Source organism: Pagrus major, chromosome 4 (genome assembly GCF_040436345.1).
Source record: "Pagrus major chromosome 4, Pma_NU_1.0".
In the NCBI taxonomy this organism is placed as follows: domain Eukaryota; kingdom Metazoa; phylum Chordata; class Actinopteri; order Spariformes; family Sparidae; genus Pagrus; species Pagrus major.
Genome location: NC_133218.1, coordinates 21,458,868 through 21,603,046, shown reverse-complemented (window position 1 = coordinate 21,603,046; position 144,179 = coordinate 21,458,868). Strand labels below are relative to the sequence as shown.

The 144,179-nt window shown below is 40.9% G+C and overlaps 3 protein-coding genes across 5 annotated transcripts; 2 read left to right on the top strand and 1 right to left on the bottom strand.

The window, feature by feature from the left end:
* Positions 1–28,968: 28,968 nt before the first annotated feature.
* On the bottom strand, positions 28,969–84,636 carry igdcc3 (immunoglobulin superfamily, DCC subclass, member 3). The gene is made up of 14 exons (XM_073463841.1): positions 84,570–84,636; positions 77,671–77,976; positions 50,031–50,175; positions 49,776–49,906; positions 49,351–49,488; positions 46,285–46,443; positions 41,811–41,976; positions 32,375–32,622; positions 30,901–31,065; positions 30,427–30,615; positions 30,147–30,251; positions 29,824–29,959; positions 29,475–29,685; positions 28,969–29,094 (listed from the first exon to the last, which is right to left on the bottom strand). The coding sequence occupies exons 1-14, from the start codon at positions 84,634–84,636 to the stop codon at positions 28,969–28,971; spliced, it is 2,292 nt and encodes a 763-aa protein (XP_073319942.1).
* Positions 84,637–90,212: 5,576 nt separating this feature from the next.
* Positions 90,213–116,012, top strand: ano5b (anoctamin 5b). Of its 3 annotated transcripts, XM_073464083.1 has the most exons (21): positions 90,314–90,478; positions 96,839–96,883; positions 103,044–103,105; positions 104,982–105,089; positions 106,610–106,678; positions 106,868–107,152; positions 107,409–107,528; positions 108,177–108,292; positions 108,415–108,549; positions 109,786–109,891; positions 110,079–110,139; positions 110,519–110,670; positions 110,805–110,879; positions 110,987–111,212; positions 111,634–111,812; positions 111,956–112,053; positions 113,042–113,172; positions 113,351–113,556; positions 113,675–113,856; positions 115,124–115,229; positions 115,337–115,648. In XM_073464083.1, the coding sequence occupies exons 1-21, from the start codon at positions 90,403–90,405 to the stop codon at positions 115,559–115,561; spliced, it is 2,763 nt and encodes a 920-aa protein (XP_073320184.1). In that variant the 5' UTR covers positions 90,314–90,402; the 3' UTR covers positions 115,562–115,648. The 3 variants fall into 3 exon arrangements, with proteins under 3 accessions (XP_073320185.1, XP_073320184.1, XP_073320186.1); XM_073464084.1 differs by lacking the exon at positions 96,839–96,883 and having other exon boundaries at positions 90,213–90,478; positions 115,337–116,012; XM_073464085.1 differs by lacking the exons at positions 90,314–90,478; positions 96,839–96,883 and adding an exon at positions 99,065–99,156.
* A 4,301-nt stretch (positions 116,013–120,313) lies between these two features.
* Positions 120,314–132,566, top strand: slc17a6b (solute carrier family 17 member 6b). The gene is made up of 12 exons (XM_073464784.1): positions 120,314–120,387; positions 121,900–122,155; positions 123,128–123,246; positions 125,419–125,533; positions 126,831–126,918; positions 127,016–127,102; positions 127,549–127,691; positions 127,839–127,988; positions 128,784–128,916; positions 129,270–129,380; positions 131,203–131,330; positions 132,225–132,566. Exons 1-12 carry the CDS (start codon positions 120,314–120,316, stop codon positions 132,564–132,566), a joined length of 1,746 nt encoding a protein of 581 aa, XP_073320885.1.
* The last annotated feature ends 11,613 nt before the right edge of the window (positions 132,567–144,179 follow it).

The window sequence follows — 144,179 nt, the reverse complement described above, 5'->3', positions numbered from 1 at the left end:
TGATTCTACGACAAGGTTATATTCCCTGGACCGTACTGATCAATTAATCATGATGGATTTCCAATTGTCAGAGGCCACCGTTTGTAAGATCCTCCTTTATTACCTTAGAGACTGATAGGATGACCTTTGCTGGCCTTGGACAAACCATCCGGAATAAAGATTTTTTTTACACTGTACACACAAAGAAAGGACTATTTAATAAGGGAGAATTAAAGTTTTATCAGTTTTATAGCTCAGAAAATCTTGTTTTAAAAGACCAAAATTGACCATAAAGAAGGAGATTGACAGATAGTCGTTTATATCAAGATCCTCCGAGAGTGAGAGTGAATTTGATACGACTGGAAAATGATGAGTGAATGATGGGCTGTGACAGTGACAGTGTAATTGGTCCCAGACGCGCCATTAAAGCAGCATACATTGAAGACCATCCCTGACACCTCATTAAAAGAGTCTGCAATATTTGTGTTTCATATTCTGAGAAGTCAAATTAAATTCTCCAATGCTTTTATTTGATAAATGGCACTTCGAGGGCCGAGCAGCTCATAAATATACCAGATTCTGTACAGTGCTTGATGGCGATGCCCCTCCTCTTCTTTGATCAGCGCCTGAGTGGTTCGGATGAAGGGCAGGAGGTGAATTGATCCGAGCGGTGTCCTGTTCATAGGCAGCAGCTCAGCCATTTGATGGAAGTCAGGAGGGGACAGCTAGTCCGTTGGCAGGGACGCGTTGGGACTGAATGACATTACTCCGAGGTGGGGGAGGGGAGAGACGGAGGAAAAGAAAGAGGGAGAACAGATTTGTTGCTCAGCTTTGCTCTGACCTTCAGCAGACCTTCGACAGACAATAATAACCTGCCTACCGCACCTCCCTCTGCTCCTCCAGTGTTGTGTGCTTTTCCACACATCTCTTCACACAAGCACTTATCATCTTCAGTCATGGTTAGTTGTGACCATGTAAGACTGACGTGCACAACCATTTGGAGGCCTTTCATCGCAACTCTGTCTCCTAGAAATGACATTTACATGCTACTAATTTGCAACTGATACAGTATGTTACATGCATTTGTTATGTAATCCACATAGGGAGAACGTTGTGGTGGATGAATGGGTCAAACACAGACCTTTGATAGTTTGAGTGATAGTTTGGGTCTTTTGGTGTGGGGTTGTATGAGGTATTTATCTCTTGTCAGTGTATTACCTGCAGCAGATGACCGTCAGCTCTCCACCTGTGTGGAGAAGCAGCGGGTAGCACCAACAAGGAAGCAGAGCATTGTGCTGCTAAACGGCACAGACAGCGAGACGTATTTGCTGTCTGACGGCGGTGTAAAGCGCCAGAAATGTTCAAAATATAGTGTACACTTAAACCGACATATATTTTATAGGTGGGCTGTCTTTTAGGTGTCTGAAATACGTCTTGCTGTCAGTCCCTTTAAGCAGTACAATGCTCTGCTCCCCCATAATTTATTAAAGTTTTATTCCCGGTTGGTTTGGTCATGTTCTCACATTAAATCTGTGAAAGCTGCTCAGTGGCGTTTTGAAGGCAGAAAAGCTCGACTTCCTGGGTATGAAAATACTACAGATACTAATATCTTCCGTGTTGTGCAGCCCATATAACGTGCGCACTGGAGACTTCTGCCGACCGACTTCTGGTTTAGTGCCCAGCTAACTTGAATTGGGATAACATAATTTAATCATGCGGCTCTTCTCGACTTTCCAAATTTTATTGGTTTGAATGGATCCAATTATGATAGTGAAACGAGTCATTTCGAAGCTAATTCAACAGCCAATTAGCTTAGCTTAGCTTAGCATAAAGACTGGAAACAGGGAAAACAGAGATAGGCTAGCTGTATTCTTCCATTTCCAGTCTTTTGCTGAGCGTGTCAGAGTAGCAAAATGGTGAGGACCCAAATGCAGATACGGTGGCAGGCAGATTGACAACAAAAGCAAGCTTTAACAAAGCTGAAAGTCCAAATACAAAACTACAAAATCCAAAAGGCAAGCAACAAAGGCTGGCAGAAAACAAGTCCGAAAGCAAAGACAGGCAGTCAAAACTGAGGCAACAAAACAGAAATCAACAGGTATAAAACTGAACAAACCAGAGAGACACGAGGAACACGAGAAGCACCACAGGGAGACACAAAGACTGAAAACACAGGCTTAAATACACATCGAGTTATTAACTAATGAAACACAGGTGAGGAGCAAAAAGGGTGGGAAAACAGACAAAGGGAGGAAGCAGAAAGTGAAACATGACACATGAGGAATGAACTACAAAATAAAACAAGAATCACAAATCAAAAAATCCAAGCCATGACAGATTCACATTTACAGACATGACAGTGGTTTTGATTTTCTCAGCTAAATATGAATATATCCCGAACTGAAGGAATAAACGCTGAACGTATTTGCAAATTGCGAGTTGTTGTTCACAAAGTCCGAACTGAATTGGCAAAGAAAGGTTTTAGGTGTTCAGATCCCACTGCATGGAACAATCTACAGACTGAACTTAAACTTCAGAATAGTGTACCACTGAACAGCGGTAAAACTATGGTGAAATCGATTGAGTCCAGGTTGTCTGTACAAATGTTTTATCTGATTATTTGAGTGTGCTTTTTTTGCTGCTGAAACTTCTGTATGCTGTTGTTGCCATTCTTGGCCAGGTCTCTTCTGTAAAACTAACTAAGACTAACCTTGTTAAATAAAGGCAAAATAAAAAAAATAATTGATTTATTTTTCTCATAGCAGCTAATGCTAAGACACTTAAAGCACTAGTTAAGGTAAGGATTAAAACCATTCTGGTCTTGATTCAATATTTCTAACTTCAACAGTGTCTCACAAGAAAATACATTTATTTTCTTTCTATTCAACCAAAAACATATTTTTTTCACGAATCCAGACCACAAATCGTTGGCACTTCCTGTGACATCACAACTGGAAATACACGTGTCAGCTTTAACATCTCCCATTAGGTAACACGGATCAGCCGAGTTTAGATGTAATTTCTGGGAGACACTGTTACGTATGTTCCTCGCTATAAATGATGGAAGTCTTGAGGATGAAGGTATGTAACAATGGTCTTTGAGATCACAGCACCTGAAAGAAGACAGTACAGCGAATAAAAACACACACACACACACACACACACACACACACACACACACACACACACACACACTATTGTCTCAATCCTCAGGCATATTCAAATCAATGCCCAGCCTGACTGTGAAGCATTAGTGTCTAATTGAAGACTTGGTAATTATGAGTGCTCGTACATGCTGAGCTGCAGCAGCAGACAATCCCTCGATATGTCTCCAGCTGTGGAATCTATTCTGGCAATTTAGTGTCTCTATTCAGAAACCGAGCGAAAAGCCACGAGAGGAAGAGTCCCTCATTCAGTGTTATTGCCATGTGCTTGACAGGCATTATCTCTCCAGAAACTACATGTGGCACCTCAGCTATTGAAATGCAAATTTGAAAAAAAAAGACACTACAAGGGTGGCAAACATCAGCATATTTCTCATATTAAATCTGGAGGGCTGGAGGACTGTGGTATATCGCAGGTATCCAACTGTGCTTGGCCCTGAGGAAAAGCGATGTGATCTAAAGCAGCGGGGGGAGAAAAAAAAACACCTATTGAGCGCGTTCGACTGCATGTTACAGTTCTTTTTTTCAGCAAAACTGTCTATGTATTTCCATAATTGCATTTGAAGACAAGCAGAGGGAGGGATGGAGGGACCAGGAGCAGCAGAAAATGAAGAGAAGGAGACAATGAGGTCAAAGGAAATGGAGTGAGATTTACAGGAGTGGACAGTCCTGCATTCAACTTTTTGGCATCATATATGGCATCATTTTCACATGCAGCTAAACGAGAACACAACAATCGCCTGTACAGTTTTGCTGTTTACATTATTCATACTCATATGACTTTAATCATTCAATATTTATGTTGGAAAATAAAACCGCTCTGGGCGTCTGTATGTGGACGCAGGACCTGCCGCTCTTTGTTCGTCGCTGTAGAGGCGTATGCAATTATGCACAATGAAAATTAACAAGTAGAATCGACTGAGGAAGCTTTGAATTTTCCTGCCTTTCTATCTCCATATGAACAGTGCTGCCAGTGATATGCATAATGAATTATTCAAGATATGTGTGTGTCTGTGTGTATGTAAATTATAGGAGATAGTTATGACATTTGAATAAAGGTGGAGGGTCGTCACTGTGATTGTAACTGATGTGAGAAGGGACAGTTGCTCTTTGGACAGCTCCACGTATTCATATGCTCATTACTGAAAATCAATTACATTTTTTTAAATGCACATACCGTGTTAGTCTCAGACACACGCACAGACACACAATCAGACATGTAATGCATGCTTAATTGCATTCATGCATACATGTTTGTGTTTTGCCGTCATTTAATCACTCGCGGCAGCTTTCAGCGCAACAGAGGAACTGAGACGTTGTCTTGTGTGATTGTGTTGCCACCACAGATGTGTGTGACAGAGAGAGGAAGAGGATGTGAATATGTGCATGTGGGAAAAGGTTTCCTATTATAATGTGACGCCTGCTTTGACCTTAGTGAGCCCCACAGTGAGAGATGCAGGGACAAGAAATCAAAATGTTCATGTTCTTCTGGACTGTGAAGGTGATGGCAGGTCTCACATATTGCGATGTCTTTCAAATTTAAATTACTAAACCACTTTCTGTCTTGCCAAACATTTTTCTCAGCCACATTTAAGTCTATAAAAGAGTATATATATGCAGTTTATAATGGTTCACATTAAATTAAAGAATGATTCCCCCTTGTTTTGTTGTTATTTTTGTTTTTGGACACTCATGTCCGGTTCTTTGATAAAAGGTCAAAGGGACAGTTTTTGGTAGAGGTTACCTGTGGCTTCCAAGGTGCATTTTAGCAAGAAGCATGTGATCACAGAGCTTAAAGGTCCACTTTGTAAAAATTTTTTGAGTCTCATTCCCAACTCGTCAGATATTGACGACTGTGATGCTTCAAAACCCCAAAAATGGTATTCAGGAAAGCCAGAGTATACAGTATGATGCTGGCAGACAGTGTGGAATAGCCTCATTTTAACGACCTTAAAACTCTGTAGGGAGAAAACCTTTCATCAGATTCCCAATATTTGAATGACTTAGTATTGAGACAGAAAAAACATGTTTATACACATTTTTTCCCTGTGAAACTGTGAAAGACTACTTTTCTCTGAGCCTCAGAAAGAAGAAACACCGCTCTAAAGGATATAAGACAGACTTAGATAATGGTGGATGTGTCAGAGCGTGCAGACAATTAGACGGCAAGACAGTTTATGACAGAAAACAAAGATACAGTGAAGCTGTGGGAGGCTACAAGTGCAAAATAAATTGTGTTGGTACATGAGAGGTGGTGTGTGTGGTTGGAATATGTGTAAACACATGTGGTGAGGGTGTAAGATGAAAAAGTTACAGCAAAGAAAAAAGAGCGCTGTGTAATTTTCTCCTCAGCTTATGAATACAATAAACATGAATGTATAATGAAATGACAAATCCTTCATTTGAATCTGAAACTGTAGCCACTCCACCACGAGGCAAACCACTGCTGTATCAGACCAAACCAATGTTACAGTATTGTTCTAAACCACATTAGCACCAAATCGATAACAACACAGGGCCGGTTTATGTTGTATCTCTGAAGATGCGTCTACAGGTTACAGGTATGGGGGGGGGGGTTAAGTCAGCAGATGCAGAATGGGGGCAGGGGGACGCGGAGCAGCCTCTCCGGGGAGTGTTGACAAATCCCCAGGTATTGATTGGATGCAGGAGCTTCTGGACACATACGTCCAAACTGATCCCCTCAAAGCCGAAGTGAGATGGTACACACTGCGAGCAGAAGAAGAAGCTGGAGGGGAATTAAATGTTGTGACAAAGACATATGTACTGCGAAGAGAAAGCGCGTGTCTCTCTGACAGCCTTATTGCTGCTTGGTTTACTGTACACAGCAATATGCAGCACTGGATGACTGATTGCCCTGCAAGGTTTATGGTTGTTGCAGTTGAACCCTGTGTGTGTGTGTGTGTGTGTGTGTGTGTGTGTGTGTGTGTGTGTGTGTGTGTGTGTGTGTGTGTGTGTGCATGTGCGTGTGTTGTCCATCTAGTCAGTGAGATACTGGTCTGTTTGTATTGACATAGTAAAGAAACTGCACCCTCGTCAGCAATACTCAGCAAGATAGTTAATCACTGCCCTGACGACCTGGATGCTCCCTTCCTCTGGGGTTCACACACACACACACACACACACACACACACACACATGCATGCACATATATACGCCCGACTGAAGGATCACATTTCCACACTGTGAGGAGTGATGATCTTGTTGCATGCCACAACATCAAACTGCCAAATCAAGATGGAAGAAATGAGAAAGTTTATGAGGACTTGTAGCTGTTGTGGTCTCGGTAAATGTAAAATAAATGATATGTTATGTCGCAGTAATAGTACTAACCATCAATCATCAATAGTAACTTTATAGGTGAATATTTATTTTAGCTAAAAGTTATTTCACCGTTAACAAACAATGATATGTTTCATAAAGCATTTATTAAGCAACTGTTTATTGTAAAGTTTCAACTGATGTGTGTAATTGTTTGTAAATAGTTAATTAACACTGTGTGCCATCTGTAAACATTTGGATGGCCATCATGAAGTTGCAACTGATGTTTATAAACCTTTATAATTGATTAATAGATTATTTATAAAGCTTTTCATTGTCTGATAGAAATTAATAACTATTAATTAAAGTTTAATTAAACTATGCATTTAATGATGGTTGTTGGAAAGGGTTAGGGTTACATTCTTCCCTGTGGATTAGGTACAAATTTTTTGTATGTTTTGTTTTTCATTTTTTACACTACGACACTACTACTTGTGCTGAAAGCTAATAATAAAATGGAAAAAAGTGTACATTGAGGCGAACTCCCTCTGCAGTGACAATATCTGACCATCAGGGGGCAGTGCTTTTCTTTCCTGTGCATTGAGATAATTTTGGGGTTTCCATATTGTGTGTGTGTGTGTGTGTGTGTGTGTTTCGTCATCCATACATTGCCGAGCATGCAGACCAATAGCGATGTGCCTCTGAGACAACAAAGGAAGGACCATAGTAAAGAATCTGTGTAATGGCTGCAATCATTGGGACAAAGGCCAGTCCGGTGCAATGATTCATAATGAGAAGAAGACTGAAAATAAAATGATTTTTAGACAAAATTACATTAAAAATTATTTCATTGTTGCATAAAAATCATCTTAAAGAGTAAACAGTATAAAAGCCAATAATATGATGTGTTATTCTTGTACCTGCTGCCCTCTTAATATTATTATGTGCTGTGATTCAGTTAGTGTTACACTCTTTATACTAATAGATCCCTCTGGTGAGCTCACGGGTATTTCATGGTCACCTATTGATCGTGCGATTAGCGGCGCAGCAGGGTCCACCCACTTCATGTCCAGTTGAGAGTAATGGTTATTGAGTGAGCTGTCAATGGTTAAGAAGGACATTGACCAAAAGAACATAGTGGTGGTGGTGGTGGTGGTGGTCTTGGTGGACGTGGGGGGTTGTGGTTGCAGCAGCAGCAGCAGCAGCAGCAGCCATCCTGACCTTCACCTCTCCTCCACACCAGCTCACTAATTTGATAAGACAAACCAGCAACCACAGTGACCTCCACCTGTGGCCCCCACCGTCCACAATCTCTCCACCCTAACCTGACTCTTCATCACATGGAGCTTGGAAATAAGCGCAGAAGTAGGTCCATCCTCCATTAGGCCGCCTATCCTTCATCCTTCGGGTGATGATGCAATTTGAGGGCAATGCAATCATTCCACATGATCCGATCTTGGAGTACAACAGCGGGACTAAAGTGGACCCTGAGGCCAGTCCTCATTTTTATATGTTTCCGTCGTCAATAAAACAAGGACCTAAAGCTCCAATCAAAGGCCTTGTATACATCAAAAATTCTTGTTTTCCTTTTATTCCTTTAAGGGCTGAATCTTGACCCGAGAGGATAAAAAGAAATATTACACTGTACGCTGCTTCAACAGCAACAAATCAATGCGAAAAATATGAGTTTTAAGTTGCAAATAGAGTATGTTCAGTGTTTGCTCATCTGCCTCACAGACCAGATTTCAATTTAAATCGTGACACGCAGGTCAAAAAATCTAAATCGAACAAATCTAATAAATGGGTCCGTGCTTGATGCAGGATTAAGGATCTGTATGTTGCATGCTTGTTCTGCAGGATTTGGTCGAGCAGATGAAGCAGTGGAAATGAATCCGCCTGGGACAAGAGAGGGCAGGAGAATAATGGAGGGTAACTTTGAGAGGATTATAGTGACCGCAGATGTTTGGAGGAAGAAGCGGACCAGAGCAGTGAACGTAAGTGACCACGTACTGTAATGAACCAAGACACAAGAAGAAGCAGCCATTGACTTCTTCAGATTGTGTTTTCACAAGCTATAACCTTCATGAATTGTTGATGCACATCCAGACAATTAATCTTAATGTTAAATCTTAATATTGCATGAAATGTCAAGGTGAACCAGAGATGACTGAATTCAGATTAGACACACATGAAACAATAAATAAGTAAACCTGCAGTAATTGTGTCTTTTTGTCCACTTTGGGACAACAAGCAGCATTTATCATGTCAACTTGCTCGTGCAGCATGTTAATATTGTTGCTGGCCGAGGGCTAATATGAACTATAAGTAACAAAATAATCTCAGTGGTTCAAGGTCAAGTACAAGTACCTCAACCTGGATCAACTGATTTGGGGGCAGTATAGACATATTATCACTGCATGTTGTTAGCAAACAGTCGCGAATATACACTCTCTCTTTTAACTAAACTCTTTTCCTCCTTTAAGTAGCTTTAAGGTTGTTATAGAGAGCCAAAGTCACGGCCCTTCCGGTGAACTTCATGGGACCTTATTTTGGAAAACCTTTGTTTGGCAGTGAATGGAGAGAGAGAAAACCTTTTTTGATCCCGCTTGAGTTGTGCCATGAACTACACATATTCTGTCTGTCAATTTAAAAGAGAATTTTCCAAGTCAAGAAATTGTGTCTCAGCAGAGCAGAAGAGGCGAGACTTTGGCTATTAGGCGATTCCACATTCTGCACCGGCTTGTTCCAGCTCTCTATTCAAGCTTTATGGTGTATATACTGAGAATATTCAAGACTCAAACTGAAATATACACGTCTTCAAGGCCATTTTTGCATGGTGGATGGGTCTAAATACTTAAATACCCGCGAGCCTCGGCTTACGTTGGCATGGGGAAGAAGAATCAGAGCAGTGGCAAATTCCAAACTCTTGATCAGTGCAGTTGAGAACAATGTCAGATTAATTAATCTGTAAGAGCGCATTTTATTGAATTTTTAGAAAAGTTCCTCCAAACGGTAATATTTTCACCATCAAACAAAGTAGAAAGCCCATAAGTGGAGTGCATACCTCTGCCAAGGCCAAACAGTTCCCTTTAAATCAATCAAACAAAACATATTTCACTCACTCAGATACCAGCCATCTAAAGATCAATGCATTATTCCCTGAGAAGTTAATGTCAATGTCGAAAAAATGTTGAAAAACATCTTGCAATGTGAAAGAAAGTGAAAGTTAATGGGGTCTATTCTGGGCCGAGACCCATCTTTCATCCGAGTTTAGTGGAAATCAGCTTTTGTGTAATCCAAATAATCATTTTTTAAAGTCGTGTTTGAGGCCATGCAGTGAATGGAAGTATTCACCCTCTACAAAAAACATAATTGTGCAGCATTAAAGCAGCTGTGATCAAGATTTTTTTATAAGAACAATGGATCAAATAAAAATAGAGTGGTGTAGTGATGATGTATGTTTGTAGGCGGAAGTTAGCATCTCCCTGGTTCCTTCGACAAAAAGCCTGTGGGGTTTCTGAATTGGATTTTAGATTATTGCCTCTAACAATTACTGTGGGAAGTTTATGATACTTACATAAAACATATATGTACATATTTTGTTCATTAAGATAATCCTCACACATGATCACCACCTAAACAAACTATATTGCGGTCGCATGATTTAAACGTCACCACCAGTCTTACTACACAATTAAACACGTTTTCTATAAATTGATCAATCTACAAGTTGTAAAGTTAAAGTTAGAATAGTTTGTAACTGAAGTCCGCCTGTAAAGACGGACTATTGAGTAGATGAGTCTCCATGTTTGGCATGATGGTGTTTAATGTCCATGCACCACTCTATGTGCAATGTGACAAGTAATGAATTAACAACCAACTCTGATTTTCCCATGACACTGATTTCAACCAAGCTCTCAAAACTAATCGCGCACCACCTGCCCAGCAACCAACAGAAGACAGACACAGTTAGTGACTAGCTAGTGAACTTAGCTGCTAAATAGTCAGATATTTCCTCATTACTTGTCGGAAACAGAGTAAAGTGTGAATTCTGTACCAGGTATCCAGAAACACGACCATAAATGAATGAATATATGTGCTGGATGTGTAGATAGGCAATTGTCTGCTAACATGCTCACCATATAACCTTTAAATGTTATGATATGTTGATGTTGTGTTTACAGCCAAAACATCGTTAAGGATGTGAGAAAACACATCTACAACACACAGATTTAAATAACTCCCTGACTGTTTTCAGCCACCGTTGGTGACAAGAACACAACTCCTCAGTAACGTCACACCCCTCTCCACCAACCAACCATCTCTATCCAGCAACTTCCTTTTCAACTGCCCAGGAGACAGCTGGGCAAACACTGACCCGTATCTGCCCCGTTCCCCATGACCCCTTAAGCTGACCTTACCCCCACCGGCTCCCCATTTAGGCCCCCCTGCTCCCTCCGTTGGCCCCTCAGTTCAAGCGGCCCACCTCGCCAGCCAAGCAACTGGACCTGATGCCCACCCAGGTCTGTGGTCCCTCAGCGGGAGCGACGTGTGAGACGCAGGAATTCACAACACTTAAGAGTTTGGGCAAATACAGAAGGTCGCTCCACACAAGGAGCAGGGTCAGTCCAAGCTGACACTGCTGCCAGCTTTCTTTCTTTATCTTTCTTTCTTTCTTTCTTTCTTTGTAAACTACATGCACAGAGTTTTATATGTAAACTTTTATTCCTTTCATTCCTGTTTTCTTATGTTTCCTGATGGGGGATGGATGAAGCATAACTGAACCTTGGCATCTTCTCTTTCTGTTATTTCTGTTTTTCTTTCTCCGTCTCGTTCTCAGTTTCAAACACACATTCACACTCAGACCAGCAACAGCCCTCGCCTGATTTATTCCCCAGCGAGTTCACTCTTTAACCCTTTCCGAGACTCAGGCAGCCAGGTTTATATAATCTGCAGGAAAAATCTCTCATTCTTATAAAACAAAAAAAAAGAAAACTCTATATTTCAGGGATGGAAATTTCTGAGCTATTTATTCACACAGTATTACTTTAAAGTACTTGACAGACTTGGGAGAACATGCACTGAGTAATAAAAGAAGAAGATCAGCCTGCTCTTGCTTTGTTTGGACACATTTTAACTTGGTGTGATCCTTTCTAGAAGTGAATGTTAATGATAAATAGAAAACAATCACAGCATTAAATTTTAACGACACCTCCCTGTTAACCAAATACTTCAAGGTTGATCAACACACGAGGTGACGTCGAGTTTTCAGGTACAGTATCTGTACTTTACAAGCTTTTACTCCCTACATTTTAACAGCAGGATCTGTAATTTCTACTCCTTACACTTTCAAAACAGACTTGTTACTTTAGTTTTAATGCATTTGAGGGGAATTATGGATTATTTTCATTTTTGCATCATCGCACGCCAACATCACAAGATTGATTTCAACCTGTCAGTGCATATCACACGGCAGATGTAGCAACATGAAACTACGTGAAAGATGTAACAAGATGGAAACAGACAGAGATGGAGACTTGAATGGGGAGAAAAGACGAGTTAGTGTCTCGTATCTGCAGAGGCGTTGCAGCCCGCTGCCTAGATTTTCTTATTTTCTCGATTTGTTGCAGGTCTTTGAATTATGTTAATATGACATGAAGTTCAGTAAACGTTTTACTCTTATACTTTGAGTACATTTCAGAGTCTGTATTTTCTTACTTTTACTTCAGTAGAGAAGTTGAATCAGTAGTTTTGCCACATCTGGTAGATTGTAAAACAGTAAGTTCAGGTGAATGTAAAACAGTATGTTGATTTTCAGGTGAATTTGAATAGAATTCAGTTTCATTGACTGGAAAAACTGTCAGAGCTCCAGTTAAACCATAAATAGTAAGAGTATCATGTCAAGTAAGCTGTTCATCCAGCCAAAAATCTAAAATTATCGCCTTAAAGGGTTTAAAATCTGCACAGCAAAACACAGCCTCTATCCTTGTGTGTTGTAACTCTTGTATGTCTGCCTGTAACAAGTCAGAATTACCCAAAGAGACATTTCTATGTTGGTCTGATCTTTATCTCACATTGACTAAGAGGCAATTAATTTGTGTACACACTGACGGCTTCTATAATTATCACCAAATTACATAAATCCTCCCAGGAATCTTTCCAAGAAATAACATTTCTTGTGAAAGGTTGCTTTCTAGGAAGTAATTAGGAAAACAAAATAAAGCATCACAGATTATTCAGTCCCTTTAAACATGGATATTTTGGAGAGAGACGTGGTGGTTAGCTTCGATTCTAGCAAACAGAATCTTTCTCTCAAAATAAACAAGGAAATAAAAATAACATGTTCAAATAATCAATAAAATGCTCTGATCTTAAAGCCAGATGAACAGTACATACAGTAAGAAAAATAATAACACAATAATAATAAAATATTTGCAGTGAGATTTTTTTGATTAGTCAAATAACAAAAACAAATTGATCCTGATTCATTTTGGTGAACTTTGTCTCATCGCTCAATCTACTTCATCATTTTGATGACTTGATTTTCATCTAAATTTATTGATATTCCACATAATTTACAGTCAGTTAAACATTAGTGTAATTCCTCCCATGTCAGACTTTCTGCTCTGATGCCATGCCAGCAGCCACCAACAGCACGCAACGTGGCTGATCCGAGGCCAGATCTCTTTGAATACAACAGGTCTCCATCGCACCGGCGCCACAACAATATTTACTGCATGTGACCCTCAGCTCACCTGCTGTACATTCATCCTCCCACTTTATGCTGGGAGGTAGATTTCTGCCACCGGCATAGCAACAGCTCAAGTCACTTCAGTCTCCAGTGTGTGACCACGCCCTGGGGTCTAATTAATACAACACACTGTGCATCCATATGGCTCTGTGTGATTAAACAGATAGACAGAGGAGGGGGGTAAGGGGAGAGAGAGACAGGATAGAGTGTGCCGGGGGTCTACTCTTCCATGTTGCCTTCATTGATGGATAACAATATATTGCTGCATTAGCTGTTTCCCTGCGCCTGCAACAACTGTACTCAGTTCAGGGCAATGAAACAGGAAGCCGACCTTGGCACAAGGCAGCGTGATTAGACCAGGAAAAATCAATACATAAAATGTTTGAGTCAGTCAAAGAGACAATGAATACCATCTTTTTTTCCATGTCATTCACAATGAAACAACGCTTCCTCAGGGCCAGAAACAAGTGTTGGAACAAAGCCTTGACCCTCCTGTTGGAACAAAGCCCTGTTTGCACACCACAATCCCCGAGTGGCTTTCTTCCCTCAGAATGGATTAGAGATAGGTGAGGGCTGGGGTTAATGGAGAGGGACAGGCCTGGGGCAACAGGCAGCAACATGAAGTGTAGAGCAGGAGAAGAAGAGTAAGCAGAGAAGAAGAGAGGAGTGTGATGGAAATGACTATTTGTTTAGTGGTGACGGATGCAGTGAGAGTAAAGCTCCATCTCTCAACTCAGTTCACCCAAATTACAAAAAAATCCTATATTTCCTCTCTTACCTGGTATGTAGTAGATCTGTCTCAAAGATTTCTGCCTCCACCCTCATATGATGGCAGCCAAGTCACCAGGATGTGATGTTGGCAGTCAGAGTTTCTGCAAACCACAGATAAGTTCACGTTTGTACTTGTCAAAGGCTACCATATGGACATTTCTACAAAACATGTTATTTTGGGTATACTGGGAGCTGGAGGGGATGGTGGTGGAGATACAGGTGAGACGGCTGCCAAGCCAGTGACCACAGTTCAAGACTGTGTTTCAACATTTGTAGGTGTGAAACCACAGGATATTTTTGAGGAGACCTCGGGACAATTTCCAGTCTCCTTCATGGCAACAAAAAGTCGATATTTTTGACGAGAAGTCAGGGCATCTCCAGCCATGGTTGTGGCAAACAAAACAGGTATTTTAAGGCAAAACGTGATCTTTTTCCTTTTTGTGCCTCAACCGAACCAGAGTATAAGCACAGCGTTGTTACAAGTTAAAATTAAAAAAGAAGTTACAACATGAAGAAATATAGGCTGAATCCAAATGTGACGTGTTCACTGTCATGAACACGAGACTGCAGGAGGCTTTATGATGTGGGGGGAATGTCACTTCTACCCTACACAATTCAAGTAACGTTTTAATAATATAATTGTTTTACACATTCATAATAAGTTCTTAAATGCCACGTCTGTATTGCAATGAATTGTGGGTATTCAATCAGTGAAGTCCAGTGAAGTCTGCACCCCAAGTGGACTCTCTTTAAGCCAGTGGAGAGTCTAAATGAATTGTGGGTTTGGACAACCATCAATCTGTACTTTAAGCACAAGGGGGTTTTGAGCTAAATGCTAACGTCAGCATCTTAATATGCTCACAATGTCAATGCTAACATGCTGATGTTAATTAAGCAGATAGTGTTTATCATCTTAACCGTATTAGTTAAGCATGCTAACATTCGCACTTTTAAAAAAGCTGAGGCTGATGGCATCTCATTATTGGCATCTCATTAGTTTCACAGGTATTTGATCATGAATAAAAATATTGCACTAATCTACAATTTTGACCCGATGATGGTGCCAGAAAAAAGTAAGAGCAGTTTCCATACAAACTGTTCTGTGTTGTTAGTCTTCATCAAAACTTTCAACAGAGTGTTCAGGCCTGTCCCACTGTGAAATCAGCAAGTCTTGAGGGCTCTCTCATTGTCTCTTTGAGCAATTTCTGCACACTTTCTTGGAGGACTATCCCACAAATCATCATGTTCTAATGTAAAAAATGATTGCAGTGGAAATCCACAGTTCAATCCTGTAAACATCAGAAACAAAAACCCAGTCACCTCATCTTAAACTTCAGCTCGGTATCTCAAAACCTTGAATGTATCTGCATGGCAAGACATGAGTAACTTGAACTTCAAAGCAGCATACACCATCTGCCGCTCTCGTTTTGGTTTGTACACCCTCACACCTTCTGCCGTTCGCTACTACCTCCAGCATCCTTTGAGCTCCTCTCTCCTTAAAGCCACCCCTACATCTCCATCGCCTGCTCCCTTTGTCCCAACCTCCCTCCTTTCTTTGTCCTGCTCCACACATCACCGCCGTCGTGCGCACAGGGGATGCGATATCTCTGCCGCTCCCCCTCCCCCACGCTCTACCCTCCTTCTCCCCCTTTTTTCTTTCTTGAGGCCGTTTGGGTGCGTTGTACGTGTTAAACGCCGGGTGTGTGCATGCATGTGTGTTTGAGTGATAAATGAGGAGAAACTTGAGGGACGGGGGAGCTCTGTCAGAGATGATGGCTGCATATCTCTGCACGTGAGTCCCACGCTCAGTGCCACTGCAAAGGCCACCCGATTTATCTCTAAAATACATATAAATGTGTTAAAAGGGCAGCTACAGCCTGCATGGTCGACTCCTGCAGAATGATTCCCCCGGCACACATTGCAATCACATCAGCCCTCCTTTTCTGAGAAACAGTCACTCCATTAATGCTTTCAGTGCCACGTCTCCTGTGGCCTCAGCATGTTAATGCCCACGTTCTCCATCAGTCATCCTCCACCACATGACACTCCATCTCAAACTGGAAGCACAGGCAACAGAGAGCTCAGGGAGCAAAGAAGTGGCAGAAATGAAAATGTGTTTTTCAAGCACACCAGCCCTTGACAAACACGAGAATGAGTGTATTATACAACAGGTAAGAGCTCAGCTTAATTCAGCCCAGTCGCCAGGATAAAATGTTGGCAGGTAATGTGTCTGCAAACAACAGATTTGTATTTTAAGCCAAAACGTGATCTTTTCCCAACCATAACCAAGTGTTTTTTGTGCTAACCAGACCATAATCATAGCACTGTCACAACAAAAACTAGAAAAGTAAACCTGAAGAAACCCAAAGTTTCAACATATCCATGGTTTGCAGAAACGCACACTGCCGATATTTATTCCAGCTTACTTACAAACAAAACATCTTAGAAAATATGGATCTCACATTTATTTCCTGAACATCCCCTCCAATCAAAAATGTGTTATTTCTTTCTTCTTGGTCTTGAATGTTTGAGCTTCGCTGTTAAGGTGGTTGTGTGTGCAGAGTTTGACACTTGTTGTGTGAACACCGCACTCATTCAACTTTAAGAGGAGGGCCTCTGAGCATGATTTGTGATGTCACAAATATTTTCGATGCCAATCCTGGTTCAATATTCAGCAAACAAGTGTGATGTGGAAACTTAAAACTTCCAGTGCACACACATGGAGAATGGACTTCACAGTGAAGTATGAGACATCTTGCATCCAGCTGTCAAACTTGTGAAATGAAAAATAATTACACATTCAGCTATATTTTGGAGTTCTTGATGACATAGAAAGAGAAGATGCCTTTTGACAGATTTTAAAGTGGGCTATGAAGTTTTGGGGAAGACATTTTAATCAGAAGGGAAAGATCTTCATTGACTGATTTTAAAAAAACAACTAAATAAATAATAATAAAAATCTTTGTTTTCATGACTGAATAAACAAACTGACCTTAAAGAACAACACAGTTTCATACTGTTTTACTTTGTTTATATGTGGCGGACCCTGCCACCTTTCTAGTTTCAAACAGTGTTCTGCGGACGTTATCTTCTTCTGAGAATATCACAATTCTGATTTTGAATTTCTTCTCCAAAACTACATATTGCCCCTTTAATGTGTAAATACTTTATACTTTTACCTGCTTGCTGGGGCTCTCCAGGTGGATGCTGTTACAAACTGGCTCAAGGTGACGAGGAAGTCCACGTAAGAGATTTTTTCATCAAACAAGAGTAATTTATGAAACAAAGGCTAACATGATGATGACAACCAAAACACAAGGATGTAGGACAGATGCCAGCTGTGTGAAGGGAGAGAGTGGCTGACTGCCACCAGCTCATGCAGTCTTTCAGCCAGGCCAGGTGAGCTGAGTCTGCTGATGACCTGGCTCTGCCCACCAGGCTCCTGGAGGGAGGGGTCTGCTCAGTGGGTCATCACAGATGCCTTGTTATATATTTAACATTTCATAACATAGTTACATTTAGCAGCTACAGAGCATTTCAGTGTTTTTCAGCTGATTTCTGTATTCAACAGCCCATTACTTTACAGCTTTGATTCACTCTCACTGCTGTCATCAGCATCATTTTCAGTCACAGCAGGTGAAAAAGCTCTAAAACATCCACTGTACACTTCCCAGTCAGCACCAAACAGAAACAGAGCAGTTGGAGACCAAAACAGACATTTAAAGAGAGTGAATATTAGACTTCCATTCACCAGGTGGCTAGATGAATTATGATATGTTATGTTTCTCTGCAACTGCTGGATGTGTAATTAAAAAACTTTATGCTAACAACTTACTAAAAAGGTGATGATACCATATGTTGAGTTTGTGTTTGCAACTTCTTTCTGCTCAAACAAACAAACAAAAAAGATATGTAATGTATCGACCAGCAGGAGCAGTAAACATACCTTGAGTGGCAACAGAAGAAGAACATCTTGTGTGCAGCCAAACAAACTGTGGGCTGGAAATGATCCAGAAGACTTAAAAGACTGTCATGGATTTAGTCCGACACGATAACACCGGACTCATGATGCTGATTTTCATGATGATACAGATCTACTTTCAGTTCATTTTGATTGTGGATCTTTTACTTGTGAGTCATTTTACACTGTGATATTACCAAGTAAAGACTGCACGCGCGTGCACACAAACACACACACACACCCACGGAGGATAGCACTTAAAAAAGGAAACAGGAGCTGACATGACGGTTTTGATTATTTGCGACGTGAGAGGAGGGATGTCACCTGGGAAGTGTGTTACGGCTGGGAAATCTGGAAACAGTAAAAGAAGAAGAGGGAAAAAAACGGGGAACATCAGAGGTAGGCGGGTATGAAAGTTGGCTGGTGTGACCTCTGGCCTCTCTCTCTCTTGGCTGCTCCCTTTGAGCCGCTAAAAGGCGTGCGGTGTGAGAAGCCAGAAGACAGCTGCACCCCCCCTTCTCCTCCTCTGGGCTCTCTCTGGGAAACCGAGGTCCCCTTTCTCAACTCACTTTAAATGCTGTGGGGTCAGGAGGAGCCGGGGCCCAGTTGAGGTGGTCCAGCCGGGGATAGAGTTTCACTGTTTTACACGGCCAGTCTGGTCTGATTTGTGTGTCAGTGTGTGTGTCTGTGTGTGTGTGTCCGTGAGAAGGACTGAAGGAGAGCTGCTTGTGGAAAACTACTCTGCTCTTGTCTCTCTATTAAACCCACAAATAAAGAAGTGGCTCGCTGTAATGATCACAAACAGCCTCCTTCTTCCACACACACTTCTCATCCCACGCAAAAACACATATTTACACATCACAGCGTGTGCAAGTACACACATGGCCTCCTTCACTTACAGCAGCTACAGTCACTGTGAGGAAGTCTGTTACAGTAAACCAAACGTGTGATCTGTGATCTGTCCCAGAAGCAATCAGGCGGTCAGACAGGTTGTACACAGGCTGATACTGATGCCTCTGTATTACACAAGCAAACAAGACCATCAGCAAAAACTTTGTCACATTACTGTTATTCATCTTACATAGCCACAAATACATACCTCATTGCTATACATCCTGCAAACATCTATGTTTAAAATATATAGTATTCATAAAAACATTTTGTTTCTTTTTTTCCAGAACAGGGGCCAGTTTGGTTAGGTTTAGGAAAAGATGATGGTTTGGATTAAAATAATATCTGTTTGAAGTTACCAGTGACGACACACCCAATAAGATCCGACAAGAACGTGCATCAGGAACACAACACTCTGTGTGATGCAGGTCGTAAGGAGAAAATACAAAGTTTTTAGGGAGTCCCATCAGAACAGATGCACTAGCTAGCCAGATCAAGACTCGGCTTAGGGTATAAGGAAAGAGGATGTTGTTCACTGTACAGATTGCCCACTGAGGCAATGTGATTGTGATTTCCGACTATAAAAATAAAATCGATTTAAGTTAATTTAACAACACGAGGCGGTGGTGCTCATGGGGCTTTTGTCCACAGGGGCCGTCAGAGTCAACACAGAATTAAAGCTCCTCTGAGCTGCTTTAACTAGACTTTGTCAGGAGGTAAAGCTGAATATGAGCGCACCTTAAGTGTTGGTAATAAGCCCTCATTGCACAGGAAAGCTGCACAACTGTTAGAACAATATCAAACTTTAACTAGGAAATCAGAGTGTGAACGGCGTTTGGACAGTAATTTACTAACATCAAGTGCAAACTTTCAACTCGACATGGACGAGAAGTCCTTTAAGTGCTCTGAAAAAATGATGATTTCTGCTGCAAACTCTCGTGTTTGCATGAGACTGCTCATGTAACTGAGCATAATGCCATCGTAACCAATAGAAATGATTGCTAAAACTACCAAAATAAACTGAATTACTGTCGATGCCTTACCAAAAACACAGAGGGAAAACCAGAGAGCGAGACAAAGAAAGAGGACATTGATCCATATTGGACTTTCCCTTTGTCTTAAAGTTCAATCATGCATTGGAATTCACAGTGATTAGATGTCCGGCACCAGCCTTCATCGACCGGCAGCTCTGGGTCTCATGTTCAATACTCTTCGTCTGGCCGGTGGGCTGCGAGTTAATGTGCTGAACAGTAGAACAGGACTGTAAAGTGGGAGAGGAAGAGGAGAAGTCTGCATCAGATTGATCTGCTGCATCTCTGCGGACCGCAGGAAGGCTGACACACATCTGTGCTGTAAAATAAGCCCCTTTATCCACCGAGCTCACACACGCACACACACACACAATAAATACAATCACAAGATTTATTGTTACTAGAACTATTTTATTATCACTGTTATTGTTTTTTTCTTCAGTTTTGCACAATGAACCCTAAAACAATACAAACCACTAAAAATGGTCTATTATGCCTTTTTACACACATACATACACACATACAGTACACACTGTATGTGTGGATATGCATACAGATTTATAATTGCGACACCTTTGTCTAGAGAGCGTAGAAACATAACTTTGTGGAAACATACAGTAGTGATCCCTGACAATGCTCTGAGAACGCTTATTAAATCATCTCATATTGACCTGAATTAAACTGTCAAAACAGACGGAGGCAGTGACCTCAGCAGACAGACACACAACGAGACGGACAGACAGACAGACGGATGTGTGATCATGGGCTGACTCTACAGATTTGTGCTCCCTTTGTTTCATCCATAGCGGTCGATCGAACAGACGCAGGTAACACTGTACGAGTAGTTTACACAGCTGGTAATGCATATGGTTTTTGGTTTCAGGTTGGCACCACATTTAAACCCTGCAGGAGTGAAACAATAAATAAAACTGCATAGATTAAATAGAATATTACTAAAGGACTGTAGTACCATTAAAAGCAACGTCGACTGGAGTGAGAGTAAAATGTCAGACAGCGATTAACCTTCTCTTGCCCTTTGTTCTGGTCAGATATTCTGATGAGCTTTACACCATGAGGTGGAGAAGATGACAGACAGTACAGTCATTATATCAGCTTCAGCAGGACTTCCAGCTGCTTATCTGTAGTTTTATATTGTTAATATATCAATTTGTAAAAAAGAGAACGGTGAATATGAAAACAGCCTGATTTAGCTTGGTGGAGATGAGGTTGAAAGCCATCACACTGACTACAATACGTCCAAGGTTGACATTTGCAACAAAAGTGGCATGTTACATTCGCATAACATGCTTATTAACTGACTTTCACATCAAGATTTAGCGAATCCTCCTCATCTAATGATGATTCTGTGGTCGTCTGGTTATTTTGCCAGACAGCTGTCAATCCAATCTGTCCCGATGAAGCGGATTATCTGAGTTTTGACGGTTAAAATCTTTTTCATTTAAACTTTAACTTCAATTGTTTCGTATTTTTTCATAAATATTTTATCTTACAGAAATATAGATGGGCTTCCAGTGGCTTTAAATTGAGTAACAGAAAGCAAACTTCACCTGGAGATGAGCCTTAAGTTTTGCAGTTGTATATTCGACACAACCAAATAAAACGTTTCTTTTTACCTCTTACTGCGGGAAAGGGCAACAAGATGTGGAAAGATCGACTCCAAAGTTTGATTCAAATTAATCCCACATCTGTTCTTATATTTTATGCATATGTGTAAAATTCTTGATGCAAACCACAGACTCTGGGCAGGAGAGGGTCAAATATTCTTACGCCTACATGGTTTGATATGGCAACAACATAATTCTCCATTTAAGACTAAATGCTCTTCTGCCTGCAGTGTGAATCATAAATGCAAGGACTATCTTCTATGTGGTGCTCTGTACAGGAAGATTTCGCGATGCATGTCTCTGTAAGCAGGCACAAACAATGATGATTTACTAAGAAGCCGTTATTGACTTTCATGTTTGAAGCTGACTTCACAGGACAGGTGTGAGGGGAGACTCCGCTCGGGAGCTCTTTTCTTATTTCGGTGGCCAAATTACGGCTGATTGAAGATCGTGTTGACAACATCAATACAGAACAGACATTCTCCTCAAGCAAAGACGGTTTGTGAAGGAAAATGAAGACAACTTGTCACCTGAGAGGTAACAGGGCTGACAGGACCTCACCCCGAGTCACTCGTGTGGATGACTGGTGGGAACGGGATGAGGATGAGGTGATCATCAGGCATCAGAGTGAGACATGTCAACGGGAAAAGGTCACTCAACCTATTGTCATCAGTACGAACCATCAAAACAGATCGACGACAATGTGAGACAGGACCATCAATAGCACCATATTGAGATCACAACATTATTTTGCCATTATTCGGCTAAATATCACAGTGTTACCATCACAAGTCCAATAATGATTAACTTACACTTTTTCGTTTCTCATGCAGATCTACTGTAGGTTTTTCTCTGCCTACTGCCTTTAAACACATTGGATTCAATCTGCCGTCTTGACAGAGCTATGTAAAATATAATACTGATCTCAAACATTAAAGTACAATTACATTAAATCACCATCTGACTAAACTCAGCATTATTTGACATGTACAGGCATCGGGGGTCTCAGAGCAGAACACCATAGAGATAAATGCATTGGAAATGTAATCAATTCACAATCATATCTGATGATCATTTGGTGCCACAACGATCAATATCACATCATGTGGAGGAGCTTTCAAGAGGAGTTGCATCGGGCATCAGACTTTTGGAGAATCTGTCAGATTACCCAAAAACATCCTCAACCACTGAGTTACAGCATTGAACATCCAAAACAGACATTATACAGGAATACAATGTCAGTGTAGCCAGTCGAGGCCTAACTTGTCCTTCTGACTTGATCTGGTTACCTGTGTCCAGTTAATGCATAATAAAAGAGAGTAGAGCCACATACAGTTGGCACCATCGTCAACGTAAAATAAATCCTGCACATGCCCAGTTCGGGATGCCTTCTTTGTTAGAACCTGAGGCGTACAAGAAGAAGTCTGAATGAATAACAGATGCAACTAATCCATCAATCGATTTTTTTCACAGTCATAATTTCCTTAAAGGTGCAATATGTAAGAATTGTCATTTAAGTTGTAAAAAAGTTTTTAAAAATTAATAGAATATGAAGAATTAACAGTGTTGATGTTAGATATATCTACTGAAGTTAGCATGCTAACTTGCTAGCCCCATTCCCGTTCTAATGCTCCTGTGCTAGCGGTGTGAACACCAACGTTCCCCGGTTCCCCAAACTTCCAGTCCAGACAGCTAGCTGCATGGCTAACTGAGCTAGATTGCTCGTTAATTTGCAGCAGTTAGTTGTTTCTCTGGTGATATGCTGCCGCTTATTGTTCTGAGATTGATTTCAACAGTTCGGTTCCAACTATTCTTACATATTGCACCTTCAAGCTCAAGCTAACTTCTTTAAAAAGCTTGTTTTGTCTGACCCACGTTAGGAATTTTTACTTGGAAAATGACTTGAATGATTAAACAATTATAAAAACAGTTTCTGTTGACTGCAATATGGATTCTTGGGTTGGGCCGATGAATGATGTCATTGTCCATCACGATGTTTCACTGTGGACATCGCCCAACTCTAATTCATTGACTAACTGTTTAATCTTTCACAGAGAATAAAAATCAAAACTCAACTTGTGAATGTGATTTCCCTGAAGTTGTCACAGATGATCTTTCCAAAGATCCATGTTAATGTGTAATCCCTGTATGTTTCCATCGACCCTGACACTATAAGAAGGCAGTTGAACCATTTTCTAAGAAATGTTTTCCATCGTGTGTCCATCATTATCCTACCAATGCTTCGCTTTGCTTTCACTTTTACTTAAACAACTAACAAAGAAGACATCGCTCACAGCAAATCTGTGTGAACTGGGCACAGAGCAGAATTCAAAGAGGGAAATCATGTCCAGAAGGCCAAGTGAAGCCTGCTGATATACATATAACAAGAGGATCAGAGAGTCCCTGAGCACACACTCTCCCTGTCTGAAGGTCAGGATTCTGAACGAAGAAAAAAGGACACTGGCTAACTGACAGGAGCAGAGTTTGGTGATATAGCACTTCCCAAGGCTGCAACAAATACATGAGAAAGGCCCCTTTTTCCCACTAACTGTATCAGCGGAGGAATAATCTGGTCTCCTCTGCTGATGGAGTCACAGCACCAGTGAGAACAGCTTTGAGGGCTCCATTAAATCACACAAGTTCTTGTGTCATACAGCAAAACGACAACCTGACCCATCAAAGTCTAATCACGTAAACATGATCCTCATTGCACCACATCCCCAGTGAATCAGGTTAAACAGTATGGCACTAAAACCTGTCACATCCACGCGTGAGATGTGGGCAATTTCCTGCAGAAGGAGATTAACCCTAAATTACACCGTGAGACAGAGGAAGGAAGGAGGGAAGGAAGGAAGGAGGGAAGGAAGAAAAACATACCACTTGTTTCCCCAGTGAAATCACTCAGAACAACAGAAGTAAAAACACTGATTAAGGCTGCAGTAGCCCTGGAGAGTAAATATCACATTGGTAGTTAATAAATATACAAGCAGGAGACATTTAGGTTGGGCATTTGTTCTACTATTTTGTACCATTGTTGATAATGATATTAACACCAAAGAAGTGTACAATTAAATACAAGAAATGGATGCAAGGAGAACATCTGAAAACAAATAGGCATAAAAAATACATTTAAAAGGCATAAAATTACAGTACCAACGATGATGACTAAAATGGAAACTGTGTATGACGCAGGTTTGGAGAACACACAGAGATGGAAGGTGATTCTCTGCTGTGGGGGCAGGTACAACTCTCATGGGAAATGTCGTGGACCATCAGATTGAGCCAAAAATAATTTAGACATGCATTTTGAAAACTATTTTCCAATGACCTATATTTTAATTTCTCCTATTTAAAATAAATTCAGCATTCACGCCATGTCAGCAAAATGAGGAAAAACTGGAAAACCTCCTGTTAATCTGACTTGTAAATGTCAGCCAGGATGCTAGCTAGCCTGACTTCCAGACTGTTTAAAAGGCCAGAATTAACTTGTTTTATTGCAAGAAACCAGATACATCCAAGCAGTTGCTTCTTTTAACCCTCGAAGACCTGGAACAATTTTGAGGAAAGCCTGACTCTCCTGTATTCATTTTGTTTTTGTAACCCAATTCTAGTAGTCAGTTCTTTACATCATTTTCAGTCGAGCACTTTTAAAGTCCCAATGTTATATTTGCTGTGTCTGATAATGGATGAATTTACTATAAAAATAAAAAAAATGACTGTGAACTCAGACAGAATCTCATTTTTTTTAATTTAAAAAGATGTACTTGGATGTTTAAGACTTCCATATGAATTTCTGTCTACATCTGACCTTTCCCAGGCAAGTTTATTATTTAGCTATTATCATCGACATTTTTCAGTGAAAAACTGGTGTAATCCTATACTTATAGGCTTTTCCCAGAGAAATATATTATCCATTGAACGTGAACAACTTAAGTAGTTTACCTACAACCATTGCCCGTTGGCCCAAAGGAAGAAACTATGTGGGTTCCCTTGACAAACTAATGCCACAGAACATAACAGCGGTAGTCTAGCTCTCTGAGGGTTAAAATAGCCAAATCAAAACATCATACTGTGAATTAAAAGTGTCTTGCTGACAAAATGCAACTGTCTCACTGTAACGTTAGAGCAGCAGAGGAACAACTCGATGTTTGAACCAAAGTCCAAATTAATCTAAAATTGATTTTTCGAAAAAAACAAAAACAAAAAACCAACAACCTAGTTTGTTGACACGTCTGTACTTCTTGTACTACTCAATCTTTTTTCTCACTTGGCTGCTCATAAAAACAACCTGAACAATATCACGTGAATGCAGTAGAGTTAAGATAAGAAATGAGGTTTGTGTCGGAGTGTGTGAGAGTTGTAAGTGCCACCCACTTTACTTTTCTCAGTTTACTTCACAAATTCACTGATAAACTTTCCACAGAGGACATAGAGTCAAACACCAGTGAGGAAAAAATAAAGTTAAAATCTTGTGATAACCAAAGTTACACATTCACATCCACTAGAATCTAAGCATGAGCTGTTTTAATAATTAGTGCACGAGATAAAGGTCCTAAAAAGTTCTCCCTCCGTGTGTGTTTGTGTAATGTGTGTGTCCCTTTCTGTCTGTCTGTCTGTCCTGCATGTGTCGACAATTGCAATATATATACATCTATATACTATATGTGCGTTTGCACTCTGTATGTTTCCTTTAATAAGACCTGAGAGAAAGGCCAAAAACAGGGTTGAGGTAGGTAACCATAATGCATCAGAGCAAGTCCTGTACAGTATGTGACTACATGGAGCGGAGAGCTGGAGAGAGAAGCCCTGTGATCGTAGAGTCACCCAACGACCGTCTATCTCCCTCAACCAGCTCTCTGTCCGAGCTCGTTATTATTAACACGGTGTTCCTGAAACACATAAACTACTCAGTGTTGACAGGAGGGAGAAGGCTGAGCAGCAATTGTGGTTTTGGGAAAAGAGGAACAATAGTCAAGCATGATCAGTGACTGACATGTCTCCTGGGCACCAGATGTCTAAAAAGGCTATTACTGTGTTTAAGAAGGAGGCAGATAATGTGACATGAAAATGAAATCACTAAGAGCACTGCAGCAACAAATATCATGAATGAGGTTAGAAATACACTGCTGCCAATTTAAATCAAAGGAATGGTTGAACATTTGGGGAATACGCTTATTCACTTTCTCACGAAAACTTAAGAGTGAAGGAAGATTGAAACCACTCTCATATCTGTCTTTTAAAGGAACCTCAGGAGGTAGATTTTTTTTTTATCTCATTATCTTACGGAGAGCAACATGCGAAACACGTTGTTTTTTAATATAACTGTTAATTAATAGTGTCAATTGTATCCTGGTGTTCGCAGGAATATTGATTTTTTTATGGTACAGCTGTAACAATGTTATCAAACCGAATGGCTCAAATTATGATTATGTCAAACAAGTGATTTTGTGGGGGTTGTGATGCCCAAGGCAATGTATCCACCGTTTTACAGCCACTTCTTTCGAAATGTAAGCTTATGGGAGAAAAGTCTTCTTGAGCCCCAGTGACGACACATCATGTGATGCTGATATTACACGGTGTAGCCACTACGGAAGTTAGCTTCAAAGCCTGGAGGCTTGGTTTCCAAATTTTCTGCTAAGCTATGCTCAGCTGAGCTAATGTCTGCCATCTGTAGCTGTATATAAACTGCACAGATCTTGTCATCTAATTTTCCATCTGAAAGAAAATAAGCATATTTCGCACCACGTCAAACTATCCCCTTAAATATGAACTGAGAGTTCGGAGGCAATTAGCATAGCTTAGCATAAAGACTTGAAACAAGGGGAAACGGCTAGCCTGGCTCAATCTAAATTAACTTATGTACATGTTATATCTCGTTTGTTTAATCTGCACTCAAACAGTAATGGGGAAGTTACGCACTCTATGGTACATGCTAAACTAGGCTAATAACCTACCAGCCATATCTTCACAGTAAACAAGGGTGGTATCATCTAACTGTCAGCAAGAGAGGCGACGCACGTATTTCCCAAAATGTCAAACTATTCCTTTGAGTCATTATTCCAATTTTGAGACATTTTGATGAGATTTGTGCTTAATTTACTTCCTCTTTTACATTCATCATATATGTATGAAAACTTTCAATCAACCAATTAAACAAATCTGGACAGAAACACACACACACACAGAATTCAATCACATCGCTAATTTTAGACACATATATGATGTTTGCATATTATATTAAATTGAACAATATGTATCACACCTGGTTCAGCAGTCAATAGTCCTGAAAATACCATCAGCATTGCAGTGTATCTCTAACAGTTGTCTCATTCAAATGAAGCAACCACTTTTGAAAAAAAAAAAAATATTATGATCTTCTGAACGAAATAAAATCTAGAAATAAAAAATCAAGCTTATAGTGGAACAGCATAATTCATACATATTCCTAACATACTGTAATTCATACAACAGTGTTATCAGTCTGTCAACTTGCATGAGGTACTGACATTGCATCTACAAACACCATATTCATCGAGAGAGTTAAGCCAGGATTTCACAGAGGGGGAAAAGAGGGTTTTTCATTATGCAATAAACAGACAAACAACAACAACAACAGCGACAACATCAACATTGTTATCTTGAGGTAGAACATTAACTTCAGCATTTGGAAGTGCTTTATGTTGGATACTCGTTTTCTTTTTCGCTTCGCTTCAACAAGCAAGAGAGAGAGAGACACGATCTTGACATCTGAGGTAGTGCGGCACCTGATCTTGTAATTTTCAAACCAATCAGTTCCTCCGCATGTTAAGTAATTGTGAGCACAGGGGAAGGTAAAGTCCCTAAAAGCTTCCCGCAACACATTCATTCCGGCTGAGGTAGGTTTTTGTTGAATCAAAAGGTTCACACAGCCAAGTCTAGTGCCTGTATGAAGGCCGAGAACTCATAAAAAATGTTGATATCACTGAAACAAAGTCCTGAGACAGAATATATCGAATCCCTGGACGAAGGCTGAGGTCTTCTGTGAGCGAGAAGGTGGAATCATTGGTAGGTGAGAGCAGGCAGCAGGAGTCTTTGACATCCACAGAAAAGTAGAGATAAGACCAATAACTTATAACCACTTTGACATATAGGTGATAAAGATATATATGTATATATATATATTTAAACTTAAAAATAAAATCATCATTGTATAACAAGGACATTCTGGGGCCTCTATTCCGTGTGCTGCCCAACACCAGAAAATTAACAAAAGACCAAAGTGTACAAATAAAGAACATTAATCTGGCCTGCTGAGCTCGAAACAGCCGTCCATCAGAAGAGAGCTCTCCCAAACTCCAGGCCCAAAACACTCCGATATACAGTCCTAGATCCTCTAGAACTTCTTAAATTACCAATAAAAAAACTCTTTGCACCAAAGGAAAAACTACTTTGAAAGGAAACACTTGTCAACCTGAGTGAGAGAAGAGTCTAAGTGGACACTGTGGGCAGTGTCGTGTGAATTGGCCTTCATACATGGTTAGCCTTGGTCCTGCCGACCCGTTCCTGCTGCAGGGGGCTCCTGGAACTGTGTCTCTCGCTCCACTGCGAACTCATCCAGCGGTATCGTAGACAGCTGGGTGTCATTCAGCACATAGGAGTCGGACTGAAAACACACACAAACAAATAGAGAATACACTAGATTAATTCATTGGACATTTTAGCTAAATATTGACAGGTAGGAGAGATACCGTATTTCCTAAAGTTAAGACTAATAGTAAAATTAAAGATGGGTGTTGAATGATGAAGGCCTGGGTCCTAAATAATTAAATAAATAAATTGATTCTATCAGTTATGATAACATTTTCCTCAAAAAATGTAGTTTCTAGGATATCAGAACAGTGGTAGATGTTTACAACGTACAGTTCAGGTTATGATATTCACACCTACAGAACTGATGCCCAGGTTGCAATGTACTACATTTTTCCAATAAAATTTAACGTTGAAAGGATTAAAAAGTATTTCATTGATTACTGTCGGACTGACCATGCATGTATCTTGTGTATTGGGTTGAGTGAAAAGTCTCTCAAGCTCGTTGCTGTCGGCCACTTTCTTCCCCGCTGCGCTGCCGTTGACCTCCATCTCTCTCCTGGCAGCCCCGTTCAGCCCAGAAGTCCCCTGGGAAGAGGAAGACGACTCCAGCACAACGCTGTGTCCTGCCTGGGGGGTGGCCTGAACTGTCTTACACATCATTAACCTGGGGATTATAAGAGCACATCAAACACTCATCAGCTGCATACTCATAAGAGGCAGACATTTGACCACAAATACAAAAGTTATTTCCACCGATTATTTCCATCTGTTGCTGTTAAGAGATTTACACGTTTGTACTGACCTGCCGCGGTAGCTGAAGACGAGGAAGAGCACGCAGAAGATGATGCAGGTGACTCCGATGTGAATGCCGATTATGATGCCTGTAGTGGATGTTTTGCTCTGTTCATCTTTCACACAGTCGCATGGGGCGTCCAACACTGAGGAGACAATGCACACTGCACAGTCAACACACCACCAAAGTTTATATAAACGGGATATGTCAGGGAGGTGTAAAAGAGCCCTGAAGACAAAAGATGACACATGTGACTAAGAGGCATCAAACGTGGATGCACTGAGGTGATGTGGGACAGTGTGTGGCTGTATTTCGTTGTGTCAGGTAATCACCAGATTTCTCCACCGCCTCCCGAAGTGAAACAAACCGCACAGTGGAATTGCCGTCTCCATGTTGGTTGTACGCAAGCAGCTTTATCTCATAGACCAGTGTAGGATCTGGACAAAATGCAAAGACAGAAAGAGATATTCAGATAATGAATGAAGTACAGACAAAGGACGTCTGAGATGCTTGTTTCCAGGCTCTGATCACAGTGTCCCAAGAAGAAGATTATATAGAGGACTGAGATTATACAAACAGTCTGTTCTATGACTAAGAAACTACATGTCTCACCCAGCTGAGTGATGTTGTACTGGGTGACATTGCGAGGGAAGGTGAAGGGACCAGTGAACAGTGGTGTGTGGACTCTTCTGTAATACAGCCTGAAGCCTTGATGTTGGCCCATCTTGGAGGAAGGTTCCCACGTTGCTTGTATAACACTGCTGTTCACCACCTTGGTGTAGAGGGATGGAGGCGCGGGCACTGCAACACACAAAAATGATATAAATAAAAAAAAAATAAACAAAATAGATCAAGAGAGACGAAAAGCAGACTTAAAGAAGTTTAAATTCATTAAAACAATCATGACAGGGTAATTAATCCCAGATTATCCACGTTATAGATGTACTGCCAAATCTTGTGTGTTTGTGATCGCTACAAACACACTGCTTTATAGCAAATCTCCATGCATGGTTATTATCAGTAAAATATATGATTTGCGTGTGTGTGTGTGTGTGTGTGTGTGTGCGCGCTCTGCTTCCAACTCACCCTCCCCATGAGTGCTCTCTGTGGCACTGTCTGATGGTTTGCTGGCCCCATGGGATGTGTAGGCCTTGACGTAGAAGGTGTAACTGGTGGAGGGCTCCAGGTCCCTGATGATCTGCTGCAGCGTCACCTTACTGACGGCCTCCTCATACTCCATCTCCACGGGGTCTGAGGGAAAAAAGGTAGAAAAAAGTGAGAGAAGGAAAGAGGAACGACACATAGGAAAAGAAAACGGATGGGAGGAGGAGGAGCGGGCATTAAAGTGATGGCAAATAAGATCAGGAGAGGACACAGTAAATACAATCTGTTTCTGTCATCATTTTATGGTTATTGCCCATTTCATGGTTTTATCAGAGGAGCTCTGTTACTGTAGCTAATCTAGTTTGGCCCTCGGAGCCTGAATGACAATGCTCTGGTGAATTGCAGGGGTGGAGTTAGAAGACGGAGGGGGTTAAAGGGGGAGTTATAAAGGATGTGTTAAAGTATTTTATTGCTCTTAATCCAGAGACCAACCAAGCGTATCCACTATCTACCTCCAGCCCTCAACCTATTGGGCCATGCCATCTTGGAATGGTAATTACAGTGGATCCTATTGGCCCCCGGGGCCCTTAATTATCCATCCGATAGAACTACCGAGGAGAAGAGCAGCTGGAGCTGCAAGACTCTCACCACACACAGAAACCTAAACACACATACACCCGTTTACAGTTGCCAAAAGCTGTAAACAAACACACAGTATGTGTGTCAACAAGCATGTATGTATGAACACACACACACACACACACAGGGATTATCATCCAAGTAGCCCACAAACATGGATCCCAAGGCAAAAATAATTATTTTAATATTTAATTAATTTATTTTTTTTGTAATCCTAATTACATCATCTTTAGTGTAGGAGTGTAGCACTGGACATACTTGTAGTTGGGAGGAATGCATTGCCTTTTTGTTAGCATCTACCTCTTGCTCCTGTGCAGTAGGAATTTGTTTACTGTGTGTACCTTTTATATTGCATCTGCAATATAAGTGTAGCGTAATGTAATGGGAAACGCTAAAACAGTGCATTTATCATAATTTCCATACTCCGCAATTGAGACTGTTGATAGAGCTGCTGGGTTGTATCATGCGAGCAGCAACTTGCAACAAGAGATTATGTCCTCAGCGGTTATTTTTGACACATTTAACTAGTCAAAAGAAACACCATACTGAGCATGTGAGAGAACTTGCACTTTTCCCTGAATTTTGTGAATCATTCATAAAACAGGCCCCCCACCGACAATGTCAGCATTGTCTATATTAATCACTTCAGTAACAGCTTATTTACTTTATTCAACACAGTATATTCACATGAATGGTTCCTCGTTTGCTTGCAGTTTCAAGGTTCAAGGACATCATTATTACATTTTTCAATTGGAATTTTACAAATTAATATTTTCAACTAATTTTTTAACTATTTGGATCTTCAGTGGAGTCTCACCTGAGGTCCGGCGGATGTGGAGCACATAACCGATGATGTCCTGAGTGTTCTGATCGGGCTCCCTCCAGGACACCTGGATGGTGGTGGGTGAGAGGGCCTCGGCCTGCACGTGTGCGGGCACACCGGGAAGTCCATCAGCCCAGAGCACGGTGAGGCGAGCACTGGCCTGCGTGGAGCCGGCGCTGTTCTCAGCGATACACTGGTAGATGGCCTCGTCAACCTGGCTGATGCCATATATCGTCAGAGTGCTGTGGGAGCAGAGAAGAAGGGGAAGTTTAGTTTCTCCACACTAACATTATACATACATAAGAGATGTGGTGAAGGACTCTATGTGAGGAATCCTAAGTCCAAATCTCAAGTCTGAATCCCCAAACGTAAATGTTTTATACACCTAGTTTGGCAGTTTGTTGTAAATTAGTTGAAATGTAAAGGTACAGAGGAGATCTGTGGGCAGAACTAGCCTCTAACAACACATTTGTCTTAATTTCAGCAAAAAAACCCTCTGTGCCTCATGTTTCAGTAGATTTCAGCCTTAATGTGCATTATTAACGATCACTTTTCACATCCAAATAAATCAGTCTGTTTTTCCTATTTTTAAAAAAAATTATTATGCTGTCAAACATGTCATCACTGAAGAAAGTAATAGTAATAAGAAGTATTACATCTACTGCTAAAGACCATCAGATTCTATTGATCAGGTTTAACATTTGCAGAGTTACTTGTGACAGCAGCCTTCCGATGAAGTAAAAAGTACAACGCTAGTACCTGTACTTGAACAAACGAAGTTACTGTAGCTACTTATCAGATCAGACCAGATAAGAACTGCATACAGCAAAGACGATGAAAGTGACAGTATGTCAAGAGGTACTGTGTTCAGAAGATCCTCATGCAAACACATACTTTCAATAATCTGTAGATGTGTAGATAAATATATTTCAGTGTTTCAAAAAATGTAACTCTCCTCACATCAGTGAAATCTTTCATCTGTCCATGCATACAGGTACTCACATACCTTTGAATACACACAAACACACACACACACACAACCTCCCACACAATATAATCATGTTTCTAGCTTCACTCTATCTTGTCTTTCTTAGAGCCATCATTCTTCTCTATTGAACTTCACCACTCAACTCTTTGTCCTCATCTTTCTGTATCTCTGCTTCTTCTTCTGCCTTCTAACCCTGCCTGTCCTCCACTATTACACAAGAAATACAACAGGGGCATTATGTGTATGTGTGTGTATGTTGAGTAGGTGCTATTAGACGAGAATTCATTATCCGCTGCTCTCACTGTGTTTTTCCTACGGCAAAAGGAAAAATAAAACATTTAACATAGTATGGAAATGAAGCCCTGTGGCGCAAAACATTTCTTCATGCCATTTTCATGCCAAGGCCATTTCTGCTGTGTTTATGTTATAATATGTGTAGGAGAAAAGTGGGAACACACATATAATTACTCTCACAGGAATACAGAAGGGCTTGAGTTGCAGCTTTGTCCATTTTCTCGACTTCAAGATGGTGAAGCCCTTTGGTCATGGCATTTTAAGATATAAGGAGCATTTTTCAAATAAAGGGAAAAAACCTCCTGGCCTCCACTTCTCATGCTTTGCTTTGAGTCGAAACAGTGGAATTGAATGCCACAGGAGTTCAACATATCTTGCAGCATCCCGTTAATCTGTCACATGCAATTTGTAAGAACTCGTCGAACAGATTGTCATTTTTGTTTGACTGACAGGTTGGATCCTCGGTGCATTAAATCAAATTTTTATGAAGAAATGCCAGGATGATTCCCGTGAGACAAAACATGCAATTTACAGAACGAACAGAACAGAAATGTCTGTCGTTGTCTACCCTCACCAGACCTGTGAAATGGGACGTGAAGAAAGTGGCATTTCAGCTCTCGACAGACAGTGCTGACCTCGGACCAGCCTCGACGTGGTAGGTAAGAATGGATTTGTAAGGACAGGAGAGTGCTCATCTGGGTCAGCGGGCAGGTTGGAGGACTGAATCATTCCATTTCCTTTTCAAAATTGATGTGCTGGGATACAATTACTGTACGTTTCTAATCTGGGTCAGCATAGGCTGCCAGGTGGAAGCGTTATTATTCGCTCTGGTCCGTCAGGTGGATTCAATCTGGATAATTATCAGGTCAAAGAGGCCCTCTGTATTTCACCCTCACTGAGCCAATCTCACCTCTGACCCCAGAGGTGGCAGCAGTCGCCAGCCCGCACCTCGCTACTCAGCCATCACATTTCTGACAGCCTTTCATATCAGCGATGGATGGAGTGTTTGCAGACAGGCAGCCCTGACCAGACGCAGCAAAGAGGCCCCCGGGGACGCACTACCTGATGCTGCTGGGGGCCCCGACGGGAAATGCAGGGAAGTTTCACAAGGCCTTGCTTGTTTCTGAAGGTACAGTAGCATCCAACGTTCACATGCATGAATACACGCACACACATACACATGTCTAACCTCATACACGCCGACTGATCCTGCAGACTTTTGAAATTCTTATGAAATTCCTCACCTGCAGTCAAAAACTTCCTTTCCAACTTAAGGGATGAAAATTTTAGTGGTTTCAGCATTTTAGAGTAGGTCGATGTATGGAAAGTACAGTGGCAAATAAGTAATTAAAGGGTATAATCAAAAAAGAAGAGTTTTTGCCTAAATTCTGAGATGGAGAGTGTTGAATTTTAAAGTTGCAGTCTGCAAGATTCTGTGCTTTTTGTGCATTTTGGCAGCAAGCAGCTATTTTGTTGTTTTCGGGACACTCTAGCAGTAATTTGGCAAATGAGGAGCATTGTGTCTCTGTTTGAAGTAGGTGTTACTGTTTTCTACTGCCTTGCTGTAGCTGGAAATGCAAACCACATTCCCTCTTGTTCCAGCACATTTCTCAGGAAAGGATGCAGGATGTTTAGAGGAATGGCTTTTAGGTCTAATCATGGTTGGGATTGTTGAATTAAAAACCTGTCAAGTAATACTAGTCTCGTTTAATGAATAAAGTTCTCTGCAAAGTAGAATACTGTATTTTTTAAAGTTCTTGTCTGGATATGCTTCTTATTTCTAGACGTCAGACGTCCTGAAATTAAAACTTTCCTCATTAAAGAGCAAAAAACTGTCTGTCAAGATTAGAAAATGACTTTTTCAATTAGCTAGTTTGATCTTGAGTTTTAGAATAGATTGATCTACATTAAAGGTGCAATATGTAAGATTGGCCACCTGTCAAATTTATACTCCAAACGAATAGGGGGCGCTAACTGCTGCTAACTGTAGCTGCTATTAGCTGTTAAGCTTAGTTAACAGCTAGCAGTCGTATTAGCTGACTCTGCCCGGACTGGGAGCTCGGGACACAAGGGAAGTGTTGTTGTTGTTTACTAACAGACTATCACCTCTTGAGGTACAAATTGGCTAGCGGCTAGCTGGTAGGCATGTTTACTTCAAGAGATATCTCTTCAACACAATACAGAGATGTCCAACCTGTTATAGCTTCACATTCTGTTGATAATTATAGTTAATTTTTGAACCAATGAAACTGAAAGTCTTCCATATTGCACCTTTAACACGCAACAGCAGAGCAGGACCACCACAGATCCATACAATGTGTGAGGGAAAAAGAAGAAGAGAGAAGAAGAGGTTTGGGAGGTCTATGGCCTGAATTTGGGCTGTTTGCTTGTCTTACAACAGCTCCAAAGCCAAGCTGTCCTGTCTTGACAGGTTGACACCATCATTTACTCATCAGTTCAAGGTCATTTCACTGACTGATGGATAAGGCCGAGGGCCAGGGGAGTGGCTGACAGCGGGGCCTTGGGCCTGTTGTTCGGTTACCGAGGCTGTGTTTGCGCTCCGTTGTCTCTGAGCAGCACCCCATCAACAGCCAGCGTGGCCATTCTGGATCCGGAGAGAGGAAAGGGGGGAAAAAAAATATGGGGACAAAGAGAGAACAGGAGGAAGAGGTGGGGAAGGGGGAGGGGAGGAGCGATGAGCTGTCTGTGGCCTGAGAGGAGGGAAGGGCCCAGGGATATGACTGATTACTGGCGGGGTCAGAGTTCAAGGCCAATGCCCAGGCCCCAGCTCTCTGTAATGGGGGCAGGAAGGGGGATGTGGGGCACCGAAAGGGGCCGCAAACAAGAAAGGCAGGTCTTGGTGAAAGAAAGTGGGGAAAAAAAAGAAAAGAGGAGAAAAAAAAAACCCTTTGAAAGGATTCTGAAATGTCCAGATTTCTTTCTGTGGTAGACTGTTCCTTCAGATGTTCACCATTAATCATAACACACACCACGACGCTCACACACTCTGGAAACATGTTCTTTTCTTAAAGATATAACTGAAACTATAACATGTAAATGTAAAAGCATCCTAGAATCATTTAGAGAAAGAGAGTATATTAGAAAAATGCTCATGGGATCTTTCTCTTATACCTTCATTCATCACTTTTAAAATAATGCAGGCCAGCTTTCAACCTCGCGATTATTACACTGTCGGATGTGAGATCACAGCTTTCTACGTGTTGGATGATTACACTTGTCAGCTTTAGAGACTTAAGAGTGAGGCGAGTCCTTATGCATAATTAGCAACAGCTCTCACAGAGGCTTCAAATAGCTACAGCAGCATGTTTCACAGGAGCCTGGTCAGCAAAGGCCAATAATGAAAGGGGTAACAATAATGTGTGTGTGTGTCTGTGTGCACATGTGCGTGGATCAAGATCTGTTGCGTTGTATCACAGAGAACAAACACACAGCTTCACCCTGAGCAGCAAACGCCTGTTGACAGAAGCAGCCAATCAGCTCTCCTCTGACATCATGTTATACAGTGTTTCACGTCGCCGCCGCCTCATCTCCGTGTGTGTTTTGTGTGTGCGTGAGGAGGAGTTAAGGGGCAACACGTTTGTGAAATTTTCATGTTTGATTATGCGTGTGCACAGAATGAATGATGGCATGCTCCGCGGGGCTATTTGTGCACATACGGGCTCACTTGCTTTTTGATTAATGTGTGTGCATGCGTGTGTGTGAATGAAATGTACAATCGATTCCCCTTCCTTCGCTTGTCCGATTTGCTTTTGAAGGTCAGCGTCGTGAGAGATGGCTGAAGGGAGAAACCTCCGCGTGTGTATATTTTGACACTAACGCACACAACCACACACTTTAATTAAAATATCTGTGCTAGGTACGCTGCGCTCATTGTATATCCAAGCTTCCCATATCAGATATAGTGTGTGTGTGTGTGTGTGTGTGTGTGTGTGTGTAAGAACAGAATCATTGTGCTGCCCAGAGCGGCTGAATATCATTTGCATATCATTACTGTTGTTGTGGCTTGGTTCTGGAGGTAAATTGTGCCCCATGCCATAGGATTTTCTTTCCTTTCAGGACCTCCACTACACACCACATGGCTTTTTGGGCCCCAGGTAAAACTCACCCTACTATGAATTTCCAACCCGGTCTTTCCATAAAAATTTCATATACAACTACATTTTACGAGGTGGCTATGGCTCAGTGGGAGAGTGTGTTGGCCTCTTAACCATCGGGGTTGGTAGTTCTTCTCCCGGCTCCACCAATGTAGGTACACCACCATTCAAAAAGTCTGGAATATCTGTTTTATTGATGCGTTTCCTACAATAATGGTCAATTCAGACACAAAATGTTTTCTGTACAGTGGAAATAGCTTTGGCCCCAAAAGAAGAATTTTTAAAAATAATTTAACTTCCATTTATTTGACGTCCCCACAATGTTCCATGTAGGTTTGCAGCGATATAGCACGGTGGGAAAACAGTAGGTAGACGGTTATCATACTGTGTGCATTTGCTTATCTATGCTATTGAATTCTACCATGTTAGTGTTATTAAAAATGTACGTATATCAAGTTTATATCATGTCATGAGATTATGTTCTAGGAAATTGATTTTCAACCGAGAGGCCCTATTTTTATTCTTTTAAGGGTCATTGTAACAGATAATAATACAATAACTGATGATATTTTTGATACTATGCAAATCTCATAATGTTGCAACCCCAGTTGTAACTATTTTTTGCCCATAATAACCTTTGATTTTGTTTTTGTTTCCAGTCCAGAAAAGTGTAAATGTCAGTTCATAGCACAGATATAAATATGGTTTGTGTGTGCAGCCGATATTTTGTGATCGAATGCCAGAAGTGCTAACCCGAGACTAACCTTTCTATTCTGAGGTTTAAAGAATAGTTTTGGTAAAACAACATGCCAGATTGTTTCAAGTGTTATTTTGCACTTGACACTGAAACAGGAACCTGTTTATATTCAAATCTGGACAGATTTTGATGTTAAGCTTCCAATTTCTTTTTATCAGTGACTGGTGATCTCTTATATTCTTATTTAACCTGTACAAAATATTACTGCTTTGCAAATGCTTCATACAAAATAACATCTATTTATAAAGAGGATCTAACCTACAACCTAAAGGCAGGAAAGATCATTCAAATAAATTCCAGACTTCTGACCAGTAGTGTACATGAGGTGTAAGTAATGTGATTTTGGACATAATTGTGAGCTATGTCGACATCATTGCATGTAACTTACTTGTATTAAGTAGGTAGCATTTGATTATGTTGTTCAACAACGGAATGAGAACATTTTTAAACTGAACAAACTTGAAAACTGTTCACATGCAATTTGTTCTCACTGAATGAGTCGGCAGATGTTCATATATTTAATTTGTTTTCCCTATAACAGGTTATGTTAAGGCAACTCGAAGGACTTGGTCCTGTTAAAAAATGTGGTTTTGGTTAAATATTGATAACAAGTTGACATTTTTTTAGCATTAACAATAATTAATTAATAACAGTCTAAACTGAACAACACATTAGACACAGGTGTTATGTAAACCCAACAACACAGATCTCCTCCAGTGAGGGAACACACTTTCTGGATTGGAAAAAAGTGTTGCGAGTAAAGTTCGTCCATGAATCAATTAGTGGATTTGCCAAAAATGTCAAAATGATACTGGCATTGGCTTACAGTTTTGACTGTCCTTTGATAAATAAAAAAAGACAGCTTTTCACATTCATATAATCTGTCACAGGAGGGAGTGACTGCCATGATGAATCAGATCATAATGTGTTCTCTCTACTCACCCCACAGCTCACCTACATATTACAAACTCTTCGGATCCACATCAAACTGCTCTGTCCTCTGAATGGCTGACAGCATTTCCTGGTCAACTAGCTGAGTTTATGAGCTAATTAGCTAATGGCAGATCTCAAGCTGAGGCCTGCCTCCTAAACCAGTCACAGTGTGGGCTTTGTGATGCATGTGATCCATATTACAGCAGGTCCATAGCATGCACTAATGGTGGCAAGTGGAAATGCTGTGATGCTCTGACTACCCGCTCTATCTTTCTCTCTCTCTACTCATTTGTTCATTCTGCTGACTCATCATTACTCCTCTGAACACTCGCTCATTTTTCTTCCTGTTTTTTGTCTGACCTCTCATTTATTTCTTCCCTCTCGTCTTTCCTCCTTTGTTAGTCCCTCGCTCCATCTCCCTCACTAATATAGACTGGTGGAGGCAAAGTGGGAGTGGAGCGGTGTATGTGAGCGATGGAGGTGTCTGCTCCCGTCACTCACTGCTACGGAGTGCAAGTATTGATTTTTTTGGGTGCATATTTAATATATTCACTTCATATTTCTCTCGCTGAATAATAACAGCATGCACGGATGGTTGCCTGCCAGGGTCAACCGGAAAAATTGAACTTTCCGTGTGCAGTAATGCAGAACAGAATTTACTCCAAAACACATTTGCTGGATGGATGGAGTAAAGCGGTTGTGTTGGCAACAGGCTGGACGCTGACGTCTCCATGACATGTTATACTGTAAAACTCACATGCAGCTTCTCTGTATGTGAATTGTATTCTTCAAACCCTGAGCAGAAAATAAGGTCGAACATGCAGTTGGGCAGCTGTGGCTCAGGAGGTAGACCCGGTAGTCTACAAATCGGATGGTTCTACCCCAGATTCCCCGGCTGCAATTCAAAGTATCCACTAGATACTAAACCCCAAATTCCTCCTTACGGCTGTTTCATTGGTGTGTGAGTGTGTGAATGGCTGGGCATAGAAATAAGAGGATAGATACTCAGCCCGAACCTGTTGGGACCTGTCGGGCTGGCTGGTTAGGACAAAAATGTAGAAATAAAGTCTGGGTTGGGTCACATCAGTAGAAGGTACTGCCTGAATGTAGAGCAGTGTTGTAAAAAGTACTCAAGAGTCAAACTTGAGTAAATATATCATGTCAAAATATTACTGACTGGTAAAATTGAAAGTCCCTCATACAAATAAAACTTGAGTACTATTTGTATTGAGTAGTACTCATACTTGAGTCGGGTCAGGCTCAGTTACTACTCTCTCGGATTTGGTCGGACCTCGAGCTGCACTTATATCAGAGGGTGCTTTGGATAGGAAGCACTGTATCGCTCATGATGAGGGTCGGCACCTTGTGCATATGAATGTTTGTATGAATGCGTGAATGTGTTGTAAAGAGCTTGAGTAGTCAGTAGACGAGATAAAGCACTATATCAATGCAAGTCAATCAAATAATCCTCAATATTATCTGTAAGATAGCACTCCAGTGTCTCACACTGTACAGTCACTGCACTGCTGAGCATGGTAACTAACAGAGGGTCCTCACGACATTCCTGGGGACAGCCATGGGAAAGCATCCAACATCCAGTCGATACGCTGCTTACATACAAAGGCACAAATAAATTGAGGCTCATGTCTTGGCAGGCTTGAATTCCAGCAGCTGCCATGTTACAAGCAGCAGAAACGCAGAGAAATTGCACATGTGATGAAGCCAATGATCAGATCAAGGCAGTAGTGATTAATACTGACATCCATATTACTTCCGTGGGCAGGGTCCAAGAGTGAAAGGATACAGAGTGTGGGGATGGCTGGGAGAGAAATCTGGGCTGTAAATTAATGTTATTAAGGTTCTTATGAAAATGGATTTTGATCCAGATTCTCTGCAGGTTTTTCCAGAAGGTAATTGGTCTATTAGAGGGTCTTTAAGAGCTAAAAATGCAAGTGTCTTGCTGGAGGTTAAACACCAGCCACACGCAATATTCACAACCTGGCAGCCTAAAAGTTACTCTTAATGACGGCTTACAAATTATTAGTTAGAGTAAACATTTGTTAACCTTTACTAAAGCAATTATTAGGACTTACAAAACCTTTATAAAGTGTGACATAATAGAAAGTGGTATCAAAATCACTTAAAATAGCAAGTTTATGTGTAGAATATGTATGAACGATATATTTGTGCATCAGATATAAGCACTGCAAAAGTCTCAAAAGCAACTTGTACAACACTACATTTTGTATAACGTGCAGGGCTTTTTTTCAGCTATTTTTTTCTTACCCTTATAAATCTCAGGGATATACATGTAGGAATACAGGGTGAAGCTTTTGTCATTACCTGTTGTTGTTCCTGAGTTTGACGTGTCCCCCGGGCTCCAAAATCTGCCCATTCTTCAGCCAGGTGAGCTGGGGCTCAGGCTCGCCCTGAGCTTGGCAGGTGAAGATGGCGGTGGTGCCGACAGGCCGAGCGATGGACTGCGGAGCCTGAACAAACTCTGCTGGGGCTGAAAGAGGAGATCAACAGAGAGTCAGATACATTGGCCTCGTTCCCACATCCAAAAAAGACAGCGCCAGAGCAACAAACAAGAAGATCTAAACGAGATCCAGAGGTGAAAAATCTGAAGTTGCAAAAAAGTGTCAGAAAGCAAAAGAAGAGAAACACAGAGCCAAAATAAAGGAGAGAAAAAGCAACAGAGAGCGAGAAAAGAATAACATAAGAGCCTGGAAGGTAATAAGATGTGTCTACTGCATTATACATGTAAGGTACATATGCTTCTGTAAACGTATAATTCAGGGTCAATTTGCAGGACATGGAAATAAAAGAGAAAAAGAGAGCCAGAGGAGAGCAGAAAAGTGGAGGGATGAGAGTAAAACGATGCGATCCCTGCTCGACAACAGAAACTAATGTGCTTTTAAACAGCATTTACATGAAATAAAGTGATGCAGTTTAGAGTTTCAGATCCCGTCTTATCCCAGGCTACAGGCCTCCAGCTACGGTCAATTAGTGGTAATAACTTATTCATATGAAATGGTTCTTTTAGAAGAGCAGGTCCTTTACTTAAATCACAGGGTAATTAAACTTAGAGTTTTCATTCTCGGGCTGGTGTTTTTATTGCAGCCGACCGACTGAGAGGTATTGTATCATCTCCTCTGCATTCATTATTGTCCCAGTGGTTTCCCCTGATTTGATAACCTGAATTATTTATATGCATATTAACTCTAAAATATGTTATGGTAATTATAACATCTGAGCATCATCACTAGAGGATAGAAAGCTGGAACACCCAGTGTATTATATTGCCTGTTGTAAAAGAAAAACTCCGCTGTCCCAATCGTTTAACTAATCATGACCTAGTTGGACTGAGAAACTGGAGTCAAATTATAAAAATTAGAGCTTTAACACAGATGCTGGTTTGAGGGAATAACACATTAAATTCTCCTTTTGAGTGTGTTTAAAATCAGAAAAGTGGATTAGTGTGACGATTCTGAAACAGCGACTCTTGAGAATCACTCTCATAGAGAACCGAAATCAATGTTTAGTTGACGCATCTCTCTTTTCTCAAACCATATTTAAAGGTGGGTTGTTGATTCCCTTTCTCACATTATCAAATATCAACAACCTGGGAAATTAGACTCTACAAGAAACTGTATTTCTGATACAAACCACCAACCCAAAGCGTTGAGGGCAACGTGAAATGCCAATTTTGTAAAGTGAGTTATAGATAGAAACAGTCACATTAGAGGATTGTTTTTAAAGTAGACATATTATGCCCATTTCCAGGTTCATAATTTTATTTTAGGTTACTACGAGAATAGGCTTGCATGCTCGAATGCTCAAAAAACACATCAGTTTTCTCATACTGTCCAGGCTTACAAGCAGGACTGCTTTATTTTTGGTTTTGTTTTTTTCAAGGGATTCTTGAGAGGAAAAACATGAAATCACCACCTTTATCCTTAAAAGCAACAGCCGCAGTTTTAACATTTCAAATATGTTTGTTAATTGTTTTCTGATGCTTTTCTTGTTAGTTTAATATTTCCCTTTCCATTTCAGTTGTTAATTTCCCCACTGTTCCCTTCTTCATCTTGTTCCCACACTAATAGACAAAATGTTGCCTGACACTTTTTCAATGTAAGCATTTCCATTCTCCCATTGGAAAAGCTAAAGGACCCTCAGGCACTTGAAAGGAGGCTGCTGACAGCGTGTGATGGTCCTTTCATTTATCTCTGCCTCTTTCCTGCCTACATTCTTTCTTTCTTTCTCTCTCGCTCGCTGTACTCTTTGAGGACTGTCCTAAAGGTGAAGGTCGGCAGGAGCTCGGGCAGATATTGATCTGCACCTGTATGGGTGTTGGTTAGATCATCAGCACCATCCATCCATCTTACCCTTGTTTTTCCCTTTTGACTCTCACACTTTGAATCCTCCTTTGGTCTTTGTTTCTCTTGTCTCTCTTTTTGTAACTCAAAGGAGCTAAATGAAGCTAAGTGATTGCATTTATTTGATGTTCCTGACTGCTATACACTATTTTCTGAGCTTATTACACTACTCTGACAGACCTATTCGTCAAGGACATGCAGTACAACTTTGTTTTCCCTATAACGAACCAACCTGTATTTATTTGTCACTGGAGTTAACGCTACACCTTTGTTTCCACCAGTCGATCACAAGAACCAAAGACTTTGACATGTAATTAACATCCAGGGCTTTTCTTCTTTGTTCCTGCTAGGGTACAGGCTCGTCTCACACTTGACAGGAAGATAAAATGAAATATTGATCAGGATCAATATTGCTATGGGCTGAAGCAAAGTGTGGTCCATCTGATCAATATGTGAGTGAGGCAGATGTTGGATGTTTCCTGCTTGGTGACAATTATTGCACGAGGCCACCCACACATGGCTTCATCTCATTGGTAAAAAACATCAATCTCTCTAACCTACAACACTCAAACATTTAATTGTAAATCCAACTATGATGGATTAAGAGAAGAATATAACAACTTTAAAGGATGAATTACAGAAGTACAGTAATGAGCTGTACAACTTTACCAAACATGCAAATAAGACTTTCAGCTTGACACATGTTGATGATGTTGTTTGTGTATTCTTGGCTGTTGAGACTGAACTAAAATGTGTAATAAAGATCCATGTTATTTTTAAACAGTAAGCAGTTGTCTTCTCTCTCCCTTTGTAGAATTTGTCAGGCTGTGAAATAATCAGATTTTAAAAAGCTGTGAGTACAAAGAGGAGGTTTTAGGCAAAGACACTCTTAATCATGGTCTAGCCTCTGCGAACAAAACTCCCCACAGATCTCTCACTTTAATATCTTTGAACAATCTAAAAACCATTGACATCCTCTGACTGGTCTTTGAAGGATTCATTTATATAATTGCCTAGTTCTGTGTTTAAACAGGAAACAACACCCATGATTATGGAGTTCATGCCAACTTGGTCTCAAAACCTTCTCCCAACAGACTCTGCTCTTTACAGCCCCTTCTTCAATCATTAGTATCCCTATGGACACTGTGCTCAGTCCTTCCGAACTACAAACAATCAGTCTTCATCCTATCTCTAAAAAGCAATTTGCCATTAAAGATGTAATCACACCCGCCTGCAAAAATGTATGATACTGTACACGATTTCTTGTCCGTGTGGAAACGCCAACATTGCTAAAAACCAACAGATCAGACTGTGGTTGTACTGAGCGGCTTCCAGGTGTGAATGAGTGACTGTGTGAACCTTCCCTGGATAAACCAAGGTGAAAAAAGAAATTCCCTTCAACAGTATTTCACATGTAACACAAATAACAACATCTTAATGTGATGTTATAGATTAATTGATAACATTTAGTTTGATACTTATTAACCCAAACAGGTTCAGACTTCATTTCAGACTGTGGAACATATCCAGACTTTTGTGACATAAGAATAGACAATATTTATGAAGCGTCATTCAGGGGAAATGACTAATCTTGTGGTGCTTCCACCTTACTAATTAAAGCACAACAACTTCCTTACTTACTATCAATAAGCAGTATCTATGAGGCTTTAGGGGGAGAACCCCTTCTTAGTTAATGGCCCAGTAGTTGTAGAATAGGATCATGCCGAATATGGCACTAAGAAATGTTTTATGATGACTAAAAAGAGCAAATATGAACGTTTATGAGCAACTAGTTAATTGGTAATATGTGTTCCCTTATACAAAGTGTTACTGATTTGATTATATGCTGTTGTCACAAAGGATAATGTTAATAAATGGTTTGTTGTTCATCTTGTGTTTTAGTTCTCATGTTAGAGACGGACAGCTCAGCTAAATGCAGTGTGTTACCACAGACGTGCAGCGGTGGACTTTTTAATTATCTTTTAGGTATATACGAGTGTTACATATTATCAACCTGCTGCACCTGGTGCACTAGAAGCAAACATTTCAGCTGCTAATTGACAGGCTGTTTGCTTTGGTTGGCAGTAATGTAGAAAAATAATGTGGGTTGAAATCAAAACCTTTAAGTCTGACAGATCTGCACCACCCACTAGTTCAGAATTAGGTGTTTAAATTAAAGTCCACCCACATGAAGCTCACACGTGATGCTGGCCCAAAACTTTCACTCACGGGAGAGACTCTGGTTCAGCTACAAGCAGAGGTGACTCCAGCTGCTTTCCAACAAATACAAGAGAAAGTACTGATGGGAAGTCGGGGAAGTTATCACAGTCGGAGCGACTGCACAGAGGTCGACCCACAGAATTCACAAGCGTTACCATATCACCTGACCACAGATCCCTCTGCAACAAAATGTCAGAATCCTTTTATCCACAACTCACCTTGGACCACAAGACGTCCCTGAGCAGTCCTGCGAACACGGGTCCCCGGTTTGTTAGCAGCACACACGTAGACCCCCGAGTGCTGCACACCAACATCTGAGATCATCAGGTTTCCTGTACCGAGTACCTGGATTCCCTCCACACCGATGGGACGGCCGTCTGAGCGGAAAAAAGAGAGAGAGCAGTTGAGAAGGATGGGAAAGAATTTATATAGGACAAGAAAAAGGGGACCAGGTGTGCTCATGTACAGTATGTGTTCATGTTAGATGAGGGTGAACAGGGTTGTACTGCAGTAAAGATCAGAGTGGGCTTTAATTGCCAGTGAGAAACTAATTAAATGTACTGTATGTTTACAGGCACAAGTGCTATTTCGGACCAAGCACAACAGGCGAGAAAAGACATGGAGGTCATTGAGTGTGTGTTTGCTGTGTGAAAACACACTTTAATCCATAGTCTTGCACTGGTTGCCGTTCTAAAGAGTATTTTCTCTTCATTGAAAAGTCATCTGGTTTTCTGATGTTTCAAGATGAGTTCATGTTTTAATTCTTAGTACGGCTTCTCTCATGGATGTTAGGTTAAAACTTTCACACTTCAGCATGAATGTTCTTTTTTCATGTCTATGTCTGACAAGGCCTTTCAGTACATTTGCTTTTCAACGGTTGCACAGGAGAGGTTCCAGCTGCCACTGTGGTACCAGAAACTCCAACTGCAACTTCTAATCTTCTATCTCCTTACACAATCCATAGCAGCCACTGTACTTACATGATAAGCTCGCACTTTCCTGTGCTCCCTATCTGCAGTCTCAACCCCAACAATGGCTCCAGTCTGCCTCTGATATTAGCTATGGGGCCAAGGGAGCATTTTTAATCGCATCTTTGACTTCCATCTGCAGCCTGCCAGCCTGTATGGTCCAGATTTGATGTGTTGAAAGGACGGTCAGGGAGGCAGGGAGATGGGCACCATGCTGGAGGCAGGAGCTCCAGCCAGAGATACAAACCATATGGTCAGCTGTGTATTTTTATGTTTATATCTTTAGTGCAAATAATTAAAGGAGACCTATTAAGCTTTTATGTGTTTTCCTTTCCTTCAGTGATTCATATAGGTTCTTGTGCATGTAAAAGATCTTGACAGTTAAAAAGGTCAAAGTGTCCAACAGAAGCTCCCCTCTCCCACAGAAGACAGCTCCTGAAATGCCTCGCCTTTAATCAGACATGTCCTCTGGTCCTGTACTGTGAAAAGTAATTATCACAGCAGACACATTGTGCCTTAAAGGGCCGTGTGAAGACCTAATGTCTTGCTTTCATGATAAAAGTCAACAATTCAAAAGACAGCCATTCAAGCAACATTATGTAACTATTTTATCTTAAAATAACAGCTTCAAAAATCATTTTGATGATACAGTGTCTTGTAATGGTGTCTCTGTCTCAGCTACCCCGCCCCCATCACTATGTAACTTCAGTGAGAGGGTAGGTTCATACATGTTTACTTCAACATACAAGTTTTCAACACATACAGACCTGGGATTTGTATTTACGACAGTGGTGTTGTGCCAAATCGCACAAAGAATCTTAAGGTCAGTGAAAAACTTAACTGGTAGCCAGTGCAACCAATGGATATGAGCGTAATGTTGTCACAATACTAATTTCTAACTTCTATACAATACCTTGAAAAATATCGATATTCAATATCATGTTTGATTCCACAGGGAAAAACTGACGTAACACTGAGGGCAAAGAATTTCAGATTTGTATTTAAAGATAAATATAACAATGCTTGTTTACTGTGTGTTACAAACAACAGCATCTAAGTTGAATTACTTCAGGAGGAGTTGGGCCTATGTGAACACTGCAGCGGCTCAAATATTCAGAATGGAAATGAATCAATATTTCTAAACTAGCTCTACGGTCTTTGTAAGACATCCTGCTGCTTCATTGAGACAGAATGTAATCCTGTAGTGATGGATTATGATGATGACAATATTTATAATAAATCATTTATTGAGTTATTGAGATTTTCCTCGGTCTCTGTCATTATGATGTGTTTCATTGCTATTTATGCATTTTTCCATTATCACTATCCAACTGACTGGACTGGCTAGTCACGGTCCAGTGAGCTTTTTTTCTCTCAACAAAAGCAGTCTTGTTCTTTTCTTGCCTTTTTCTTCTATATTTCTTTCTCTCTCTCTCTTGCCCCCTCCATCCGTTTCTCTCTGTCAGCCCCTAATTAACTTAGTGTCAGAGAAGAAAGAGCACAAGCTAGCAGGCTGTGGCGCTGTTCAATGAATAGCATACAAACAAACTCTCGCATTAAGCAGTGACTGATGTGAAACTATCAGATTCATTATGCAGCTTATCCCAGCCTCCATGCCGTAATCTAATACATACAAATCCCATCGTGTTAGCATTTCATTCTAGCGACTTTGTGTAAGGCAATACCCTCAATCTGATTATGGCCAACTGCTTGGGAGGGGCAGCAATTTACATTTGGAACAACAAATCAGATCGGATAATAGGTAAAAAAAAAAAAAAAAACAGATACCAGATACCAGATAGAAAAATTGGTCACGACAGACTTTGAGTGATAGTCCAGAAAAAAATGCACATTGCGGGAGGGGAAACTAATCGTATCTGTCTCAGCCCCTCACAGCAATTACTCAGAGGCTCCTCGCTGGTTTCGAAGGAGGTTTAACTTCATGAGGAGATGAAACATGCATTTATCAACACACAGTCGAACATAGCCCTAAGGCCCAATGTTGAATCCCGTTGCCTCATGTATACACAACAGATGCACTACTGTATCAAATGTATTCTGTGCACACATATACATTACACAATGCAGGACAGATCAAAGCTGTGCTGCAAAGAGCATACAAACACATGAAGACAGAAAGCGCATGCGACCCACACGAAAGAGTCAGATTCCACATGGGTGAATGCACGCTGTGGTCGCACATAATTCCTCAAACGTGTACACACACATGTAGAGAATGAAAAATTCAAACTACATATATGCACCTTCTGGGGCCTTTTCTTTGATCTGATCAGAGGAGTGAGGAGTGTTTCTCACCTAATCTGCTCCAAGACACAATGGGCCGAGGGTACCCGGTAGCAACGCACTCCAAGATGGCTGTTTGGTGAACGGTGAGAGTGAGGTTTTCTGGACCGACCAGGATCATAGGCTCCTTGTAAACGGATGACTGGGAGCCTGAAAAAAAAAAGGAAAGAGGAGGGAGCACAAGATGGGAATGAGCATGATGGATGGCATCCTTTAATTGGATTCCTCTAGAGTGCATTAGCTCGATATGCTGTATCTCCTCGATCAGGCGGAGGAACAATAGGTTTGGAAAATCTTGGGAATTTGCTTGATAGAAAAACAGAGGGGAATTGTATTTGAGAACAAAGGACCAGAACACAACACAGATTTAGAGCTAACTTAATCTACATCCTATCCTTGCTGCTCATGTGAGATTCATTAAAAAAAAGAAGAAGTACCTGAAACAGTAAGAAGTGCCTCTGCGCTGTGTTTCACTCCTGCACTGTTATGTGCCACACAGCAGAACCTTCCACTGTCTTCTTCACGCACTCCTGTAATCTGCAGGACTCCTGTCGGCAGAAGAGTGTACCTACGAGAGAGAGAGAGAAACAGATATAAGACAGAAGGAAACAAATCCGAAGAGACCTGTTAAATGACCTGTAAAGTGCTGCCGTCTCTAATAAGCGTCAGGCCGTGATGTGGTTTGGTCCAACCTCTCATCCTTGGTGTCCACTGGGCGTCTGTCTTTCTCCCAGCTGATGACAGGCTCTGGCAGGCCGTGGATCTGGCACTGGAATCTCGCCACGCCGGACTCCTCAGCATGCACCGACTCTGGCTGGACATGGAAGTCTGCCATGGCTGTAGAAGGAGGGAGAGGGGGATATCAGGTCAAAACACAGCTTCAGAGCAACAAGCCTAGCTGCTTACAGTACCATTATGTTACAAAGAATGGAGAATTCTCCTTTCAAGTTTCAACAACAACACTGTGTGATGTGCATTCATTAAGACAGAGAAAGCTCAAGATAAGGATGATTCACAGGTTGTTAATACTGACTGAAGAAGATCAGTGTAGTAGAATTGCTGTAGTTAGAACACAATCATTGTCTCATAACAGTGGAAACAACAGTAATGCTCCTCTCTTTACTATATGTATATATATATATATATATATATATATATATATAATACACACATGTTTATATATCATGACCCAAGTAATTAAATAAATAACCTGTACGTAGTGAAGGACAGTTACGCTGCCTGTCATTATCTCTGAAGGAGGAAACAAGGAGGAAATATTACTGCATTCCTCAAAGGAACTTGTTGTGAAAATTACATTTATTATTTATCATTTCTTTCATATAAAACAACATATAGCATCTTCTTTCAAATTTGAAGTGCAGCTTCAAATCTTACGTATTTTTCTGAGGAAACGTTCCCTAAAAATACAATTATGAAGAAACTTGTTCAAGTAACAGGAGCTTGTCTGCAGTTCTGTGCTCAGGAGAAGACATGACACATGTACAACTGTTGCTGAGCCACAGTCGATCTTCTGCTGTAGGTGATCTCTTTTAACAGACGTACGGGGCAGGCATATGGATTTTCTGCCATGTGTTAACATTTAGTAAGTAGGCTGGGCATGTTTTTTAAAAACGCATGCTAACACAAACAACACAGACTAAACAAAGACATCTCCATATAGCCAAAATCAGTATCAATATCCCTGCAGAGAGCCTCATTCTGCTGCACTTCACATGTCTACTCCCAGCAGAACAAAAGCGGCATCCAAGGTGGAGCCAGCGACAAACTCAATTAGAGAGAGGCCCTCTTCTTCCACAGTTCTCCCACCTTCTTCAACACAAGTGTACTCATTTAAATGTCAACCATAATTAACTTGGATGAAGGAGGACTTATCTGAACACCGTTAGCATAACAAGAGGGACGGACCCCTTATTATTTCATAACCTTCCCAACCTGTAGCCTGCATTAATTCATTACTTACAGGACTGGGAAGGAATAAGCAGCATGACTCAGAGGGCTTTATTTTTGCCTGACACATGCTTGGCTGTTGTCTGTTTGTCCTTCCTCTAATGCCTTTTGTTCCTCCTGTGTGTCTTTATTTTGCACTGCAAATCATGTTCATGATGTTCATTTTGTTTACTGACTTATTCATTGTTTCTGCCTTGAATCTTTTCTACTGATGTGTCTTTCATATTTTTTGTACTGGGTTGTTGTAGAGAGAGTACATTTAAAAATGTCTGTATTGAAATAAAACCACAGATATTCTTGTTAATGGACAAGAGATGGAGAAAGAGAGAGAGGGCGAGAGCGAGAGAGAGAGAGAGAGAGAGAGATACTTTATATAGAGTGGCAGTACTGTTGACTGGTGTGGCTTCATCAGCGGTCTAACACAGTGATTATTCCATTTCAGAGCTTAATGAGAAGCGTGGCATTCCCCAACATGACTTGACCTCAGACCTCTGAATGGATGTATTGAGCTCCAATGAAAAATTTAAACATGCTAATTTAGTATTCCTCCAGTAGTGACAGTTCACTCTTGCAAAGTTCTCTGTGAGAAGAGATTACACGTTTGTTTTCCATTATTTCGTCTCAACGCTGAAAAAAAACACTGAAGAAATCTGACAGATTTCTCAGGCTCGTACATTATTTTTATTTTGCCTCTCTACTGTGAGCTCACACTTAAACAGCTGTTCATCTTACTGGGGTAATTCAGCTTAAGTGCCTATCTCAAGGGCCCAACTGCAATTTTTTACACTTGGGACTCACAACCTTTTAGCCATAAAATGTTTGAGGCCGACCTCACAGCGAAGCATAGATAGGCTTAACAGTCACGGAGAACATCGGTAATATTTCATCACCAAACCACTTCACATTTTCATCAGGTAATAGCCATTTCTTCTCACCACAGAACAACAAGCCCTGGAACATTTTTCTCTTTTATTTTAAGTCACTAAAGTTGTAAAACACTGAAAATCTTTGCAAACGTCACTTATTGTATATTTCAAACCACAGAATATTGGCTCTTTAGAACATTTTCATGGGTTATCACTTCTTTGTGTCCACAAAAGCAATCAAAAATACGTTCTGCCTTGGACTGCTGTAATAAGTAGCCCGAGGCAGACGCTGTCAGGGTGTAGTAGTGAATCAAGGCCCTGAAGGCACTGCCGATGCTGATGCAGAGAGGTTAGATGTAGTGAAACAGCTATGAATCCTTCAGAACACAATCCACAGAAAACAGGGAGCTCAGGGTGACTAAAATGATCAAAGAGGCTCGCTGTCTTGGAATACAGTCTCAAATTAAGATGCACGCATGCTGTTTCTATCGTCCAAGTGTACTGGGAACACTGGGGGCATCGAGAAAGAAACAAAATTGCACTTGAAGGCTACAAGAACAAAGAGTTAAAAAGGAGGACCAGTGCCTTTAAGAGTTTTCTTGTGCATCTCTGCCAAGTAGTCATGGTGTCCGCTGATCTCGCTGTTGTGTGTGTCCGCCGACATCAACCCCCCCAACGGGCCCCACCCTTGGCCCTCATGCATAAAACATGGCTTCAATAAGAGGCCCACACCCCTGCGAGTATCGACACACTCACAGAATCAGACACAATCGGGGAAAAATCACAATAGGGTTACATATGCAGATAAACGCAAGAGAGAAACTTGTTAACCATCTGTGCTGAATCTAAGGGAAAACAGCCGCTTGTAATCTGCTTTGTCCATTTGCCTTTTGTTGTCGGAGGGGTTGCAGAGACAATCTGAAGCGATGTAGCTCGGCTACGGCGCACACATATAAACAAATGCGAATCGCTGCTTCAACAGAAACACACAACTTTATCGATCCCCCTCTGCGCTGAAGGAGGAGACGGACACACAAGAGGCAATGAGGCGCTCTCACACACCCCAGCACCCAGCCCCAGCAGACATGTTCCTCCATTGTTTTTTCACTCTTCCTTTGCTAAGTGTTGACAGACACTCACAAGTGATTAAAGACTGTCCACTACCAGCATGACGTTGCTGGCTTAAATGGGGCAGGTCTAATTACTGCAATAAGGGAGAGAATGGTCGGGGTGCATACTAAAGAGAAATCCATACACAAGTGCACAGGCAGGAGATTGCGCCTTTGAGCATATGTTTGACGGTGCCTTGGTGACAACCACAAAAGAAGAATGAGTGAGGGAGGAATATGAGGGAAGGTCACAGACAGGAAATGTGAAGCGTGGTGATTTAGACGGGCAGCCGAGCCGTACATCATGTCTTGTCAAAACTCTGCACTGCTGTTTGTTCCACAATTTACAACTAAACTGCTCCAAAAATGAGTCCGAACCAGGTAGAAATACACGTGAAGATCTGTTTGAAGAGTCAAAATTTCACATGCTTTTATGCATGAACCAAATGTGCTACTTGGGTTCGATGGCCAATGACACACTGTTCCTTCAATAACACACTACTGGTCGTGTACAACAGAAATTATCTGCCTTTTCCATACGAGTGACTCAATCTCCATCTAATGAAGAACCGTAGATTAAATGGTGATTATTTGAATGACCCCTGGCTGAATCATTTTTTTGCCTAATGGCTCTAAAGTAATGATCCATTTCTTTATTGCTCAGTTAAACACAAACACACACACATGGCACACACACAAATACACAACTGAGAATAATTAACAAGGCGATTAAAACCCCAAACTGTAATGTTTTCTGCTCCTTCTGCAGCCAATCAGATTAAACATTTTTCGTGTAGTATTTATTTGTGTGTGTTTTTTTTACAGACCTGTGGTCACATGTTTTTTTCCTGTGCTGGGGATGATTCATTGATATGACAAAGGTAATGATGCCAGCAGAGGAACGGACATCCTACAGCACCATTCAGACCTGCAGCGATGGCGTAAAGCTTCAGTGAACCCCCGTGTTATAATGTCATCACCCTCCCTCACATCTCCCCCCTCCCCCTCCCCCACCCCCCTCCCTCCTCCTCCCAACCCACCTTACATTTCAACCGTTTCCTCAGCTCTTCATCGCTCCCCTCGCCCCACCCCCATGAGTCCTCTCAAGCCTGTGACATCATTAAGCACATGTTGTTCAAGCAGCGGTGATGACTGCTGTACCCACCCCACCCCCCACCCCGGTAAACCAGTAAAATAGAGATGAGGCCCATAAATAATGGAGATGGTGTATGGTGCTATTCCAGCGTGGAGAGCCCACACTTCAACAGCCTTTAAATAGGCATCCCTGAAATAGCAGACTCTGTGCTGGGACCCTAGAGATGGCATTTTAATGCAGATGTGATATCTTATTGGTTCTCTGCCACACAAGGCCCCCCTCCACCCCCACACCGCGCCCAAGTCTGGGCACTCCTGTGATCAATCTGCTGGTTCGTGGTGCGTGATGCTTATCACCTATGAAGGAAAGGGCTGCACGTGCATGGGCTGTACCCTGTCTTCCTTTGACGCACGCTCATTCGCCTCCTTTAATGCTTTAGCACATCAACACCTTCCTGTGTCAGTACCTGCATGTGCAAATGCATCAGCTGAGCTGCACATCTGCCGCTCGGGCTCAGGTGGCATATGTGCCGATGTAAATGAGCACAGTAAAGCTCAGGAACCAGACCTGTTGAACATTTATATTAAAAGCTCTCTTGACAATATACCAGTGATATGGCTTGTATAGCAGGACCTTACAAGCATGCTTTCTATATCAATGTTCCTCCTTTTGTTGATTTGATCCCAAAAGTCATATCTTTTTTTTTTTTTTTTTTTGGTATATGATGGTTATTGCTTCGTTACCAACAGCAGGTAGTTATTTATTAAAAAACCCACAGTAGGTATTGGACAAATGTAAATTTTGGCATTATGATGGCTCTAGATTAAATGTCAGGGGGTCATCAAAGCCTGGCAAGAATCTGAGTACCAAATTTTAACGGCAAACGATCCAATAGCTGCTGAGATATTTTGCTAAAAAGCACAAATGTTAATCTCATAGTGGGGCCAGGGAAAAGTCAAGGGACTGCTTTCACATACACATGTGCTGGCTTGGTTTGACTAGTGTGGCAAGGATTTGCATCTGCACCATCTCTTTTCTGTTTATAACAACAAGGAAACTTTGTTTAAGAAAAGGCTGCTGGCAACAAGACTGTTGTAAATTTGGGAAATCCTACATCAGAGCACAGGCTCTTCACCTTTTAGTATCCGATCAGCGTGCTAGGTACCTCAAGAGAAGGGTAACAAAAAAAACAGGATGTTATGGAGCAGTTCTTTTGGTACCATCCACAACTTCACAACAATCACAATGGAAACGCAAAAATAACAGTGAACAAACTGAACGGGACTACCTGGTGGAAACAAGGCTTCGCTGCTTGAAAAACAGAAGCGGGATGACAATTGGATCTAGAAGAGGAAGAGGAAGCTACCATTCATCCCTGAATGATGATGAAGCCTACCTTGGAGGTCAGGTGGGCTTTGATCCGACTTCAGAGATGGTCTTTATCGCAAGCAAATAGGCACAACACACACTATGGTTTAACTTGGTGAGGCCAAAAGATTCAATGGAAAAGCCCTGTAGGATTCATCACTATGCACATCTGTACTAAATCTTTATCCATTCAGCAGTTGTTGAAATATTTTAGTCTGGACCAAAGTGGTCGATCCCCTCACTGACCGACGGACACTGACATCCACAGAACCACACAGTTAGTATGGCTGAAAACTACCTGCAAGATCACCTATATGGTTTTAAACATGTTGTTATTCATGCAACATCGTTAGAACCTTATTCCTGATGTAGAGTGAAGATGTTGAGAAGGATCTGACAGCACTGAGTGAGTCATGGTCATACACAACAATCAAACATCATGGCATGAGCTTGTTTTGCTATAACAAATGGCACATGAGAACACATGGATCAGCTAAATGTCAACCACAGAACACATGGATTCTGTCCACTTCAATTAAAGACCTTCTTCATCTCTACATGATTTCCAGTCTTTCCTTTATTTGTCTTCTGTGATTCTCTGCTTTTTGATTTCCTATACTCACAGCTCAACATGAAAGATTTTCTTACTTGAGTGAATTTCCCATCTCACATTACAGAACTGTTTTGACTGCAAATTAATTGCCTTTCCTGCTCATGTTGCTAGCTTGTTTGCTTGTTAGGCTTTCCGGTGGTGTGATTGTCCTTAGTCGGTTGTATTGATCAACACTGTGGGGCTCGTGTGCACCAAGTTAAATATAGTAAGATTGATGGCTGCTATTAAGGCTTCCTGTAAAAGGTACAGGGAGCAGCAATGCTACAGTATCACTCACAAAAATGCCAAACATTTCTCCTTTATTTAACCAAAGGACTTAATGGAAGATAATGATACGCAGAGTGGCAGAAAAATACAAACCCCTGTAGCCCACTTATGTATAAGTGGATGTTGGAGCCCTGCGGTGTGCGAGCCGTCTTTTTGTTTCATGTTTTTCTCACTTTTGACTTAGCACCTGCCCTTTTTAGTGTTGATGTGCTTGTACACTCCTATTTATGAATTTGTATTTAAACCTTATGCAAGTTTTTGGGGATGTAGCAGCAACTATTTCAATAATTGATATATAGCCTGCAACTGGTTCCAGTTTCTCATTGGGATTTTCTTGTCTTCTGTAATGACAAACTCTAAACTAAATCTCTTTCGGCTCTGAACTGTTGGTTGGAAAAAAACAAGCAATCTGATGATGTCAACGTTGACTTGAAATCAAAATTGGGGTTAGCGCTTTTGTAAGTAGCTTTCAGTATTGCATGAAACAAACAATGAATTAAGATAATAATGTAGAAGATTAATCGATAACCATTTGCACAATATTATGAGTTTTTTCTAAATATCTTGTTTTCTATACATAGATGGTAAAGCAATTCTGTTTTTAGCTCTGCCAGGAAGGCTTTGTTTTCAGCTTTGTCTGCTGATTGGTTGGTGAGCAGGATTACACAAAAACTACTGAACAGCTTTCCATGAAACTTGGATGGAAGATGAGTATCAGTCCAGAATAGATCCCGTTAACTCTCTGTGTGGATGCAGATAAAGGGACGGATACAGGAATTATCTTTAATATTGACATTTTTGTGAATTTTTCAGGGAGTAATACATGTATCCTGATGAAAAAAAACAGGCGTATTTAGGGGGCTGGTATCTATGACTACAATTTTATGCAGATTCGAATTAAAATCTGGATCTAGTTTAAATGTTATATTTGGTATTGGATTAGGCTTGATTGAATTAAAGGTGACTGTTGGGCCATGGTGGAGGTATGTGCTCTACTTAGTGCCATTCTAGTTGTAATTGTTGTTTCATCTGATCAATATCAATTATGCATAGCAGTGCTACAGTGTGTTATGTTGTCTATATTCATTGCAAGTATTATACTGGCTGCCAAGACATCCAATCCTCAACAAACACCGAAACAGCATGATTAGATAGTATAAATGTAATCAATCTGAATTAAAAAATTAGCTAGTAGCTTAGTAACAAAGTAATTAAGGTAAGAAGATAGAAGCTTTTGTGGCACAAAGACAGTGTTAAGGGAAAGGCACATTTCTCACTGTCTAGTTGTTTTTTTCCCTCCGCCCTTCCTAACCCCTCACCCCAGGGACAAAGCCTGGGCCTCCCCTGGTGCCCTGTTATGTGCTGGGCCTCTGTCACACCCCTTACTCTTGCACCACCTCAAGCCCCTCCACCGTACACTACACCCCATCGTCCCTCTGCTCCTCCTACTCCAGCACCCGCAGCCCCTGCACTCCTGCCCTGCCCCAGTAGCCCCCAAATCTCTGCATTAAGCCTCCTACACTCACTTCAGCATGCAGACTCTAATTAAAGAGAGACCCATTAAAGCACAACAGATGCTGAAAATTAAGGGATTATTTAAATGATTCCCAGTCGCGGCTTGAGTAAGATTAGAGACAAGCGAGAGAGACAAGGGAGAGTGAGAGAGCTGGGGGTGGACAACAGAGAAAAGAGGGTTAAAATAACAGACAAACCACCGGCATGAAAAGTAGCATTTGATTTGAAATTAACAGCCAAGTGTTTCTCCTTGTTGGTGTCAAATTTGTTGACATTGCTTCCTTATTTTCATTTTAAATAATTGTTTGTGCATGCAAAGACTCATGAGCAACAAAGACGGGATTTGATGCGTGGGAATAAAAAAGACCTTTTCGTATCATTAAAGGATTAACTGGGCGTAAGACTGAATTTTCATTTAACACGTTCAAACATTCTCTCATGTTGTAGAACAGAGACCTGACTGGCCAAGTGGGCGAGAAGAGGACAGAGTTGGGAGCTGTGTTTTTCGCACAGACAATACAGAATGTGACGAATGCGACTCCACTGGTTCCAAATAAAGTCTGATTGTATGTAAGCTAATGAAAAAATGACCCTACTTCTCACCTGATTTATTATTTAAGTAAACACTTTCTTAATGACTTTATAGTCTCAATCGCTAGTTTCAAGTCCTCTTCAATACAGCATGATGTTCATTTTGTAAATTATAGTCCCATTTAGAGTAAAATAGGTGATAGAATAGGGCAAGCTTTAGAGCGTGGCTACCTTGTGGCTGACTAGTTGCTACTACGGTGTGTCCACAGGTTCTCAGTCAGATCCGATCAGAATATCCTCCAGCTCCACACTCCTCTAAATATGGTCACTTCTGGCTGCACAAAACAAGATGGTGACAGTCATAATGCCAAACTTGAGGCTTCAAAAAGCAGTCCACAAACCAAATGGGTTGTCATGGTGTCACCTTAATTTCCCTTGTCAGGTTTAAGTTAACAATACCACTCTTAGGGTCCAAATGCACCAAACCGACGTCACAGAACCAGCAGCGACAAAGCTCGACTGTTGCTTCCCCACTATAGCTATATATAGCTGAACTATAAGTTCTGTGAGACTTCCTACGTTGGCAATTCAACATGCTCAGCAGTAGGGGACATAATGCAAAAACTCGGGCCACAGATGCTCACAGACGAACCTGACATTGGCTGACGGCCAACTGTTGGTCTGGTGTGCTTCAAACTTCAACATGCAGACTAATAGTTTTCCCTTTAAGTTCCCTGGTTGTACAGCGCAGACACAATTCTGCTTCTGTTCTGATTTTCTTTTTTAAACTGACAGACAGAAAAAGAGTATATGAAATGACAGACATCTCAGAGAATGAGCATACTTTCCTATTAGCACAGCCTGGAGTTGTCTACTTGAAAGAATTTGATCTGCTCTTAACTCCTCAGTTTGTCACTCTGCCAAATTACCACCTTACTGAGGACGTTGCATGTCGGATTGCTCCAGACACCAGACAATGTTTTTGCACTTGTAGAAGGCTCCAAATCGTGGGAGTCGTGATTGTTGAAAGCTAAAAAACATTAAAATATTATTTTTTCTTTAAAATAGAAATAGAAAACAGAAACGTTCTTTGCCTGTGCTAGAAGAACTGTCCATCTACTGTCCAGTACTGTACTAGATATCTATTTTACTTGAACAGAAAACATCTTTTTGCAGAAAGAGTACTAGCAGGAAGGCTGTATTGGAAAATACAACCAAGACCTGAAAGCTATATACTAACCTGTAAGTGGGTCAGGATTTAGGCTCTCTCTGGGCTGCTGATTTCCCACATTTTCGCTTCTCTTTAGCTTTCCAGGTAGCGGAGAGTAACTCTTTTAAGTTAATGAAATTCTTTTCTCCTGAGCATTTCAGGGAGCAATAAGCCTTCCTTAAGGGTCTGCGCTCAAAATCATTTCGTAGTCGAAGAGGAAATTCACCTACTTTACTCTCACACTCACTCATGCAATCCTTGGCTCAACAGCATCACCAAGTGAAGAGAAAACAGGGCAGGAGAAGTTACCTTATCTCTTGCTTTTATAAAAGTCTTCTTTTTCACACCTGATTGTTGCTGGGAAGAGGCTATGCCTTCACAGGGCCATTCTCTACTTGCCCGGAGGCCACATACCTAATTAATATCACCAATACTTGAGCATAAAGCTGTCTGCTTTCGAATTCAAATGAGACGCTTCTCCCATCATCCTACCAGTATTTATGAGCTCATATCCACATGAATCATGGGCTGTCTTTAATTCAGCTCATTCACTGTACGTTCTTTGCACAAAAGCCCAAACCCTACAACTGCTTTATCCCCCCCTTGAGTTGTCGTTTCTTAGTGTTGGAGAGTTTGAAATATTTTAAAACGTTTAAGAGACATCTGGGGTAAAATAACTTTTATATTCAAATGTAAATGCCATTAAATTCTTCTTTGGCTCGTCTCCGCCTCTTGTTTTGTGTAGCCAGAAATAAGCGAGGCCCGCAGACAGCAGAGGCTCTGAATAACAACCTGGACGGACATTTGGCATCACCATTCTCCTCAGTGTAACACTCATTACTTCCCCCTCATTAGAGGACAACTGTTGGGTAGAGAGGCCATTCTGAGAAGGCCAGGATGAATCTCTACCAAAAAATCTGTCCTTTGTCCTGCGGTTTCTTGATCATATATCGCTGGTGGAGAAAATATAAGTCTAGAGAACTTTCTGAGATGAGTAGACCACGATATGTGTGTGTGTTCCTTCCTGAGAGTGTAGCGTGCAGGGTAACTATGCATCTGACAGTGATTTTGAGGGGGGCTGGTCTGAACCTGGGGTAGATGGATGACCCCACATCTGGCACTCCCACGGGACATCTGAAAGACGCAGGGCGGGACCGGCCCATGCGCTCCACTGCATCTCAGAAAACTAGGCTCCCCAAATGGCTGAAATGGCTTTGTAAATCTCACCCCTTCTTCACTCCATCCCACACACACACACACACTCACAAACAAGAGAAGCCTCTGGTAGCTGTAGGAGGGAGGTCCACTGAGCCTCAGCTGCGTGGTTCCCATTGGGGATTTATCTGTCTCAGTGTCCCTTCTGGTTTCAAAGTCCTCAGATCACATTTTCCAAAAACACAATCCTGTCAGAAATTCACACAAACAAATCCATCAACAGAGTGATGACTGCAAGTTTGAAACCTACGGTTGTGTATTTGATATAAATCTCCAGTGTGTCCCAGTATGACCCAACGTTTGTTTTCTTTTTAAAAGTCATTGTGGTAAACAATGTGACTGGTTTCATAGCACGAGTCAACTAGAAACCAGTAAAACATTCAGGAAGACTGAGGACTGAAAATGCAAAAGCAGATAATAAACAACACCAAAAAAGCTTGAAGACAAAACTTGCAAACAAAGTCAACTGAGACCAGTTACAACCATTAGATCTGGTCAGCTTTAGTCAGTTTTGACGTTTTCCACATTGACGTTCATTCGGCTTGGGCGGTCCCAAAAATGGCTTTGATGCTCAGCCTTATAATTGTAAGGACAACCCTGATATGGATTTAAGTAAGATTTGTCGCAGCCTTAGAAAAATAAGACTGCAAAAAAAACCCAGACATTGCGATATTTGGTTTTCTGTGATATATACTGTGTTACGAAACACTGGTGAATTTTTTTTTTAGTGGGACACATTGTTCGATAGCAAGAAAATACACTTCACCAATACTTTATGAAGTAGGATAAATCGTATATCCACAATTCAGATATTGTAATCTAAACCAACTACCTGCCTCCTCAAAGACTTCCAGCTCTGGCCATTTCTGGGACCTACAATGGTGAATATTGTTAATTTATCACTTATGACCGACTCTGTACCTTCTTAATTTAAGACTGCTGTGGTTAAAACTCTATTAAAGAAACCAAATCTTGATCCAGGGTCTTTGAATAATGATTGGCCAGCCTCTAACCTCCTGTTCTTTAAGAGAGAGATGTGTCTCTGTGCCCTTCGGCCCACATATTTAACTGTAATCTTTTTTAACCTTTTCAAGGAGGGTGTTGTATGCTGTACAGACTGTAAAACCCCATGAGGCGTATTTGTGATTTGTGATACTGGGCTCTATAAATAATTGACCTGGCTTCATGCATTGTACAACACAATTGATTTAACCAAAATAATAAGATTAATCTCCCAGCTCTGCTCCAATTGCTTCAAACTAAGCAGCAGAGCAAAAGCCTGAGCCACATATGGAGATGCTTTCCATATGAGCTATGCATATGTGCATGTCCTCAAATCTTCATTTTGGCGGCGTGTCAGCGAATATAGATAGCAATCTCTTAGTGAATGGCACACTCCGGTTATCCGTATTATGCAGGCCTACCTTCATTTTCGGCTGCTTTCTCTTTTTCCTCCTCTCTGCTCTCCTGCTTTACTTTCTCACTGCCATTTTATCTTTAATAAGAGTGGACAGGCAATTATTGTGTTTAAAATGAAAACCTTTCCATTCATCTAACAAGAATTGGCTTCAACATACGATAATAAGCCGGAGTAATATCCCCACCACCTGCCACATTTTCCCTATCAGAGAAAAGAGCGAGTTTATCTGTAAAAATCCCAATATTCCAAACAAATGTGACATACTGTAGAGGGGAGAGATTGCAGTCATAAAGCAGCAGTTTGCAGTTATCCATTAAAAACCTCAAGTTGCAGTGTTTGTGTGTGCAGGGTACTAGGTCATTTCTGAGAAATTATCCATGTTACTTGGATACCAGCCCTGGGACACGCTGTCACTTTTACACTCAGCTTAAAACACGTGGACACACTTATTCATGCATGACAGCTTACGCACAGCAAAGGTAGACCGACGTGCACGCACTTACTGACATGCACAGAAATGAGTTTCTCTCTCTCCCTCGCATGCACACACACAGACACACGTACGATCACTCACGCCCCTCCCTGCTCCGTCAGCTCAACTGACAGCAGTAATGAGTTTCTTCTCTGCGTAAGCCAACTGGCACCCACTCAAGGGAATTTTTCAGGCTGAATTGCAGCCATTAATCACAATCCCGGGCAACACAGTGCCATCACGTGTGTGGCAAACAGAGATGCATTCGTGAGGGGGGGCAAGGGGGCTACAACATAGCGTAGGAGGAGCTTGCAATGGTGACAAAGAGAGAGGGAGTGGACTGATGAGGAAGGACTGAGAACGACCATAAAAAAATTAAATAGCAATTCATAAAGAAAAACGTTTGGTTTGGTGAATCATCTCCGTCTTGCTGATGGGAGGTCTGCGCCTTGGCTCCCACTGGGCTAAATGGAGGATAAAGACATAAAGTATCAAAATCCCAGATGCTCTATTCTGTAAATATGAGCTCAATTAGTGGGAGGAGGGACGCTGTAACATCAATCATGACCAACAAGATAGGTGGGACATACTTCTGCCAGCCACTGCATGCCTTGAGGAACTTGTAGCAGCAATGTAGACACACATCCATGTCCATGTAAACAGGGAGAGAAATGTTGTGTGTGCTGAAGACCTAAATGTATGGAGCAAAGACAGGCAGTGGAATAAAAACTGAATAAATCCAAAGCCATGACAGCAGCTCTCTGAGAGCATGTTGCATTCAAGATAATGATATAGAGCAGCAGCCGTTAATGCATGGAGAACTGCCATCGCCTCGTTTTGTGACGTCATACATTGTCGTTGCCACATACTCTCGTTGAGACAGCTGGAAACTCAAATTCTGTCTGCTATTCTTTCCTTTTCACTATATTCACTATCTCCCTCCATTCAGGCTGCCAGCTGACTGCGGTCACTGGGAGTATTACTGCCCCTTTCTGATCCGATGAACCCAGCCCCCCACTCGCCTCCAAACTGGCTAATCCTGATGAATTTATGCTAATGTGCAGTCAGTAACCCCTGGCTCTTTTTGTACGCACATGTGCGACCCCTCCACCACGCCCACCGCACGGACTCTAGTTCACTTCAATTCACCAGGAAAAATAACCATAGGGGATGAGGAGTACAGCAGGAAGAAAGAGGAAAGGCAAGTGTAGGCCCTGTCATAACCACTTAGTGTTACAAGACAGTGGGTGAGAAATGAAAGCCCTTTGTCTCTGCCTCTACCTACAGCCTGTGTGCAAACAAAAGACCGTGTAGATACTGTATTTGTTATGATGGCATATCTGTTCCATCAGATAATGAAATACCATTTTCAGGATTTGAGTGAACAAAGAGCAGCCTTGGATTTACATAAATTGAGAGAAACATTTTTTTTTCCTACGAGAACACCATCCCAAGACAAGGGCTTATGAACAATGACATAAAATATAGGCTTTGTCTCTGTAGTGATTCTTTACTGTAAATCAAATAGCTGTTAATTAATTCGGAGTCTTAACTGACTTATCGTGGTTCCAAGTATCCATTTTTGGTGACTTGTATGGCTGCAATTATTGTAATTGTAGATTAATCTGCATATTTTCTTGAGTTATCGTTTAGTTATTAAGTCTATACGTTGTCAGAAAATGGTGAAAATGTCAGTCAGTGTTCCCAAAGCTCATGATAACGTCCCCAAATGTCTTGTTTTGTCCACAACCCAAAGAAATTCAGTTTAATTTCAGAGAGGAGTAAAGACACTAGAAACCAGTCACATTTAAGAAGCTAGAATCAGAGACTTTTTAATTTTTTTTTTTATTTCAAACCTATTAACTGATTTTTAAAATAGTTGGTGATTAATTTCAACGCGCAGAAAGTGATTTCTGCCACTAGGGGTCTCAATATAAACACAACAAAACAAAATCAAAAATACGGAAGTAGACCATTAACGATGAACAAAAAATTACTTTCTCCCGGAAGCCATATCGACAGGCGACCAAATGAAACGCACGGCTACCGTGGACAAAGTTACTGATTTTATCTTTAATGGATGACGTCTAATCAATTGATCGATTAATAGTTGCAGCTCTAGTTATTTCTCTATATATTTTCCTATTAGTTTGTATTGACTGTCTAAGGGCTGCAACCTATAATCTGTCATTTACTTTCTCGATTAATCTTTATGTTTATAAAATGTCAGCAACTGACATTTTCAAATTGCTTGATTATTCTGACTTACCATCTAAAATGCACATAGGAACTGGGACATGTGTGCCATTTTTGCTTAAAAAATCACTCCAACAATTAATCGATCGTAAATACAGTTTGCCATTAATTTTCTGTGAGAAGGCGATTTGATTAATTGACTAATCTTTTCAGCTCTAGACCGCCTCAGTTGAAGGTTAAAGTAAAAAAACAGTTAAAGTTAAAGGACCAGTGTGTAGACTTTAGTGACAACCAGCCGTGAGATTGCAGAGCACCCTTCATCTCAGTCTACACTACTGTGGCCACTAAAAATGCCCTCTCTAGAGCCAGTGTTTGAATTGTCCGTTCTGGGCTTCTGTAGAAAAATGGCGGCAGAAACCTTGGGGGTCTCCGTGGAAAAGCACCCACTCCATCTGTAGACAGAAAAGTCTCATTCTAAGTTAATGAAAACACAACACATTTTTTCGTGATGTGTGGACCGTGGATGTTTCTAAGCTGTCCCTCACTCACACATCACTCTGCTATTACATGTGATGTAAACTAATGCCCTCAAATCACAAAGGTTGCTGCAGAACACACACGCAGCCTGCAGCGGTGGTTTTCTGACTGTCATGCTCTCATCTCGTCTATTCCCTGCAGTGCATGGGAGGAGCACAACCATAAGCTGTCAGACATAAGCACATATCACCGGCTCTTCCAACCTGCCATCAGCCAGCTAACCCTCTAAAACTGTCTTCCCACTCACAAATAATGCCTATGCTGGCAAATGGAGTGGGCTATTACACTACTCGCATCATGTTTCATCTTTTCACGCTGAGGCAATGAAATGGTCCGCCTTACAACTTACTAACGCATGACATGAAACCACTTCTGTAAAGAGAGAAAAAAAAGAAAAGAAAACGAGATACATTCGTAAATATGATTAAAGACTGCAGTTGGATGGTTGACACAAATTCTTTACATGGTTATAAAATAAACACTTTTCATCCCCGGAGCAGCTACTGAAGGGTGGCCAGTTGAATCGCCTCTTAAGATGGATCCTAAAACTGCTGCTACATCACTTTAGGTGGGAATTAAATTAAATGTTTCAATGCTTTATGAAAGAAATAAAAACCTCAGTTACATGTTTATGTGTAGAGGGAAAGCACACTGCACATTAATTTCTGTTTTTCACTTGTACTAGTTCTGAGCATGTACTGGCATTGACCATGAGCCCGTGCCACAGCGTGCACATGTCCGTGTCGGTGCATTTATTTGATGTTAAGCGTAGGTAATGCGCATGTTACAGTGAGGAATTACGAGTATAGGGTCAAGGGAGCAGTTTTCCGGCATGTTCTAACGGCAGAGGCGTGCTTCTTCAAGCTAAGCGAGCCCGCCGCTGTTGCTTTGCATCCTGCTGCTGCCTGTTGAAAAGCTGCCGGGGTCAGGAGGTCATGGAATGGAATGGAATGTTCCTTCCTGGTTCAAGGTCCAGTCTCCAGAGCCAGAGGGGCCCAGAAATCATTTGAGACCACCGACACATGCGCCATCTATTTTACTCGCTACCCCCGTCCTCTTTCATCTACTCCTGCCTGCTTTACTGGTGGCAGCTTACCTCTAATCACTCAAATTAATGCTGCAAAATCACCTGCACTTTTACATTATGATTAAATGACAGTACAAGTACAAGGAAAACAAAAGTGATTACAAGGCGTTTGAATCAATACACTTGATATTTCAGGCTGCGATTATTTTTCATTATTGACAGAGTTATTTGTATTTGAGTTATTTCTCGGAAAAATGTTAAATATTTCAATATATGTAGCATGTGAGCATTTTTTTGCCATTAATGGCAAAACTTGTCGGCACTTGCAAATATATTGTGTTTGTCAGTACTTTTTCCTTTCAATTTTTGTAAAAATAAATTGTCAAAAAATTCAATTTGTGTCTTTAGTTTTTTTTTTTTAGCATGTATGGCATTAAAACTGCCATATCGCCCAAGACACATTTTGGAGTTCTCCCTACAACTAGTCATGATTGTTCTTATATATTGGAGTGAAAAAAATGAGTCCACAGTGAGTAAAAATGTGACAGGAGCAATAAAGTGCCCAGAAATTGCCTTTTGTTCTGAGGGTTAATCAATTACCTGTTTGATCAATAAAATGAAAATAGTGAAAAAATGTTGACTACAATTTCCTCGGGCCCAAGACGACAGAGAACAGCAGAAAATCTGAACAGCTATTAAAGAAATAATAACTGATTCATTGCACTGCAGGTTTTCTTCATATTTTGTGGCTGTTTAAGACTGTAAAACACTACTTTATGTCTGCTTTATGCTTGTTTTCAGGTGCATAATTTTATTTTGGGTTACTACTACTACTAGAATGCTTTAATGCTCAAAAAACAAATCAGTTTTCTCAAAGTGTCCAGTGCTGCAGCACTGTATCCCCCCCTCTGTCTGAAACTCTGTTCTAGCTCCTGTCTCTTTAACTTCCTGTATCTTTGACGTGCATGAGAACCTATATAACACACTGAAGGACAGGGAAAAATGAAAAAGCACAATAGGTCTCCTTTAAGTCTCAAAGATTAACACTGAACATTATAATAATTTGGAATAATAAATGGAAATATAAGGTGAATCATTAAATTCATAAAAGTGATATGTGCTTAAAAAATTAGAGAGATTGAAAACAGGTTGTCAGGAGGAAATTGGCCATCCCAGAAATCTTTCATCCTATGCCAGCAGCTACCTCTTCTAATTGGTTCCTGTGGAATTCATTTCATCCCCGGTGTCCGACTCCACACACAGTGGAGCCTGACAGCCTTTTAACCCCAAACACCTCAGGTGCTTTGTCCCTTTGTGACGACTATGAAGAAAACAGAGTAAAGACTGATTTTTACGTTCAGATGTAGATCCTAAAGAGTTTAAGATTTTACAGTAGATGTTTAATTTCACAATTTGATTTTAAGATGATTACTGAAGCAAAACCTTTTTTTTTATCTTTCTATCCCACAATCTAATCTAACAGTATCATACTTGCCCTCCCATATGGTTCCCTGCACACAAATGCCAATTAGCCTCCACCAAAAGCAAAAAATAAGCCTTCCAATGGGAAATCTGTCTTATTTACATCTTGCATATCAGCAGGTAGCTGGCTAGTTGTTGATATTTCTAAAAATTGCCAGTTTTCTATGACATCTGTGCAAAGTTGGCAGCCGCAAGTATCCTCGAACCATTCCAACATCAATTATCTAGTTGTGTATTATACGGATCACTAAAGAAAATAACAGCGGGTTATAACAGAGGTTAAGAACTACACTGTTGTACAGAACTTTCTATTCACAGAGACTAACTGTTAAGCCTCCAGGGAAAAAAAGAAAACAGATGACAGAGATGAATAAGTGTCCTTTCTGAGTGAGTGAAAATGTGCTTATTTTGCTCTTGTTGTTCCAGGCTGCTGCGTTGCTTGTTTGGGAAAGGGCAGGGTTAGAGCTGTGATGCTGTGGCAGGTTTGGGCCACCTTATTTCACTGCCAAAGCCAAGGTCACTGTCACTGCCCCGGGGCCATCGGGCCGGGGGATGGGTTCCCACTGGGGAATGAGCAGGAGGCTGAGTGATGGAGGAGGGGAAACGCAATGGGAGGAGAATAAAAAGAAGGGGAGGGGTATTCTGCCCTAGTGCATACGAAAAGGTCACCGTTTCCCAGATAAGCCCCCCTCTCCATCGTCCAGCCCCTCATGACCTCTGACCCCTCTATTTCTGAGTCAATGCTGAAACAGAGTGAGGAGAAGGGGGAGGGACGGCGCAAGGGGAAACACACCCACCCAGAGTCAGCGGTGACAAAAGGGGGCCTCAGCCGCGGCTAGCTGAGTCGGTCAGGGGAACAAACGCTCAGGCCACCGTCACAAAGCAGAGCCACCAGAGGCTGCACATCTCTACAGCCTCTGCCTGTTCCCAGCCACTCCACTGCCCTGCATTTCATGACTAACAATAGGTGCTGCTCAGCTCCGAGAGGTACCCCAACACACACAAACACACACATACACAGGCTAGAGGAGGGAGAGGTAGCTGAGGCCCAAAGGAGAGCTGCTGCCTGCCCATCACTGACTGGCTTTTGTCTCCGACTCTTCTGCTTATTGGCCCACGCAGAAAGATTTCCTGATCCCTGTTTAAACCAAATGGAAAACAGCACTGAGAGGCCCTGTGTGTATTTGTGTGCGTTGGGGCAATAACATTACAAGATAACACTATTAAGTTTACTATTACCTCGACGACAAATAAAACTAACTTATGTCCACCTCCTGTCTGTCTTGTTTTGATTACACATTTTCACACATGCAAAACAAAATGTCTGCCAAAGGAGAAGACAGGAAGAGGGAGTTTTGGTGTTTTTATTGGTGGATGGTGCAGACCCCGTAAAGGCTTTTAACTGCACAATCTGGCCATAAAGGCTCTGTTAAGTGTAGTGAAGCGCGGTGACGGGGCAGTGGCGAGAGCTAGCCAAGCCCCTGTTGAAGCCCAGAATCATAGGAACACCAACACACAAACACACTCAACACGCACCCACATATCGTTGTGCCTCCATCCTCAATTGACGAAAGTGATTGACCCAAACCACAACCTCACACTACACAGGACTAAAACAGTACCTTAAAGAAGTGAGGACCAAACAAAATACCACTTTTGTGTTCACTCTAAGGGACTGAAATTCAAACACACACTTCCAAGGGGCCATGGGACCTAAAGATGACGAACACACACACATACTCCCGCATTTGCAGACTGGTCCGCCCCGTCCAACCTTTGGCCCGGCCTCTGCTCTCCCTCCTTTCACCTTTCACCTCTATTACTGAGGAATTCCTCCCATGAGCATTAAAAGTGGGCAGAAGGAATTTTAGGCCCCCTTTTCATTTGTTTGTTTGAGAATAGCAAGGGTGGTCCGCAGACATCCGGTGACCAACACACAGACAAACACACACACACATGCTACACAAACAACCACCCATCATTGAACTTGAACTTCAACTTAGACCTTGTGTAGCGAACAGGTAAAGCTTCTATGTTTCATTTATCTTACTTAAAACTTATCAGACCGTCAAATTTATTTTTAATTTATGCGTTATTTAACCAGGAGGTCTCTTGAGATGGAAATCCCTTTCTCGAGGGAGACCTAACCTAACAGCACACCTGTTACAGTTTAAATAGAAATAAAAAACTACAGACAGGGGGTACAAACATCAAGCACAGAAGAAGGAGACTAAGGCAGCTGCATTTCTAAGTGACATAGACAAAAAAAACACATGCCACTCAGTTTTGATATAATAAGTTGTTAGCACTGTTGAATCTAACCACTGACAAGTTATTTAATTTTCTATAAACATATGGTTCTAGTCCATCCAAGTAATATATTCTACAAAGTTAACACTGCTCTGTATGACAAAGAAATAAAAAGACATTGTCTGAATGGGCATTATCTGGCTGATCAGCTACAGTGTACACAGCTGATGGGAGCAGCTGCTAGAGGTTGGCACACTGGCAGGAGAGAGCACCCTGCAAAGACTGGCTCGATGTTTGCTCATGCCTTTGAGCTAAATACGTCTGCTAAATATATTTTAAGAAAACACAAATATAAGGAAGAATAAGATGTTTGAAAATCTGAGAAATAATTAGACCAATTAAAATGTGACTCTAAGCCAGGCCATCAATTACTTTTTCTCACATTTTCAGTGATGAGCTTCATCAGATGCAATTATGTTTCGTTTTCTATCCACAAACTTTTAAAGTTCTATTGCAGGAAAGACAATCTTGTACGACTAGTGAATCTTTTATTGCATTAGTTTTAGAGAGGGAAGCAGCGAGTCAGAAGTAGCAAGAGGGCAGTGATCTTACCAAGATGGTTATAAATATTACTGGCTCATTGCCAACTTGTCTTTCTGAACAACAAACAGACATGGAAGGAAATGAAGGAGCACAACTGAGGATGTGTGTCTGTAATTTTTAAAGAATATGTTAACCGATTATTTCAACTTTAAACCAGAATAACATTATTTAGTAGTTGTAGTTTCAGTCTGACACAGACGACACACATATTTCTTTCAGTTTTGTAAGACGGAATGATACTGCTAGATGTAAAAGGACCACAATAATATGTCTTGTGTTTATTTACATCACTCGCTAAGTTATTATACAGAACCACCACATTACCACTCAGCCCCTTGGAGCCAAGATTTTTCTGTTTTTTGTAGCAACATCAGATTTTGTATTTTACTATTGTGGTTGATTCAGTTGCTTGTTATGTTCCAGTCTCTACTTTCCTTCTATTTTTTTCTATTCTATGTGTTAAATGTATCTATTTATTATGAGTTTAAACCGAAATAAAGTCATCAACTTGTCTTATATGGTTTGACCTGTGTTTTCTGTGTATGTCTGCCTTTTGTTCATGTAACGTACAAGTGTGTATTGTTTTCCTCTTGTGTAAAAAACACTTGTAACTCTGTCACTCTGTAAGGCGCTCTATAACCAAACATATACCATGATTCCATTTGTTATATCACACAATGAAAGACATAAATAGGATTAAAGTCATGTCAAACATAAAGGCGGTGCGCCTGGAGGAATAAGCGAAATGCTTATTTGAGCAGTTCAATATTTCCATCATCCAGCTATTTCCCCACTCTTCAGTATCCCTTCCTCTGTTTACTGGCTTGATTCGCCAAGTGATGTTGTTTACACAGGCAGATATTTTTAGAGCATAAGGGTGGCCGTTCCGCACCGCACAGTATCATGAAGCAGCTCCCCTCGAACATCAACTTGTTATAGCTCTCCAGGCATATCTGTTCTCTGTGCATGGCTGAATTCCTGTCAGCATAGCTCAACATTTAAGCACACTAGTGACATTTGTGCTCTGGATTTTGTTGTATTAGCTGTTTATTCCTTACATTTGGGCATAAAAGAGATTAAATTAATGTAATTCTGTATAAATAGTAGTTAATATCTAACCAAAACCAAATTTTACATTGCATCTCATCGTTCCCCATTGTGCAAAGACATACAGTAAACTGATACAATAAGGCATACTATGAGCTGTATGGGATCCCTTGGTGATTTTCCACTGCTTCAAGGTCAATGACTTGCCATCTTCAGAAATAATCTCCCCTTCCCCACAGGAGAGTTGGACAAGCTTAAGCATTTGTCAACGCAGATATCCAGAGCTGGCATGAGGGATATTCAGTGCTTTTTATTCAGGTCCTTGACAAAAAAAAAAAAAACAACCATAGAGGAGAAACAGCATATTATCCAAGACAATTAGATTTGCAGTTGTTTACCCTTGCCTTTGCACAGAGTATAGGAAAGGACACGCTTTGAGCCAATTCTGAAACAAGTAATCAAATCTCTCATTCGTTGTTGCCACTTCTAAATCAGCTCGAACAGAGCATGCATAATCAGGCAATGAGATATGAGTATTGAGTGTGCAGGTGTACAATAATAAACCAGTTTCTGCTGTAATTACACAGCAGAGGTCAGAGCTCTCTTCCCTTCAGCCCTCTTCATCAGTACAGAAGGGAAAAAAACGCCCTTTGCCTCAATCCTTCTGACGCACTGGTGGACAGATGGAGGGGTGCTGACCACACAGCGGGAGGAAACACTGTGATTTAACATCAGCCACATACCTGCCCGAAGGAAAGAACAGGGCAGCCAGAGGCCATGTCTGCATGCACTGCTACTATGTGATGTTTTCAAGACAAGAATATGGATGAGAGGTATGATATCAATCAGCGATTCTATATTTGCTTTGGGGCTTGAAATGGCAATACCATATGAATTTTCCAACTTTTTTAATGCTCAGATTTAAAACATTTTTTACATGAAACAGTCTTAAATCTTAAAAGAGTTGGCTTCATGTCAAAATGTCAAAACAAGCTTTAGCTGGCTAATCTGTACGACCGAGAGATGACTCGCTTCGTGTAGAGTGAGCAGAGAGGAGTAGGAGGGGGACAGCTCGAGGGCGGGGTTTGGCTGGCAGACAAAGGGAGCTACAAGGAGATGTAGGGATGGCGCTTCAGCATTCACCCAGGCAGGAGGCCATGAAAGGGGTGGGGACAGGAAGGTTTGAGGGTGATGGAGAGACACCGTGGACTCTCCAAACACACGCGCACGCACGCGTACGCACACTCTCACGTAAGCTAACATGAGCTGCCCATAAATCACTCTCACTAACTGTCTGAGTAGCTGCTAGCGTCAAGCCATCCGCGCAGCTTTTAAATGTAGCAACTTCTCATCTCCTGCCACAGCTACAGATGCCCGTTTCTATGAGACATTACACTTATTTACATTTACACCCCTGAAAGGAGTTAAATTCACACAAATGAGAGGCATGGGTATAAACTGAGACACTTTTACAGGCATCCTCTGTCTTCTCCCATTTCATCCTTTACAGCCCCCTGGGTTCCTCTTTTTCATTAAAGTCTCATTCAGAAGCCTACCATTATAACGGCAGCACAATTCACCGTGACGATCTCAGAATTAAACAAGGTGGAAATGATCATCCAGCAGCCAAGGGCTCTGTATTCATACTGAAGTAGTCTATAAAATAAATAACACGTATAATACACAGTTATTATACTTTCATTTATTGCGTTTTTTACGATTTGTGTTTTCACTCTCCTCATGTTTGCACTGACTTTGCCTTTTCTCAGCACACTTCATATTGTGTTTGCAAATCTTTTCGAACAATCCCTGAGGTCAATTGCAGTCTGCCCAAATGAATGGGACTGGGGAAAAAAATAAATAATTTCCTAACAAAGCTTCAACTCTTTCCAATTAATTCCAGACAAACAGACAAAAGCAAGTCATTTCAATTGATCCTAAAAGCTATTTTGTAACAGGGGGGCTTTTGTGGTGTGTTGCCTGGTGACGCGGGTGTGCTGTGGGGGAGGGGCGGGAGCCCTGGCCAGGCCCACTGTACCAGGCTTGTCATTCATCCAAATGATGAAAAGCTTCCTGAACGTAAGCTAATGAGGACGTCCTGGAGAAACCGAGGAAAGAGAGAGAGAGAGACGGAGAGGGAGAAACGGACACTCAAAGAGATAACATTCAGGAGGAAAAAACGAGTTTCTTGGACCAACCGGCGATTTAGAGGGGCAACGGGGAGTCCGTCCTACACCAGACCCCGACAGTGAGCTCACACAAATGGTTGTCAAGCAAATGAAAAAGTGAAATTTATGGAGGGAGGTAGTGTTGAGGCTGAGATGGAGGCTTTATACACTGAGAGGGCTATAAAGAGGCTTCAGTAATCACACCACCCATTGCATCACAGTGGTGCAAGTCAGAGCTCTGTTGTGAGAGAGACTGTAACACAGCAAATTACCTCAAAAACACAAAGAGAGCAAACACTTGGAACAGAAACAGAAACAAACACAAGTCACTGATCTTGTTTTGGGCCATTTCTCTTCATAAACAACATGAACAAACACTTCCTTAATTATTGATGCCATGCGTAAAACAAGGGAGAAGAAATGGACCAGTGTCCAAACCCCTGTAGGATATACTACTATATAAGATTAAGCTCCTTCAAGACTTTATATTAAAGACCCAAAACATAACAGTTTGACAAATTGAGGCTTGATCAGCAGGGGAGCACTTCTGTTCTGAGTCTGCAGGAAGCTGGAGGTTGATGAGTTAAGAAACTGAGCATTGGAGGATGATTTTTCTGAAAGTACAGAATAGAATCACCTATGAAGCTTTCCCAAGACAAGGAAAGCTTTTACGAGCGATAGAAATAAACTACCACAACTAATGGTGCAATGAAAGCCTCATTAATTTGACTTCTAAAAGAATCCATGCATGACAAAACAGCGAAACTCAAAACATGTTCAAATCTACAGTGAAATACCAACATTACTGTTTTATGGCAAACCTTACAAAATACAGAGGATATTAGTGGGAAATGAAGGGTAACATGGGGACATTTTACAGTCAGAGGTTTCTATCTTGTGACTCCCTCTGAAGGGTCCCTGGAGGATTATTTTCACAGTGATGGCTTCTTGCTGCCTTGATAGAAGTGAGACTCCATTAAGAAGGTGCAGAGCATCATTATAGCTGAGCCTTTACTCATTCAACCACTCGTCAAAAGCCTCCTCAACACAACTCAAAAGGTCAGAGGTCAGGGGTCAGAGTGTGACTCTCAGTAATCCATCAGTTCCTTTTAATCAATAAAAGTCAAGAAGAAGAGCTAGAAAAGGTCTGCAGGAGAGCATAGCCCAGACAAAACAGAATATTCCCACTGTTAATGGTTTTGAACTTGATGAGTGTTACAGGTCAGGTTCATTCACTGAGATGAAATCTGTACTCACATAACATTCCACATTCAGTTTTTCAGAAACACAAGGTTGCTCTGCGATTGCATAATTCTTCATTTCCCATGCTCTCATACAGTATTGAACGCTTGAATTAAAAAAAGATGAATTTGATCAAGGATCAAATCAAAGATGAATTTGTGAGGCACAATTGACATTAATACAGTGAGTCATTATTTTATCATTTGCAACCATTACAACAGATTTTAATTTGTTAGTGGACCAGATTAGTGAGGGACAGTGTTGTATGGTTTCTGTGCGAGAGGACTGAATTGCTGGATCGCTCCACTGTTTCACAACAAAAGTTCAGAGCATACTCTCACTGCACTGCTGATTCTCACTCAGATTCAGAAAAATATAAAGCCAAAACTACATTTGAATAACATGTGAATGCTACCAGATATTAATACTATAAATATAATGAAGATCAAATCATTTTTCATTTTCTCTGCACCCTATTTATGTGACAAAATCAACAAGTCATTTTGTGAAAAAAATTTAAAATAGGGGGACTAAATCCGATGACTTTTCCCCGCAGCGGAATAAACAATGTGCTAACACAGTGGCTCAATCTGACCTTTGAAGAAGAAAGACCCTTTGCGGACGCCTTAAAAGGTTGCATGTGTTTGACAGCGCAAGCCACTGAGCTGAAGTGACTTTTCCCTTCGGCCAGTGAGACGTCCATGCTAACCTCCCTACATCCCACTGAGTGGAAAAGCTGTATTGGCCACAACAGCACAGCAGCATACTGTCTACACACAGCCCGGGAATCAACAGGCTTCTGCAAGCCTTTGTCCATCTCTGTGTTACAGAGCATATATAACAGAGCATTCAGAAAGTCTTAACTCAGCACAGGGTGTATAGTATCACTAAAGCTGCTGCTGCAACATCTCAGCATGTCCACAGAGGAATGCGCACATCCTCGACGCCTTTGATTTAAAGTGAGTTGAGACATTCACTGTATGTGTGTGAGAGAAAAGAGAAGAGGTGCGTACAGAGCGTCAGATTGTCTAACTGTGATATAAGAAATGTTATAAATGAACCATGGCAACAATGCCAAGAACTCAATGTTGAACTAGAACGACTTCAAACAAGAGATCCGGTGGTCAAGCCAGAGAGAATCTGTCTTGATGCCTCGACCAGTGAGTGGGCTGCTGGGCTGCTTCAAGCTTACTGCACTCTTACAAAGCAGCTTGGAGACTCTCAGCGTGAGCGCTTGTTAATGCTAAACTCAAAGGCTTGAATTTCTAAGCAGCGCTGTAGATGAGCATCAGAAAGTTCATTACACTGAGAGAATGATATTAAAATATTCAAATTACCCCACAGCCGGGGATATTAAATACATTTACAGCCCAGCAATACCCCGACGACTGGGACTGGACTGAAATCTGATTGCTTAAGGCACTTTTTCAATTACAATGTTTACATTTGTAGGGAACACAGATCACAAATTAATCAAACTTAAGTAAGCGGCTGTGGTCGCAGTTTCTGCTTGTGTCATATCTGCAAATCAGTAATGAGTTCTCATTATGACAATTGGGACTTTAAATACACAAATAGGCCCAGACACGCTTTTCAGTTGGTATCTCAAGGTAATAAGATAATCTAAGATGATGTAATCAGAATTAAAATGCAACAACTAAAACAACCACAGCCAATTACAGGCACTCTTCAGTTTCCAGACTGCATGGCACCATGTTGGCTGCATTAATGATCTGCTGACTGATACAAACAGGTTCAAACAGCTGAATGAAATTAAAACAAAGATATTTATTCAAACAAGAGTCAGATGAGAGGTGTGTGTGCTTTTACAGTGGGTCACATGCAGGACTTTTGGACTTTTTGTCACCATTTGGTTTCCAGGCAACCAGCAGAGACTCCAGGCAGATTTTGTTACCGTTGGACAGAGACAAGCTAGCAGTTTCCCACTGTTTCCATGCTTTATGCTAAGCTAAGCAGGTGCATGTTGAACTGACAGTGGAACTAACAGCACAGTTAATAAGCCTACCTACCAAAATGCCAGACTAATCCTATAACTGATTCAAGACTGAATGCATGTTTTCACACAATAAAGCTTGAAATGCATCAATTGAGACAGAAGAAGAGACTTACTGGCTGCCTGAATTCGGGCCTTGCGGCTCACCACCAGCCCAAAAGAATTCTGGGCCACGCACTCGTAGTCGCCCTCGTCAGATGAGCTGTCAGATTTGGTCTTCTGGAAGTGTCTGATCAGGAGCGAGCCATTGATGAAGGTGGTGTGATGCTGATCCTGAGTTAACAGCAGGCCGTTGTGCCTCCACTGTATTGTAATTGGTGGGAGGCCGTTCACCTGGCAGTGGAGCATGAGGGGCTGCTCCTGTACAGCGATGATGTCACTGGGCTCCAGTGTGAAGGAGAGCTCCGCTTCACACATCACACCTGAAGAGATACATAGTATAGTTGAGCATGAAAATTGATTATTAACCTTGTAAACAATAGTTACAAAGGGAACTCAAGGTCCACGTAGTGAGCTTGTTCATCTCATAATTTCCCTTAGGTCAGTAATAATATTACAAGTATTCTTGGTCAGAAAGACTGCTGTGTTTCAAGGATTCATTTCAAAAGGGCGTCAGTGCCTGGAAAAGACTGAGCAATAACATCTACTTCTACACTAGGTAAGACACTGGTCATTTAATATACATGTATAGCCTATTTTACAAGCCTACTGTTACAACAGGCAACACCGTTGCTGAACATGTTCTAATTGTGAGCATGTGCGCACTATAAATATGGATATGAGTGAGTATATGTGTATATGTGTCAGTTTTCAATTCAACAAGAAATAAGTTCATGTGTACAACGACACTAAATGACTCTATGCACAGGATTGTTGAATTGCTGTACATATGAGCACAAAAGCTCACAAGTATATGCAGGAGCCAGACCACAGAGTGCTTTAAAAGTGATGAGTAAATTCTTAAATGGACTGGAGGCAAATGCAAAGAAGCTTAAACATGGTTTATGTGATCGCTATTTGTTCTCATTAAGACTCCGGCTGCAGCATTCTGCTGCTGATGAGACATACACTGTTTATCTTTTACACTGCACTTATTATAATGCTAACACATATTAATCATTTCATTCAATCCTGGTATGTACTTTGAAAATATCGAAGTTGTATCTACTCATCCATTCATTCCTTTTCTATACCCAATTGTTGCTCTCCAGGGTCATGAGGAACTGCAACAGTTGTGGCCTCAATAATCATTTTCATATCCACGCTCCCATTCAAACAAACAGGAAGACTGCTCCTCATGTTATATTACTGATAGCAGCTCAACAAGCCTAACAGCTCACAAATAAAAAGCCCTAACCTAGCTACCTCCAGGCTGCATTCACAAGTCATGTGTACTCTTGTCCTATACAAACACACATACACGACCTTGTGCTTCACCAGTTAAGTGGCAGCAACTTTGTCATAGCTGTGACCTCGTCTTTTTTTTTCAGCTCTAAACACAAACTACTGCACTACTAAATGCTCCGGATCTGTTATATTTGTTTGTAGTGATGCTTTCTACTTTACAATGGTGTGATGGTGAGATTAGTTCACATCTGCAGTGTCTGAGGGAAGAGTGGGAGAACAATAAATAAAGGATGTAAACAGCCTGACCTGTCTTGGTACTATAAAAGAGGAGCTTAGCGGGCTCTCTTGGTATCATGTTTCAGCTGCTGATGGACTAAGCACTACCAGTCTCTGCCCCAGGCCCTGGAATCTGGCGAGAGGGGGGCTAGGGGAGGGCAGAGAGGGAGGATAAGCACAAGGGTCAAAACAGAGAACCTCCGGCTTCATCCCTCAAATTCCAGCCGAGAAATACTTCCCCTTAGGTGCAGACAAGGAATTCATTGACACACTCCTGCATGAAGATCACATATGGAGCATAATGCAAAGAAACATTTCCTCTTCCTCTCCTCTCGCTCGGTATCCCTTCTTTAATGTGCTCCCCCCCTTCCCTTTTTTTCACTCAACAAGCACGGTAAGTAAATGGCCATGGGACCAGAGAGACATCAGTGCTACCACTTGTGAAAAACAAGGGGGTGGCGGTGGGAGAAATATTTAACCCTTAGCTGGCAGGCGGTGATCCCGCTGCCTGGGCTGCTGCTCTCCAAAATGATGCTGCCCACTGAGCTGAGTCTCCTTTGGTCCAACAAAGATCACATGTGTTCACACAGGAAGCAGCAACTAGGGGGAAAATAGCATGCAAGGAGCCTGCAGCCATACATCCAGTCAGTCACACTTCATGTTTGATCAAAACAAGGATAATTCTCAAAGTAAAGTAAATATTTTATACAGAGCAAAATGCTTCCAGACAAATTTGAGCCTTACATTCAACCTTCCTCTGGTCTTAAACATATTGGAGGGCTTTTATTTTTAGCTTTTAAAGCTGTCAAATGACATTAGTCAGTGTTATCAAGCCTCGCAGCAAACAGGATACTAACACCAGGGTGCTCCATGTTACAATGTCATTGATTTGGGGTCGATTAAACAGCTTATTGATGTTGTATATACTTCCTCGTGACTTCAATTAATCAGCATTTCTTCCATTAGCTAGAACAATGTGAAGCTTCTTAGGCTTTGGCTTTCCTAATGAATAAAGGATGTTGCTGGAGTGACTGGCTAATGCAATTCTGAGGTGGACGGGTGGGTGGACGGTTACAAACAATCATGCGAAAAAGGTCAGAGAAAATCATTTTTGGAGGCAACTCTGGAAGCAAAAGACAGATCCAATGAGACAAGGGAGATAAGAGCCAGATTTTGGATTTTGTGTGGTTTAGGTTCAGGTCATCTGTTAACGCTGAGCATCCAGAGAGAAGAACACAGCTGTAGAAACCTGTGGCAAGAACACGCCTATCCACAAAAACACATGTTCACAGACACAATTCTACACAGCCATGGATTTTCATGGTTAGATAAGGAGACAGACACACACACATACCCTAATGCTCTTTCCACGCCGAGGAAAGAGACACTAGCATGTAGGATTACTGGGTGAGACCAGAGACAAGTGTTGGCTAAGTGTGGCTCATGCTCTGGCTTACTATTGACAGATAAGTGTGGCTGGCTGGCACAAAGGTTTACTGCTGCAACTGTAAAGTGAGGATCACCCACCAGCTACTGACGGACAGATGTAGTTAGCAGACACAAGCACCACTGATGGCGCTAACTGAGCATGAGCAACGCAGCTGCTTGGCATCACAGAGTCCGATGAGAAAACTGTTTTTTAATTGATCAGTTTTAAGTATTTTTATCTTATAAATGCTACATGATATGATATTGTGAATGGGGTCTTCCAGACTTACAGATTTAAAACTAGTTAAATTGCTAAATAACTTTGTTGTCTCTCCTTGCGCCACATTTCCACACAGTTTTGTTTTGTTACACCCCTACTGAACCTTTTGTCACCCGTGTTTGTTTGTTTGTTGGCTGGTTGGTTCATCAGCAGGATTTCACAAGAACTGCTGAATGGATTTCAAGGTGCAATATGTTAGAATTTAAGTTTAAAACATTCAAAAAATGAACAGGATGTGAGGAAGTTTTGGTGTAATGTCGAAGTCGTCTATGCTTTGTGTTGGAGGGGTTATCTCTTGAAGTTAGCATGCTAACCAGCTAGCCCCTAGCCAGTTATTACATCTAAAGAGTTGATAGTCTGATAGTAAACAACACCAACACTCCACCAGTTCTTCATCAGTCAGTTAACACGACGGCTAACTGCGCTAACTAGTGAAAGGCAGCAACAGGTGGCAGCAGTTGGCCATTACTCTTGCGATATACTGCCCCCTATTTGGTTGGAGTATTAACAAACTGTTGACCAATTCTTACATACTGCACCTTTAACTATTTGTCTTTTTTTTTCCTATGTACATTGGAGATCACAGAGGCATCACTCTCTCAGCATCTATCTGTTGCAGCTCATTGGCAATACATTCATAATTGGCATAACTGCAACATATTATTTAATAACCTGTTTCATTGTATATGACAGGCTGCTGCAGCAACATGTTGGGTTTGTTTAAAATGTGGCATAATGTTTTGTATGAGAACTGTGGACTCCAATAATCTAACTGAACTGTAGATGGAAGCAGCGGCTCCACTTCAAAGAGGATTAAATAGGAATAGATTTACAAACTTATTAAGTATTCCTTTAAAGGTGTCTTCCAGCATGCGGAGCAAAAGTCACATATTTGCATTCAGATCAAGTAGAATGCGCATGGATGAAACACCAGTCACCAGTATGAATTAACTATTAAAAAGAGCATCCACAGAGGAGCTCTATTTCTTTTTCATAACTTTTATTAGTGTATTTTATTAGTTATTATTTTTTATATAGTGTCTGGCTAAAAGGCAATATTTGCTCTATTTCCAGGGGGAGGACTGTGCATGCAGCATTGATACCTCCCTCCCAGGCTTCTGCTTGATAAATTATTAATCAATACTCTTCCTTTCTAGCTACTTTAATACTCATGAGCGTGTAGTTTCACATACTCTGATACTCATCTGTTATGAAAGCAGCTCATTGATGGTTACGCAGAAGTGACAATATTAAAGGCTACAGCAGTAAAGTGCAACACAAGAATGCTGAGAAATAGCCCATGTGTTGGCACGATAGGAGATGTGGGACAGCTGTTGCACAATTTACCTTCTCCACTGTCGGTGTACAGTACAGGCTTCCCTCACTGAAGTATTCACCTGTAGTACTACAGTCCAAACCCTCATATTAATACACCAAATACATTCTGGTAGATTTGGATTCAAATAAATGACATCATACTTTAGTAAAAAGTTATGAAGTTAAGTTAAAGTTCTCAGGGTTTTTCTTTGCTTTAACTTTAAACTCACACTGTCTTTTATTCTGAAGACTCAAGCTAACTCAGCCAATCCATTCAATGCAAACAATTACCCTTTGTTAACTAAAGCTGAGATTCTCTGAAAGATCTGTTGCATTTTATCTCTGAGTTTGAGCTTTCACACCATAGGAGATCTGATGCAGATACTCCTCTTATTGCTGCTTTCGCTCTTATCAACTCTGCTTTAAATGTCATAAAAAGTGTCTTTATCTAAACTGAGTCGCATCTCGGAAGCAGACAAGCACTTGAAAGAGCTCCACTTCTTTAATGCGATGTGTAAATTGGAACTACATCCATCACGGAGCCGTGTTTCTGAAGTATTTGTTCCCAGTCCTCTGACTGAACATGTTATGAACCACTGTGCGCTAGCCTTTATGATTCCAGTGGGGGCCTTTGTGGGTCCCTGTGTGGTATGCTTTGCAAATACTCAATACTCTCTCCTGCCTTTGAATTAAGGGGCCTCACATAGAGAGAGAAACTGTCTGTCATAGTGAACAAAGGGCCAAAAAAAGGAAAATTTGAAAAGGAGGAGAGGGACAGTCTTGACATTTAATCTGTACAAATATTCTCCCCAGCAGGCAATAACCACAGTCTTTTAATCTATCCCCACAGCAATAACCACTGTCATTTCACCCAGGCACGGGGTGGTGTGCTGCACTGACCAGCCAGGAACAACATCTACTTCAGAAGTCCCCTGGTATGATATGAAACTCCATCTACTGATGCAATGTGTCACCTTTTAAAGTTAGCTTCAAGAGTTAAGAAGTAGGACATTGTGATCACATTAAGAGATAGAGGCCACCATGAACTGCAATTCAAAAGCCTGTAAGATATCTTAATATCTCCTTTAAAGCTGCACTATGTCATTTTGGGGAAGAGATTTTAATCAGAAGAGAAAGCTTCAATGATCGATTTTTATTTTCATGCCTAACGAACTAAATAAACAAACTCAACAAACACACAGCTTCATACTGTTTTACTTTGTTTAAATGTGGCGGACCCTGCCACCTTTCTAGCTTCAAACAGTGTTCTGGGGACCTTATTTTCCTCTGAGAAGAGCTTGTTTATTCAGCTCTGAAAAAGATGAATATTTCTGAGTTTGTATTATTACCTCATTAATATTGTCAATATACAAATTTTGAGTTTTAATTTCTTCTCCAAAACTACATAGTGCCCCTTTAATATCTGCTTTAAAGGCACATTAGTTAATTAAGGGAAATAAATTTTAATCAGAAAAGTCGCCACCTTTCAAGCTTCAAACACTTTTCTGGGGACCGTATTTCCCTCAGAGGAAAGCTTGTTTACTCAGTTATAGAATGAGATTAATCAAATAAACGTTTCCGAGTTTGTATTATCACCTTATTACTATTGTAAATGAGCGCTTTCTGAGTTTAAAACTACACAGAGCAGGTTTGTAAGCATTACAGCATTTTGTCCTGATTCTCCCCTCAGTGCTGAACAGTTAATCCTGACACCATGTGGTTCACAATAACATGGGAAAGTTGCTCTAACTCTGCAGCCCTGCTATTACTGGGACACATGACTTAAAAGGCAGTCATGAGGAGAAAACCTCTTCTGATAACAGACAGGACCAGTAAGTGTTTCCTGCACATTTCACAGCTATAACTCGACAAATGTGACTTTCTCTCAGTGGACACCTTTCAGCAGGACATTCTTTACATTCTTCTCATTGTTTCCCTGAGAAAATAAATATGAAAACTATCCAGAAACTCTGCTGAGCACACTGCACGTGGCTAACCTGTATTATTGTGATGCTGCCTGCCTGGACGTCCAGGCCCTCAAACGTTAGACTTAGATTGTGCAGCAAAGAGAAACATGTAAACTTCTGCAGGATGCGCACACGTAACTTTAAATGGATTATGCATGTGTGACCTGCAGGCGCACACACCGCAGTGCACACAGCTCCTGCATTAGCCTTCACATTGGCATTTACTGCCGGAACACTAACGGACATCGGAGAGGGGGCCAAGTTCAGGGTGACTGGTGGTCAGCAGCGCACGTATCGCGGCTCGCAGCGTGCACCACGCTCCGGATAGCAGCACACAAACCCGCTAAGGACCTCAGCACTACTGCTGTCCTCTGCGGGGTAATAACATAATGCCACTTACCGATTAAAGCATTGAGGAGTATTCCCAAAAAGCACGGAACAAGGCGGCGGCGCCTTGCGGATGCCATTTAAAAAACACTTGGAGGAAATATTCCGGCACTTGGACAAAACAACGTGAGGCGAAGAGACGTGGGGTTCAAAAAGAAAAAAAGAAAAAAAAAAGAAAAGACACGCACATGCAGATGTCCAGCTCCGGTCAGGCTTACGACATGTTCCGACCTACAGTGCTACAGTTCGGTGGCTCGCTGGGGTCGAACAAGCTCTCGCCATTTTAACCATCTATCAGGAGTCTGTCAGCATCCCGCTCTCTCTCCCTCTCTCTCCTCCTCACTGACTCTGCTGTATCCCAAAGACAGCCTCTCTCTCTCTCTCTCTCTCTCTCTCTCTCTCTCTCACACACACACACACACACACACACACGAGCTGAATCCGCTCTCGGAACAAAAGAGCCGACTGCTGACTGCTTCGCTCCACAACGCATGAGAAACCTGCACAAACTGCCTGATGTCTGCGTGTCAGTAACACATAAAGCACCTATTAATGATGCAGCTCGGTGCTAACGACACAGCTAACAATGTTAATAGTCTTTCATCATTAGAAGGAGTCAAATTGACATCGATGACCACAATAACTAACTGTGATGTAATAACATCACTTCTAATAATATAATACGGATACATTGACAGATAGAAGTCCAGCAAATGTGTCTTCTGTCCTTGGCTGCACACATGTACACAAAGTATATGATGCAGCCTTATAAATGACACAAAAATAACAGCAGACATAAAGCATGTTGTCCACACTGACCACATGGCAGCTGTGTGTTTTTTTAAAAGCAGGCTCAGTTTCATAAGGATAATAAAAACATCACTACCCTGTGAGGTGGGTGTGCTTTATTTAAAGCTGATGGTTCAGCACATGTGAACCTGATTTGATAAATAAACAAGGAGCACCTCTAACACTCAGTTACAACAAAGCAGCGGCGGTTCAACTGTACTCGAGCTCCCCCTAGTGGACACAGTGTGCATATCGGATCTCAACTTAAAAAAAACAACTATTCTGTTATTGCAGTGGCCTTTGTCCAGTCACACATGATGTAATGCATAGTAAACTGATCTGAGCTCCTACTAAATGTTTTTCTTCTTGTCTGTAATCAGGCCAAAATATTAGGTGATGACAACCAGAGCTGCTACTAACCATTATTTTCATGATCGATTAATTCAGCCATTATTCCTTTGATTAGCTGATTCATTGCTTTAGTCCATACTATATCAGCAAATGCTGAAATAATGCCCATTCCAGTTTCCGAGAGTTCAGGTGACATCTTCATTTCTATGACATTAAACGGTGAAAAGCAGAAATTCTTCACATTTGAGAAGCTGGAACTAGAGAATGATTAGCATGTCTTCCCTCATTTTGCTTGAAATATGAGATTAAACTAGGAAAAATAGCTGCTGATTATTTTTCTGTCAAATGAATAATCAAATAAAAGTCTGATTGTTTTTAGCTCTATTTACAGTCATGGCATTCCTCAGCATGTGTGGTTTCTAGTAAACTCAAAACAATCTTGTTCCATTGGGTGCCTATGTGCAGACAAAACATGTGATGATGATGATGATGATGATGATGATAATAACGTGAAAGAAGAGGACTAAACGGTAGATGTATATATCATCCATATAAAAATCTATACCCCCTATGGTTTATGATATAATCAGCCTAATTGATGCAATCTTACATTTTCATATTCAGCAGCAGTACTTGCTCTGAATGATGGTTTTAAACAGCTTGTAACTGCAAATGTGCCTCCTTGCTTAACTCAACTCTCATATGTTATATATGCAGTAACAATATGAGATTATTGGTTCTTTAAAGGTGTAAACATGGTAAACATCTTACACTCATTCACAACAAAGCTGTGCTCTTTAAGCTGTACTGGAGCTCCCCCTAATGGCCGAACATGTACTTCACCTCTAAAAAAAAAAAAGCTACCAAAGTCACCTGTTTCACATTATCCAGCCTCATAAAAGATCATTTGATTTAGCGGTAAACCAGGGATAATGTCTCATAAGAGATGGGCCCTTCTTACCTTCTCTCCCTCCTATTCACCTGTGTGATATCATAACATTATATCCTATCACAGATGAATAACTACCACTAGATTGACAAGGCTCATTGAAACTGACTGGTATGCCAAAAATAAACACTGGAATGTAACGTAAACTCAAAATAAGGCTGGCACCCCAAAACTTTGAATTTCCCTGCAAGATAGCCTTTAGACCTTAGACCTTAGCTAGCTACGGTAACCTAGCAACGGTTTTAGCCTGTTCGACTTTAGCTAGCTAAGGTAACCTAGCAACGGTTTTAGCCTGTTCGACATTAGCTAGCTAAGGTTACCTAGCAACGGTTTTAGCCTGTTCGACTTTGGCTAGCTAAGGTAACCTAGCAACGGTTTTAGCCTGTTCGACTTTGGCTAGCTAAGGTAACCTAGCAACGGGTTTAGCCTGTTCGACTTTAGCTAGCTAAGGTAACCTAGCAACGGTTTTAGCCTGTTCGACGTTAGCTAGCTAAGGTAACCTAGCTACAGTTTTAGCCTGTTCGACTTTAGCTAGCTAAGGTAACCTCGCAACGTTTATCATGTACTGTTAAAGTTTAGCATGTCAGCTAGTTGCATTTCAAAGTATTGACCATTAAGTTACAGTTGAATCGTTTTTGTTAAATTGGCTTTATGGCCAAAATTACAACAGTCACTCACATAGTTTTACAATGTCCCATGCCTTTTAGTGCTGCTTGATGAAAAAACGTGATCACCGAAGTCAGTCATCCTCTTGAGGGTCATGTTCTCCACAAGTCTCTGGATCAAAGTGTTGGACCACACCTGAAGTGGACCACACCTGCAGACCAACAGATGATGCAAAAGGACAGGATTCACCAGGTAAGGTATCATAAGCAAGCTACAACAGATTTGAACAACACTTAACAGTTTCTGAAGATCTGTAATATCTGAAAATGGTAAAATGCATTAAAACACCTGACCTTTTCATTACAGTACTGGAATGTAGGACTACTTATAAATACTTGTATTTTACTTGAGTGCTTGCAGTAGATGCAACTTTAAAGGCTACTACTCAACTATACTTAAGAGGGAAATTATAGGCTGCTTTTTACATTTATATGACATTCATATTGACTAGTTACTTTCTAGATTACGATTATGCATAAAAACACTGGAGAAGCATAGTATGCACTGTTCTCAGTGTTTGGGATGTTCAGAAAAGTAGTGTCTAGTTGGGGCCTCTTGTCATGTTTAAGACGTCACCAAAGTGATTTAGACCACAGACTTCTCAGATGGTTGTATTTGTATACTGATCAATGCCCAAAGAAGCAAAATAAACCAATATTTCACACAAAGATTAGAGGAAAGTGCTAAAAATGACCTTTCCTATATCCCATTAATCACCTGGTGTGCCCTCAGATATATTTTGCCGGACTGCTTGTGGACTAAACCACCTAACTGTGTATATAGCAGTTAAAACAAGCTCCACTTCAGTGAAATGCTGCTTACATAATGATGCATTAGATTTCTCAAAGGCTTTATAATAATATATACTAATCATATACACTCACGGGGGCCATTTTCTGCATAGTTATTTGCTTCATTTTGTACAAATAGAATTTTGAATTGAGGTCATGAACTTGTAATGTCTTTTTTTTTTTTTTTACATCTCTGTAATGGTTCAGTAAGGGATCTACTTCCTCCATCCTTGACAGTTAGGCCAGAAAGCAACCAGGGACTTTTACATATATTTTGCCGTAGTGTTCACTACTGGTTTATTATTCAGGGATTCTGGGATTCGTGACCAGGGCCAGGGCTCCATTAAGTCATAAAGAGAGCTTCAGTATCAGCTAAAAAACAGCAGCTGTGATTTTAGTTGAAGACAGTGTACACCAATTAAGGCCATCATCGGTATTTGTTTAATCTGCTGAGAGGTGCATTTCAAACCAGGAAGGCCAGCCACCCCATTAACCTCTGGTAATTGGTAGTGTGTGGTGAGCGAGTTGGGGAGCTAGTCGGTGCAAAGCCAAAGCTGCTCTGAGAGAGATTATCCTGATGATGATAATGGTGATATTTATAGGGGATCTTTTGAGATGTTGTAAGCAAAATATAATCTCAAGTGTTTAGTTTCAGTGTAATGGACATGGAAAACATTTAAGATGACCGATACACATTATGAAATGATGTTAAAGCTTATATTGATCCATTTTTGAAGCTGCCATTTGTGGTGTGGTTGAACTGGACTGCCACAAACTCTAAGACCTTTCTCATAAACCACCATTTTAAAGGGTTTATATATTGTGGCTCATGTCTTTATTAATAATTAATAAATCACTAACTATCATGCTTTATTGATCGGGATAAGCCGCTAATATGAGCAACTTTGCTTCCATGTTGTGAAACCATGGAGGCTCTTGCTGATGAATCATTAATAGTAGAGTCATTCATAAATCATCATTAGTTTTTCGCTTTAATTAGACATAAGTTGTGCTGATATAAATATTAAAAATCCAAATATGATAATAATGTTGTCAACAAAAATATATAGCACCACTAAGTTAGAACAGCATGTCATCTGCATGCAGTTAAAGTATAAATGTTAAAAAGTCATTGATGAAGGGTTGTTTCAATAATCCACCAAGTCCTGATGCTCTGCAGTCTTTTTCCAGAAGGTCAGAGTTGAGGTGGTCCATTTGTCGGTCTATGACTTAATGCATGTGCATCAAATTACTTAATTTGTGCTCCAGCAACTATATTTCGCACCTTTCGTAGTTACCTTAGACATCCACTAACTGTCTCTTTGTTTTATTATTTCTAACTTGTTCTTATTTGCTGGTTTTACCTGCACGTCTTCCAATTGTTTGAATTGTTATCGTGTATTACTCTTTCTAAATGGTAATGCTCTTAATCTGCAATAATAAAGTATTTTCACAATCTGCTCTGATGTGTCTGGTTCTTCATGCTGCAAACCAAATTTCTGATGCGGGACTGAACTACAGAGTCCAGCTGGAGGAGAATAAACACCAGCCAGAGTGATTTTTCACCATCTGGCAGCCCAGATATTGTTCTGAGAAAACCTCTTATAATTGAACACATCATCCTCAGCCCTGTGTCTGAATTGTGCAACACAAATAACCTTGCCTTATTTAAAATGTATCAACCCTTTATGAAGGAAAGTGGTACAATTTCTCTTTATATAAATGCTGAAATAATCTTATTTCTTGTCACATAAAGAACGTGTGCTGTATACTGTTATACTATGTGCAGTATTTAAAATGGCCACAAGGTGTCGTCATCGCATTGAAGCGTGTCAGCTCCTTGTGTTGTCTTATTTAAGGTCATACAGGTAACCTTCCTCCTCCTCCTCCTCAGTATGAATGCGTCCTGCTGTTAGTTTACTCTCCACATGAACATCACTTACAAACCTTTATTTTAATACTCGCATAGCAAATAGTTTCAAGAAACCTCCCCTTTCTCTCCATCTCTCCCCCCATCATTAAAACACACATCTTTTGCCGACGGAAAAAAAAACAGCCTGCCACTCCCCTTTATGTGTGCCTGCCTGGTCTTCTCGGGTAGCACAGCAGGGTTCAGCTCCAGAGAGGGTCGCGTTCACTGTAAATATGATCCATTTACCTGATCGGAACCAAACCCGTTGATTTCAGCGTGCGATCAGCCGGATACCTGCATGGTGGAGTCTGGATCTCATCCTCACAGCCCCGATCAGCCCACTTTGACTGAGAAGGTGAAGCCTTGAGAAATAACACCGCCCGCCGCTATGAGACGAATAACGGGGAAGGCGAAGGATGAAACTTTGATCGAGCTGCAGAGCGCGAGCGATTCACAGACCGGAGGTAATTAAATAAAAGATCCACTCACTGACCTTTAATGAGAGGGGTTAGGAGGTTTGTGTCTTGTGAAAAATGGTAATATTTGGTCTCACTGCTTGTAGTAGCAGCACAGAAGACATGGCATCACTTTATAATCCAGTTAAAATGGACTTGTAAAGGATATATCCCTCTAGAAAAGCATTATATCTGACGTGAAGGTCATGAATCCTTTTGTATTTATATTATATTCTTTATAGTAGGTTAATTTTAATGTATGGAGCGAAGTATGCCAGTTTAACATTTATAATTTCTATAATTTCTTTACTTTTTTTCTTAAAGTGCAGCTCTTCTTAGCACTGAGGTCTCCACACAATTACATCACACTTGATCAGAGTGTGGGACAGTTCATGGAGGATTTGGATTATAGTTAAAGTCATCTCAGTCGAAGGTCAGGGATGTCAGATTCCAGTGAAAGCTGTCCCAGGATGATAAACCCACCATTAAATACAACTTCCCAGCACATGTCTCTCTTGTAGCTGATGTGTGTGAGTGTGTCAATTAGTATGCAGTGATCCCATGACAAGCCAGGAGGCAAACGCATCATCACACAGGCGTGCTGAGGAGTTTGTGTTTTGCTTTGCGTGGCACGAATGTTCCTCAAAACTTGTGACTGCAGAGGGTCAGCGAGGTCACACTGGCAGATATTCTCCAAACTGAGGCAGATTTGTAGGATCTGTGTTAATTAAAGTCCCATCATCAGACGTCACAACTGTAAAATCTCTGTAGATGTTGTGGTTTAATATCCATCCCAAGAAGCTTCTTTATTTCTTTGTGGTTTTTCAGGGATAATGATCAGAAGTGAGGTGTGTGAGTAAGCAAATCCATTTACCTCCTCTCTGCTTTCTGTCAAGCTGTCGCATTTATGGGATTACCTCCTCTGAGATGGGCAGTCAGGCTTCACTGTGTCTTTGCTCGACTGCAAACCACTGTCAGTGTTGTGGTTTCAAACAACATGCTCGCTAGAATCCATCTGAAGGTGAAGAGTGTTGACGGAGAGCTCAGTCGTAAATGTGCTTTCATACATCAGGGTGATGTGATTTAATTGGTTTGACATTATTTGTGGTTTTCATGTAAGTAAATCTCCGGAGACACCAGAACATGAGCGAAGATTAATAGCCCCCACTTCCATTAAGCTCCATATGTCCTATTACTGAAGGGCTGTTGGCTTTAAAGTCCTGCATGATCTCTATCTGTAGTGGCTTTCTTATGCAACAAAGCTGCCAGACAGAGGAAAATGCCGAAAATTACTGCTTTAGTTCAGTCTGCATTAGGTAACAGTGTTTTTCATTGCCAGATCAGGGACATAAGTGGTTGTTTTCTCCCTAATACTTGAAATGTCATACATTTACAGCTAAAAGGAAAGTGTGGGCAAATGGAAAGGCCAGCTCTTGTGGTGGAAGATTGCTCTGCCATAATGTGAGGCTCACTTAAAGGTCTAAATTAACAATGCCTGAATCTTAAAGTAAAGTAGATTAGTGTGATGCACAGTAATAAATGAATGGCTCGTAAGTGAAGCTAACACAGACTGTGGATATCCTGACACTTGTATCCCTGTTTACATAATCCATACCTCACTTATCTCAGGGAGTAAAATTCCTCACTTCAACCTGTTTTATCTTCTCATTAACTGTCTGAAGTTAGTCAATGCCAAATAGGTCAGGAGACACGATGCTTTGCAACAGAAACTTGCAGGTTGGGAATCCATAACATGAAAAGCAAGCATGGAAGATACTCTAAGATACAGGAAGTGCGTATCTCTTGACCCCTGCTTGTCCCCTGGACTGGAAAAGTCTGGTGCTCAAGTGATAAGAGCCGTGCCACACTGAAATGAAGATGAGTCAGAGAATGAGAGGCTAAAGTTTGCGCTTTGTTCGCAAGATAAAGTTGCTCATGGGTTTTGTTTTGGACGATCAAATACAGAATAAGTCAGAATACACATTTTAAGAATCAATATATTTTTATATTTCAATTCTTCTGTGCTGCTGTTGACCTCATTTTGATTTGCAAACCACCACCAAAGGAATATACTCATACATCCCTGGAAAGCTACATGCATGTAGTATATGAGATGAAAGTTGATCCTAAGATCAGTAGTACATATTTTCATCTTACCTGTAGTGCCACTGTATTTATCCCTCGTGACTGTTTGTATGTGAGTTGCCAGGTTTTGGAGATATCGGCTGAAGAGATTTTTGCGCTCTACCAATAAAGAATGGAACTGGACGGCTCGTGACTTGTGGCGCTCAAAACTCAAGGTAATCACAGACTTGTGCAGTTTCATGTAGGAACTACTTTCTTTCCATATTACCACACAGAAAGAGGCATGCTACTCATGAATGAAAGGCTAGCTAACTTAGCTAGTTAACATTGCAGCTCAGCTGAGGCAGAAGCCATCAATGTTTACATCCAGCGCTGTCACGACCATGAGCCTCTCATCCCTGAGCAGATGTGTGCTTCCATCTGCATGGTGTTATGGTGTAAGTAAAAAGAAAATAGTTCCCTATATCCTGCTCACAAAAGGTCTGTAGATCATCTTGAGTAACTGGGTCAAGATTTCTGGTGCTCTGAGCACCACAAGCTGAGTGCTGTCTAGTACATCTCCACGGCTCATATCTCCAAAACCTGGCAACTCACACCAAAATAATCTAGATGGATGGAAAAACAACACAGCTAAGAGGAAAAATATGTGTTTTGGATTTTTTTGGATGAATTGTTCCGTTAATGAAAACAGTCAAACTTAGAGCAGAGCATGGTTTTCTTTTTTAAGCTTCTTTTTCTTGATCTTTCTAGAAATGCGATTGAGTGTAGAAGTTTCAATATTTTAACACTAACAGCTTTACATGATCGACATCTGTAGTAACGTATGTTAACCTGTAGCTCACCTGTCTCAAAACCCTAACAAACAGCTGGATGAAATCACTCAGTAGCACCCACAGCACTGCATCACTGACAGATCATTAAGGGAAATGAAAAAAAAAAACAAGTAATTTATTGAACTGCAGTGTGTTATTCGAACATAATAACAGCACAATCAACTCTTTATTGTGTTAATCGGTGAGTTGTTAAAAATGACATGTTTGTCTAGAGTGAATTGCAGGTTAATAGACTGGTCTTGCTCTCCAGGGGCTTTGTTCAGGCTCTTATCAGTGTAGACCTCCAGCCACATGTGAAAGAGGGAAGAGAGAAAGAATAGGAAGTGGTCTGTCCTCACCTTATGTGTTTGGAGTGTGTATGACCTCATTCACAGCTGCTCAAACACTGATTTATAGACTGATGTCCCGCTACTGGATGAACACCAGATGCACTGTGACATAATATACAATTTGGTGGCTGGTTGTCTGAACTTAAAACACCTAAATCCTGCTTTTGAATTGGACTCAAAGCTTTTCAGCAGCAGGTTTCCAGTTGTTTTTTTTAATCATCCGTCAGGGACAGCCACACAACAATTCTTATCAAATGACTCTCCGTTTTAGTGCTCTTGATAGTTATTACTCATATTTTTAGGGATTTGCTTCCATTTAAGGTGATCTCACGCTGCTATCTGCAGACCAGCCAATGAGGTCATCTTCCCGTCTTAGGTGAAACAGAGCCAAGGAGTTGCTATGGAAACCGGCCCTGTAATTGTATTACTCCCTTTGATGGAGGAATGATACTAAATAAGACATGGAAAGCACACTAGAAGACAGCTACAGTACAGTTGTTTGTGTTTCAGACTGTATGCCTCCCCTCTGCCTCGGCCTGTTTGCCTGGTCTGGAGTACATGAAACACTTAGACGAGGGAAACAAACACTCGCATAGACCATTAAATGATGTTTTATTTATGTGAGCTATTTATGGAACAGGAGGATCAATAGGTGCTATATTTGTCGCACAGTATCTCATACAGTATCTCCTGTCCTGTCCTGTCACATGAGTCATATCAAACCAGGTCAAAGGTTACATATTATCCAAGACAAACAAGAAAGCGACTTTCTGCGTCCTAATCTGTCCTAACCAACCACTCTTTTCTTCAAACATGCCTTTTACAGCAGACCATCGAAGATATCGACATGTTTCAGTGTTGTTGTGTCTTATGAGGACAATACATCATTCTCTTTACCCTGCTCATGACCTGTTGCTCAAAATTGTGTGTGTTTTGGACTGATCAGGGCCATCCGGAGATTGTCAGGACACGTCCCACTTGGGACCACAACATCCTGGTGATAAGAGTGTGTTACTCATCATGGCATACACGCCTGATGCAAACACACACTCAAAAGAACACACTGGTCACTAAAAAGACCACAGTAATGCTTTATATGAAGGTCCTTGTAGTAACTCTTAGTTAGTAGCTAATTGGGCCTGTTTAAGTCCTTATAAGAGGCTTATTAATGTTAATAAGACACATCAGCGTCAATAAAAGCATCACAAACATGTTTGAATACATTTATAAGATACTTGTTAACAGTTAGTAGACTGATTGATAATGTTATAACAACCTTAAAAGTTTCTAATATTTGTTTATAACAGCATTATACACATTACATGAGTTTATAAACACTATAATGTGATTGTTGAACCTTTACTAAACTTTTCTGTTGCTTTATTAAGATTAATACATACATTATTTTGCATTAATTAGCAGTTAATAATGCTTTATGCAGCTACCAGAAGAGAAATGTGTGTTATTAAGGTTAATTAATTATTTATCATGCACTTATTAAAAGTTTTGATAAAGATTTCAAGACATGTGGAAAGGTTTCCAGGGTCCTTTTATTATACAAATATAAGAAACGCATACGGATTTTATTAACATTCTTTAGCAGCATATAAACTGTATTTATAAACAGTATAACAGTAAAAGTGATTATTATGCTATCATTGTATTGTCTTACTAACGTTAATAAGAACCTCATGAAGATTTCCTATTAACTTCTTGTGAATGTACAAATAGTCATCCCTACAATGATTTTGCGATATCAATATTGATGTATTTGGTCGAAAATATTGTGATATTTAATTTTGAAGCATTTGTGAAGTGCTTTTGAGGAAAATTTGAAATATCGTGTTACATATTGTATATAGTGATATAACCTAAAAATATTGCAATATTATTTTATGGCCATATTACCCAGTCCTACTTCGAGGTCCATTCAGTAGCTGTTCTGGACCTGTCCGAGATGTCCTTTCAGATTCAGAAAAAATGGAAATGTGAAGATTTACGATTCCATGACATCAGGGCAATACCATTTGCTGATGAATGAATCATGTGAAATGATTGAAAGCACAAGAACGGCTACTTGACAGACCGTGAGGTGAGATTGTTTTGCCAACTGCTGTTTCCAAGATCAAGAATGAACTTTTCATTCTATTTTTTCTATTTAATTTTAACTGCTAGCAAAACCTTCAACAACTGTATGTTTAATGCCTCATGTTTTATTTCTAGGCATTTAATAACAAAACTGATATTTGACTGTAGTAGTTTCTGAATTTTTCCTTTTGTAGATAGTTTGCTGACTTCACAGGAAGTGTGGGTAGAGCGATAGAGAGGACGTCTTGTCAGTGAAGAGCTTGGCCCGGTTCGAGCTCAGGATGTTGTGGTTTCAGTGCATCATGGTGCACCCAACGCCTGCTAGACGATCAGGACTCATTTCACTCGTGTGTTTTGGTATGAATGTAATATTTCAGTCGCATCTCCTAATGAAAGGCACTCCCCTTATAGTGGATGACTTTTAGTGTGACCAGAGTACGAACCTTTATCACATCAATATTTCAAATACATCTGCTCCCGCCTAGAGGGATGTGTCAGCGCAATCTGTGAGACGTTTTGTATCACTTCCCTTGAGAAAAGGTTCAGGTTGTCATAATGCAGAGCTGTGGTTAGTCAGTCTGGTGACTATCTGACGAGGTTTAGATCAAGGAAAAAAAAATCAGTGTGTGTGTTTGAGAGGAGTGAGCAGGGCGGTGTAGCTGAGTGCCAGCCTCGTGGAGGAGCTACACAAGAGCTGTTATTGGTGCACACCCACACAGCCTGCTTTGAGTCATAGTGAAAAACAATTTGGTTTGTTATTGAATCAAATCTACACTGCCCAGAGCATCATTTTCAGTTTATTGCCGCTGTTTGTTTAGATGTTCTGCTGCAGTTGGCAGCTCTGGTCTGATCAACATGAGTGATAAACACTGCTGAGCTTTTGGGTTTGTTTGTTTGGTTCGTCTAAGTAGGCCCTCCGCACTATTTTACCACCGTGACACTTTTGAAGTCTTACACTTGGTCAACATGCATATTCACCTCTCCTGACCTACTGTATTAGACTAACCTGTGTCTATCTGTCTGTCCTTTTAAAGATGGTCCCGCAGTGTTGACCGCATTCAGGATCAACCTGCACTCAGGTACGGGCAGATCAGAGGCTTTATGTGACGCCTGTCTGTCCGTCCTTCATCCTCGGCTGTTTCTCGCCTGCTCTCTCTTCATGCTGAACTCTCCTCAATAGTGGAGCATTTTTCTGTTTCTGTTAATTCCACAACGCTTTCCGGTTAGCCTGCTTATCAGACCCAGATGTCTGTTTGTCTGTCTGCTCTGTCAGCTTTCATCTCATCTGCACAGCCTGGCTCCTGGTAGTTAAGTGTGCTGTGTCCTGTTTTCATGGCTGGAGTGTCAAATCTGCACTGGTGCATGCGATCTTATACTGTAGAGAGGCATGTGAACGTGATAATGTGTTGACAGTGTGTACCATGAGGAGATGTACTGTACATTTCAGTACATTGAGTTTGCTATACTGTTCATACTGTGTTACCTCTCGCTTATATGTTTCTGCAATATACCATTGTGAGCAATGTTGCAAGTCAATGATTTAAAGCAGGACAGCTTTATGTCAATTTTGGATTGTTTAAAAAGATTTAAGGACCTCAAATTTAATTATTTAATGTTCTTGGTTTGTTGTCGGATTATTTTATTATTATTAGCAGAACAATCCTCATTAGGCGACTTAATGGCCTCTGACACAGCACTGCATCAGCCAACAATATTGTTTATATATTATGGATAATAAACATAATATCAATATTAATATTGATCTTGTTTATATTACTGATGCATTAAGGCAGAGCTGCCCAAACTTTTTCCATTGGAGGGCCAAAACTTTGTCTTTAACAAAGCATCGTATTGTTACAATGCAAAACGGTTCTGTATGGAAGCCCTGAGAGACCACATTTATGATTTATGTCATTTATGTTTTATATAGGTTATTTGGACATTTTGTTGAAAGTAATTAAAAAGTAGTGTAATAAGTAATTTATTACTCTACGTAGACAGTAATATTGTAACATAATATATTACATGATATATTACATTGTGAAAGTAACTTGCCCAACACTGCATGAGAACAGGTAAAAAAAAATGTTTTGCTAGGATCATCTTTCTAAGTTCCTTTCTTCACTTCTCAGGGCTCCATGTTACTAGTATCCCAAGTTCTCACTTAATCTACTGACTTCTATGAAAAGTGTCGCTCTGCCCACAGTGCTCAGATCAGAGTAGACTAATGAGGTATCCTTAAAGAGCGTTTATTCAAGAAAAAAACTGCAAAAACAGTGATTCATATTACAGTTTAATCACACCTTATGGCGGGCTAACTTTGGCCAGCGGGCCTCACTTTGGCCAGCTGTGCATTAAGGTGTAATTTAATCTAGGGTTAGCTAACCCTAACCCTAACTACCTTATATTTTTCTTGAAGGTAAATAGTATAATTTATCTGTCAAACAAGTGTAGTGGAGTAAAAGTAGAATATTTCCCTCTGAAATGTAATGGATTAGAAGTATACCGCATGATAAAGCTGAAGAACTGAAGTAAAATACAAGTATCTCCAAATACAGAAAATGGACTTAGTAACATCCCACCGCTGCCAGTGTACATGTGCTTTTAACCTTTCAAATGTCAAAAATAGAGAAAGCAAGTTTACGATTACTTCTTGATACTATAAGATATGCATTATGTATTGTGCTTGTGTGTGTAGGTAAGTGGGTGAGTGGGTAAGATATCCCCTCACGTCCTCTTGTCAGACAAGTACTACACCCTGGCTGTCGGTTCAGATTGAGAGATGCAGCCTCCCTTTCATAACATTTGTTTTGATGACTCACTTTGGGATACACTGAAGAGGGCTGCTCTCCTACAGGTTACACATACTGGCTTGTAAAAACAAACTGTAAAGCACTAATTTGGTCTCATCTGAGGGCGATGTATGTCCGAGGGGTGCAAACATTTGAGGCGATCACCATCAGGTTACGGAAACTTCATCAGGTTATAGCGAATTATGTTGTGGCCTGACTCGGCTGGGGAATAGTGGGTTTGTTTGCGTGGAAAGAGAATGCACTGCCTCTGCTGTTTTTCTCTCTGTACACAATCAGCACATTGGAATGAGTGGCCTCCTATTCTGCTGTAGCGTAGGCCTGTACTGTAGATTACCTCCACTGATATATTTAATCAGTCAGAGTGAGGGAGGATTTTTGGACCCTAAATCTGATCACTCCCGACTGGCCGTCAATCCACTGGTTGGTGGAGGTGAATGAAGCAATTGTAGACCAGTTGGATAAATATTCCTAGATGGGAATATCGCTGGGGATCCTCCAGCAGGTTCCTAATTTTAAGAGAAGATTTAAAAAGAAGCGTGGTAAGACAGAAGAAATGCTTTCCCACTGTACTTCTGCCTGCCAGGTTGATTTTAAAGTGAAGTTTGGGTCTTTTCTGGTTTGCAGAAGATGATTCTTATTTTATGAAGGAGGCATGAGTATTATTGCTTTATTATTATTATTAGTTGTTTCCAAGCTCATTTTTACTTGCTTGGGTATTCCAGTTGTTATCAAAGTTCCCAAAAGCCAGTTCTTTAAACCAGCTGTGCAAATACACATGACGTCGCTATCTTCTAGTACCGCCTGTTTATTGGCACTGACCACGGTGCAAAATGTAATATGTACTGTCTGTGTATCTTTCAGTTCAGTTTGGCTCAGGGAATTTGAAGATAACCTTTCAGCTTATAATCCTGATTTTTATCCTCAAAAGAGGTCTTCATTGATCATACATATCAAGATCACATGACTTCGCATGAGAAGTGCTGAGCCTGTGAAAACTATCACATTATGTCTTCTGTGGTTTTGGAGGGAGCTTTCCAAAACCTGCTAGAAATGAAACCTAGTAAAAAAGTTATTTTAATAGTTCAAGTTATTTTCTCTCTGACTAGAGAGGGGCACACATTTTGGAACAAAAGCTTGCAGTACAACTTGCTGTGGAGTTTAAAATATGTGGGTATTATTTAAAAAGCAGGCAGGTTGTTATGAAGATGAGAAACAAATGAGTTGCATCATGGAAAATTTGGGGTCCAGCATTTTTAGAACCTGGCCTATTAAAGGGAACGAAAGTCTGCTTCAGTTTTGACCACTCTGTCTTGTATCTGTCTCTTGTGAGTCTCCCAACTTCACAGAAATCACTGAAGTGCTCATTGAAGGTGATCATCTCATATTTATGAGCAAATCTTGTAGCAAACTCTCACTACTCTGGTTGGACGTGCATGTGTCTTGCATGTGTCTCTGGATAAAATTAGAGCATTTAGGAAAAGAGACCAGTTGATTGTGTCCCTGGCTAAGGCTCAAAGTCTCTCTGCATGAGTGTACTCCAGTTTAAGAGCGTCTTTATTCGCTACATTTGTGCTAGTAAGTCGTCCGTCACATTCACAAGACTTTATGAGTTGGAATCCCTTTAAAAAGACCCCTATATTGCATAGTAGTTAATAGTAGTTAATCTCATTCATGCTGCTCATAGAATCTGGGCTTTGACATCAGCTTATGCGTTCTGCTGGCCACTTGGGACACCAGTTCGCTCTTACGTATGTGGTGGTTAAAAGTGTTACTTTGAGTCCGAGCACACCAGAGGTTACTGGCATATTTCTTTAGCAAGTTGACATTCTGCTGATGGGCACGCCCTCGAGAGAATATACTGTAAATAGACAGCAGCAGAAGTGTAACTGGGTTGCTCGTGGGGAAAATGTGTTAGAAAACAGTGCATGAGCTTTACTGCTAAATGAGTTGTAATTTAGTTCGTTTACGCCCTCAGAAGCCACTGTTGCCAACGTAATGTTGGCATGAATGAATATACGGTAGTTATTTTTAGTAAATGAACTTTTATGCCAGCCGGTGTCTGAGTCGTAGCTGCTCAGTCCTACAAAAGACTCCTCTGCGAGTTTGACCCCTTCCTCCATTTATTTGTCTCTCTGTGGAAGCAGTTATTACACACTGCTGGCCCTTTGCTTCTGTTTGCTCAGGCCAAGGCTCTGATAACTGGCTGCTCACAGTTGGAGTGAGACCAAAAACAGTGAGACTAAAAAGGAAAGGGAAAAAAAAAGCTGCTGAGAATAATGAAAAATTCAGCTGCACAGGGAGCGATGCTTCCCACGAGCCCGTTGGAAAAATCAGTGTGTCATTTAACCTCTGTACTCAGGGATTCCTGTGCTCTAACTGATATGGCATATTTTCATTCCTTCGTAGTGAGTCTCCAGGCCTATTATTGAGCCCCTCCATATGGAGACACCACAGTCCCCCTCTCATTGGCTCTCACTGCTGTCTGTCAGATCATTATGTCTAATCAGAGGTGGCTGACTTGAAGCTGAAGGAGGCTGGAGATCTTCGTGTCCTTTGTGTATCGACCGTGGTAGGACTACTGGTACAACCGCGAGCCACGGCCCCTCCCCCTCACTGATGCCTTCATCTAGCCTCCCCCACAGGAAGTGCCGCTTTCCCACCATTGAGGAATAAAAGGGGAGCAGGCGGCGAGAGGAGCAGTGCTACATGAGCACATTCCCTCTGCCAGAGTCTGCCACGCAGGGAGAGGGAGGCTCTGCTGGAATGCTGTGTGTCATTGTATGAGAGTGTGTGTGTGTGTGTGTTTTGACTGCTGCCTTTGTGCTTCTCATCTTTCTCTCTCAGCTCCTGTAAACTCTGACCAATGTGGCAAGAGTCTGCATCTGCTGATGTTGCCAAGAGACTGCAGGATTTTTATTGGGCTTTTATCAGATTGAGTTTGTCCAAGATGCATGCACGGCCATAATGGTATTGGCTGGCTGATTACTCTTAAAGGGATCGTTTGCCTTGAGGGAACCTTGTTATTATCCTGCATGGATATAAACAGAGCTTAACTTAGCATAGCTAAATTACTGGATGTAGGAGAGACGAGGAGAGATGAAAACCTGCTCCATTTGTCAAAGGGTTTAATACTGTACTGTCTACCTGTTAAGCTAGCATGAACATATTTCTACTGTATTTGATTAAATTACATTTGAACTGTAAGAATAATTTGGAACTATTCTTTTCCCTCATTGGTTGTGGGTGCATGTAAAGCAAAAGGAGAAACAGATTAAAACATTTACTTTTTGTCCTTAAAGAAAGAATCTTGTATAAAATCTGCAACTTTGCAAATGCGCACATTTCTATATGACATTTAGTTGGACCAGCTGTCAGCCTCTGGGTCGCTGGTGTTTACTTATGTTTGAGTTCAGATCAAAGACTGTGCAAGATGGGGACATAGTCTCCATGACTTCATCCATAGGTTTCAATGAGCCATTGTGAAGCTCAGTGGGGTCGCTCCGGCCACAGTTATCTTGGCAGTGCTGGACTCCATCTAACGGTGCATGCCTTAATTTCGGAAATCGGAGCTGAGAATGAGTTGCAGTAAGGTAGCCATTGTTAGCAATACAAGTTGATAACAATACAAACACCAAAGCAACATGTCCACTCATAGAAGTTGGTAAGTACTGTGTGCCAGACTGATTTAATGAGACACAAGACAGAAGTGCTAATAAACAGTATAACAGAGCTTCTCAGCTGTTGATGCACCAAACAGCCATTTTGGATTTTGAGGTCAGGGCTGGTCCAACTTTCCGATTCCAAAATCCAACTTCGGGGGATGCTTCAGTTGAAATTGCAGACTGGGAACTCCCAAGAATTCCCAGTTCAAGCTAGTCCAAAAATAGGCAAAGAGGTGGAGCATGGATGGAGTTTATGTGGGCCTGGTTGCTGTAAAGCTAACGGCTATTTGTCACTCGAACCGCTCACACCCTTCGTTATGCATAATTTTAAGCCTTTATATATTTTAAATGAGTAACTCCCAGAGGTTGCCCCTTGGTTCAGAAGCTACTGATCCTATCACCATCCACTGACTGAGTTAATACCTGGACTACAATAACATGACCCATCAACACAACTTACAGGCCAAGACATCCATCAGACAGAAGGCATCCATTATTTGAGACACATCTATGACAAGTGTCAGGGGCAAATACATAACATGACGACGCACACAGACACTTTTAAATCAGACTCACCTCTACACAAATTTCAACTTTGAATCCATCCTGCATATTCTACCTACTCTTGTACATGTGACTGTTGTACTTTCTGTTTCTTGAACTGCATAAGGCAATATATTATATTATATTATATTATATTATATTTTATTATATCATATTATATTATATTATATTATTTTATGTTTTTTAATTTCTTTTTGCAGATGAAAACAATGGAAACGGTGTTTCATTATCGGAAAGAACATCGCTGCCTGGACATGCAGAAGTAAGTTCAGATGTATCTGTGATGTGTGTGTGATGCTCACAAATTGTTAAGGATGGGAAGCTCGATCACACTTGTATCTGTATGGTACGGTACATATATGAAGCTACAGCAAGCGACCAGTTAGCTTAGCTTAGCATAAAGACTGGAAGCAGGAGGAACCAACTCGCCTGGTTTGGTCTGAAAGTAAAACATCAGCCAACTAGCAGCTCTGAAGCTCACGGATTAGCATTATAATGAGGTCTAGCTGCCAGACAGATCTCCGCTGGATGCCCAGAAACTTTTCCATTGACGATAAAGATCAACTTGTTTCCAGAGTTGGTGCTAAGATAATTGGTTGCTGCTTGTATCTTCATAGTTACTGTACTGACATGAGTGACGTATTTAACTCTCTGATGAAAGTGTGTAACCCTCCCCAAAATGTTGAACTATTCCTTTAATTTCTAACTTGTTCACTATTTTGTATAAGATTCACAGAAATCGATAATGGAGGTGGCTTTTGATTATGTCCAAATCCTGTTTTATTCCCCTCGCAGTCACATGATTATTGATGTCTGTGTTTATGTTTGTGTAAATTTGTAGGCTTAGATGACTGACCTTTTGTTGAATCACCACCCTCATCGCTTAGTCACAAGACCTCTGTGTCTCAGAAAGCTCCTCTCATTCTCTAACAGTGAGACAGAAATAAACTGTCGCTGCTCAAACAGGATCCTGTTGTCAGTCTGCTGGTTTTCAGTGACACAACGAGGCCAACAAGCAGATGGTGTATCCGTCTTAATTCATAACACTGATTATATTATGTTTCTGAGATGTATGACTCCAGGATTCAGTGTGTAAACAGAGCACTTCCTTATCAGTGCTAATGTATCAGTCACTTCTTACTGGACTCATTAGGTCTTGACAATAACGCTATAACAAACAGTGTTACCACACCCCTGTTAAAGGAAGGTCTGCTACTGGATGCAAGGGTCTGATAAACAAGCTGGGTGGGGTTCAGTAGACTACTGGCTACTCCATGCCCTGGTTCACCCTGTATAGTATAGCGTGAACTATTTTAGCATTCACTTGTAAAACATAAAACAGACAGCTATCACCACTCGAACATAAACAAACATTTTTAAAAAACTCCAAAACGACGAGTGCAAACTGAAGGTTTACACTTAAACCTTAAATTTAGCCATCATAAAATATACATTGAGGTACTGAGCCACATAAAGGCACAACAAATAAAGACACACACTGTATATTTTAGACACTGATTACACTATATCACATACTGTAGATCATTGTATCTTATATTCATCAATGTTACTAGTCCAAAGATAACGAAGGCAAAAATATTCACAGTAATGGGAGTAAATACAAATGTCAAAGAAGTTTAAGAGTTAAGAAAATGACTGAAATGCAGAAGTTAATATAGAACATGTAATGCATGTTTCTCCTCCACCGTCAACTATTTTTGTATAATGATAGACTGTGATTGTACAGTGTCCAAAATGTCCTTTTTTATGTGGTTTTTCTAGTCAGCATGGCCTCCCTCTTAACTTCACTAAACTTCTTCAAGGGAAACAACATCCTCTCATTTCAGTATTATCCCGTGCACTGGCAAGTGAATGTCCAATGCTTGAAATCAAAAGCATACAGTAACTCAAATTACATGTTTTATTCTGGGACACAGTGTGCATTTCTCTATATAGTACAGTATATCTATCAGTGATAAAGTCTGAGCCCCACATATATATTTATCTTCAAGGTTATTACAGCTTCATTTCTCGCTCTGTCAGTGTTTTATGGATGTCATGTCTGCCCGTTTGCTTTCACTTCCCACTCTGTGAGAAAGCTAAAAAATGTTATCTTGTCCTTGTTGTTTGTCCTTCAGACAGACAAGCTACAACCAAACAGAGACACCGTGTTCTTCAGGGACGGAGTTCGAAGAATAGACTTTGTGTTGTCTTATGTAGATGACAAAGATGGAGAAAAGAAGCAGGTAGGTGTAGCAGAGAAGTTGCCAGTAGTCGACTACTCAGCATTTTACAATGCTGTCAGTGACTAATTTCTGAGACTGTTGTCATTATTACACAATTTCATGTCCAGAACAGGAATACGTGGGTACGACAAAGAGGAAGTGAGATTCTGAATACATATTTTCCACGGATGTGTGAAATTGGTGACCTAAAGCAATCACTGAAATTAACAGATTTTAAAGGTGTCATATTAAGGTTGATGTCGTAATTTTGGGAGTCTGTTTGGAGATGTTTGCTTAAATGTTCAAAAAACACACCTTTTTTCTCCGTCTGTCTTTCCCTGCATCACCTCAATTCACCCTCTAAGGCCCCCTTCGCAAAAAGTCTGCTCTGATTGGTCATCTCTCTCAGGCCTGAGCACCGTGTTTCAACAACAGCTCTGCCAGTGTTGTTGCAGCCAGGCTGGTGACTGTATAGTTGTGACATCACGACCTTACAGAAGTCCTGAACGCACAGTTTTCTGAATACAGGCTGTGTGGATTGAGTATTTGATACTTTCACAGTATGTAGACGTGCTTTGTAATAAAAAAAAAGGCATAGAAATCTTTCAACTATACGGGACCTTTAAATCATTTTGTTGTGTGTAACTAAGCAGGAAGATACCGAGTATGTCACATGACAGAAACGTATATATGTGACTGTCAGTCACATGCCCGTAGGATTGAAGTTGACTGGAGGAAGAAGGAGGCATAGTTTCATAAAACTCAGCCAGTTAAATCACTTTTTCTTGTGTCTGTTCAGACTTTCAGTATCAGATCAGATTCAACAGAATGACATCTGACTAGTTGCAGTTGCAGCACTGACGATCTCAACATATTTTGAATGATAATGCTGCTCTCTAACTGCTGGATGTGTAAATTAACATTCAAATAAATACAAGAGTCAGACTCGGTATTGCACACGCTTTGAAGTTACACAGTACAACCTCAGCACCAAAGATCACACTGTGCTCACAGGTTGAAGCATTTACTTCTTTGTCATCTAGTTTCTTTGTTACTGTGAACCAAATCTGTAGAATAGCTTAAACATCCGACATACAACTTCTCAAAATCACTTTAAGAAACAGCTTAAGACATTTTTAAAGGTTCAGTTTGTAAGATAGTTAATTGGTAAGTCTCATTCCCAGCTCATCAAATGCTGGCGGTTTGGGTTTTTTGGGAATGAGATTCAACAATCAACTATTTTAACCTCGGTGAATAATTGTGCCGTACATAACGGTACTTTATACGAGCAGTTTTGTGTGAGAAGCCAGGCCCACTTCCCATTCCTCCTGTCTGACGAGTCTCCGTTTGTAAGAGTATGAGATGTAACCCAACAAAGAATGAGAGAAAATTAATTGACAAATATCTTAAAAGACAAGTTTGTGATATGTTAAATGTCTCTAACATAGATGTGTGAAGGAGAAAACATGTTAAGACTGTGTGTGTGTGTGTGTGTGTGTGTGTCTGGCTCTTATACTTGTGGTTTGTGTGTTTATCCACAGGAAAGGAGGAGGGAGTTTGAGGCCAACCTTGAGAAAGCAGGACTGGAGCTGGAGGCAGACGACAAATCAGTAAGAAATTCAGCCACAGACCACCTGCACCACCTAGTGGATAGTCTGCTGAGGCACAGTGTAGTCCACAGAAAACAGTCTTAAAGGGATGGCTCAGTAGCAAACACATTATAGTACTGAAATTGTGTGAAAGATCTTACCATGAATTGTACATTTCCTTTTCCTCTCCGCCATCTGTCATTGTTTCAGGACTCCAAAGACCAAAAAACGTATTTCTTGAAGATTCACGCTCCGTGGGATGTACTGGCCACCTATGCCGACATCTTAAAGATCAAGGTTCCCTTCAAGGCGAGTGATATCCCCCATAGTCAGGATGTCCCACTGGAGTGGCTCTCACGTCCTTTCCGCCTGCCAGAGCACATCATGCACCCGGCGCCTGACTACTTCACCTACCCTTTTGACAAGACCAAGACCGACTTCTTCCTCATCAATGACAGGGATACTTTCTTCCCGCCTTCCACAAGAAACAGAATTGTGAGTATTACCTCCTCTTAAATCAGGGTTCACTTATTTTATTGTAACTATCTCCTGCCTCTGATGTTCTAGTTTGTAAGAATCCTTCTACCTCTCACAATTTTTCTGGACAGGATGACCTCGTTTTATGTTTCACTCAACAATTAAAGATAAAAGCTCAGGCAACAATTACGCAGAATGTAAAAATTAATTTTGCTATTAGTTCTTACAAATCCAAATCCCTTTATCTCTTGATAAATACCCTCCTTGCTGCTAGGTGTTCTACATCCTGGCTCGCTGTCCGTACTACAAAGAGGGACGGGTAGACAAAGACAAGACGGGAATCAAGCGACTTCTCAGCAACGGGACGTATACAACAGCTTTTCCACTTCATGATGTAAGGCACACGGAAGAAAGAGCATTAATATGCAAACATATTAAAGTACATTTACTCGTGTTAGATTCAGCTTTTAGAAATGCTGGGACTTTACCTTTTTTTAACTTTTTACTTTTACTTCATTACAGAGGGAGAAAAGTGTGTTCAGCTACTACTTTTATCATGCGATCCCATGCAAGATTTATGATATGATGCTTTGAGTTTAACTAACCCAATTCCATATTAAGTACTTTGAAGTGCTGCTGGTACGTGATAATTAAACACACTGACGGGAGCAGCTCTGTAGAACGGGCACATTTTACTGTCAGTGGTAGTTTTACTGCTACTATTACACTGAATTTTACATATAAAAAGAGTTTTGTAGTCGTAAATTGGACTGCAAAAATGTTATTGACTTTCATTTCAAGCACATTTGTGTCATTTGTTTGTGCATGTCCCACTTTGGGAACTTATTTTCCATGATATTTGTCATTTATTTGTTTCTAATTCCTAATAATTGTAAAGATGGAAAAGAGAGGAAAGGAAAATCTGATGAAAATGTTATATTAAGAAAGATTCATTATTCACTTTCCTGCTGAGAACCTTTTGTTTAGTTTTCAAAGAGTCTTCACTCATAGGCCCACGCTGCATTTTTTCTCCTCCTTTCAGTGTCGATACTGGAAAAGGGCAAGAAATGCAGAATGTGAGAGTGAGCGCTACAACTTGTACAAGCACTGGGCAAGATTCCTCTGTTTTTACAAAGAGCAACCTCTCAACCTCATCAGGTAAACAAGCTGAGGCTGTCATCTTTTGTTTTTCACACAGGATGTAATATTTCTTTCACCGAAGCGTTTCTGGCGGAAACTCTGCTCAGAGTTAAATGCGCAGTTTGATTGTGTGCTTGCAGGAAGTACTACGGGGAAAAGATCGGGATCTACTTCGCCTGGCTCGGCTTCTACACAGAGATGCTGTTCTTCGCAGCCGTCATGGGCGTCATATGTTTCACCTATGGAGTGCTCAGTTATGACGACAACATATCGAGGTTAGTACCACCAGAGGGCATCAAGGAGTTGATTACCATGTGGCCAAAAGCATATAAGGCTAGACTACTACAGCCATATGTGGCTGTTGACCATTTCATTTCAAAGCCATGGGCATCCCCCAGACTGTGGGCCAACATTTTACTCACACCGTCGTTGCAAATACCATTATATGCTGTTGCATTAAGAGGTCCCCTAATTGGAATGAAGAAGTTAGTTTACTTTGCAAGGCAGCTGGATCCATATTGAAATCAACCAATCAGCATCATATAAGGAACTACTGGCAGCTACAGGCCTGGTTTAGGTGTGACAAACAGTGAGAGGAGCAAAGATACTGCTATAGCATCGGTTATATAGTTATAGAGTTATCAGAGTTGGATTTTACTGGGTCCACTGGTGGTAGCACTCTCCTGCTGCTGATCTGACTGGCTGAAGTTGATAGTGATAGACGATGACAGACAGATGATTCATCCAATCACCAAGTATTTTATGAAAGTGCCTGCCCTTTCCCAAACACTAGCAGCAGTACCATGATGGTTCTGTATTAGGTTAGGGGTCCAGCCCAAACCACAAAAAACAACCTTAAAGGACAAGGACAAAAGCATGTGGACAGAGGTGTTTACATACTTTTGGCCATATATGAACTCTTTGTCACAGTATGCAAAAAACTGTGAAGACCCAAATACAAAACACTTAAAGGCAGGCAGGTGAAAACAAAAAGCAAGCTTTAATAAGCTTATGTCCAAAAAGCAAGCAGCACAACCAACAAAACAGACTGGAGCAAATACACACAAAAAATATTAGAGAGATACAAAAACCAAAGACGCACTGGGAACACAGGGGACACAGAACAGTCGAACTGACAAAGAGAGAAGGGAAGGACTTAAGTACACAAGGAGGCTAATTGGAGATGGGTGAAACTAATCAGGACAATCACAAGGGAGGGAAAACAAAACAAAGGGGATGAAGTAACATGAACCATGAGGATGATGAACCTTACAAAATATAACAGGAAATAACACCAAAAACCCCAATCCATGACAGTCTTTGCCTTGAAGTTTGATAGATTTGTTTTGATATTCCAATAAAATGATCACCGGTTCAAAGCTGGATGCTAGATGTATGAATCTGTTTTTAAATGACCTACTTTCAAGAAACACTGCTTTGTATTTACATGAAGTTTTTATATTCAACTGAATCATTAGATTTTTTTTAATTCTCCTTTTTTCTTCCTCTAGCAAAGAAACATGTGACGCCAGTATTGGAGGCAGTATTGTGATGTGTCCACTTTGTGATAAAAAGTGCCCTTTCTGGAGGCTCAACTCTACCTGTCTATCATCCTGGGTAAAACGACACACTTCTTAAACTGACAATACAGTAATTACGAGGTTGACTTTTGCTACCTGTAAGTGTGTGAAAATAAGTAATTTACTCAAATACCTGCGGTAACTTGTGTCCTGCTGAGTCAGCAGTATGTCACCCAGTGTGTCTCCTGCTTCTCTGAGGAACTTTTCCATATTCTCTCTTCCAGCAATCCCATCTGTTTGATAACGAGGGGACGGTATTCTTTGCCATATTTATGGGGATTTGGGGTGAGTATCAGTCGATGCAGCTCTTCCTGTGTTTAACCTTTGCAGGAGATCCAAATGACTCCCCCCTATGGGAGACAGATTTTTCACAGTTAAAGCCTTTTCACACAGAAGCTCCAAGCTTCATCCATCCATACTGTTTCAGCCCAGAATGACTTGCCAGCACAATTATGTTGTTATGTATTAAGCAGTGGGTTGTCTGCTGAGCACACTGAAGTCCAAGAGAGTAATGGAACAACTGAAACGCGTTACTCACCTTAAACACAGACACTCTCTGTTTTTAGTCAGTTTAGTCAAAGTTCTCATTATACGTCTGTTTAGTAGAGGTAACTCCCATGCTGAGGAATTTACAACATTTCCTTTCTTCAAACCTGTTTGGCAGTAACTCTGTTTTTGGAGTTCTGGAAACGGCGTCAAGCCCGGCTGGAGTACGAGTGGGACTTGGTGGACTTTGAAGAGGAACAGCAGCAGCTTCAAATCCGGCCTGAGTTTGAGATCCGATGCACTAACAGGAGACTCAACAAGATCACTAAGGTGCTTCAAACCCTTCATTCAAACATGGACATCAATATGACTAAAACTATGTACTCTGTGGTGCACAAATATCGACAAGAAACCTATTGAAAAAACAATAAATAATAATAATCATATAAAATAAAATCTTTCAGGAAATGGAGCCATACCTCCCTGTCACCAGCAAGTGTGCTCGCTTCTGCCTCTCAGCGGCCACTGTTTTATTCTGGGTAACTGAATGTTCGTGTGTCCATGTGTGGTTGCTATATACAGTAATACATAGTGAGTAATGTTCCTTGCCATCAACAGCTTTACATGTGTGTGTGCTCGTCCACAGATTTCCCTGATAGTGGCTTGTATCATCGGGGTCATAGCGTACAGGCTGGCAGTGTATGCTGCCTTTGCGAGCATCATTAAAGACCCCATGAGGAAGATCCAGGTGGTGGGCAGATTCATCACTCCACAGCTAGCGACCTCTGTCACCGCCTCCTGCATCAACTTTGTCATCATCATGATCCTCAACTTCTTCTACGAGAGGGTGGCCGTTTGGATCACCGATATGGGTAAAAAGATTTAATCTGACATCTACTGAATCAAAGTCTTTGTTCAGACGCCAGGCGAATCAGGTTTGCTTCTCAAATCAGATCTTTAAAAACATACTGTCTGAACTGTTATTTGCAACACCGGATTTGTGTGCCTTGACATTGCCAACCTACCTGCATGGGTTGCCGTGGTAACACCATAAGTGTCAGCGACTACCAAAGCGGAAACACGAGAAATTCAATTTGTAAAAATCACAATTCATGTGTTTTTTTAATAGAATCAATCTGGATATAATCTAGATATGCCAAATAACGGATCAGTGCTGGCAGTCTGAACAATATCCAAAAAACATGGAACAGACACTTTTATCATTTTACATTCATCTACTATCTGGCGTTGACTGTAACCAGAGGACATCTTCAAACTGTTTGCTTCCTGCAGAAATCCCAAAGACCCACCTCGAGTATGAGAACAGGTTGACCATGAAGATGTTCCTGTTCCAGTTTGTCAACTACTACTCCTCCTGCTTCTACGTGGCCTTCTTCAAAGGCAAATTTGTGGGTTTTCCCGGTCACTACACATATATGTTCGGCGAACGGAGCAAGCTGAGGAATGAGGAGGTGAGTTTTCTCGTAAAACGATAGTAAAACGAAAGAAAAGGCAAAGTTCATGACTTTCCTCTAGCAATTTTTCATCTGCTGCCAAAAGGAAGCGCATCAAATAAAAGTGTACTCTATAAAATAAAAACCTGTTTCTGTCCTAGTGCGACCCTGGAGGCTGTCTGATCGAGCTGACCACGCAGCTGGTGATTGTGATGGCTGGAAAACAACTGTGGGGGAACATTCAGGAAGCTCTGCTGCCGTGAGTCCATCAAGTCTACGCTCTTTACCCAGAGCTTCACCTTTTGATTCATTATGAACTTTATCTGCCGCAACAAGAGAAGGTTTTTATTGAACGTTGGCATTTTGAAGATTTCTAGTGCCTTTATTTAATTCATTCTTTTCAAACAATATGTTGTGTGTACAAGTTAGCATCTACTGAGTGCATGTAGAAGCACCTTCAGCAAATATAATTTCCGATCAAGCAGCTTGCCCACTTCAAGACATCTACAACAAAAATGGAGATAATTCAGTGAATTAAGTTTTATTTTCACCACAGAATTCAACACAATGACGTTCTTGCTGCCCTTCTTTAAAAAAACAAGAATGTTTAAGAATATTCTCAGACAAAGAAAGGATACGCAGATCTAGATCGTGTCTGACTTCCCTCACGGTTAATTACAAGGTCATGAGGAAGATTTACATGTTACATAAATATACGTGCATCGCCAAGAAAAAGACATTTTTAATGGGCTGAATCATGAGCAACCACCACACAGATGGCAACGTCTTCACAGAAGGCGGTACTCATCGAAGGCATCAAATGACTGTATATCAGGCATGTATATGACAAGTTAGAACCTTTTGCGGTGTGTGCTGTTGAATTTATCGAAGACTTCTGGTGGAGAATAATTTGGCCCAATGTCTGTAAAACAAGCAGTGACAAAAGTTATTTGGAGATGTTTTATAGAAGAGTTTTAGAGGATAAATAATCAGAAAAGCTGCTCAATAGTTCTCATTCTATATCTTCCGATTTTTAAATAACTTATTTTGATCAGACACGTACCTAGTGTGCACAACATGTAGATCTTGCTCCCACCAAGTTACTAATTATTAATCATGTATAACTGTATTTTTATTCAGAGTGGCTGACTCAGCAAGTCAGACAAGAGGAGATCATGTCATCTCTCTCTGGCTTTGTGGAAGTCCCAAACTTGACGTCTGTTTCTTCTTCATGGGCTTCTCGATAGGTTGATGCGTAACTGGTGGAGTAGCAGAAAGGGACGACACAATCCTGAGAACCATTACAGCCGCTGGGAGCAGGACCACGTCCTGCTGAACTTCGGCCAGCTGGGATTGTTCTACGAGTACCTGGAGATGGGTGAGTTACTAAACTGTTGTACTAAACATTGTGCATCTGGGCAGGAGAGAGGGATAACTGGCTGTACGATATATGAACATAAAGGTTACAAATCACAGATGATAACATCTGTCTTCTTCTCTATTCTCATTTTACAAGATTTTATCACTAACTTTTTCTGTCTGCTCCGTCCTTTCAGTGGTCCAGTTTGGTTTCATCACTTTGTTCGTGGCCTCTTTTCCCTTGGCTCCCCTCCTGGCTCTGTGTAACAATATCCTGGAGATCAGGGTGGACGCCTGGAAGTTCACCACACAGTTCAGACGACCAGTGGCGTCCAAGGCCCGAAACATCGGAGCGTGGCAGGAAATCCTCAACGCGGTGGCCATTTTGTCTGTTGTTACAAATGTGAGTGTAGTAGTTTATTGGTTATCATCTGTGCTCATTTCTGTATTTTCGTATATGATAAATGCAACATTTTTGAATCATAAGTCAACAAAAACATTTCTCCTGACTTCTATCACAGGCGTTCATAATGGCGTTCACCTCTGACATGATCCCCCGTATGGTCTACCTGTATGCCTACGGTAATGGCATGAGAGGCTACGTTAACAACAGCCTGTCAATATACAACATCTCACGGCTACCTGAGAGCAACATGCCAGAGGACCAAGACTACTCGTTTGATAACGCGACTACCACCTGCAGGTACTAGAGCTTAAAGGGACAGGTCACCCTAAAATAAAAAAAATAGATAGATTTCCTCTTATCTGTAGTGAGAGGGAGTTACTACAGGTTTTGAAGATATCAGCCACAGAGATCTCTGCCAACCTTGTCACCACGCAGAAGGAAGCATGCATCATGTCATGGACGAGAGGCTTGTGCTTGCGACAGCGTAGAATGTAAATATCAATGGCGTCTTCCTTGGCTGAGCTGTAAACTTAGTTAACTCTGTTAGCTAGCCCCTCGTCAGTGAGTAGATGTACGCTTCCTTCTGCGCGGTAATACTGAAAGAAAATAGTTCGTGAAACTGCTCACAACAGGGTCTGACATTGCTGAGTGCCAAAATAATCTACAATAGATGGATAAAAAGCCCTACAAGGAAGAGATGAAAATATCTATTTTTGATCTGGGGTAAAATGCCCCTTTAAAGAGCTTGTTATGCATCTTGCTTTAGCTTAATTTTACATTTCTGAGGAGCTTTAAAGTTGCACTTATTTTTAATGAACAACAGGCTGTGACTGTGTGTAATGTGCAGGGGTGACACATTTGTCACTAGACTGGAGTTCACCTCAGGTCTATGAAGCATTCTAGCATCTTTCAGCTCATTGTTTTGGTTTTATAGCCCACAATGCTACTGTTTCGATTCACCAGTCTCATAGCATTGTTTTCACCCACAGCCATCAGGATAAACAGACAGACAATGTTAGTGACTAGCTGGTGAACGTAAAGGAGCGGATAAAGATCAGGATATTTCTCCCAGAGGTGAAAGAGACTAAAAATAGAGCAAAAAGAAGAGTGAATATTGGACTAAAACCAGAGAGTCTCATTAATTAGTTAGTCAGCCCAATGACTGTAAGACATGAAGTAACCCAAAGTTATTAGGAGATGTTTCAAAGAAGAATTAGACAGATTTTTTTGACATATCTAATTCTCTATTTTCTAAAACATGACTCAAAATGAATACTATACTAATAATACACGTCAGCCATGTCAATGTCATATGGTTATATTATATCAATGTTTAAAGTAGGTAAAAACTTAATTACTGCAGATATTATTAGTCATTTATGGCAGTATGTTCGTCATCATTGGCCAGTAAAGTGTAACTTTAATTGTAGAACTTGACTCATAACCAAAGTTTGAGCTTCTGTTTGCTTCTGGTGTTATTTCCTGATGTGTTCTGGTCCCAGCGCATGTTGTTTAATGATTACATTAATGAAACACTGCTGATGGTACTTGTTGTTCTGTACAGATACCGTGACTACCGTTACCCTCCAGGCCACGAGAAGGAGTACACTCACACCATGCAGTTCTGGCACATCCTGGCAGCCAAAATGGCCTTCATTATAATCATGGAAGTAAGAACACACAGCGATTCCCTCTCGTTACTCAAAGAATAAACGCTCAGTATTAATGTAGGAAGCTGATTATATCGTCACCATTATTAATAATTCTTCCTCTGCAGCATGTGGTCTTCGTGGTGAAGTTCTTCGTGGCGTGGTTGATCCCGGACATCCCGTCAGACGTGAAGGCGCGGATTAAACGAGAACGCTACCTGATACAAGGGGAACTGCATAACTACGAGGTGGAGAGGCTCAAACTCCAGCTGAGTGCCAGTTTCATAACGGAGCCGCAGTCAGAAATGTCCTCGATGACGGACAAACATGAGGTGCTGTCTGAGTGCCTGTAGCTCCCTGCTTCGCGACTCCAACTAACCAAGCCAGGGATGGATGCTGAGAACATCCACATACAAGGGCTTCTGCCTTCAGGAGAAAAACACTGTTATCTTTTCTGGCTGGATGGACTCCTATATTAGGATCTGTGTCGAAAGCATGAGAAAACAAATCACTTTGGTTAAAGTCAGCTTCATGAGTGAAGGAAACATTTATGTGCCATAAAAAAATACCTGCAGCTTGTACCATTCCACGTGTAATGCCTTCAAACTCTCCATTCATTATGACTGAAAATGAGTAATCTGTGTATGTGCTGGTAGAGTTAAAGATAGTGGTGTTGTGTGTGACATTAGGTGTAATTACCCTTAAAAGAGTCCATTTAGTTTTCTGCATGTGATTCTTCAACTGTGTCAGCTGTAATGTTTGACCGCTAACTGTGGTTAAAAAACTCATATCAGTTAAGCTACAGATGTTCGTCATGTTTGCTTTTCCTGTCATTTAACTATGAATGTAGATAACACTCGCAGATTTTTAATATATCTGAATATGAAACACATCGATATGTAAAAAAATAACTAAAAAAACAGGAGGTGCTTACTCCTTTTAAAATCATTTTTTAGCTCGTCATTTAGCTGCATAATATTTAGTTCCACTGATCTGTAGCTGGGCTATAAGATTGTCAGTTCTCATGTTTAGAGGAAGCTCTTAAAAACTGCATTCGAGAACCAAGTACCTCCATCATTCTGCAGTAAGATCAGAAAGTGTCGGCGGTGTTATTCCATGCGGCTGCAGGCTCATGTCTCATCCTCCAAAATGTTCCTCCAACTTGCTGCGGGACCAATTATACGTTTTTTATCAAAAGAAAAAGACAGATCTTCTGTTTTAACACAATCAGTTCGTGTGCGCGGGTTCAGGCCGATCATGCATCGGCGTCCCTCCTCCTCGACTTACACGTGGATAATAGATGGCCTGTGTGTCTGTTTCCAGATTTCACATTACTGGTGTCTCCGTATACTCTAGGCGTAAACAATCGTAAGCCCTGGTGGGGATACATGTGAGCGAGGGTTTGAGGGAGAAGAATAACTCTCTAGCTGGTGACTTAGTTTTGCTGTAGATAGAGAAATATGTTTTCTATTTGAAAGGGTTGTAGTGCAATTAATTTATTGATCTGCTTCTGCTCTCTCTCGTGAAGCATTTGTGTTTAGAGCTACTTCATAATCATCTTTTTACTTGCAAAACCTGACTTCTCATTTTATATTACTCAACACTTAATAAGTGACCATCAAGCAGTGTTAGTTTGATGATCTTTAAAGTATATATTATGCTATAAATTACTACTTTTTAAGGGACCAGACAAGTAACAAACCTCTGCTACTCATTCTGTGGGAGACAAAGATTGCATTACATTCCTTCACAGTACAATACTCATCAATCAGACGTCTTTTTGTATCCTCTAAAGCCTAATATGCATTTACTTTTATCAGTGTTTATATGGAAACCTCTTGGTAGTTTAATGTAAATGGTGCAGTTGTGATTCCAGTCAAAAACTAAGCCTGGCTTACTTCAATCTCAGGATTAAACATCTTCTAATGTTTGTCGAGCAGATGTCAGATGTGTGCAGTCGATCCCCAAAGGTTCATGATGTATTTACCAACAAACAAATGCCTTAAACGTCTGTTTTTACTTTTTGTATGATTTTGTAACAACAAAGCTTCCGAACTGAATTCCAAATCTGTTTCATATCATTTGTTGCTGCTGCTAGTCGTTGCAAAGTAGTTGCTCTGTCTGCTTTGACGTGCATGAATTTTTCTGTAAATATTTTGTCTGTTACGCTCTAAGTTCACTGTAGCCTATTGTACAGAAGCGCAGTAACGCTGTTAATATTTAACACAATAAATGAAGGAATAACAGTTTTTAATGTGAGTTTTATTGGTTCATAGCCTATACAACAGCACAAAAACCTGGCAAACACAGCAGCATAAAAGGTTTCACATAAAGGAACCGACAGTTTACTGCTCTGACTCAATCCAGCTCACCTGATTCCAGCTTCCTCCTGCTCACCTGTGTCTCATTCTCTACTCACTCTGACAGTATGCTGTATGTATACCAGGCATTTTTCCTCAGCCGGTGTCTTTGCTTTCCAGCCTATTAAACCTGAACCCTGAAACCTGACACCTGCACCTCAACCAGTACCTGTGCCTGTCCTCCTACTTGCATCTCTCACCTGTGGATTCTTAGTTACACTGATTCAGACTTCCCACCATGCCAGTACACTTAAAATAGCTGCATTTTTTTTTTCAATAAATCACTGGACTCTTCCAGTCAGATTTTCTGCATTTGGATCCCGAAAAGGTCAAGAAACTGCCTTATAACCACCTTAAAGATCCTCTCTAGATATGTTTTCAGACAGAAAAAATACATTGTCTTTGAATGATAATTAATGTTGTCACAATCCGGTTCAAGGCTGGACAAAGGAGGGGAGAACACATGAGGTGTAACTAAAAATAAGTTTAACATAGACAAACTAAACACAGCACGGCTAAACAGGGTGGAAGCCGGGAGAGAGAACGACTGGCTGGCTCCAGCAGACCAGGTGAGCTGAATCTACCTGATGACCTCACTGCACCCATCAAGCTTCTAGAGGGAGAGGCCTGTTCACGGGGTCGTCTGAAAAGTTCAATAAGCTACTCACAACCTCTTAACAGCGCATCTAGTCATTCTCCCTCAGTGAAAAAATCACAATCTCTGAATGTGTAAGTATCCTACAGGTCACCAGATGTCTCCAACATCCCCGAAAAGTCCATTCTCAATATTTCTGAAGTGGTTTCTGTTTGAATTTGAAAAAGCGAAGCACCAAGGGGCCGGACTTTTACATTTCCTGTGTCTGAACCTGTGAAGCTCAGAGTTTAAATGTGTTAAAACAATTCACTTTTTATTTTTTTATTAGTTCTGACAATTGAAAAACAATCATGGATACAAAAGTGTGGGATAAAAACAGGAGACGCTCCTTTATCATATGAGAAGTGGGTTGTCAGTTTGGCTCTCTGGGTTCAAACTTTTTAATGAAACGAGAGTTTTTTTGTGCTGATTAATAAAATGAGCAAGGGGTCACGACGAGTTATTAAAGGGGCCACATTCGACCTGCAGAAAAGGTCTGTCCTACAAACAACTTGCCCTAAATTTTCACAGGGACAAACCTCATTCAATGAAAGTGAAGAACAGTCTTCTAGTGTCAAACATCAACACACTTCCTCGAGTGGAGGACGGCTGACAGACAAATAAAACCCTGAACTAATATATCAAACATGATTCAACAAAACAAATATGGGCGTAAAGGAAATACATGACAATAATAAGCACACAAATTAAGCAGAATCAGCTCAGAATAATCCCACAAATTGAGAGTGCAGGGTGCTGTATCATGTGTGACCACCAGATGGCGCCCAATACCAACAAATGATGAGAACACACACTGATCTCTTTTCTCTCCTCTCTTTTGTCCTCTAACCACACATCCAACATCTCCACACCTGAAACTTCTCTTATCATTATTATTGTTATGGTATGGTTTTAATTTTTTTATTTTTTTTTTAAACCTGGATTAGGTTAGTGGTTTTAGCCTTTTTTAGTTTTTGGGGCAAAAATGTGGGCTTCAAAATCCTGTTAAAGGTTTCAAATGTATCTTAATCAAATATTAAATGTTGAAAGAATTGTGTTCACGCCTCTGTGGGAAGATGTGGCTGTCGGGAGGGGGAGGAAATATGGGAGACGCTTAAATAATTGATGGATTCCTACGATGAGGAGAGGAGCTGGTTGGAGGGGGAATCCACTCCTGCTCATTTGGTTTCCATAGCACCGCCCTCGGGAGACCTGCAGCTTTTTATACATGGGCTTCACTGTGCCTGTTTTTGTTTTTTATTGCACACTTTTGAGCCTTAAAAAAAAGCAAAATAAACACATGCAAACGAAAAAAACAAAAAAAACCCCTCATATAATCCAGACTGCGACATAACTGATGGACTGAACTATACACCCTGTCCTCCTCTGTCCCCCCCTCATATGTTTGTATTAAAACAACCAACAGAATCAGACTCGTGTGTGTATTCTCATGTTTTATGTCGACTCCTGGCCTCCAGTGAGTCGTGCGGAGCAGCTGGCCAGATGTTGGACGCGGAGCTGCCTGTCGCTGACCTCGGTGCTGAACACGACGTCAGATGAACCTGCGCTCACCACAGGAGACACGATACAGCCTCACTCCCCTCATTGATTTACCGAAGCCGCTCCAAACACGCACTCCCGCTCCCTAAACTTTCAGCTTTGGGTTTTCTTTTTTCACCCCCCTAATCCTTGCATTCATCCGTCCTCTCTTTTTTTTTTTTTCCTGCGCTGCTCCACGACGCCGGCTGTCAATTTCCCCCCTCCGCGTTGTTTCCGTCGTGATGGCACTCGGCGCGGCTACTGTACGCCAGGCGGGTGATGAGTTGGGGGTGGATGAAGGCGCACAGCTCGTCTGAGTCTTTACGCGGAGGTGTTTTCGTTTCAGATCTTTGATTGTGAAAAGTAGGCGCGGTTTTTTTGTTGTTGTTTTTTTTGTTTTGTTTTTTGTTTGTTTTTTTTGGGACCGTCGCCTCCCCTGGACTGTAGATCTGTTATAACTTGGTTTGTTGTTTTTCCTCGTAGCCGCTGCAGTCGGCCATCCTGCGCTGTAACATGACGATCAAGCATTAAAAATAATCTTGAGAAAACAGGCCGACACATAGAAACTGGATATGGAGGCAGTGAAGATGAGAGCCACGGCGGGGGTGAAAGAATTTGCGGGGAAGGCCCTGGGTCATATGCACAGGTAAGGACACGCATTATTTATTTATTTGTTTATTTATTTGACAATCTCCTCGTGTGGGAGTGTGATTGTGATTAATGCTCACCCAAAATTGATTTACAACTTAAAGAGGGATGATGGTCACGCCTCTAGATGGGGGAAGAAAATTATGCAATCAAATGTGTGTGTAGGTGTGTGTGTGTGTGTGTGTGTATGTGTGCACACGCAGCTGTCAGTCCGTCCTGATGCGGGGCCTGTGCGTGAATCTCATTAGTGCAGGCCACCACGCGCGGAATTTTTTTTGGGGGGGGCGGTGGGATTCATTCATAATTTATATAACGCATTGTATCATATTATCTTTAAAAGCAGTGACGCACGCGTCTGGATGAACGTGCAGAATCAAACGCGTCGCTTTGAACAGGGGTTTCCTTGAGAGGTGGTGATGGCGTCTGCACCTGTGGTCCAATAAAGACGTGTAGACGTCCTGCTATCTTATAGATGGATCCCTTGTGAATCCATGTGTCATGTGTTACCTGAGCGCAATTCTTTTAAATCTGAGAGAGAAATCCAGTAAAAAACGAATGCGCATATTGATGATGAGCTCAAGTTTCCGATTATTCTTATTCTGCAAAAAAAAACAGGCCTTTGATTTCACTGCAATCTATACATTAATACGTATTTAATTCTCCTTTAATTGGCTGCTGTTGCTTTTCATTCAGGAATTGAGCAGTTTTTTCGATTTTGATCATTTTTGCATGCTGGATTTGGACACTCTGTTGTAACTGTGGCTCACCTGGAGGGGTCTGAGGAATGCCCACAGACGTGTTTCTGTCTGGAGGCTGGAGCCGCTGCTCGGTCCCGTGAATGCTAATGAGTGCGAAAGTGAGCGGGCTGCTGCTGCAATGCGGTACAGTCAGGGACATCAGCTCCACAGGCCCAGCTCATTTATTTTATTCTTATCTTTTCGTCTCAAGAGCAAAACCAGATGGATATATTTGTTTAATACAGGCGAGGTCCATGTGTCTAGAGTCATCTGACTTGGACCTCACAGCTAGATGTGATGCTCCTTCAGTGACAGAGAGAGTAATCTCCAGTGTGGAGGCCTCACACGTGCACAGATGGTTGGTTTTGGTGATGCTGCATGACTCGCCTCCTTCATGTTCTTGACTTAAATGACAAGAAATCTCAGACAGGCACGCAAACCACCCAAACCTCCCCCCCAGCATCCAGCCCAGAATTAACCCCTCATCCAGAAACAGAAATAAAAACGGGCCTCCTTGAAATATTTCACATTTAAAGCCGCAATTTGTAGGAAAAGTTGATTTTTTGACTCTCATTCCCAACTCGTGACATAATGACGCTTTGGGATGGAGGCCTGTAATCCCAAAGCGTCATTATTTGACGAGTTGGGAATGAGACTTAAAAATCAACTTTTCCTACAGATAGCAGCTTTAAGGAGATAATCTAAATATTTTAAGGGTGGTGTTTCCTTAGACACACTTGCTAGACACTGTCTTCACCTGGCTGTTATAACAGGGTGATGGAGAGGAGGCAGAAAACGGGCGAGGTGATCGAGCTGACGGAGGACGGGCGGCCCCGGGAGGCCGCGGAGAAGAAGCCCCCGCTGTGCGACTGCAACTGCTGCGGTCTGCCCCGCCGCTACATCATCGCCATCCTGAGCGGCCTGGGCTTCTGCATCTCCTTCGGCATCCGGTGTAACCTGGGCGTGGCCATAGTGGGCATGGTCAACAACAGCACCATCCACCAGAACGGCAAGATCATCGTCATAGAGGTGTGGCAGCCGGCAGCGAGCTCTCCTGACGTAGAAACAGACGTAGGCTGCATGCCTCCAGACGCAAGACAGCTGCTTGGTGTTTAAGGGGGAAAGAAAAGCGGGAGGAGGGGACATTAACGCAGAATACGCGAGGCCTGCTGTCACATTAGGCCATAAAATCACCTCCCAAATGTTAAACTGCCCCCAGTGATCAGGCCTGATGAGCTTCTGCAAAATTAAAGCTGATATTTGTGCGTAAGAAACCCCGAAATAGGCGTGGGGTATTTTTAAAACACGCCTAAATTATTAATGCGTCATAAATGTGATCCTGCTCCATGTCAGCTCGCTTTTATAGTCTCTAAAATGTGGATTACAGGATGAAATTTTAATAAGATCAAATGCATCTGTGTGTGAAAGCTAAATCGTGCAGAAACGTAACAAAAAACGTCACAGTGTCACGTTATTTTAAAATGTAATCCCCTTGAAAGCATCTAGGCTATTTGCGTAAAAAAAGGGAATAGGTGCGAAATTAAAAGGCACATAGATCTTTTAAAGCAGGTTATGTCTCAATATGCGAATTCACAATATAGCCTATGATTATTAGGCTACACAATATATATTTATATTCATGTTTCTGTGTTGAGGCCGAATAATCGTAGGATAGCTACATCAAATAACCTAAGAAGAAGAAGAAGAAAAAGAAGAAGAATCATCTTCATCAGATCATCTTCTTATTAGTTTTTCTTTCTAGACAGCGCAGGGCAGATGAATGATTTCTGTGATGAGATCGAAATAAACCAATAAAGGCAGCAGGCCTTTAATAAACAGGCCAATCAGTTCAAACAATGCATGTTTTTCGTTTGTTTCCCGAATGATCGTCTCAAAATGAAGCAGCAGCCTCCAGCAGCAGAGGTCGTTCATCAATGTTTAGTGTCGGTTTTGCTTTTTTTTTATTATTTTTTTTTTTAGTTAAAACGCTTTGTCTTCTAGAAAGCCAAGTTCAACTGGGATCCAGAGACGGTGGGGCTGATTCACGGCTCTTTCTTCTGGGGCTACATCGTGACGCAAATCCCGGGGGGATACATCTCCTCCAGGCTGGCAGCGAACAGGTAGGCGTGAACCAGCACTAATACAACACAGTCACACTCGTTTGGCAGATGAAGCAGTGTGATTTCTATTATTTATCATTTTATCATTATTGTGGCCTGTTGAACGAAATGACTGAACAGTTGGTGTGAATCTCTGTCTTCATTGTTATTTAAAAATAAATAAATAAATAAAAAGCCCAGGGAGGAGACGAACATGAACACGTGGGGACTGGAATAAAACAAATCAAACGAGGCCTCAGTTGAAAAAAAAAAAAAAAAAATCATTCTTGTCTGAATTATGAATCGGATGAACAATTCTCAGTTAAAGGCGGAGTGTCAGTAGATAAGTGCAGCAGACAGTCATCTGGTCTGAAGTGATGCAGAGCTGCGGGCAGCGCGCCGGGCTGGCAGGCCTGCAGCTCCCGGTGTCAGGGCTCCCTGCCACCTGTTAATGAGCTCCCGGGGGGAGCCGGGTCTAATCCGCCGCTCTCTCAGGGCATGGAGACCAGACCTGTCCTGTCGCCAAAGGCTTTAACTCACACGAAGCTGTGATATTAATATGCACAATTTAGGGATGAAATGCTGAATGTTTATTGTCTGACATGAATATTGAGCGCTGATGTCATCGAGGCAGCTAAACAGTAAGAGGCCCAAATCTTAAACACAACATAAAAAGTAAAACATTACTCTAACATTAGGCTACCCAATAATAATGATAATAATAATGATGGTAATAAATGGAGCTAGAAGAGAAATGTATAAATAGGCTACATCTTCCTGGTTTTATTGTAGGCCCATCTCTCTTTTTAAAAAAATGTTTATTTTCCCGGTTTGTCTCTTCCTCGTCCTGTTGATTGACACGCGGATGTAATCGAATCAATTGGTCTCGTGCCCAACAGTGGTCTCAACCGGATTAGGGCTTGCCCCCCGCGTGCAGATGAGAGGGGCGGGAGAACGTGACCGAAATGACAAATGGCTCCGTGTTTGTGGACGGCCTGGTCCTCCTGCCTCTGCTGCTGCCTCGCCTTACAGAAAAGAAAAATAGGATTAAGAAATAATAACGTTCTTCTGTCTTCCTCTACGACGAAACTGAAGAAGTTGTGAGCTGTATGTTGACACTAAGCACATGTTGTTGAATAAACGATTAATAAATCCGTTTAGACGTCAAATTAAAACGTCATTCTTCACGAAAAACACACTTCCTGGACAGTACCGCGTTCGAAATTGTTGCTAAGCGACACCTACGCATCGATGCGACTGTCAGTGGGGCGTGGCCGCTTGGAATGTTTAGCTCACTGACGTCAGAAGATCGAATGTGGCGCAGGGCCAATCAGAACAAAGGACACAAAGTTCGAACAGCGTCGATGTGTGATGAGCTCGGTTTAAGTTCGTGACAGATTTCTCTTGTTTTTCAAGGAGATGAAGAGGAGACTTGAAATTCACTGTCAAATATAAATCTGTTACGTTTCATAGATATTTCAGTGAAATATGAAGGCTTATTAAAAAATCTTAGACCAACAATATTTGATATTTTTGTCTTTAAATAAAGACTGGGATATTTAATTGTAATATTTCAATGCACAGTTCCTGTTTACAACGTCACAAAGCTGAATTATGGTAAATGCCATTCTGGGAATGAAAATCTTCACTTAGGCCCGATGAGTTCAGATCTTCATCCACATTTTATTAAAAATAACTGCAGTAAAACAATCTTCATAGTTCAGTGTTGATTAGGTTTTATTGTCAAGAAGCAGGTGCAACAAAATCTAGTCTGGTCCTGGCAAAACATCACTCACATTTGCACAAAATCTTTTATCCTTTCAATTTCCTCCCAGCCTTGGACACCATTATGCCATCCTTTAGTACCATTACATCATTCTTACTGTATGTAATATTTACTTATCTACGTGGGAGCTAACCACATTTTCATACCAGGTACTGTTGAGCATTACCTCCCTTCTTTCAAGGTCAAACACCTGTATTCCCATAATGTCTCCTCATCGTCACTTTCCGGCAAAGTCATCCTGACCTTTAACATGAACACGTCTTTACACAATTATTTCTTGCTAGCAGTAATAAAAAGAATTGATTAAACTTGACTATTATTGATTATTCATATATTGATTAGGATTAACAATGTTATAGTAAAGTCAAACATGCAGAAGTATTGAAGATAAATCCTATCATTTCCAGGGTATTCGGTGCAGCCATCGTCCTGACCTCGACTCTTAACATGTTCATCCCCTCGGCCGCCCGGGTCCATTATGGGTGTGTCATCTTTGTGAGGATATTACAAGGTCTGGTGGAGGTGAGAGAATGTTGACAACATTTTTAAATCTTCTGTTCCTCCAGTAAGGATTATATCTGTTACTATGGCTGGGGTTCTGCAATAATACACTATACAAAGGGCCCACCTGCAAATTTTACTCCACGAGAAAGCAAAGGAAAGACTGAAATGTGAGACGAGCTGTATTGATCCAGTCCACTACAGCTGAGTGTCTGTGGGATAGTCCGGCTCCTTTTTCTGCTGTCATACTTTGTATCCTGGAAACACATCAGCAAGGTGCTGGTACACAGAGGGATGAGAAGGGAAATGCTGAAAGGCAAAAAACGGGTCAGTCCTCTGGCTTTGTAGTGAAACATGACACACAGATACACTATCTGTCTTTCGTGTAGTAAATCTTGGCATGCTGATGACATTTGTTTGTTGATTGTTGAGTTAAGAATACAGAAAACTGATACTACAGTTCTTAAACGTGTGAACATAACAGACATGCTGAAATATAGAGATGAAGTTGTTGGTTTATTGTTTGTATGAATAGAAGATCTGTGTTTTTTTTGGATAAAACATGTTGCAGCAAGTCTTTATTACAGTCTAAATGGGAGTCTTGTTGTGTGAATAAAAACAATTTAATATTATAATCTAATATTTCATCCCTTGAAGACTGGAAGTTGTGCACTGCCCTCCTCAGAAAGTCCATGCAGATCGTATTTTAAGCCAACACAGTTTGTTCAAATTAGCGGCTGATGAACATTTAATAGCCGCGGAGCCGCTTTGCTCCATGAACAGCTCATCAGGTCCTCTTTGCTCATGGCCCTGTGCAATTTGCTCCTGTTAATTAAAAGGGTGAAAATGTTAATTTTTGTTAGTTATTATATGAGATATCTGTTGGTTCTTGTTCAGATCTGAAAGGGTATTCCCTCACAGACATGATCCTAAACTCAAATAATCCAGAAATACAATGCAAAGGTAAAGTTTTGCTTTGTTCTATTTATGTTGGGATTTTGAGTCTATTATTTACTGGATTAACGGCGCGTTAGATCCGTCAAAATTGGCGCAAACTAATGGATGCATGTGGCATTTAATCATTTAATTGCACAAACCTGCATATTTATTTTTTATCACATTAATTGGTTGGATTTGAATCCTTCTGTTTGCACACACTACTAGCTCCTGGGATGCAAATAAATGGCTGACATGGAGCATTGACTGCTCTTATTACTTAAATATATTTCGCAAAGACTTGTTCCAGTCGGCTGCTCACTGTTACTGCATGTTTCTTTACCATGAATTAATACAGACTGTTTCTGTGTGGTGCGTTCAGGGAGTAACATACCCGGCATGTCACGGCATCTGGAGTAAGTGGGCTCCTCCGCTGGAAAGGAGTCGTCTGGCCACCATCTCGTTCTGTGGTAACTGCTTATTTGTATCATGTATAATATAAATCAAAACTGATGTGTTGCATGTATCGATCACGAGGTCTGATCTTCCCTCGTCTGTGTCTGTCAGGCTCGTATGCTGGTGCTGTGATAGCGATGCCTCTGGCTGGGATCCTGGTTCAGTATTCAGGCTGGTCCTCAGTGTTCTACGTCTATGGTAAGATTGATTGATGAGGGCTTGCATGTGTTTTGTGTGTGCAGTTGAATGGGAGATGAGTTGTGACTCTGTGGCGATACAACGACAAAACAGTGGATAAATGTGTTGAAAAATGTTTAGCTGGAGTGTTTTAAAGCTCGGTAGAAACCTTAAGAGTTTGACAGTGAAAGTCAAATGGATTTATCCGGGCAGACTGCGTATCGATTTCCTCCCCCCTATGTTTGGGTGTGTCAATAAATAACCCCCCATCTCTCTCTCTCTCTCTCTCTCTCTCTCTGGACTGAATACAGTTAGCTTTCCTGTCTGGCTTATATTCTCTCAGGCATTTCGGAAAGATCAAGCTGCCAAACACTCTGTGTGTGCCTACTGCTGAGGTCAAAATTAGCTGCAGTGTTACATCTGTAATGATCTAAAGTCCTGATGTGTAATCTGTCTGTGATATGCAGGATGCGTCGGTATCTTCTGGTACATGTTCTGGATCCTTGTGTCTTACGAGAGCCCCGCTGAACATCCTACCATCACGGATGAGGAGCGCTGCTACATTGAGGAGAGCATTGGAGAGAGTGTCAAGTTATCGGGTCCTGCCGAGGTGAGGGGATGCCCTCCAGACAAACGATATAATATAGTCCACCCGACACTCGTAGCTTTCCATCATCAGCCAGTTTCTTTTGCCAGAGAGACACAACCAAACATATTTATTAGTAAAAATTCAATCCTTTGTGATAATCTATTCCAGAAATTCAAGACCCCCTGGAAGAAGTTCTTCACCTCTATGCCTGTCTATGCAATCATCGTGGCAAACTTCTGCAGGAGCTGGACCTTTTACCTGCTGCTCATTAGCCAGCCTGCATACTTCGAGGAGGTGTTTGGCTTCGAGATAAGCAAGGTGAGTTAGTGGACAAGTGACAAACGTGGAGCATGAATTGTTTGATCGATACATGATAGATGTTTCAGAGCTGAGCGTGTAACACTTTGTAGCTGGTACGAATCATTATCAGAATCAATGTCAGTGTGACTGACTGGTGGTTCTTTCTCATGAACTAATGTTTTACATAACAAGGTAGCATCAGTTCACAAAAGATAAAAAAAAAGGGTGTCAAAGTGATGTCAAATGATGTTGGTTTAAGAAAATAAGCAACCATAGAAAAAGTGATTCATATGGGATAAAATAAAATAAATAACATCAGGTCTATGCTAGCAATGCATCAAATGGGTGCATGTCTGTTAAATACACGATCTGTTCAAGCCCCTAAAAATTGACCGTCCAGTGTTGCAGATTGCAATCAATGAAAATGCAAAAAAAAAAAAAGAAAAAAGAAGAGGTCCTCTCAAGAGCCTGTGTTTGGTTTAGTTTTTGTAGAAACATGGCGGTGCATAATGGTGGTAAGGTAAAGAAAACTAAATGATTCTTAGCTAGAAGTGATTATATACTAATGAATACATAATTATGAATATTATATTCCTTTTTTGCCCCTAAATCCTTCGCACCGGACCTTTAAGAGATTAATATTCTCTGTGATATTTAGTCACTACAGTGCAAATTCCCACAATGAAAACAAAAAAAAAGACGTGTTCATGGCGCATACATTTCTGCTGACTAACGGTTCCACAATGCAACAGATCCAAAACTGAGCAGTCAGAGATGCAGCTGATTTGGTTGATTTTCTGTATGTGGTTGTAGGTCGGCATACTGTCTGCCCTGCCCCACTTGGTGATGACCATCATTGTGCCCATCGGTGGCCAGCTGGCCGACTACCTGCGCAGCAAGAACATCCTGTCCACCACCAATGTCAGGAAAATCATGAACTGTGGAGGTGAGAAGTCTGAACCAAGGATGAAATATTGTTTTCCACACCTCTCTCAGCACAGTCACAGGGTGTTACTGTCATGGTGTCGGATCCATACTGCTCTGTTTTCAGTCGCTTCTCGCTGCCAGATGGGTTGGAGAGCTGGTTGTGTTTAGGTTTTTTTAAAAAAATCTATCTGTTCAATAGTTACACTCAAGTTTACTCGCTGATTGTGACTGTGCATTGATTTCATATCTGTCCCTTATGTAATTGAGTGCAGACCATGTATCATGCTTAATTCAATTGGCACTGCGATGACCAACAGCCCGTGGGCATTGTGTGTGTGTGTGTGTGTGTGACCTGCTGTCTGTCTCTGTTAGGATTTGGCATGGAGGCCACATTGCTGCTGGTGGTCGGATATTCCCACAGTAAAGGGGTGGCCATCTCCTTCCTGGTGCTGGCAGTGGGCTTCAGTGGATTTGCTATATCAGGTTAGTAAAACACACTTTCAGCTCAAATATACCATATTAATATTATACTGTAGTTAAAATGATGCGTTCACTGCAGGGGAGTTTTTAACTTTACCGGACTTAAAATAATAGTTTGTCATGTTTGGGGAAACACTTATTTGCTTTCTTGCTGAGCTTTAGATTAAACAATTGATACCACTCACACATGTGTACGTTAAATATGAATCTACAGCCAGGAGAGTGTTTTTGTAGCTTAGCGAGAAACAGGGAAACGGCTAGCTCTGTCCAAAGATGACAACATTAGCCTGTCAGCACCTCTAAAGCTCACTAACTAAAGGGGCCCTGTGGAACGTCTGTGTTGTTCTGGACGCTGGTCGTTAGTTTATGCTAGCGGACTCCATTTCTAAACTAACATTAGCTACTGTTGCTCTCTGTTAGCAAGAGGCACTGAGACGAAAAACTTGCGCATAAAGTCACATCATTTGGACTGTTGTGGAAAATCTGATCTGAGACCTTAACAAAGAAATCTACAGTCCAGCAGCTTTAAACAACTCAAACAAATCATCAGATTGCATTTCGATATCAGTTAGTGGATCTGCAGGCAACCAAAGCCCACTCAGACACGATCGGTTAATAGAACTCGGACTACAAACGGAAACCAGAACACTTGCGATACCAAAACCCTGACGATTTCCCACAGATTCTGCATTCATATGCAGATATCTGTTTATTGAGATTACTAAAGGGGCATTTTTTTCCCTACAACATCTCAAAATTGTAGTTTTTCTTCAGTAATTTCGTTGTATGGTATTAAAGCACTGCCTCCATTATCTCGTGATAGCTAGAAGTATGAGTGCAAATATTGTAGAAGGGTTAATACCTGATAAAAACTAAACTAGAGTTCCTCTGATGATAAGATTGGCTAGTTCGTTATGTACATGCAGCTTTACACTGATAAAAATGCCACTTTAAAAATAAGTCAAAAACAACAATGTATAAAAGGTGTTTCTTGCTTGTAATAAGATAAAAAAATATCTGCTATGGAAAAAATAAATATTGTCGACAAACAAGTCACATTTATCTCACTGAAATGCTACTTTGTAGGTGATAGTTCTTATATTTAGTGTAATGAGATGTTTTTGACTAAACTATTATAAGTAACTATACTTGGTAAGATTCAGAGTTTTTGCAGATTAGAACATTATAACAAGCATCTTTGAAATGTATAATATATGTGTATGTTAATACCATATTGCAGATTCATGGTGTATAACGCCACACTGAGCTTAATCAATATCAGCAGCGTATATAACAAGACTTCCCTAAGACATCAGATTTCAGATATTTGTAACACGTTTTCACTGACTGGCAGAATAAACCTTTCAGCTCTTTCCAGTCATTCATTCAACAGATCTTTCCATGTTTATGTTTAGCTACAAAGGATTCAGAGGTCTGTGACTGTGTGCAAAATCAGTTTCTTGCCTGTTGTTCTTGCGCTTTCTCCTGGAGTGTTTAATAATTCAGTGCTAGCAGTCTCGGGGGATTTGCCAGGCAGGCAGTGTGAGGCAGCTCGCGAGGACACTTACTCATTCAGCCAGTCTGAGTGGGGGAGGAGGAGGATGTGTGGCGAGTTTCTGCCTATTCCTGCAACAAGATGGTCACCATTTGTGCTGCTTTTATCCACAACTGTGTCCCGCTTCTGTTGCTTTTATTACTTCATACTCACAGTCTCAGTGTTTCCCTCGTTTTTACATCAAAGTCTGGCTGCCTGGCCTTGTCATGCTTCACAAAGGGATCAGTGAACAACAATATATTAAGTTAATGTTTTTTTTTTCTCCACCAGGCTTTAATGTCAATCACCTGGACATCGCTCCACGCTATGCCAGTATCCTAATGGGTATCTCTAATGGTGTGGGTACCCTGTCTGGGATGGTTTGCCCACTGATTGTCGGCACTATGACGAAGAACAAGGTAAGAGCTCAGCCACCGAACATGACAGTAAAAGAAGATCCTCTCATTTCATGCAATGCAATAGTGCAATAATCCAAATTAAGACCTAACTCTGTCAGCAACACTTTACATCGCCCTAACTTGCATTTAAAGCCGCATATACATGATTATTAATACACTTAACACCTATAAGTGCTGTATTTGTCATTTACACATACATGTATTTGTCAACAACAACAACTCCTCATGTGAAGCATCCATGAGTGGAAGCCTAGGAACAGTAATAAGCACATAATGGATGAATACAGTTGTAATAATATAAAATATGTCTTTATAGGAGAAGTTATCATTTCTAGCTACAACTGCACTGTGGTGTGTTACAAACAAATACGTCTTTAATGAGGAACATATTACCTGCAGCGATCCCCCAGCAGCAGAAAGGATAAGTGCATCCCTCCATTAAGAGAGCCAGCGCTACGTTACGAGACAAAGCTGCTTAAAAAAGCTCCGGCAGGGTTTAGTCAGGATATAATGTTAATTTATGTTCTGTGGTCTTCTACAAATCAAAAGTTAACACAGACATGATTCAGATTGTGAGCTCCAACAGAGCTGTTTTAAAATGAAGCTAAAACTTTTATTCTGTTTCCTCTGGAGAGTTTCCTCTGTCCTGTCAGGTTTACAACCACAGCTTTTAGAGTTGCTGCTTAAATGCGGCACAATTAATAGTTTTTTTTGACAACAATGTTTTGGACAGACAAAAAATATGTTAGTAGGATCTGTTTATTGTTTGGGTTGTTTTGATTATTTTAAAGGGATTTGTTGACGACAAGAAAAACACTTTAATAAATGTCCAGACATTTGCTTCAAGGTGTTAAAACAAATGTATGTTTTCCTTCCCTCTTCCTTCCTCTTCAGACTCGGGAGGAGTGGCAGTATGTGTTCCTGATCGCCTCCATGGTGCATTATGGCGGCGTGATCTTCTACGGGCTCTTTGCTTCGGGAGAAAAACAGCCGTGGGCCGATCCGGAACTGACCAGCGAGGAGAAGTGCGGCTTCATAGACGAGGACGAGCTGGCAGAAGAGACGGGCGACATCACTCAAAACTACGGTGCCTTCGGAGCTCCGGCGAAGTCGTACGGTGCCACCACACAGGTGAACGGCGGCTGGGCTTCAGGCTGGGAGAAGACGGAGGAGTATGTCCAAGAAGAAGCACAAGGAGCGGCCTACGGATACAGGCAGGATGAGGGATACTCCTAGACCAAACACACATTCATCGACCAATGAGTAGACTTATTTTCCTGAGTGTGCATCAGTTTAGTGATAAAAAAAAATATCAAATGAGAAACAAGAAAATCTACAATCCATTGTTGTATTGTTTGCACAAATCCTAAAGATAAATCTAAAAAAGTATCAACTTAATGTTAAAATTACTAAAATGTATAAAAAATTTAAAGATATTTGACTCATAGAGGTGTAACACATATCGAATTGGCAGTCTGTAAATGTATTATTATGCATACTGATAATAGATATATTTATTTGGAGTGCAATCGTGTATAAATGTGAACATTTTCATCCCATCAGCTGAGGCTTCCTGACCAGAATGAAGCCTGTAGGGTTACATAGAAGCTGCCAACCTCTTATTTATCAGAGTTACAGTACGACAAGCCAGCCATTACAGTGTATAAATGTCACTGCACAGCATTGTAAACAGAAACTAGACACTCTGTTGATATAGATTGTACTGTAGCTCTCCTGACTGCACTCAGAGTAGTGTGTCCTTTTAATGCACAACATGACGACTTTTGTTTTCTTATCACCGGCTTCTGTATGTGTGTGTGTGTGTATGTGTGTGTGTGGGTGTGTGTGTGTGTGTGTAAAAGTCCTCAACATGTAAGTGACCTGGTGTAGAGATTTGAGTGATATATCGACTTGTGATGATTGTTTGGTTACACGCGCATAAAGGGTAAAAATGTCCGTTTGCTACATGTGATCCATTTTGTGCCAGTTGAGCGTTTGATTTTTTGCTTGTGCAGCCCGTCACATCTCAGCAGTGTAGTGCAGGACTAAAGCCAGTCTCATTAACATTTTCCACATTAATGTCAAGCCAACAAAAGCCTAGTTGTACCAATGCATTGTTAACAGATTTCTCTAAGATAAAACCTATACGACAGATATAACTAGAGAGGAAATATGTATAAGAGTTTATAGATTCAATTTAGGCACTTTTAGACCAAGAGATTCACGACCTTACGAAGGGTCTGTGCAATGCAAAGACTTTGGGAAAGTACAGACTAGCCAAAATCAGTATGAGACTCTTACTATATCAGAATAATATTTAATGAAAAGGGAAAAATTATTATTCAAAATAGTGTGAAATAGATATTTACATAATCAAAGGGATAAGTGAAGAATTTCTCTATAGATCAAATATTTATGACTTTAAAACAACAATCCAAGTTTTGGAAAAGCTTCTATATGTATTATTAAAAAAAGAGTTTTAACATTCAGAAAAGTTCATCTGCTTCATCAGGACTGTGTGGGGTGTGGTTTGATTGGATTTGATTGATAAACAACTGCGATAGAGTGCAGAAGTCTCGTCCCTTCTGATGCGCTTCATGGGACTTTATTTTGGAAAAGTACTCAAGATGAAGGACAAATAATCTATATGATCCTGTTTGAATTGTGCCATGAATTACTCATTTGATGTTTGTCAACTTAAGGGATGATTTTTAACTAAGTGAAAAAATAGAAATAGTCTTTCTATTTCTTGTCAGTCTTATATTTCATTAGTTTTATGACAAACTGCGACTTTCTCCAGTTGAAGAATTATCTTTTAAATTGACGAACATCATATGAGTAATTAATAGCACAATTCAAACGGGCTCAAAAATGTATTTTCTCTTGCCGCTCACTACCATACATATATTTCTGAAATAAGGTCCAATGGGGGTCCATCAGAAGGGCTTCAGTTGTTGCTAAACTCTGGTTGGTGCATGGAAATAGGTAAAACTCTCCAAGACTTTAAACCAGTGAGAAACGCTGATTGAGAAAATGTGCTTTCAGGGCCTTTAAAACTAAAAGGAGAAGAGTTTAAAACGTGAATGAAGTGAACATTCCTGAACAAGTATTTGAATGTTTACGTATAGATAAGTTCACCAAAACAGGAGAATTTTATTTCAAGTTAAAGAGACGATACAGCAGGAGGAGCAATCACAAAGGGGTGCAATCTGGACAAACTGCCATTTGTCCATTTCCATTACAGAATGGAGGAGAGATTAGACATTTTATGAATTAATGTATAATGTAATGGCCTGACTTTATTTTTGGGAGTCTGATAATGAAAAAGTGTTTTAGGCTCCTGAACAGAAAGAATGAACAAACACAAACAAACCTCCACAATATGTTGTGTCCTCATTCTGCACTTAACACTGACAAGGTCTGAAAGGGGCCACTTCTGTTTATTTTGTCACGTCTGTGGAGACCTTAAGTCAGCACTTCACAATATAGATGTGCGTGGGTGTGTATTTATGCATGGAACAAAGTGAAATGTGTAGTCTGTCTTTTTGTTTTGCTTTCCTTTTCTTTCAAACTTACTTGTCTTTGTCTCAGAAACTGTTACTGATGCTTCAATTTCTTTGCACAATTAACCAAAGGTGAAGAGCAGAGCTGGGTTTCAGCTGAAAGTCAAACATTTCTAAGGGGATACAGACCATCAGTAGCGAGGCTCCACTGTATGGACCCCAGTGTGCAGGTGGCACCAAACATAACTCAGTGTACAAAGCAATAAATCCATAGTAACAGTTCTGGTCAAACGTCATCAACAATCATTATGTAACTGTTTTTTATGCGTTTGTTTAAAAGTCGTGTTTTTTGTGATAACAAATGTAGAAAATAAACATTGTAAAGAAAAAAAACATATAAATATATGTATGAAAATATAGTAATAGAGTCCAACACAAACGTCTTTGACAACATGGAAGTGCAAGGAGTTTGTGACGGGGCTGCTCACCAGATGAGAATGATAAAACGAGCTCGGTCTGCGAGGCGGACGCTCGTCTTCTTCATGTTTCTGTTTTTGTTTTTGTGTGGTCCGCACGGACTGTGTGCTGTTGTTTCCTCTCTCTTTCTCTCTCTCTCTGTCTCTCTCTCTGTCTCTTTCCTTTTAGTTTAATTAATGTTCCTCATTCAGTGGCTGGACCCTTCTTGCCCTACTGAACCACATGTACCTCCTCCTCCCCCCAGTACAACCCTGATTTCATTGTCACGATATTCATTGACATTACGAATGAAACCTAAAAAGGCGATTCTTCGTTTTCAAAAATGACAAATGTGCAACCTGAAGTAGTTAAAAGTTTCCTGTTTTGTGCCTCTGAAGTTACAGTGTAATTCTATGGCTTCTGTTGCTGTGTAAATTGAAAGGTTTGTTGATGTCAAAATGAAATACTCTATATCCTTTTTTGATATAAAAAAGCAAACAAATCCGTGTGTGTCTCTCTCGAGTATTTGTATTGGTAACAAAGATGAACGAGTAATGGAACAAGGCAGACAGTGTTGGAGAGCATAACATGCATACAGCAGGGTTTTTTTCAATTTTGCAATCTCATAGAGACTCCTTCTTGACCTTTATTTATATATGCACAATGCTATTTACACAAGTTAGTTTAAAGTTAGAAAAATCCACCAACTCCTGAGGGGATATTTAGTTCTGTAGCTGCTAAGTCCTCCACTAAATGTACATAGCGTACTACATTCAATGACCAGTGGCCTGAAAAAGCTACAACAACATCAGACTATATTTTGTTTTGCATCTTTAAGGGTGAAAAGATCTACGGGAGCCTTCTTATGAAACTTAAGAAGTCGTCTTCTTGTGATGAATTATCTCGTCATCACAGGAAAACATTAGATGTTATGTCATAATGACAAAAATAACTTGTGATCTTGAGAAAACAAATATGATTTAACTCATTATCACGGAAAAAAGGGTGGAAATAATATGTTTGACCGATGACTATTAGGGCTTCCATAAATAAGTTTCATTAAAAAACGGTTTTCAATGGAGATAACATCACCGGGAGACATTTAAAGACGAAATGTAAAGTATTGAGTTCAACACATGCTTATACGATATTTATGGAGGTAGATATTGAGGCACTTGGACAAAAATGAATGGATTTCTCAACCTCCACAGCCTCCAGTCTTCAGTGCTTCACATCATGTGACCCATCAGTTGGTCGATCAGGACAAAGTCATGCTAATTTACTTCAAATAAATACAATATTTTCACAATGGGGTGGTGAAATCGGCAATATCAGAAATGCACACAATGTGGTATGTATGCTGTGGAGGTGTTGAAGGTGCAGAAAAAGGTGATGCAGGGAGAGAGACCACATGGGCCCGGTGAAGTAGATCAGCAGACGATCCTGGCATGTCTGCTGACGACAGCCAGGACAGCCTTCAAGACAGCTGGAGGGGTGTCTCGCCAACCAGATGGTGTTCAAGCCCACCAAACTTTATTTTAAAGTGAAGTGGAGATAATCTATATAAGGTTTGTGAATGTATTCATGGTTTTGTTTGGTGCACCAGTTGGTAAGTTGATTGACATGAAACTGAAAGACTGACGAAGAAATATCCAAAATGTAGACAATGAAAAAGATTAGAAAGAACACTAATTGATTTGGGTGAGTAAACCCTTTTTGTACTTTTAAGGTTTAATTGAACCACTTTACCCACAAATGTTTCCTATTAATGGTTTCTGTTTTAGATGACAGAGGAAGTTCACATGAACACACCTCATTTTGTGGTAATTCTGGTATTTTTAAATGTGACATAGTTGCAGCGGCTGCAATGTAATCCTTTGGGGCAACTACGACTGTCATAGTAACGTCCACTAAAAGTGCTTGTTTTTGCCACTGACAGGCCGAGGTTGTTACTTTAAGTCTCTGACGACCTTTCTGAAACGACTCCTGCAGAGACAGACCTTTTTATTAAATAATAAGACCACCGGATTACATTGCAGCCATTCCAGCCATGATGCGGCTGCCAGCTGAGGAGATCTACTGTATGAAGTATGAGCCATTTACACACCAAAACATGGTAACAACGTGGTTCATATATTCAGGGATGTCACAACAACAACAGCTAATAAGCCTGATTGTCAAAGCATGTATTGCTAATCAAGATTCAATAGTATCAATATAAGTTGGTATGCTGATATTGTAGGAATAATCATTACTTAAAAAAACATGAGATCACAGTCGGGTTTTCAGCAGAGTGAGTTTTAGCTGTTCCACCAAGGCCACAGGAAGTGCACAGTTAATGGCTGCCCTCCTTCCCCCAGCGGTGAAATCAATGAGGTCAGTCCCCAGTGTTCGGCTGGACCTATTGACTGTTCTAACCTCTTAATGGAGATGAGAGGGAGGAGGAGCACTTATTGAGCCATTTGGAGGTGTTACTTCGATTTAGGAGTCGACCCCTTCCTCCACCAACAAAAGCTTCGGCACTCAGTTCTGAAGGAGATACTGTACTACAAAACGACAGAGTACATCTGAGCCTGAGTAGAGTCACATAATCTTTGTTTCTTTCAGTAAATTTCTCAATGAGTATCTCTTTGTTAGGCTGATTGAAAGCCTTGATGTACTCAGAAAGACAGAAATCAGTTTGCACAGTTATGAATGGATAAAGCCTGGGAATAAAATCCAGAAATCCAAAATGTTTCTGACACTCACTTAATATTTTATTCACTGTTGGCCTCATTATTTCCTCGATATTGCATCTAATGATGAAATATTGAAGTCCTCCTCTTCTCAAAAATGTGTAGTGAATATTGTTGCTTCACTTGTGGATGTTTTAGCTTCACTATGTAGAATGATGTGACGCTAGAAGACCGTTTCTACTTTTGAAGGTGTAAAGTTTCTGTGTCCGCCCTTAATCTAAGTTAAAGGGATAGTTCGGGTCTTTTGATGTGGGCTTGTATAAGGTACCTGTCCCTTGTCAGTGTATTACCTGCAGCAGATGACCGTCAGCTCTCTCCTTGTGTGGAGTTGCAGCGCAGAGCAGAGCATTGTGCGGCTCAGTACCGGCAGCAAGACTCGTTTTAGCCCACTAAAAGACGACCTTCGCAGTCAGACAGCCCTTTTTTTTGGGACTACATTCCCTCAACCGTACAAAATCAGTATATTATATTATAGTATATTATATATTCCTACACACAAGCAGATCAGCTGTTTGGGTCGAACTGACAGCAATGTAAAGCACCAAAAATGTTCAAAATATAGTGTGCACTTAAACGTATATATATATATATATATATATATATGTATATATATATATATATATATATATATATATATATATATATATATATATATATATACATATATACATATATATTTGGCCTTCTTTTAGGTGGCTAAAATACATCTTGCTTGCAGCACAACGATCTGCTTCCCTGTCGATGCTACACGCTGCTTCTCCACACAGGGGGAGAGCTGACGGTCATCTACTGCAGGTGATACACTGACTATAGGGATAAGTACCTCATACAATCCCACATCAAAAGACCCAAACTATCGCTTTAAGGATGGCGTGTGCGTACGAGCAGTGACATCATAAGTCTGGTAGCCAATCCTGGTCCGATATTCAACTTACACAAGTGTGACGTGGAAACTTGAAAGCCTCCAGTGCACAAATAATGAGAAGGGACTTTGTAGTGAAGTAGGAGACATCTTACTTTATGCTGAACATTTGCATATCCATAGATCCGAGATGTTGGAATGACGCAGAAGGCTTAGATGTAATTTAAAGTTCAAACCAAGTTAAAGCCAAACCAGACACAGATTTTTATTCGAACAGAGGTGCACTTCTGAAGAGGATCTTTGAAGGTGACCTATTACTTTTTTGTTGTTTTTTTTCCCCCTTTTATTTTGGTTCTTGTACATGAAGATCTTGAAAGTTAAGAAGGCCTCAGTATCTCTCCCACAGAAAAGACTGCTCTTGAAACGCCTCGTCAGTAGTACCGCCTTTAATTCCGTGACTTGTTGACATCACACTTCATCACCATGTCAAACATTATGCCGAGCTGCTAGTGTGGCAAGTATGAATTTATTTAGTGAAGTTGCTCTGTTGTTGTTACTGATGCCAGCTCAGGCGTAGTTGAGCTGACCATTCAGAGCAGACGGGAGGGGGAGCTTTAAAGAGAGCAGAACTAAAACAGAGCGTTTCAGACAGAGGGGGAATACAGAGCTGCAGAACAGGACAGTGTGAGAAAACTAATGTGTTTTTCGAGCATTAATGCATTTGAACCTATTGTAGTAAAAATAAAATTATTAATCTGAAAACAAGCGTAATATGTTTATTTAAATAATTCAAAAGCTGCTATAGATAACAGTCATAAATATTTACTAAAGCAGACCATGTCTGTAGATAATGATTAATAGGAGACATATACAATACAATGCACAGTCCATCATGCACAATAGATGTCTGATAAACTATCATTTTTAATCATCTGATAATTTCACAGAAATACCGACAGGCAACTAAATTAAACATACCTTGAGTAAACTTTTTGATTTCTGCGGGTTTAAACATTTAGGATAATGTCAACAAAATATATAATCTATACTATAATATATAATCCTGTTGTTTTTACACATTTAAATGCAGAAATGTTAAATATTATACCTTTAAAATTCTATGAATGTATCTGCACATCTGCTCATCTCTTTCCTGTGTAGTTAGATGTCTATCTTTAAAATCATTTTGAATGGATTCCTGCAGTTTGTGGTGCAGAATTAGTGAAGTAAAATTCAGACCACATCTCTTTCCTAACATCACTGACGTCAAACAACTCTGCAGGAGCTCTGAAAAGCCCAAGGTGACACAGAGATCAGTGTTTGATTGATGCACAACTTCTGGATTTTAAAAACATGCTCTCTTTCCCTCTACCTCTGTCCATGCATGCATGCGTGTGTGTGTTATTGTGACCCTTGTCCTGGCTAAGCTCATTGCTTTTGTTAATTTGACAGGCTCAATAAACGTGTCACCAGCCATCCCTAAATGGTATTTTCTCACAGTCAACCAGCCAGAACCGTCATCCTGTCCCGGTGCAAGTGAGGGAGGTGACCCATAACCCTCTGTGACCATCAATCCGCCTATTAACGCAAACCTCCCCACTGAGAAAATAAAAAAAGAGAAACCTCAAGGTAACATCAGCCCTGGTGTCTGCGTATTGATGCAAGTCTTTATGCAGAAATACGTCACCCAGCCGCTCTCTTGAGTTTTAATGTTTTCATTTGCATCACATATATAAATATAGCATGTGGGGCGTGTGTGTCTGACAGCATGGATGCTAAATTGAGAGAATGCGTGCGCATATGTTCGCCATCTTAAATGGCTGCTCAGATGTGGGTGGGGGCAGGTGCCGCTCCGGCCTCGAGGGAGCTGAGGGGCGGCTGTGAGAGGAGGGGAAGTGGATGCCAAAATCACTCTTTAATGACTCGGGGGGGTTGTGCTCATGTTGTGCTCGGGCCCCTGAGATCCTGTGTCGCTCATAAATAAGCTCCTGATTTGCACACTGTGCCTGGAGCACTTCTGAGCGAGTCACAGGATGATGAGAAAGCATGTGTCTGTAGATGGGATATCGACTTAGGACACAGGAAGATCGCTTTGACTGGAATCATCATCACAAACAAAGCATTTACTCTGCCTTTATCCAAACTTCATGAATTATAAAAGATTTACCGAATCACTCATTGGGTTTTTGAGGAGTTGTGTTGAGAAAAATCTTTGTTTTGGGTTAGAAAAAAAAAAGAGAGTTGTAACTTTATGCAGCCTCTCCTGCTTTCTGCAGTCACATACATCCACACGTGAGCTGTCCATGGTGCTCAATGAAGGATCACTGCGTAACACGATCATGGGTGTGTTGGCTGAGCTGTGCATAGATATGCAGGACACAGATAAACATGGCATTCGAGACCTTAAATGATCCCGTTCTATACGTCGTACTTCTACCTGAACGCTGGGTAACAAACCCCCCCACATGAGGCTCTGGATCAGCACCCATTGGCTCGGAAAACAGCAGCAGGATCCTCCTTCTGCACGAGTCAGGAAGCATGATTGGTTGCACATGCCAGCCTTCAGCACTATCACCACAGCTGGTATATATTTAGCTGGTCCCCACCTCCTCGCTACCACCACCACCACCACCTTCTTCTCCTCTCCTGATACGCAGCCTGCTACCACCTTGTCAGGAAGTGCGTCATAGGCTTGTCGAGGGGGAGCCTCTGGGGCGAGGCACTCTAATATCACCAAGTCAGAAACTCTCCTTCATCAGATCACACACTTAAAACATGAGAGTATGATGCAAGATTACGTGCACGGAGCTGAGACATTTGGAGACATGCGCTTGTGTGTGCAGTTCGCGTGCAGACAGGGAATAATTATATTTCTCTGTCTTCTTTGTTTCAAAATGAAGGAATTCCAGGACATGAAGAAATGAAAAGAAGAGTTTCTTGTTCATCTTCAAATACTTTAAGGATGCTGTTGGTTTCATCACAAATACCTCCAGTAAAACAAACATTTGATATCTTGGAGAGATGAAAAGAAGAGATAATGAGGCCTTTTTGGTTTTATTAGCACACCCTTATCTGTTTTTCACGCAAGTTCCAATAAAAAATAACCTGTTAATAATCCTTAAAGTGCATCTCATGATTTTAAATTGAAGACTTGCTTGGTTTTATTTTGGTTTTCAAACAAACAAAAATTACATGTCGCTTTATTTCCTCTAAAAAAGCTTTAATATTTGCATATTTGGATGGAGACAGTACTCAACGCTGACATTAGCAACATGGCGACGAAGCAGAGGGAGGCATTGAAGCACCTGGATTGAAGTGTGTGTGTGTGTGTGTGTGTGTGTGTGCCTGTGCATGGACATGCATGCGCCAATAGTTCCTTATTCAGGCTCGCCTCTTAATGCCCTTCCACCAGATGGGAGCTAGCGGTAGATGTGTGTGCGTGTGTGTGAATGTGTGTGTCTGGTTAGGAGGGGGGTATTTCCCAAAACCAGAGCATCAGGCCTCCTTTTGTCCTCTCGCCTGTCACCGATGGCTTCACAGTGGGGTGACACACACACTCCAAATCTCATTAAAAAGTGAGAGATGGGGGAGGGCTTTCACCTTTAATGGGTCTGGAGGAAACTTGGTGCAGGCGATGTTGTGTCATATGAGCATTTAAAATACAACTGTAATCTTTCGTTGTAATTGCAACAAGGTATTAATATGAATAAAATAAAGAAGCCCGAACATGTTTACTAGGGCTGTCACAATATACAGGTATTGACGATTATCATGATATTTAAAAATTAAATATTGTTATCGTGTTAATATGATAATATCGTGTAAATAATAATTTATCACCTCTTAAATTGTTTTTTGTTTCTCTCCGTTCTTGCTTTGTCATAGCAGGTGGTGGTTATGCACCTTTACGCTGGTTTCCACCCGGCATAAAATAGAAGAAGTTGTTACTTGTAATTGTTATTTTTTCATATTTGTTTCAATGTAATTCATTTGCCAAAAAAGAGAGAAAACACACAGTAAATAATCTTTCAGGCTGCATGTAAAAGGTCTTGAAAGTTAAGGTCAAAGCCGGCACAGACAGAAGCTCCTTTTTCCCACAGAAAATGCTGGTCCTGAACGCCTTGTCAGTAGTCACGCCTTTAATTCTGTGACTTTGTGACATCACACTACATCACCATGTATTTTATACCTTGCGTATAATATGGCACATAGCAAAGTTGCTCTGTTGTTGTTAGCGGTGCTGGCTCAGGTGTGTGTGAGCTGACCAATCAGAGGTGACTGGGTATTTGGGAGGGTGGGCCTTAAAGAGACAGGAACTAAAACAGAGCGTTTCAGATAGAGGGGGAATACACTGCTGCAATAGTAACTCAAACTAAAATGATGAATCTGACAATGAGCATGATAAATAAATAAACATATTTAAAAATTAATTTGTCTGAGTTTTTTTTTAGATATTGCAATAATATCATCATTGTGTGCCGTGTAGTAAAAATCCTGACAGCTTTCATGTCTACACAGACTCATTTTATAGACACACACACACACAGACCCTTTTGATGCTTTATTGATTTCATGCTGTCACCAATACTTGTCCATCTGATTTCATTAGGAACAGCGATGACACGTCTGATAGAGAGTTCTCCAAGCGGAGGGATAACACAAGGTCGACACTCTCACCGTCTGCCCTTTTGTTCTGCGTTTAGAGAGGCGGCTCAGCACACACTCCCCACTGCCGGCTGGGGCGGACCATGATGAATCAATTCTCTGCAACATTCACTTAGATAATGACAAAAAACACATGTTAAACAAGCTTAATCTTAAAAACAGGCCCTTTATCATTATACCATTTGTTGTAATTGCCAGTAAGAATGGCTCAATACCAGCCCCGTTACACACCCTGCAATTTACCCATTAGGGTTAGAAATTGCTTTGCAATTGCAGGCAATTACTCCTCATCCACGGCAGCAACCACACACTACAGCCCCTCAATTGAAAACAATCGTTGAATCCATTCCACTCTTTGTTACTGACTTCCTGCAGCCATTTTTAACGAGAACTTAACAGCACATATTTGCATCCGGCTAATGGATTTTGCTTTGTGTCATTGCGGTGGTAAAACCTTGATGCGCGGCGCCTTTAAGAGTCGAGCCTGTGGGAGGCGACACCTTGGGACGGGTGTGTGGGAGAGAAGGGACAGACAATAAACAAATAGGATAAAACACACAGGAGACGCTGCCTCTGACATTTGCTTTGGAGAGATGATGGAAAAATGAGCAGCTTGATATTTTAGATG

Coding starts and splice junctions, on each gene's coding strand:
- igdcc3 (XM_073463841.1), bottom strand. CDS start 84,636: ATGGCATCCGCAAGGCGCCGCCGCCTTGTTCCGTGCTTTTTGGGAATA. Junction 32,623..41,810: donor AAACTCAGGAACAACAACAG/GTAATGACAAAA, acceptor CTGCTCCCACAG/CACTCTGACGATATATGGCA. Junction 29,686..29,823: donor GTCTTCAGCTACCGCGGCAG/GTCAGTACAAAC, acceptor TATAATCCCCAG/GTTAATGATGTGTAAGACAG.
- ano5b (XM_073464083.1), top strand. CDS start 90,403: ATGAGACGAATAACGGGGAAGGCGAAGGATGAAACTTTGATCGAGCTG. Junction 111,213..111,633: donor CGTTTGGATCACCGATATGG/GTAAAAAGATTT, acceptor TGCTTCCTGCAG/AAATCCCAAAGACCCACCTC. Junction 113,173..113,350: donor CTACGAGTACCTGGAGATGG/GTGAGTTACTAA, acceptor CCGTCCTTTCAG/TGGTCCAGTTTGGTTTCATC.
- slc17a6b (XM_073464784.1), top strand. CDS start 120,314: ATGGAGGCAGTGAAGATGAGAGCCACGGCGGGGGTGAAAGAATTTGCG. Junction 127,103..127,548: donor CTCAGTGTTCTACGTCTATG/GTAAGATTGATT, acceptor TGTGATATGCAG/GATGCGTCGGTATCTTCTGG. Junction 129,381..131,202: donor CAGTGGATTTGCTATATCAG/GTTAGTAAAACA, acceptor TTTCTCCACCAG/GCTTTAATGTCAATCACCTG.